We start from the raw sequence: 116,116 nt of genomic DNA, 5'->3' as shown, positions 1-116,116 counted from the left end.
TAGACGGAGGTGATCAGGAAGCACTGTGCGGATACCGACTATGCAACTAATATTTCCTTCAAATAATTTTTATTACGTGTTAATTAAACAGCTGCTTTAAAACGGTCAACATTCATCCGGTATTTTCTATTAGTCCACAGATTATATCTGTAGTTGTCTCAAGTAGGGTTTATAGGTATGTAAACTTTTTTTAAGTTTAGAAGGTTTTAAGAAAATTTAGATATCTTCAGGACGTAATTATATATGTATTACTGAATGCTACGATACTTCAAATATATAATGTAATATATAATAAAGATAATAAATACTTCAAGTACGAGCATCATATAAACAATGCATTAAAAATCACATAGACTTCACTAAAGACAGGTTAAGGGATATAAAACGCAAACCTGAATAAAATCCGGGTAATGCATATTTTTTTTGGCGAAACTGAATCTGTTGTCTGGTGTGAAGAGGTTATTAGATCTCAGTGATACAATAAACTAGATTACAGTCTGTGAATTCGAATCAAGAACTGTTAACGATCATGTAAATTCCACATTTCATTAATACTCGGTATGAGTGTTGTGACAACAGCGTCCTCAGAATCGGATGTAGTGTTTTACACAATCAGTTGTTTTGGCTTCGTGTCTCTGATGTCTCCACAGTCCACACGCGCAGTCCACGTAGAATCCGCACGCTGGGTACACGCGCTCTCGCGGCCAACTCGTTGACGATTTTCTTGTAAAGGAACTGTGCTCAGAGTGTGCATTGGACACTGCTGTCATGATGTGCCCAGTGAGTATATTAAACGTTATGACAAAAACTTTATTTAGATATGTAAAATTACTCATTAGTATGCAGGTACTGTGTTTAATTTGTTTTACCGTTAATAACTTTTTCGTGATTTTTGTATCTCCCAAAATTTATGCATACGTTAAAATCTTTAAAATAAAATAAAAAATTTATCGTCTTTAATAATTAATTAGTACCTTCTGGAAATTTGCGTATTGTAGAGGTATATATGTATAACAACAATAATATTTTAAATATTGTTTTCTGAAATATATACAAAACGTATTTAATACTCGAACGAGAATATAACCTTTCATTTTTAATTATTATTACAATATAGTATTATTCCATAATATTATAGTGTTCTTAATAAACTCGCAAATGTTATCGAACGCTTCCTAGGACTTAACAAGTCATTTTAATTTTATTGAATTTTGTAAAAAAATGTTAATTACTATTATTGATTAGAATCAAAAATAGAGTTCGTAAAAATTAGTCAAGCAAACTACACAATTAATTCCCGTCAATACTATATTGGAGATGGGATACTATAATTGATAATAATCTATTATCTTAAATGTTTTAAAATTTAAATTCACTTTCCCCGAATGATGTAATGAATGCGTGATGGAGCGATTCTCGTTTATTATGAAGCCTCGGAAGAGAATGACGACTATTAAGGATTCTTCATATGTTGCCGAACACGTGTGCCGACTGCGCTCTCCGGTATCGGAGAAATTGAATCACTTCACGTAACATCCAGTTTCATAGTCTAAGACTTTGTGCATTTATACAATGACTCGTCATATTATTTTGTTTGTTTTTATGTTGTTTAGTCAGACGTTCGTATCGTAGTTATCTTCGTATTGAGCCCTCATTTAAGCAGTTGTAGATTCAAGACTAGGCCCACTTTTTACTTGCTAAAATGAGTTCACCTTATACTTAACCGACGAGTTTCAACTCATCATCACATTGAAATTTCAAATACTGTTGTACAACCGCCGTTCAGACCAAACAGCTTTATTGTTTCGTGAAAAATATACCTTATTCACCCAGATTAACTACCGAAATGCCCTACCACTGATACTTAAGATATACAAATCAATCTACCGCATCTTTTGATGAATTTATTTAGGCTAGACTTTTCAGATCTTTCAACCGAAACAACAAACCAAATTAAGATTTAATGATGGAGTCTGCTAGCTATGCTGGCATAATTAAAACAGCCTACTAGTCTAAAATCACTTAAAATAAATCTTTTAATACAATTGAAACAAAAAAAAGAAACCTGTTCTTGCGTAGCCCGAAATTAGATTGTATTTAAGTGTACACAACGGTGTAGTGCATTGTTCCTTTAACCCGGCGTCATGGGGGTGAAAAATGATTACACGGACGCGGGGGTGGGTCATATCTACCCGATATTTTGACTTTAGATATTCCAATAATATTAAAATAATTAATTAATTATTTTATGGTAATGATTTTATTTAATGATGAGGAAGTCTCTGTTGACTTAATTACTACAATCTACTAGTCTAAAATCACTTAAAATAATACTTTTAATACAACTGAGCTAAAAAAAAGAAACCTATTCTTGCGTAGCCAGAAATTATGTTTGTGAATTATATTGTGTTTAACTGTACACAAAGGTGTAGTGCATTAAACCTTTTGCTAAGAGATAAGAATATCTTCTGTAGAAGAACTTACGCAATAACGAAACTTTAAAATATTTTTACCGAAATCGAGGACGTATCTTGATGACAAAAAAACTCAGACGAAATTTTCGACTAAAAACTTATAACAAAAATAAATAAATCCTTTGCTCAACAAGGCCTGCTGACTTAAATGGTGTCAGTCATTAAGCTAGAGAGTTAAACTATTAGTTTTGATTATGCAACCAATTTCCACGGTATCGTCCAATAAACAGTAGATCAAATACACTTTGATTGAAAAAGTTATACAACGGTGTCATAAACAACATTCTGGTTTGTATCGTAAAAGAAATGATATAGATGGAAATTTATAAAAAAGAATTAGAAATTAGGAACGTAAATATTGAAATAGCCTTATTAAAATCATTGGGGATGCCAAATTGATGAAAATATTTTACCGAAAATATTTTAAGAAATAGATTAAAATCTCAATTGTAATGGAATAACTTCTATGGCGTCCTATAAACTCGAACGTATTATATAATCGTTACATCGTTATACCAAAATTTCATTTATTACAAAAAAATCTTATATTTGGAGTAATGGATCTTTTGACGGATCAATGTTTAATTGAAACAAAGCTTTGAAAACATATTTATTTATTTATTGCTTAGATGGGTGGACGAGCTCACAGCCCACCTGGTGTTAAGTGGTTACTGGAGCCCATAGACATCTAGAACGTAAATGCGCCACCCACCTTGAGATAAGTTCTAAGGTCTCAGTATAGTTACATTGTGTTGTAAGCTGTTTTAGCGAATCGATGATGTAAAAAGAGTGCACATAGGTTAATTAATCAATGCGAATAAGATCATGTATCCTTTTTAATATTAACTGAAAAGAAAACGTGACAACGTACACAATATAATCACCTAGTTGCTGTAAGTGATTGACGAGCTCAGGGGAGACCAGTAACGATATTGCAACAATTGGGCTACAATGCAATGAGGCCATTAATTACGCACTGTAGATTATAATCTTATAAGACGATTCATTATAATAGCGACTCATAGAAAACTTATCGTTTGAAATAATTTATTTACTTCACTTTATTTGTAGCTTACTTTAGTGTTTCATTACAGTGTATTATTATACTATAGAGCAACAAATCTAGATCAGGATAAAATCTATTAATTATTTTCAATTTGAGATCATAGTTTTAAATAATGTGTCGCTTGCTACTTGTTACTAAGTAAAATGAGGTTTTTAATAGTAAAATTTATCGTAGTTGTATAGATTAAATCTTACAGTCAGTTGAGTCAGTGCCAAAGTTTTCTGACCGTGGGACAGTGAAAGCTTCCATAGATTACAATTTATAAACATATTTTTCTCACGATCTTTCACTCATGATAACGCTGTAATTCAAACATAATTTCTAAAATGTAATTTTACAAAACTTTGTAATTAAATCTACTCTATTCACAAAAAAAATATAGTTTTCTCTCACAATACATTTATTCAAAGAAAACCCGTTATCCATCGCTACGTAATATCAATTAATATAATAATACTTAATATCCGTTCGACCCGTGTTTGAATTATTTCCAAAGAGTACTGAGGTCAGTTAGAGATCTGATGCGGTGGTCAAATAAACATTATTATGTACTTAATAATATATTCCAAATACTAGAAAACATCTTAACATAATTATTTCAAAACGAGACCGATTGACCTGCATAATATGCATACTAAATTGTGAAAAAAATTTACATAATTAGATCATATTAAAACTCACTAAAAATGAAATGTATTTCCCACATTTCTGCCGATCTGTGTCTTTAATTACATGTGTTGGGTTTTGAGTGATGAATGACAACAATCTAAAATATTTAATACGACTACAAAAGCAATCAAATAGTATTGTTTGATAAATGATATTTTGTATACCCTGGAGGCACAAGATTCTTAGTATTGGATCATCTCATTTTGGGATCAAGTTACGTGACCTTTATGTGGAAACAGAAAGCATCTTGTCATCAATTATTTGATCACGATATTTTATTTTAATTATTATATAATTAAAAACTTTTAAAACTTTAAAAATAAATTCAGAGGGAGCTCTATTATAAGTATCATTTTAAAACGTTTAAAACATTCAAAGAACATTAAAATTGGAAAATCAAAAATCTGTTACCTTCTCAGCAGCGCAGCTCAGAAAGCAACGCATGACCGATCGTTGTGGCTAAGCTTGGGAGAGACCTATATCCAGTAGTGGACGTCTGTGGGCTGAAAAATAAATAGATCTATCTATCAACCCTGATCCCCGTGAATCATTATATATATATATACACTTTATATATGGTATATATATGATGATAGTATCGGGAAAAGATCAATAATACACATCACACCTTTCCACCTTCAAAGTATGCTTCTTTAGAAATTATACATTAATGAATAACCCGATAATCTAAACATTTTCTTAACGCTTTTTCGGAAATTGAGTTCAGTTCTCGCCATGAATTCTCCTTTATGTCCTCTACTGAATGAAAACTGGTGCCACGCAGTGGTAATTTGAGCTTTAGAAAAAGAAAGAATTCGACTGTAGAGTCGTTAGAACTAGTAACCTACCTCGGGACGCTGAATGAATGAGGTTAGAATAAATATTTGAATTATATCAGGATCTGCTTGTTTAATAAAAGCTAGAAAAATGAAAAATGAAAACTTATCGAAACACTATGTTTTGTGTGGTACATTATCACAATAGAAATCGGGAAGAGCGGTGTAAACATTATTTTTATCACTGTATCTTACAAACGTTCATACTATGGACGTAAGTACATACAATGATGTTTCGACGCCTACCGAACATGTGTACAATACATGTAATTTATGAACAACGACTTTGTTTGATAATCTTTAGGAAGTAAAAGATTTTCCGATAATCTGGCTTGCGTTCCGCCTTTTATGGTGTACTCAGCTATCAGATTGTGGTACATTTTTGTTCCTCAAAGAAAATATGGCTTGTAATGATATTTAGAAATGGGTAGGTAATTTATTTATTTATTAATTAAGTTGCACCAACAAAGTGATCATCAATACAAAACAGTGACAAACTGACAAAAGTTCATGGAAGATGTCACCTCAATTATAGGTGCAATCGACAGTGCATTAACAACAAAAATAATTTGATTACATTTGACTGATTGCTTAAGATTGATTAATTTATATTTATCATAATAATATTTAATATAATAATAACAATTTTAACTAGTCGTTTGGAATGAAATACATACGTGGGAACAAATAAGGTTAACAGTTTCAAGAAATTGTTATAACTATTATAATATACTTTTTGAGCAGCCAATAATTCTTTATCCATGACATCCACGGTAATTTGTGAAACTATTAAAAAATTTGCAAATTCAATTTTAAATAAATATATTGATTTATTTTCAACAAAATGTAACTTGAATACACAACAACCACAATTTTCGAAAAGTACTTCATAATGACTGTGTAGCATTTCCTATTTCATCTTGTGGGTAATTTAATGATTTAATGAAGTAGCAACGTTCTTGTACTATACTCCAGTAAGAGCGCACTGCGTAAACCCCTCAGACACAGCCCACTGAGTTTCTCGCCGGATCTTCTCAGTGGGACGCGTTTCCGAAAGAAAAAAAGGAAAAAAGAACTGTGTGTCCCTGTCCCTGGTGAGTATCATCGTCCTGCCCATTATTGATACAAAGTAATCATCTATTAATTATACTTTTAAAAAAGGGATGCTGCAAAATAAATTAGACTTTATGACTTATAAAAACGGCTTAAATTCCCCTTTATGAACTCTGCTCACTGCCTAAAGCCAGTGGGCAAAGTATGGGGCGGCCGTTTGTTAAAAATCAGAAGCAGTAGATTTACAATATTTAAAATAATCTTGCACGATGGTTTTGGAATAGAAAAAACTCAATAGATAGTTATTCTCTCTATTATAGTTATTCTACTCAATGTGTTATTTCCGCCACAATAGCAACCAATGAAATAAATAAAAATAAGAATAAAAAAGATAAACTAGGTTATTCAGCTAGATTTAATTAACTTACAGAAATTTGTTGGTACTGTTGAAATAATTGCATGTTTTAAATGAACTAAACCCTGTAGTTCGTCAGTTGCAAAATTGTTTCAAAATAGATCATTATATTATTGTTTGGTTTTGTAGGTTTTTGCCTAACACGACATTCTGTTTAATTCATCTTAAGAGACTGAATATTTCATAAAGTTGCCGATGTCTCTCACAATTTGACGCATATAATTACCATATTTCGTAAACTAATTATGTAAATTACTTATTAGTGATAACACAGTCTAATTATGTGTTGTTTGTTCTAATTTGAACGTAATAAAACATACACCATCTATAAAGCAGCTAAACAAGGAAATGCGTGAACAACGGTAACGGGCACATGAAGCACATTGTTTACAAAATTCAATGTACCGTTGAATATTATCTCTTAATCGAGATTAATTAGACTGAAACGTAATACAATGGATGCTTAAGGTTTTCTCAAAATATTACATATCGTGTACACTACGGATTTAATAACGTTGTAAATTTTATTAGTATACAAACAATGCTCATTCATATCTATGTCTCTTCTTAATGAAATGTTGCAAGTAAGACTTCTTTATTATTATAATAAGCTTTATTATTATTATAATAATTAATATAAAATAATAATAAGGTTACTGGTGGTAGGACCTCTTGTGATTCCGCACGTGTAGGTACCACCACCCAACCTATTTCTGCCATGAAGCAGTAAAGCTTAACGGTAGGCAGCGGCTTGGCTCTGCCCCTGGCATTGCTGAAGTCCATGGGCGACGGTAACCACTCACCATCAGGTGGGCCATATGCTCGTCTGCCTACAAGGGCAATAACAAAAAAAAAGCGTTTCGGTTTGAAGGGTGGGGCAGCCGTTGTAACTATACTGACACCTTAGAACTTATCTCAAGGTGGGTGGCGCATTTACGTTATAGATGTCTATGGGCTCCAGTAACCACTTAACACCAGGTGGGCTGTGAGCTTGTCCACTCATCTAAGCAATAAAACAAAAAAAAAGGATGTATTTGAATCACAATCTAATTGAAATTAAATTTCCACTAAACATAAGACGAACAATTGCTCTTTGCAAAATTCAATGGATTGCGTTAGTAGTTTTAATTAGAATTTATATCCATTCTACCAAAACATTTTTTTCTTAACCCTACATTATTAAATAGATATAAATGTATATATATGAAATACATATTAAAATAGGAAGTGAATTTGAGATTAGCTGCAATGTCTTGCGAAAGGCTACATTGTTGAGCTCATTATGATATTACGTGCTCACTCAGTTTCCGAGTTGATCTAATGAGAGACTATCTGTAGCACTTGTGACACTTAGGTATTTATGATTCTTTTGATTCTTTCGGATTGATGTAAATAAAAGTAATCTAAAAATAAAGTATAAAATAATCTAAATAAAATTATCTTTTCGATAAATGTAAAATAAAAGTAAACCAAAACTTAGAGTAGAAAAAAAGGCTTACTTTTTTTTATAAAGCCCTCTGTCGCTGTTATGGGATATCTGAAACTGTTGCATAGTTTCCACGCAAATGTATAAAGCGAACAGTGTTGTATCGCTAAAATTCTGAATACATGAATCGTGCATGAAACTATTGCCTAAGCGAATTCAATTGTCTTTTAAATTCTGACACAAATTTCCTTTAAACGAAGAACACAAGAAGGTAATTTACGTAAATACTTCGCGCCGCAATGACGTAAGCATGCGTTATAGGTAATACTTAGAAATACTTTAATATTAGCGTTAATATTGTCACGAGAGCTTACTAGTGGTAGTTTATTGAGGAACCACAATGCTCTAGTTGGGATCTACTTTTTATTACTCAATATGTATGCCTTATAAATCTCAGCGCTCTCAGCTATATTTAAAAATTATTGTTTCTTGAGCATTTCTCTGTTTATGTTCTCAATAAATAAAAACAACCATGGAAGTAGCGACTAATGTTAGGAAAGACCAATCGGTCTTTCCTAACAATTAGCAATATTCCTTGCGTATAAACTAATTTTTAGACAATCATTTAAGCGGGAAACAATTCGCACTGCAATAAGTTGCTAACCATGATATAGACTCATCGCTAACTGCATGATTTGAATTTAAATGCAAATTTAATGGAATGAGAGAAAAGTAAGAAGAGTGGTGTAAGAAAATCCTATATTACAGCTTAGTGTATGTAATACATTGCTTTTGGTTTAGGAGGATTAAAATATTTCAAAAGAATTACGGTGAAACGGTTTTTTAAGTAAATACGTAAGCATGCTTCAAACGTTGTTAAGAATTTTTGAAATAAGATAGATGAATTGATGTTCCATTTTTTTCTGGATTTCGTTTAAAACCGTGTGCTAGTTCTTAACGAATATCTTGATTCAGTGGGGTATTTTTGAAATGCTATCTTAGTGTTATGTATTGTTATTGTTATTCTCATTGCCATTTCACTTTTTTCAAATAAAATTATGAACTAGCATTAGATGTTAAATTGTATCTATCTGGCAAACCAAAAAAACTAGAAAAGCATCTTCTTACTTTTCATGTATTCCTTATTCCATTTATCCCTATAGTTTCTTTTTCTATTTTTTTTAATGTACAGTTATAGGTGGTATTTCTAGGATTTTAATTCTGCATATTCATGTATAGATTTACAAAATAATGTTATATAATAAACATTCTTCTTCATACGATCAGAAATATTTTTAGAATCCTCAAATCAATCATAAGTCTGAATTAACTCTTAATGCTAATCGATGGCTATAAAATAAATTCGAAATATTTACGTAATTTAAGATGAAACTTTTCTAGAAGTCATTTCGTTTAGTTATTTAACAGGTCGAAAGAAAGTAGGTGTTTTAATGAATTATTCATTTTTTTTAAGTTACATTTACGTAGATCCAAATGTTCGTGGACAAAAATGTTCAATTATGCCTAAATATTTCTTGTAAAGTAATTTATAATGAAATTAACTATGGATGGGCACTTAAACCGGTGTATTATTGTGTGCTTAGTATTAGTATTGGTGTGTAATATGAACTCTCAATTGTATTGTAAAATTATTTTTCCAAACTTCAAACTACGAGTTACTGATTTCTGACAGAAATATGCAGGATTGAATGTATTAGTGAGCGTGCCAATACCGGACTGAGGGTTACCTAAATACCCTATCAGCTGTAAGATTTGCTGCTTTTGGATTTTTATTACACGACATTATTTCATTTGTCGTGAAAATATGTTCCATGGAGAGTGCTCTGCGGAATTGTTCGAGATGATACCGGCATCTCGTTTTTACCATCGCACCGCCCGCCACCGGAGTAGAGTTCATCCATACTACCTGGAGCCACTGCGGTCATCCACAGTGCGTTTCCAGAGGCCTTTTTTGCCACGTACCATCCGGCTATGGAATAAGCTCCCCTCCACGGTGTTTCCCGAGCGCTATGACATGTCCTTCTTCAAACGAGGCTTGTGGAGAGTATTAAGCGGTAGGCAGCGGCTTGGCTCTGCCCCTGGCATTGCTGAAGTCCATGGGCAACGGTAACTACTCACCATCAGGTGGGCCGTATGCTCGTCTGCCTACATGGGTAATAAAAAAAAATGTTAAGTGCTTTTTTACATGTATAAAAAAAAAGATAATTGCAGTAGTATCAGTCGCAAAACTCGATACGAATAAGCCGGATATCTTGCCCATTAGGCCTCGAACATTTAAGTAAATTAACAGTTTTCACAGGTACTTAGGATACAGTTAACGAGCGCGGGAAGAACCATAAAAAGCCTATAAAAAGTAGCATTGAATTTGAGATTGACTTCAATAGTTAATATCTAAATTGAACCTTTAATTAAAATTCGATCTTGATTTTCCTGGGCAAGGCACTCAGTGTTTTGCTCATAATGTTATACATTCGCCAAAATATATTTACAATATGAACATACCTAGTCATGGCTATTTGTTAGAATAACTTCACTCGCATTATCAATTGAACCTATCAATTATATCAAAATTGCTATGAGATATTAATTCGCCTATAATCATTGAATTATTTCTTCCCCTAACATTACTCTGCAGCTCCGGTAAGTTTCGATTAGTAATTGTTTCTCTATGGGTATGAAGAGTCATCAATTAATTTATCGTACCTGCTTCAAGTATACAAGTCACTTATACTTACTGTTTGGGTTTGAGGGAATACACAAAACGAAATCTGCGGCAAACATCAAATGAATGTATGTAACAAGGATTCCACGAACAAAAGGAAAGTTCAGTGTTCAAGTGCACCGCTGACATGCATCGTCGAGGTACAAGTCACGCAGTGATCACGTCAAGCGAGTCTCGAACTTTCTTGCACATCAACTGCAAGTTCAGCTACAAAAAATCTTGAAAATTTATATTAAATTAATTTTCAAACATAAAAATAAATCATTCGAACCGTGCGTTGTTTTTATCTATATATTAATACGTGAAGCAAAAACTTTGTATCCCTTTTTACGAAAATTGCGCGGACGGAGGAGTATGAAATTTTCCACACTTATAGAGAATATAGAGAAGAAGTGCACAATGCTAATATTTTTTTAAAATAAACCATAAAAGATACATTAAATCAATAAAGAAAACATTACACACACTACATACCATGTATTTGATGCACACACGCATGCATACTATTTATTGTCAAACTTTTGTTCTTAACGTCTGTTGTCAAATTGAGAATAAATTAAATATTGTTTGTCTTTGTTAATATTTTTTATAGTGTAGTCTTGGCGAAATTTGTGATTATAGAAGTATAAAATACAATCATAATAGTGTACAAACTTACAATTCCAATTAATTATAGTCGAATTTCGACTACTGCGGGACCTCTAGTTCCTTTAAACAATTGTAACTTTGAGTCAGTGGGTAATGTAGCGAATTTTATTTAAGTAGTAAATTTAATTTAACAATTACCTACTGACAAGACAGAGGCTATTCGTACAACTTACATTTCGTTAAGAAAACACACGTACAAGTATATAAACGGGTATTTGATTTAAACAAGACATTAAAGTTCCCTCTATAAGCCAATAATAAAATCCCGTTACTGCATAAACCAAACTCACCGCTAAATAAGGTTCAATCTTCAATACCATATTAACATGAGCATTTCTCTACACTTATTTGACCATGTTACGGATATTGTGCAACGAACATGTCTATTTCTATTTACATACCTACTAGTGAAGGAGACTAGTATGGAAAAAATGTTGGATAATGTTTAAAATGTAAAGCGCTGTTTAAGGAATGTTGATAGTTGTGAGGAAAAGTAGCTTAGGAATCTAAACTAGGAACAAAAGTGTAATATAGATCATGTGGCCTTAAAACAGACTTCAACTCAAATTTTTCAAATGTAGAGAGAGGATTAAAGATTTAAAATATGTTTAATCATTTTGTTACTAAATCATTTATAAGGAAGTATAGATATAGAATATGTTAAATTAAACAGAAGGGTCTCGTTAATCTGTATCTGTACGTAATCACAGTTATTAGACCGGACATAGAGACGCTTTTGACGATTAATGTATTATAAAAATATTATTTAGTAATGAATTATTTTCTGAGAAGGAGATCCGCCAAGCTATATATAATTTATGATTAAACATAGACAACAGCAATTACGTGTTCATATCGCGACCAACTCATCACTTTGCCGAACCACCAAAGGAAGATCTTCATCGGAGAGGGTATTCTGAGGGTGCGAATGCTGTTGTTCGGAACTTTTAAATGTGAAAACTTATCTGAAGAATGTCTTCAACGCGATTCAGGAGTTCATCAAATATCTTTGTAAATTAAAATTTACTTTTCACTTAGCGAATTGATCTTACCTTCATTTCAAATAGGAGCTTCGAAATTACAACTCACATATCCTTTTTAACGAATTTATATATGGCAATTTAATAAATGTAATTATTTAATTAGATTTTCATGAGTCGTCAATAACCGTACGATTATTTTTACGGTTTAAAATTGAGTTTATTACTTTCATCTTCTAATTTCAGACTCTTAAAATAATTTACAGTTTGTATGGCCACGAAGTTGTATTTTACTACCGAATGAGATTGGACATTTAACAATTTTAATAATGTATGTACTTCTAATCTGTAGAATTCAACAAACTCAACAACTACCTGTTCATAGATTTAAGAAAACTGTCAAGGAACGTTTGTGCAACAAGGCATATTATAAAGTTAAGGATTTTTTACTAGATGGCACTACGTGGGAATGAGGCGTTCGCTCCTGGCCTTTTCATTTTTCATTATTATTATTATTTATTTGAATTGTATTGTTTTGACTTGTTTTTTTGTATACTGTAAATATGTTTTCTTGTTTAAAAAAAAAAAGAAAATAGTTGAGAAAATACAAAAAAAAAAAGGCCGCTGAGTTTGTTTCGCCGGTTCTTCTCAGGACTGTGGCTTTTTTGGAACCGGTGGTAGAGTTAACATTTTCTTTTACATTTTGACATTCAACAAGTGTGTTTTTGATGACATCCAAGTTGAAATAAATGATTTTGAATTTAAATTTGCATTTGAAAACAATTCGAGCTGCAATTATTAACAGGGATAAAAAAAAATGTTAAAGATTTCTAAGCCGTGAGTAAGCTGGATTCGTTGGTGATCCTCAAAGCGCCTGATTTTTACAAATACGGATTAGCGAGTTTTTCCAAAGGAAGTTATTGTGTGTTGCTTTCCAGTAGTTTCAATTAGCATAAAAACATAATGTAAATTGAAATCAATTTGACAGAAATCACGATGTTACACACTAAACGTAGATGATACATGTACCTTGCTCGCTTAATAGTTGTCGTAAATGTAATTGCGAATTTACTTTGTAAAAGGTAATGAGGGTGATTATCCACTTTTGCAAAATGTCATGCACGTGCCTTATAAGTGGAAAGTGTTCGTCTTAAACATCAACCATTACTAAACGTTTTGTGACCCATCACGAAAATATTTAAGTGAGTTATATAGTAAAACGACAACGTCTTAAGTTTTCATAAGTCTTTTTTTTCGGGCGGAGGTATGTTTTCATTAGCCTGCTTTGCACTGTTTCCTTTAATATCTACAAATAATATGTAATCCAGCTTTTTCTACTTTATTTGTTAAAATCGGCAATACGACTTACACAACGGGAGAATAACATCGTATAAATAAAGAGATTTGCAAAAATCATCAGTCTAATCATCAGTCTATCTGTTTATTTATATAGCGGAGTAGTGTTGCATCGACTTGAAACGTATACACCCGCAGTGAAATACAATACAAATGAGATATCGACAATATTATTCTAATGGTTGAGTAGCGCGATCTATGATATCTAAAGCTCCGGTAAAAAATTAAATGCAATGCGAGCTAGTCCTCCACCTCTGTAACATAAAAATGGAAACAACAAGATGTTGATTAAATTACTCTCAAATTTACAACTAAATTATAATTGTCAGGAACTATTAAAAGAACGAGAAGACAAATATTGATGTTCACTGACGGTTTTCTTGCGCAATATGCATATGGAATGCGGACCGTTACGGTAATAAAGAGTAATTATTCTTATTTCGAAGATCAGAGCCAGCGAAGACGCGGCCTGAGGCGGCCATTGATCTCACGACAATTATCGCAGGCACTTTGAGCTTTGACCACGTTATTATATTATTATTGCACAATGTTGACACCTACAATCTACATATCATGTAAGCATGATGGATGTAAATAATTGTAATAGAATCATAATTGTATCGCATCATATTTGCGCAATGACAAAGTTCACGAGACTTATAAATTACGAAAAACTATATTTAGTATTTGTTTTCTTAACTAAAATTGTTCATTGTGCTGTAGATTTGAACAATTGACTATTCATAAATTTATTAAAATATTTCAGTGACATAACTAATAAACGCCAAGTAATTAAGCCTTAAAATTTTAAATATACACGTAACGATTTACGAAATAATTTTCTTTACACAGCAAAATCGACCTTACGTCCATTGAGCTATTAAATAAATCATGCTTTCAATGCGAATGAATACCTTTGTCAATAATCGATCGATAGCTAACACAAAATCCTTTTGATGTAACAAAAGTAATCTTCTCTAACCATAGAAAGCGAAATTCCGGCTTTGTTGACAATGACGGTTATATAATTATACTACCATTGTGCGTAAATTATCGTCGACGTCGTTGTCGTGTATGCAAGAATTTCTTGATGGTTTCAACTAACATACTGAAGATTATGAGTTAGCTCTGCTAATATGACAGTCGCTTGATAACGAGATTTTGATTAATCATCAGAATCAGTCACCCGTGACCACGTAAACCGTAAAATATTCGTTACGTCAAAAATAATAGAATGATCATAAAAAACGTGTGATTAATCCGTAAAAGTATATTTAGTTATATCTGTGACTCGTGAAAAACGAAGAAAATACTGGAAGCAGTAAGTTTTGGAAAAAATCGTATTGGGTAGTTTTTCGGGGTATTTCTTCTCTTAGCCCCTATTATTAAACAATTCCTAAAAAAAACACGACTGTTTCAATTCACACAGAAACAATGCATAAGACCATACCGGTTGTGTATTTCGTAAGATTGTTATGTTTCCGTTTTGGATGTCGATGACCTGCGTTTTGTGGAAGCTATAACCAATGTTATTATCACCTTACACTTAGCAGGCAAGTTTATGACACGCTGTATTGTCATTCAACAATTAAAAAGTAGAAAGTTCAGAAGAATCATAAAAATTGAATTATAGAAAAGACATTATCGCCCGGGGCAACAGAACTCTACTGTTCTTCTCAACTTAATAACAATGCAACCTTTCATGTACAGGCGAAGATTCATTAGACATCTATAATCATAATTATTTTATTTTATTTTACTGGTGGTAGGACCTCTTGTGAGTCCGCACGGGTAGGTACCACCGCCCCGTCTATTTCTGCCGTGAAGCAGTAATGCGTTTCGGTCTGAAGGGCGGGGCAGCCGTTGTAACTATACTGAGACCTTAGAACTTATGTCTCAAGGTGTGTGACGCATTTACGTTGTAGATGTCTATGGGTTCCAGTAACCACTCAACACCAGGTGGGCTGTGAGCTCGTTCACACATCTAAGCAATAAAAAAAAATTAAAAAATTAAAACAGTTGTACTTGAAATGTTATCATTATCACATTATACAGCACGCAAGTGCATCTTATTGAAATTAACTCCTCGGCGTGTTTTTATGCTAATGAGCAATACACTTTCACAAGTCCGTGATTATTATCCGAACTGTGAAATGCACAAAATTCAATTATTTCTACACTGGAAACGAAGCGGCTAGCTTATATTCGAATCATCTTTTTTAAGGCTGTTCACTCGGATCAGATTTTCGGCCTTCATATCTATCAGAATTTGAAGCTGTACAATAATTTATGGGCATGTAGTACGTATGTGATTATGTAAGCTATTCTCATAAATATCGTATGATTCAGAGAGCTTCTTGGTTTCTACGTGTACTAACAAAAATATGCATAATGCTGAGCCAGACCGCTGATAAGACGGAATATATTTGTTTAATTATATACAATATGCTCTAATAGTTTTAATTTTTTATTTAAAATAATAAGCTTATTATTTTAAAACTGTCAAATTTTAATCCAGTAATAGGCTATAGTACTGATTGGAGACAATTCTTGAACAGTAGGCAGAGACTTGGCTTTGTCCCTGACATTGCTAATGTTCATGAACGGTAGCAACCACTTACGATCAGATGAGCCTTAAGCTCCATCAGCTTACGATGAGGAAAAACAAATAAAATGTCACACAAACTCCAGTCTGCCTTTTGCCTATCTTCAGCTCAGATCTTCAGATTAATTAATATCACATATTAATTAATAACAAAAACCTATTATAAAATGAACATTTCGGCAGTATTATGTACTATCATTTGGAACCATTAGTATTCAAATGTGTATTTTTATGATTCTTGCGTAATTTTTCAAGATTGGTAACTTGTTGAAAGTAAACTGTTAATAGATACACGTGAACTATTAGAGCAGTAATTTAATTTGCTTAGAAAATTATTAATATGAGATATTTGTGCGTAAAAATAACGCCTGTTTATCTATTTACAGTAAGTGAGAAACTACGTTAGATATATTGTGAAACTCAAGTTTTTTTAAAATTCTCAATGGATCATTTCGAAACGCTTCGATAACGTTTTTGCTTTTAAAAGGATTTATAAATTAGCTATTCGTGAGAACTACATGCATAAAATTATATAATACCTATACGAGCCGTGTAGGTGCGTTATTGACTCTAAGAATTCTGTAAGAAGCCGACCCCGTAAATTATGGTGAAAGCGTTTGGATAATCAAACATATTTTTGTTACGAGGGGCCACAGACTAAAACATTACATTGATTCTAATTAAAACGAATTTTGATGTTTTTAATCGCGTTTTTATTTTCATTAAATTGTTTCCAATGTTACAAATACTTTACAATTTTCGTGGTCACGAACGATGACGACGATGAAATTAAACCGTAACAGTAGTTTTAATTATGTCTGCGACTCGCGAATGCCGAAGAAAATATTATATTGCAGTAGTTATTCATAGGCAAAATATAGAATTTTGTCAATATGGTCAAAAATATATTTAAATAACGTTCTTATAAAAACAAAAATGGTAAGGTAATGATTACTGTCTCAGATACAATATTGTTCAAGTTCTTAACCATAAGCTAGAAGGTCATACTTTCACTACGCTTCGATTCACGGACATTGCGAAGATTTATAACGATAAAGTTGAGTGCCTTTGCTGTAAGATTTTCACTTGATTCGGCGAAAGTAAAATCATTTTATTTGAAAATTTACTGATAATATGATAATATGACAACAAATTGAGAAAATCGACATTGACAATTGCAATTTTCATATTAAAATGTACTTTTCTCTTTAAATTGTCGATTTTATAATTTTTCCCGTCTATATTTGCTGTTGCACCAATATTTGAAAAAAACTAAAGACTTGACCAATTTCATGAAACACAAAAATCCGTATGTAAAAAGCTATCATTACTCTTAAAAAAGGAATTTTATTTTTCGTAAAATGTCTGGAAGTAGAGCAATTTACAAAAAAAAAATGTAATGGGTGAATTCACTTTTAGTAGATTACATCACAAGCTAGGAATATATTTTGTGTGCTGAAACACACTCACAAAACAAGAACAAGCAAGTATGCATAAAAATTTATCACAGATTGCTTATAAAGGAACTTAGATTCAAATTAGAACACAGTGATGCAGAAGTCACAGTTGTTTACCACTATACAAATGAGCCGGACAAATTTTTTGTTTTAATTCGTTTCCAATTTAATAATGTTTAAAATTATTGATCATTTATGAAGCTTTTGTAAGCAAGACCAGTAGTGTGTCTCCGTGTATATTCGTAGGTCATACTACGTCTAGGATTTTAAGGTTCCGTTTTTTTATTAATGTGCTTATGTCGTGAACAACTTTCACAAAGGCATCATCGTGAAATACAAAATTCATAATTAGAAATACAACCACCCGGAACCTCCTTTTCAAATTGCTTTCAGTGGCTTAAAAGCATGCCTTCCATCCGGCCTACTTACACAGACACTTAATAACAGAAATTTAAAGTATCAGATCTCCCTTACTATAGTGGGACAAGTATAAGAATAAATATTGTCGTCATGAAGTCGTTGTGGCCTAAAGGATAAGACGCTCGGTGCATTCGTATCAAGCGATGCATCGGTGTTCGAATTCCGCAAGCAGGTACCATTTTTTCTAATGTAATACGTACCTAACACTTGTTCACGATTAACTTCCATGGTGAAGGAATAATGTCGTCTAATTAAAATCAAACCCGCAAAATCATAATCTGCGTAATTACTGGTGGTAAGATGTCTTGTGAGTCCGCACGGACATGTACCACCACTCTGCCTATTTCTGCCAGTGAAGCAGTAATGCGTTTAAGGTTTGAAGAATGGGGTACTCGATGTGCTTTTAAAAACTAAGATCTTAGAACTCATGTCTCAAGATGGGTGTTGAAATTTACGTTGTAGATGTCTATGCGTTTCGGTAACCACTTAACACCAGGTGGACCGTGAGCTCATCCACCCATCTAAGCAATAAAAAATATAAAAAAACTTATGATTTTCAGGGAATAATCTCTTCTTTGTTTATTTTCAGACGACGGCGTTATATTTCGTAGTCATGTTGCTGTCATTGACTACTGCGCAAGATACATCAACAGATGATATTAACAAATTGGATAACATAGAGGTGAAACCTTCGGCTAGATTAGATCCTTACATTAGGAAAGCTTTATTAAGAGCGCTTAGTGAACTTGAAGAAAGTGGGGATATTACAACAGCCTCGGACGCTAGCGATGGACCTTTAAGCACGAACACTGGAATTCAACTAAACGAAGACTTCACCGAAACTCAGACAGCTAAAGAAGGTATCCAAATACATTCGTTTGTCGTAAATGGGCAGGCAGCTTTTGAAAACAGCACAAGCTTTAATCCAACTGTCTTGGAAAATAACATTTCTATATTAAGTACAACAGCTGGGAATGTTGAAAATCAAGCAACACTTACTCGTTCTACATTATCTCCGATAAATGATTATTATCGAACAAAAATCTCTGGAATTAATCAACAACAAGTAAGGAGTATACCGACTTCAACATTACAAAATATCAAAAATGACGAAAAGGCATCATTCAAGCAAAAACTTTCAACAACGACCACAACGACCACGACCACGACTACGACTACAACTCCAAAACCAACGCACAATGAAGATGGTGAAAATATAGAAGACGTGGACAAAAGGGACGTTCAGGTCTATCAAGCGCCATTAGTTGCGGCTTTCACTGTTCATCAAGACGCTAATGGACTTCCCAAAAAGGTTATACCACTTTATCAACAGACTCATGGCCAACAACTATTAAGGCCTTCACCGACTAATATCGTGCCTAACGTATTCACACCTCAGCCACTGAGACAAACTATCCCATTGCCAACCAATTTACCTAACAGAAACATAAATACTCAAAATGAATTTATTGCACATCAGTTCGTTTTACAAAAGGAGTTGGAAGAAAAACAAAGGATTCTTGAGGAGCAATTGCGTCTCCTGCAGCTACAGCAAAGTCAACAAGAAGAACTATTGAGAAAACAACAATTTCTTCTACAAAACAAGCAAGTGCAGAATAATGTATTTGACCAATCTAGAAACCGAAACATTCTGTCGAATAATCCTGTGAATAATTTTTCAGTACAGAAAAATTCTCAACAAACTCAATCGTTTAATCAAAACGCTTTACGTCCACAAAATTCATTCCTAACTGTCCAGCCTAGTGTACCTGTGGAGCAAACTACAACCGTGTCTAATCAGCAACAGCTTCCAAATCGAGAAGCAGTTGATTTTCTCTTACAATTACGTAATCACCAGTTTCCACTTCAAGAGAATCATCTACCCCAAGGCATTGGTACGTTTTTACAACCAAGCCCTACGCAAAGTTTTCACCAAGGTTTAAACTTGAACCAAATTTCCACAAATCAACAAGTTCCTAAACAAAACACTCGTGTTTTCCGCCAAGAGGTAGGTGTTGGCAACTTAGGAATCAACAATCAAAACTACAATCGCTTCAACACTTTTAATCCTGTTCACACGAACAGATTTTTCCCGCAGCAATCGAGAACCAATCAATTTACACCAGATTTTGAGCTCAAGCAATTATTATTCCAAACTGGACTGAATGGACGACATAACGAAGATTTGAATATTGTATCTAAAGTTCTGTCTCTAAACCATGGCATACCATTGAATAATGTTTCAAACCGTTTACCTTTTGACAGTAGAAGACAAGTAAACACATTTATCTAAACTAAAAGATTTATTGCTTTGGAGAGAAAATTAGATATTTTATAATCTTCTTGAAAAATACCGTTCCCAATATCCTGCAAAATATGTTTAAGCCCACAGTTAATAAATAATGCAACCAAAGAAAAGCAGAGATCCGATTACATAATTACAAAAATATAAAAACCTAGAGAAAAAATAATAAGTTCGATCGTATTTACCGATCGGATTCTCTATTATTTTGATCGCAATAATCGTATTAAAAACATATTTAGGTTGATAATATTTATTTAATTTTAAATTACGAACTGCCATAAGTAGGTAGATTAATTAAGTTTATCACATTTAAATTTATCATATAAGACGAATCTAATGTTAGTGTGAAAATGATTAAATGATAAGTGCTTTATTTATGGAGGGAAGTTTGCTCAAATTCCGTCGAAAGTACTACGTATGTAAAAAAATAGCAAGCATTTCGATATAGGTATTAAATTTGTAACAAAATAAGATTTGATTTACTTTCCTGTCTTTTAAAAATGTGCTTGTTTTCAAGTTTTTATTTATTAAGATGTTCCTTTTTTATGATCTTGCGTCCAGAAACATTTATAGAATTTGCATAAACTCAATAAATATAACTTGGAAGGTAGCCCCGTTTATAAAAATGGCACTGGGAACCCTTTCAAGAGATTTAATACTTAAGTGTTAATCTAATTAATTTAGTTTAACCACAAAACAAAAACCGGAATTTTCTAAACTCACAGTCTTTGAATTTGAATTTTCTTGCGGTCTTACATCGGGCCAGAATAATCGAAAACTTGGATTATTGTGTTAGATTTAAAAGTTAATGCACTCGTAAATAATTTACAATTATGTTATACGGCTAAAAATGCTGTAAAATTGTTTCGTGAGGTTCATTTATTACGATCAGTGTAATATGTACGGAAACAAATTTTACAATACAATTCAAATAGCACATTTATTTGACACTGTTGACTGTATTGATTGTATTGATTTCATAATTTATTTTTAAGATGTTGGAGTTGGAAAAGCTTATACTAATGTCATTAGAAAAAAATCGTAACTGGGAACCCAACCAATTAACTTTCGATGTAGATCTGAATACTTAATTTTTGATTTTATGCTACATATTTCATACATTTACAAGCCATTTTTTTAATTCATTCATACCTTTGTTTAGATTCATAGAAATGTAAGAAATTATGTAAATATACCTATTGTACTGTACTTACTATTAAAAATTGTCACATCGTGTTATTGAAAATATGTATGTATTAAGAATAAATTAAAATGAATATGTAAACGAATATTTGTATTATTTTAACGATTTTATAGTGGATTCTAATAGGTAGTTGCTCATATCTTTAACACAAATTCTCTTATGTTATAACGTAATTTACTACGTCGTTATTAATGGCCGTTTTCTAATTAGAGCACAAGGGCGCATTATGCGGCATAATGCTCAACTTAGCTTCAGCATAATTCGGCATTGTGCGTCACTGAGTCGCATTATGCTCTTGTGCTGTAATTGGAAAAGGCTTAGGTGTTTCTTCAGGTTTAAATGTGTAATAACGGCGGTTTATTAACTGCTTAGTATCTGCGATAGTGCAAAAATGTGGGAAAATGAAACAAAGCCGCTGAACGTTTTGAAGTTGTCGATAAGACGTCCGGTGCATTCGTATGTAGCGATGCACCGGTGTTCAAATCCCGCAGGCGGGTACCAATTTTTCTAATGAAATACGTACTCAACAAATGTTCACGATTGACTTCCACAGTGAAGGAATAACACCGTGTAATAAAAATCAAACCCGCAAAATTATAATTTGCGTAATCACTGGTGGTAGGACCTCTTGTGAGTCCGCACGGGTAGGTACCACCACCCCGCCTATTTCCGCCGTGAAGCAGTAATGCGTTTCGGTCCGAAGGGTGGGCTAGCCGTTGTAGCTGTACTGAGACCTTAAAACTTATATCTCGAGGTGGATGGTGCATTTACGTTATAGATGTCTATGGGCTCCAGTAACCAGTTAACACCAGGTGGGCTGTGAGCTCGTTCATCCATCTAAGCAATAAAAATAAATAAATAAAAAGGTAACTTCTCGAGATCCTTCAAAAAATCTTAGTAAATGACCACCATTTTAATGAGATTCTATTTCATCCCATATGATTCCCTCTCATTTAATTTGATTTAATTTCATGTCATGTTTCATATTAACTTCATTTCATTTCATAATATCATTTTTCATTTAGAAAAGATTTCATTAAAATTAAAATAAGACTTGACCTAAAAGTCTTAGTTACCAGGTCATAAAATCCTTTTGAAAAAGTGCATCACTTTGATTGCTTTGACTGACAGTGACAACACAATTGACATTTGAAAAATTAAGCATTTTCACTATTTTCAGATTGCTGCATACATATTTGAATTATAATTTTGCTGTGTAAATCATAAATAATCTAAAGTCTTATTTTCGGGTGTATAAATTAAGTAGGTACTAACACCGCGGAGTATGGTAATAATGGACAGTGCAGAATCTGTCGGTAGCTTAGAAGAGCAAGCTCTCAAAAGAAAAGAAAGACTGAAGAATCTAAAAAGAAAACGAACAAACAGTGATAATACATCACATAATACTACAAATGAAACAATGACACTGCCCAAGTAAGTTATAAACAATTTAATCTGTAAATTCAAAAACAAAACTTTACTAGTGAAGGATTATTAAATTTAAAAAAAAATGAACGCTCATAGCTTGTTATGGCATTAATGTATTTGATGATTTAATAACTAGCCAAGACGTTCGTAAAATACTGGGAAATTTCTTGAATCACTGAACCAGAATGATTCCGATCCGGTAGTAGATTCATTTGCGAAGCAATTGCTCTTGAGTTGTTAGGTTTCCTTCGAAGGCGCTCAGACAGTTGTTAGCAAATCCTACCCCTCCTGGCTGAGCCTTTGTTCGCCACCTGTCCTGGTGAAACTGGAAGGGCCTTCGGGCCACCAGTAATCTTTCAATCATAAAAAGTGGGCATAAGAATAATACCACTAAATAATTTGCATGATTTAATGGCTGCTGGTAAATAAAACAATAATCAGACTATAATTTTTGTAGCTATTTATTTTCCTTATTATTCTTTTTTTGTGTAATGTTTGTTTGTGATATTTATTTTTAAAACCAACTATCATTATTGTAGACCAAAATTTAGAAGTTACAAGCCTCAAGATGGAGCGTTACAAGAATCCAAACTTAGTGATGCAGAACCAACAGTGATAGAAGAAGAAGTAAAAGATTTGTTGGAGGCTGGTAAAGAAAAGGTACTACAATTAGCTATATTTACATAATGTAAACAACCACTGCTCCCAAAATTGTAACAATATTTCAAAAATAAAATGATGTTCATGGAAGTTCCAAGAATATTTGTATAATAACGTTTTCCTTGGATGTGGGAGTAATAAAATAATTAAAACAATTGTTACAGTTTTACTGACAACTCAATGATTCTTGAAAATTTCTACACAATACAGTTAGGAAGTTAGTTTAATGATACAGCTGCCACTGCTTTTCCATCTTGACTTCATCTTGTAGTCACCGTAACTAAGTCATCTAAATTAAATTCAAAATAATCAAAAAAATAATTAAATAAGTACTTGGAAATGGACACTCTTAATGAAAAATACTTTCATACAAATTTTATGCGTAGATTAACCATGGATGAATGTTCAAAATGTTAATTTCAATTTGTTGTGATCTATTTAAATTATTAAATTTATAATTATCTGAAACATATAACAGCTATACCTGAGTCCTTAGAACTTATGTCTCAAGGTGGGTGGCGCATTTACGTTGATGTCTATGGACTCCAGTAACCGCTTAGCACCAGGTAGGCGGTGAGCTCGTCCACACATCTAAGCAATACAAAAAAAAAAACAAGTTGTATTTGTTATTTAATAATATGAAAAAACTTTAGGTGGTGCTCCAGGATCTCGACATAACAAGTTTAGCACCAAGAAAACCAGACTGGGATCTCAAACGAGATGTGGCCAAGAAGCTAGAGAAATTAGAACGGAAGACACAGAGAGCCATAGCTGAATTGATTTGGGATAGACTGAAACATGGAAATGAAGATAATTTAAGTGCTATGATTACAATGACTGCTAACCGACCTACCATTACAGATGATGACTAAATTTTATGTGTCCCGCAATAATTTTATATAAGAAACTTAAAGCATGCAAAAGTGGATTTAAATATTAAATGTAGTTGTGACCTAAAAGATAAGATGCCCAGTGAATTAATACCGAGGGTATGACTGTGCTATTGTGCGAAACCTGTAGGTGGAAAGTCAGTTGTGTAATAAAAAAAACTCAAAACCTATTAAATTTGTATAAGTATTGTTCATGAAGCATAATTAAGATCCATATGTTTAGGGTCCCATAATCTTAACAATAGGTTTGAAGGGTGGAACAGCCTTACAATTCTGATTTTGACCTCCAATCTCAAGGTGGATGGCAAAATTCATGTTACAGTGAGCTCTGAGCTCCTAATGCAATTAGATAAATTTTAAATCTTTTTTTTTTGTATTTTAGTTATTGTACTTTGATTATGAAAGAGTTATCTTTATTTCTCAAGGAGAGCACTGGCTTTCACATTGTGTTGTTAAGGGTCTAGGTAAACGCTCACTTATACATGTGCCATTAGTCTCTTTGTCTTAGCTAAAAACGAGAACAAAAATGAACATGGATATGGATCCAATATTAATTCAATTTAATTTGTTAATTGTAAATACAGATTCATGATCAGTACTTCAACAGGATCCATGAGCCACTCATGATGGATTATTCCACCATTCTTGTCTTCACAAAACACCAAGTGATATGTATGTATGTATATCTAAATCTATTTTAATAAAACAGTTAATTTAATCTCAAAGTATTTTAATATCACAGTATACTAGTAATTATGTAAACGATATCTCTCGTTAGTCTATTAATTTATATAATAAATTATTCCTACCACTTTTTAAATAGGTATGTACATGTAATAGTCAGATTTATACTTTACGGAACAATTTTCTAACAGTTTTTACTATATGTTAATAATAATAAATTAGTTGCCATAAAACTAATTCTAATTAAATCATTAGTAGTTCTAGACATTTAAATAGGCCTACGGTGATTTGAGTTGTTCCCATAAACCCTGTATACGTAAACGTAATGGCATTAAATAAAAATAAACTTCATAATTTAAATAAAACAATATTTTAAGTATACAGAACTATCTCCAAATTTATAATTATGCATTTTTTATTATTATTCACATCTTCAACAAAACCTTATCTTTCAACTACACAAACACGTGAACATTGTGAACAACAGCCAAATCACACAAACTCCACTAACATTGCGTTACAAGGTGATTTAAAATGTCGATTTAAATTTTAGGCGAATGTACTATCACATAAAATACACAAACAGTCTTTATAATTTTCCCTAATACTACATAGTTCTATTGGGTCTCTGCTAACAAATCCGAGTGTCAAAACGAAATATTATGCAAAATCACCTTTGCATTTTAATTTTAGAAATCAGTCGTGAAAGAGACCTCTGAAATTAATGGACTTAAGTGAATACCATATACTAAAAGCAAGACATTGCATAAAATTAAAGTATAATTGCTTAATATATTTTGTGCATTATTGCGATGCTTCTTTCGTTTTGGATGCGTGTCTTTATGTTCCTCTTCATCTTCATCTATAGTGTTGTAACTAAAGTAGCTGTTGTCAATGTTATAAAATACAATTCTGTCACCGATTGGCTGTATTGGTCGGAAATTATGAGTGATCTTTCCGTGTGCAGACTTGAGTTCACGAAACGTTTCTATCTGAAAATATTAATTTATATGTATTTTGGTATCTCAGTAGTTTCTGATCAGAATTCTTTATATGCATCTTAGTATCAGAATCCAAAAAGTGTTTATTGCCGATGAAAAATATACATATAGCATCACACCAAAATATTTGAGACTTCGTCAAATATGGTCAGAAGAATGATTGAGTGAATAATGCCGATGCACATCATTTGAATGGCACTATTTAGCTAGAGACGTGAGGTCGAAATGTCAATAAGAGGTATCATAGACATCTACAGCTTAAATGCGCCACCCACCTTGAGATATAAGTTCTAAGGTCTCAGTATAGTTACAAGAGGTCCTACCACCAGTAATGACGCAAATTATAATTTTGCGGGTTTGATTTTTATTACAGGATGTTATTCCTTCACCGTGGAAGTCAATCGTGAACATTTGTTAAGTACATATTTCATTAGAAAAATTGATACCTACCCGCCTGCGGGATTCGAACACTGTTGCATCGCTAGATACGTATGCACCGGACATCTTATCCTTTAGATCGCGACGACTTCAAACCTTCACTCAAGCAAACCTTGTTTCAAATAAGACATTTAATAGAACTAGCAAAATACCAAAAAGACAAGTTCAATCCAGAGCCTAAATGTACCACGTACAGATTTTATATACACAGGGTACCTATATTTTTAAGCTTTTTAAAGGTCAATCTTTACAAAAAAAATGCTTGGATCAAGGGTGTAATTTTTACACCAAAGAATACCGCGTTCAGGTTTGTAGGCCAGGAAAGTAGTTTCTATAAACATGAGTTTTACTTCAAGAGGCTTATTCTATATGCGCACGATATTAATTATTCATTTGTATTAACTTCAACTAGGGTACCACTGCGCAGACATACGGTAACGCAATTATTATTTTTTAACCAACGTACCTGATCGTGTGTTAATCTAATAGGCTGCTCGAAATCCAACCAAATGACAACTTCAGAACAAGGCGGAGTTGTCAATGAGCCCTTGTAGGTAAAGTACCTCTTCAAATCGTAAGGCAAAATGTTGAGGAATGAAAAGGGATGGCTCATCGCCACGGAAGTATAGGGTTCGGTTACATTCGCTAATGCGGATGTTATATCATCGTAAGCTGGATGCTGATGACGGTCCAACTGAAATTAGATTTGAATTCTTTTAGGGAAAATACAGTTCGTGGAATTAAAGATATATTTGTGATTACAAATATAACAAGCTGTGGCGTTTTATTATGCGTAAGCCGGAACGCACGAGATGTGGGAAAAAGGATATAGTCTGTGAGACATTACCTTTTTACCGCCAAATATGAAAAACATAAAAATAATTTATAATGTGATAATAACTAATTTAATGTAATTACTTTATGCCGCTACAACAATAAAATTTTTATTGATTCAACTGTGGTGTTAATTACATAAAACACGCGAAATAAAGAAGGGACTATATGCACTCCCTCATTGGTGACCCCGACGTGATCGATCGTTACAAATAGAGATCGAGTAGAAACCATATACACCTGGCGCAGCATCCAGACAAGGTCGAGTACAAACTATATACACCTGGCACAGCATTCAGGCAAGATCGTCTACAAACCATATACACTTGGCGCAGCATCGCCGCGCACAGCAGAGTGATCAAGTACAAGCGGTTAAACACCTGGTGCGGCATTCCACAACATGGAACTTATTTTTTTTTTTTTTTTTTTTTTTGTGTTTTTTGATTAACTCAGTGAAGTGTTTTATATTTTTTATTTTATTTTAATCTTAAAACTTCTTCATATTCTCCGCCTATACTGTAACTTATATTTTGTTACATAATTGCATATATAACAGCTTGGTCTTTGTCGACATAAAAAAACAAGAAAAACAAAATTTTTATTTAATTTAAAGGTTCCTTTTGTAACCATAGTTAATCATATTTTGTTAACGGGCCTTCATTGCTCCACCAATTCATGGTATAACATTGTAATTAATAATAATATTAAGGTATTATTGTACGATTAGTAGTAAGGAAATATTTGTTTTTACGAGGCAAAATAATTACAGTTTTAGGTCTTATACATCACATCTGAATTTGACTAATTTCTATTTTCTTGTATACTATAATTTTATTTCATTGTTTTACTGTGTCTCTTATTGTCAGTATTTTGCCATCTTTTACCATAATCATTAATTTTCAATTTCCTGTTTACTTATTATTATTATTTTTAAGTTGTTACATTGTGTAAGTGCTTAGTTTTTTTATTTATTTATTGCAATTGTAAACGTAAAGTTTTGTAATGGAGGCAAACGAACAATTAGTAAGAGAAGAAAATACACTGTTACTACAACAAAATGCCATCCTAAAGGCTGAATTACAAAAACTTAAAATGCAAGGCATCGATAAAACGGACCCACCCCCCACAGACCCATTATTTCCTCAACCTACGTCAGTATGCAGAGTAGCCATAAAACTTCCTCCCTTCTGGCCTGATCGGCCTGCAATTTGGTTTGCTCAGGTAGAGGCACAGTTCTCGATTTCAGGCATCTCCGCTGACCTGACTAAATTTAACTACGTGATTGCTCAGTTAGATACCCGAGTTATTGGGGAGGTAGAAGACATTATTCTCCAACCACCACCAGAGGACAAATATGGTCGCCTCAAATCCGAGTTGATCCGTAGGTTGTCCACGTCTGAGGAGCAACGTGTCAGGCAACTTGTCAGTGATGTTGAGTTGGGTGACCGCCGTCCTTCGCAGTTTTTACGTCATCTTAGATCATTGGCAGGAAACACCCTCACTGATGAAAATTTGCTTCGCCAGCTATGGATGCGTCGCCTCCCACAACATCTCCAAGCAATTTTGGCCGCCCAATCAGAACTCTCGCTGGACAAAGTCGCTGAGCTAGCGGACAAAATTTTGGAAGTTTCGCCTGGTATGGTCGCACCTCATTCATCTGCTGTTTTCTCAGCAAGCACGTCTGCCGTCTCACCCCCTTCGTTAGAAGATATCACACGGCGTCTGGATGAGGTCACGCGTCAGCTTGCTGTGCTCACTGCAGAGCGCGGTAGAAATAGGACCCGGGATTTCTCAAACCAGCGACGACGTTCACAAACGCCTGGTAAGCTTCAAATGTGCTTTTACCATAGGAAATTTAATACTAAAGCTGTTAAGTGTATTCAACCATGTACCTGGACGCCGCCGCCACCTTCGGAAAACGACAAAAGCAGTCAATGATAGCGACGTCTGACTGCTTAAAGGAGAGTCGCCGATTATTTGTCACCGAAAGCGCAACCAAGCGCCGTTTTTTAATAGACACAGGCTCCGACCTCTCCTGTTACCCATACCAGTGGTTAGCAAATAAGCCGGTACGTTCAAACTATACGTTAGCGGCTGCCAATGGTAGTGAGATACGCACTTTTGGTCACATAGAAATGGCGCTTAATTTGGGGCTACGCCGCACATTTCAATGGCGATTTATTATCGCTGACGTCAACACCGCCATCGTCGGCTCCGATTTTCTGGCGCACTATCGGTTGTTGCCAGATTGTGCCAGTAAGAGACTCGTCGATAGCATTACCGGGTTGTCATGCGTTGCTGCCGTCGCTGTCTTAGACCAGACCAGCGTCAAAGTTGTCTGCGCTCCGTCATCCCAATTTAGTGCACTTCTTGCGGAATTTCCTTCCATTACGAAGCCACCAGGACTTATTCGTGAGCCGAAGCATAACACAGTTCATTATATTCTAACCACTGAGGGCGCCCCAGTCTCTTGTCGTCCTAGACGTCTGGCACCTCAAAAACTTCAAGAGGCCAAAAAGGTTTTTGATGATATGGTACAGTGCGGGACAGCCAGACCTTCGAAAAGTTCGTGGTCTTCTCCACTTCATATGGTCCCTAAGCGCGACGGCACCTGGCGACCCTGCGGTGATTATCGTGCGTTGAATTCACGTACCATACCTGACAGGTACCCAGTTCGCCATATCGGTGACGTTGGCCATAACATATCTGGGTGTAGTATATTTATTTTAGTACCATCGACCTCGTTAAGGCATATCAGCAAATTCCTGTTGCGCCTGAGGATATCTGTAAAACCGCCATCATAACACCCTTCGGACTCTACGAATTTAATTACATGACTTTTGGTCTACGCAACGCAGGCCAAACGTTTCAAAGATTTATAGACGAAGTCTCGATTTTTGCTTTGCGTACGTTGACGACATATTAGTGTATTCCCGTGATGCTCTTCAACATGCTGCACACCTTCGTACTCTTTTCAAGCGATTTGAAGATTACGGAATCGTTATTAATCCAGCAAAATGCGTGTTTGGTGCTCCTGAGGTTACTTTTCTCGGAAACAGAATATCCGCCGACGGAACACAACCACCATCAGAGCGCATTCAAGCTCTAAAAGATTTTCCTCTACCACAGACTGTACAAGGACTCCGTCGTTTCATTGGGATGGTTAATTATTATCGCCGATTTCTGCGCAATGCGGCCAAGTTACAAGCACCGCTAGTCAACGCGATCGTGGCCACTGGAGGTAAAGGTCTCACACCGATCACTTGGACACCTGAGCTCGAAGAATGCTTTAATACCTGTAAAGATAGCTTGTCATCTGCAGCTCTGTTGGCACACCCTTTGCCTAACGCTGAACTAGGGCTTTTCACCGACGCTTCCAGTTCTCACGTTGGTGCCTGCCTTCAACAGAAAGTCGGTGATGCTTGGCAACCCCTGGGTTTCTTTAGTAAAAAGCTGAATCCCCGACAGTGCCAGTGGCCAGCATACTACCGAGAACTTCTTGCGGTATATGAGAGTGTGCAACATTATCGACACTTCCTAGCCGCACAGCACGTAACGATTTATACGGACCATAAGCCATTAGTTTATGCGTTCTCGCAACGTCGCGAAAGGCTTCCTCCGGTACAGTTAAATCAACTGTCTTTTATTTCGCAGTTTACCACGGACATTGTCCATATAAAAGGGGACGACAATACGGTGGCGGACGCCATGTCCCGCATCGAAGCTGTTAGTTTTGAAACTGACCATTCTGCTCTCTCCGCTTGCCAAAAACTTGACGACGAATTGAAAAAGTATCGTAACGATGCGAATTCTTCTCTAAAACTAGAGAACGTCGTAGTTCCTGGCACAAACACTGTTTTGGTCTGCGACATGTCAACAGGGCGACCACGCCCATTTGTATCGGAACCTATGCGAAAGAAGATTTTTGCTCAGCTACATAATCTTAGCCATCCTGGTACTAGATCAACCATTCGATTGATCTCCGACCGTTTCGTGTGGCCTGGCATTGCCAAAGATTGCCGTTATTGGTGCCAAACCTGCGTTGCTTGCCAGCGAAGTAAGGTGACGCGGCATATAAAATCTCCACTTGGACACTTCTCCAGTCCTACGTCTCGACTGAAGCATGTCCATATTGACATCATAGGCCCTCTTCCATCTTGTTCTGACTTCCAATACTGCCTGACTGCTGTGGATCGCTACACTCGATGGCCCGAAGTTTGGCCTATGCACGGAATAACAGCAGAAGAAGTGGCAAGCACCTTTGTAGCCGGTTGGATTGCTCGATTCGGAGTACCTGCTGTCATCACTACCGACCAGGGACGACAGTTCGAGTCGGACCTTTTCAGACGCCTTACTAATTTATGTGGTACTAAACGTATACGCACTACTAGTTACCACCCTTGTGCCAATGGGCTCGTGGAGCGCATGCATAGACAATTAAAGGCCTCTCTGATGTGTTATGATGATTCGTGGTTGAATGCATTACCTTTGGTCTTATTAGGAATGCGTTCGGCTTTTAAAGAAGATCTACAAGCAACAGTAGCGGAATTGCTTTACGGAGAAACATTAACGCTTCCAGGGGAACTGTTAGTACCTCCCAGTCCCTCTGGTTTCGAGGACCCGACGGATTTTGTCGTAAAGTTAAGACAGCGTATGTCTAAATTGCGTCCCACTCCATGTTCCTCCCACACTAAACCATCACCTTTCATATTTAAAAATCTTTCCACTGCCTCTCATGTCATGCTCAGGGAGGATTCGGTTAGACGTTCAATGCAACCACCTTACTCTGGTCCTCATAGAGTTATATCTAGAGCCGAGGACGGAAAAACGTGGTCGATTGATGTAAAAGGGAAACAGGTGACGGTCAGTGTCGACAGAATTAAGCCAGCTTTCGTCGAGCATTCTTTAGTAGATCTCGTTCCAGCACCAGCACCGCGGGATTCTGTGCCTCAACCAGCGCAACCGGATGCTACTAATGTCCCTTCATGTCCACTCGTGCCTTCGGCACCTCTAACTGCTACTCCTACACATACACCTCAATATACCACCCGGTCAGGTCGCAGAGTCCACTTCTCCAAACCTTTCGACCTATGATAATTTTTCTCTTTTTCTGCGGATTCTCCTTCTCCGTAGGGGGGTGGTGTGGCGTTTTATTATGCGTAAGCCGGAACGCACGAGATGTGGGAAAAAGGATATAGTCTGTGAGACATTACCTTTTTACCGCCAAATATGAAAAACATAAAAATAATTTATAATGTGATAATAACTAATTTAATGTAATTACTTTATGCCGCTACAACAATAAAATTTTTATTGATTCAACTGTGGTGTTAATTACATAAAACACGCGAAATAAAGAAGGGACTATATGCACTCCCTCAAAGCAATCGGGTTTGTAAGACATAGGCAAGTTAACGCTTGAATAACACTAACTATACTAGTTTCGTACCTATTGTTATGAAACTAACTTGTTATAATCAAGTAACGTATTTCTTAATTAGCTTATGAATTTCGATCCGTTAACATAGAATTGCGGATTATTTTAACATATTTTAATTATTGTGGAGCACTTTATGCACACAGCCACTTCAAATTCGTAACTTTTGAGACTGCGCTATTTATAATGAGCAGATTCTACATTATATTTAACATGTATGTATATACCTAGTCAGGGCATAAATTCTGTCACATGTTTAATGTAAAATAATTGAAACAAGTTTATTCATTATGTAACCATTCATATACCAAAATGAACTTAACAAAACATAGATTCTTATGACACTAAAGTTTATTCAAAATGACCTCCGTGATTTTGAATACAGGCCTTCAATCTGCGCGGCCAGTCGTCTATCGCAGCACGAACGAGGTCCATGTCAATATCGGCGGCTGCCTTAATCAAGGATGTCTTGAGTGACTCCAAATTGGGATGAGGCTTTGAGCACGCCTTTTCCTCCAAGTGTTGCTATATCTTGTAATCTAACGGATTCAAATCTGGACTGGAGGAGGGCCAGTCTTCTTACCGGATGAAGTCGATTTCACGCATCGCCAGCCAGTCTTGTGTGCTCTTCGCTTTATGAGCTGGCGCCGAATCTTGTTGGAATACCCAGTGCCTGTTATTGAACATGGTATGAGAAACAGGTTCCACAAGGTTCGTCAGGACTGTATTTTGATACACAACTGCATTCGTTTTTACACCTTTCCCACAAAAATGTACCTCTGTTAAGAAACTCCCAACCATACCATGAGCGAGGATGGAAAATGACCTCGTTGGACACGCGGAATACGGTTGCTCGCTTCTTCACTACTGTGTGCGTACACCTTATCATTTTGTTTGTTGTAGCTCTCTTCTACGGTAAAAAATTTTTCATCCGAAAAAAGAATTTCCCGATATTTTTTTCCCGCGTACCGCTTCAACAAAGCGCGGCATCTCTTCAGTCTCAGGTCCATTAGACGAGCATTCAAACGATGTCCTGTTTTTCTTCGATATGCCCGAAGTCTTCATTTAACAGCCTTTTCACCGTGGTTCTGCTTAACCCCATCTGAAGGGCCAACAGTTTCTGCTTACGTTTGGGATTTCTTTGAATTCGCGCCTTCACAGCTTTTATCGCTGCTGGAGTCCTACCTAACAGACCGAGGGCGACCACTTCTTGACCTGTCATCTACACTAGAGTCTTCATTGTATCGTTTGATGGTACGATAATCAAATCTTTTGGTTTTATTTAAATTTTTCAGTATGTTAAAAATTTGAATTGGCGCGTAACCGCAACGATGCAACGCAATAACTGCAACACGGTCTTCTTTAAGCGTCCACTCCATATTTAAAAATGAGTAAAATTCTAAAAGTATACATTTTTATTTTCATGAACAATTCGAAATTCGAATTCAGTAAACTTTTTTGTGGCCAGCATTCTAAAAGAAAAGTTTTTACTGTGTGAAAATACTTATGACCTGACTAGTTATATGTACAGCTATTTATACGCCACTAATACTAATAAGCAGCGAACCACAATCTTAAAATTAAAAGGTTTCCATTCTTCAATCATGCAACCACTATTTTTAACATTAATTTTTTTATCAACGGTCTAACAAATTCTATTTCCAGTTTTTGGAGATATCGAATTTTATGAATACAATATTATTTATTGAAAATAAATACTATCAAACTAGTTTTATTTCATTCTAATGAATAGGGCCTACCTCGTAAAAAAATGCTAGCACTGTTAATCCATCGTGATGCTTCACTGCGTTGGTTGGGGTTCCATACTCTTCTTTGAAGAACACCATGTGCAATTCCATAGGAAAACTGAAAGATAATTTTAAAATTGTAACCATAAATACGAAAGTGTGCTTGTTGGTTTATTCCATTTTTATGTAGCATCAGAGCAATGGATCGGTATTATTTGTGCCTGAAACTATGAGGCTACTTTACTATTTTATATAATTATAAGGAGATGAGATTACTAATAAAACCGTTAACGATCCTAGCTGCTGGGCCGCGAAATGTGGATCCGATTCCCATTCGCGTATCGAAAAGGTTTGTTTGCTCTTTGTCTGGGTGTTAAATATTTAAATTTGTAAAAGTACAATAGTTTGTAGGTATGTACGTATACACGTATATTAGTCTTTAGCTCCCGTAGTATAGGGAACCTTTCGGGTAGCTGTTAGCAAATCCCACCCCTCCTGGCTGAGCCTTTGCTCGCCCACCTGTCCTGGTGAAACTGGAAAGGCCTTCGGGCCACCAGTAATCCTTCAATCATAAAAAATAAAAAAGTATAGGGAACCATATTTGGAACCCGTGACCGGTTGTCATATACCCCCAATTATGTATCATTAATGAAATAAAGAAACAATACACAAATTGATATTGCTAAGACTAAAATTTTAAGTTTATGTGACCTGAGTGATAATGCTAAGCCACGTCCACTAAAAGTAATCTGATAACAAACGCAATTCTAGCAGTAGGTATCTTGAAGAATAAAAGTAAGATGGCCAAATCGATCATAATTTAGTTGAACATGAGCCCGTGTCAACTGGAACAACTTAAACTACTTGAAGTACCAGCTCTGAGAACTGGACAGGGTGAAAAAGACCTTAGAATAAAATACATAAATAATATACTTCGAAATATTAATACTATAAAAAAACTGATCGCAATAAATCTAAACGAACTCTATGTAATGTATACGAACTTCTCTTCCATTACTGCATAATTTGAAATTATGAATAGAGTTTAAAGTACAAGCCCGTGGTCGACGTTTTGAACTCGTCGTGGCCTAACGGATAAGGCTAATCGGTGTATTCGTGTTGAGTGATGCACCGGTGTTCGAATCTCAGGCGGGTACCAATTTCTCTAATGAAATACGTACTCAACAAATGTTCACGATTGACTTCCACGGTGAAGAAATAACATCGTGTAATAAAAATCAACTCGCAAGATTATAATTTGCCTAATTATTGGTGGTAGGACCACTTGTGGGTCCGCGCGGGTAGTCCGCACTGTGCCTATTTCTGCCGTGAAGGAGTAATGCGTTTCAGTTTGAAAGGTGGGGCAGCCGTTGTAACTATACTTGAGACCTTAGAACTTATATCTCAGGGTGGGTGGCAGGGTGGGTTTGCGTTGTGGATGTCTATGGGCTCCAGTAACCACTTAGCACCGGGTGGGCTGTGAGCTCATCCACCCATATAAGCAATAAACAAGAAAAAAAACCCAGCCGCATTCATTATGATAACCAAAACACATCGTCGTCGCGACAAAATAATTTTTAGTTCGAATATTATATCTGTGTACATATTCTATAGACGGGACAAAATAAATAGGGAGTTAATGTACTAATATATGCAGCACGTGTAATTTACAACTGTACATTAATCATGAAAGTAAATAATACTACGATACCCGAGTAGAATACTTTTCGCTATACAACACTAAGGAATGAATATTTTGCTAGGGTGTATATACCGCCCCAACCCTCAAATGTTTCACAAAAACCGGAAAAAACTCGACACTATCAAAAGGAATCCCTAGAAAATACTGTTATAATCACTGATGATTTCAAATTGTCCAGTATACGTTGGCCCCTTGACCAAACAAACATGACAAAGTAATTGAATTTTTTATAAACATTTATACTAACGTCAACCTAAACCAATTGGTTGTTCAGTATGCTAGAAGAAAAAAATCTTTAAAATAGACTTTATAATATTATATTATATAATTTATATAAGGAAGGAAAGTTGATTAGTTTCATGAAATATTACCACGCATATTAGCAACAGCGATTATCTAGTCATAATAAGTTACTAAAGAAGAAACGTTCCTTAGTATTTAATATTCTAAGAATATTGCCAAATTACCAACATATCAAAAAAGCAATAGTAGCTGTCATTGACTAAATTAAAGCGTACTGTATTAAACAAAATATCGGCAAAACCCTCACAAAAAATATTATCTTACACAACAACAAAAACGATCAAGCAGAACATCTCATATAGAAACCCATTGCAACATTTTTAAGAAACGTATCAGAGAATCGAACAGAATCCCAGATGATATATCAGCACCAACATGGAAATGCTTCAAAGACATGCTTGACGAATTCTCCACATCGGCTTAGATGTGTTTATAATAAATATAATAATGATAGTGCTTATAATAACGTGCTCGAATTCTCGATAGCACTGTTCTATTCTTTAAACGCATTCCAATTTGACGTATATTTGATGTAATTGATATTCACGGTAGGATTAAGTACTTACTATGATACCTGGTATGGTACCTGTGCATACGGTTAACAAAGTAAATTCAAGCTTAGCACATTAAATTGGAAAGAAAAATTCACAATCACACTTATGTACGTGTCATTAGCGGTACAATCATAATAATATGCTAACGATATTTGAAAATTGAGATCTGGCGATTTTATAACGAAATGTAGATTACATTATCAAAGGTAAAACATTTTTGGAGGTATCTTTACAATAGGTAAAAAGGTAGGTAGGTACAAAGTGTAAAACCGAGGTTCTAGAATACAAAGAAATAAGATTTCTTGTGAATAAAATTTTATTGTACGTCTTTGATATTATCTAAATTGCAATCGTTTCATATACCTACTTCACGTTTGAAATTACAATAATTCTAGTGTTCGAATAATTAATGCAACGCTAATTTACGCTCATGGCTTGCAAGTGTGGTCGTAGCCGGCTGTTTGAAAATCATTCAATTTATTACTGGCTTAGACGACGGCTTCTTTTTTTAATATAAATCGTCCAGATTTAAATTAAACTAGATGAGCTTTGCTCGGTTTTTTTTTGATAACGCCATCTTGTTGTGTCTTTAAAGCTGTTAGTTGCCCTCAATTAAGAAAAACAGTATTATTATTCGCCAATAGATGTCGGGAAGTGTTGATTATTGAAAACACGAATAAAACAACATTTTCTGAAAATAAATCGTAGCTAGATCGATTTATCGCCCCCGAAATCCCCTGTATACTAAATTTTATGAAAATCATTGGAGCCGTTTCCGAGATTCAGATTATATAAGTATATATTAATATACAAGAATTGCTCGTTTAAAGGTATAAGATAACCAGTGCAATTGTAAACATACCCTCATGACAGAAAAAGAACTTCATCATAGGTACGTACTATCTACAATATGCAAAGAACGAGTATGTTCAGGAACTATGATTGACATTGCTAACGATTTGGGCGAATGGGTTGGTTTAGTTGGTATTGTCTGCTAATAAGAGTAAACTTTGGGAACGCCCGACATAATGATGTAGGTAAATTACTAGAATATTTTTTTATGTTCATTTCCATACTGCTTTCATTGTATGTTACTTAATTTCGCACTACGTACGTTACGAATATTTTCAATTTGTCGCGTACAATTACATTGATTATTGTGGCATTACAATGAAATTTCAATGATTTTACTAACTACTAAAATTATTAGTTACCTTGAAAATTATGTTTTTGCATCCGTTCATTTTTGTCCGATACATTACTTACCTACTGGTTACTACTTAATGGCAGGCGCATTGTAATTCTAAAAAGATACTAGCATCCTGCCTATTTATGCCGCCAAGCAGTCATGCGTACTAATTTGAATGGTGGGACGGCCGTTATACTAAACAAGTAAGACTTGCAGCTCAAGTTTCAAGGTCAGTACAGTATACACGTTGTGATGACTATAGGCTTCGGTACGCAAAATTCAGGATAACCGGATAATGATATTTATTTTATGGGTAATAGTTACCCGTTCGCATCGCAGGTCGTTGATTAAGCTTTAGCAGTAGAAGTATGAATGTATTTATCTACATAATATGGAGTCGTTTCAATAAAGTATTGCCACTCCTTAATTATACAGTTTTTTTTTCATACAAAACCTTAAATATTTCAGATACAAGAGCATTTTTATATATTTAAACAAACAGAAAAAAAAAACAATGTTATTGCTAAAGTTATAAAACAACCATAATTTTATTCTGTACCTACTTAAGAATATCGAATAACAGACAACCTTCAATTTTCTTAATGCTGACGTTCTCTAGTTTTTATTAAGTAAATAAATTATTTACCTCCTATGATTGATAGTATCTTCAGAGCCAAACGTGTCGTTATCTCCCCAGTGGAAATGCATCTGGCTGAAGATGTAATCACCATCTAAAGGCCCACCGCGAACCCTCGGATGAGGTTCATTCTTCACTTCAATTAATACTGAAATCAAAACATAACTTAATTAAATTCATAAATTAAACAAAATAGATTTAGAAATATACTCAGAAATAGTGGCTAGATACCTACTTCCAAAATTTCTACTTTTTATAATTTTGTATAGGTGAGCGTTTACCTATTTAGTAGCATGACTATTCAGTAATAGACAACTGTATTATCAGCAGTTACCGATTATCTCGGATTAGCAACGTGAATGCTGCCAACAAATCAAATTCTGAATTGCGGCGATGCTACCCTTCAAACGGATTCGATTCTGTGACACGATGTTATTTCTACGTCGCGGAAGTCATTAGTGACAACAAAATTGTTACATATTACCAGGAAATAAAGCATCGGCCTCAGGATAGAACCACGGCACAGTCTCATGACTAAACCAAGCCTCTGACCTATTAGGTCTCGGACGTTTAAGTATGCAAATTGTTGGACTTGACGGCAATTTGGTTCGATCATTTGTATGAAGTAGATTGACAAGAAGGCATATTTATTACTCTTTTATTAGTTAATCAAAGGAGCTAATGCTATAAAAGTAAGCGGGATTACATATTTACCATCTAGAGTACCATTCTATATAAATGCCTATTCTATTGGGAGGAGCCATTACCAATTTAGAATCGCATGTCCTATAAATTTTATCTTCGTTAGTGTGTTCATAGTCGTACTGTTTTCGTTTTAAACAAAAATACTATAATCAATCGATCAACTGACTCTGAATTTGTGAATTTATTTATATCACCTATCAAAAGTTATGTTAAAACCTTACTAGCACTAATACATACCTATATTTTCTTATCAGTCCATGACGTCCAATGCTGGACACAGATCTCCCCATGTATAATGGCCGACCCTGCGCTGCCCGCATAAAGCAGATTACCGTTGTACAAATACAATTTTATATATGTAAATAGTGAATCATCCGTTTCTTGTACCATTTACCTTAATAATTTATTACGTAGGTATACAAAATCCACGGAAGTATTAACCATACCTAATGAATCCTCAATGAATTCTTTGTATCCTATTTAGGTCGGAAGTATTGATTTCCTGTCTTTCTGAATTGTGAAAACATAAGGATGTTTTTACAATTCAAAACAACAAAACAATTCACAAAAAGATAAGGATGCACGTTGCATATTCTGTGCATTCCTTAAGTATGCGTTTGTTTTAAAAAAAAAACTTACTAAATGAGTTGTAAACAAGCTTACGGTTCATCTTGTGTTAACTGGTAGCCTGAGCTCATAGGCATCACATAATAACACAGTCCAAGACATATTTAAATTTCTGATAAATTTATTTATTATAAAAAAAATTACACTATATTCCTATATTTAAATTGTACATACGACTGTCAGACTATTTGAACCGGACGAACTACTTCGTGGTGCAAATAGCCAGCAAGGTGGTTCCAACATGTGCAAGCTTACGATACTTACTATACCATACCAAGTGGTTGTCTAAAAGAGATGGCTTTTAGCGATAAGATTACCTATTTTACAATTATACGGGGATTTTCACCGAAATATTGGCATCGAATAATCCACGTAGGTACACTAGACGTCCCATCAGTCAGGTCTCGACGACTTCTTACTTGAAGTATACGACAAGTTAGAGTATTCCAAATTAGTAGTCGCCTTCCAGCATTTTCGCGACATTTTTTGTCTACTATTAGAAATAAGCATCGCGCTTCACATTAATATCTAAAACTATAGATCGATACATTGCTTTACGACGCCTTTTAAACCAGTTACGACCTCATTACCGTTTTTAGAATAACAGACGTCTTTAACAACTTTTAAGACTATATAAAAATACTTAGTAGCGAACATAAACCGATAATATATCGATCAATACGTGTATTATAAAAAACAATTATAATCTAACCTGTGTGTCCATTGTTGGTGACGTGTACATCGTCGATCGAGTCATCAAAGCCGATGAACTCTATATCTGGTAGAATTATATGTTTAACATGCAGAATGTTGATATTGATAGGACTCTGGTGCTTGCCTGCGCATTCTCGATATCTCTCGCCCCAGTAATTTGGTCCTATAGACAAAGAAAATTCGCATTTTATAGATGTTGTTCTTACGTAGTAGGTATACACAATTCTAGAGCTCTTTATTGCTTATGGTTTATGCCTAGTACTTTGTTGCGAAATTTATTAAATTACGACAAAAACAAAACAACCAAATTTTACAAGGTAATTTTAGAAATGAACGTATTTCTACAAGAAAAAACGATAATGACATTTAATTTTGATGATGGAATAATAACACGTTGATTCCATTGTGTAAATCAACAATAACCATATTAAAATTTTAGTTTAAGATAATGTGTTTTCTTAAGCATATAAGATCAACATCCGCTAAAGGTGCATCCTTCGAGTTTTAAATTAGAATTCTAGCAAGAAAAACCAAATTCCCAAAAGTCACAATTGACGCAGTGTATTTCATCTGCTTTCGTTGAAAACTAGCATATATGGACACTACGCATTCAAACGTGGTTTAACGTAAAATATTTTGAAATCAACACATTCTCACGTCTTCTACAACGACCCCATTTTATTTCCGGCTATTCTGAATAGCGAACGATAAATCGCAATAAGAAATAGTTCTCTAATGAAGTGAGATTTGTCAGAGATAAATTAAGACTTGCTGCGTAGGAATGTTTCTTGAAATTACTTAAAGTTACACAAGATTACAAATAAATAATACAATTGTAAAATCTTACCTGTGATTCCATCATATCCAAAGTCGTCTCCCAGCGTAAGGAGTACTGTTAAAAACAAGAAACGAAAAATAATGAGTAGAATAAAAATGCTAAACTTTTACAACGAATATTAAAAAACCTTTAATTTTTATTCATATATAATACATATCTTATAATAAGTGCACAGCGTTATTTTATGAGCATAAAAAAGCTAACGAGTAGTTTGTGTGAATTTGTGCGCTGTAGATGAAATTGTTAAGATATATTTTATTATATGAGTAAGTAGACGTGAGAATATCGATGTCATTGGTAATTGTTGTTTATACAAAATTAGAAAGTAAACAAATTGTAGTTGCGGTTAAAATACATACATAGAAAAATACAGACCTAAACATACAGACCGCATACCTTTTTAATAATGCTTACCAACAAGTACAGAGTGAAACTTACGATAACTGAAACTCAAATGTCTACTAGAAAAAGAACAGCTAATTTATAGTATCTTTATAGTACAAATTATACAGCAAAATTGAAAGTTCGACCTCATATCTTAAACGGCATGCATATTGTGATGTATATGGACCAGTAACCACTTTGGGCCGTGAGATCGTTAACCCATCTAACTGTTTGACTTAACTGGACGAAGTTAGCTAATGTGGAAGAAGAACTGATTCCTTCAAGATCCTATTTTATCCGTTGAAGAAACTTTTTGTAGCTTGCCTACTTCATTATATTTCGATTACGATGGTTACTTTTGAAATCGGGAGACCACCACCAATACCGGCTTAGTTATTGAATACACAGTTAGATCACAATTGTTACTGTACGAACTATTGTATTGCACACCGGAATACTGTCATTACAATATTATTAACTTATTTATAGGCTAATAATATACCGAGATTCAAAATTTTCAATTACTGTATCATGTAAATTAATTCATTATTTGAATAAATTTATAACTAGCTAATAAGTTAATACTAATATTATACTTTTGAATTGCAAATACTACGTATACTTACAAATATAAATCGTGTATTGTACTGCTACAGCAAAATGAATCGATTTAGATTTATTTTATGTAATTTTTTTCTATTAAACAAATCAACATAATAGTTTTTCATTCATTTAGGAGGCTAATAGCATAAAAACGGGTGCCACACATGATATTGCTTTTGAAAAATATATTATTAAAAATTCAATTTTTCAATGGCGTTATCTCATTTACCTTCGCATGACTTGAATCACGCGCATTGCCTATAGTTTAACGAGTGCATTCATTCTACATAGTTAGAACAGAATATTTTATTTCGTGTTAATGGCTAGTGTAAAACGAATGAAAGTTTCGAGGTGCAACGTAATTCAATAATGCTGTTCATTGTCTCATTTCACGGTCGTATTTTTAAGGTGATTTGTAGAACGCTCACGGTTATTGTGTAAAAAAATTATTTGAGTTAGTTTAATGCCTACGAATCGAAACGTGGCAGACAAAGTGTACCGTAACGTGAACTGGCGCGTGAAAAGTTCATTGATAAAAATAAATTACGGTACATAAACCTACTAATAATAGATTTAATGACCTTTCATTGTTGCCAATGGTCACGCTAGATTTCGTATGCAAAATAGGTAAGTATCCTAAATGGTCCACTTTCAGACACGATAATAATCAATGCTATCCTAGAATGCCGATACTTACTTATTCAGTGCGGCTCCTTTCACTTGCAGGTGGGGCTGGAACTTATTCGAAAGCCCAAACGATATGCACACAATGCCTATTTTATGTTTATTATTTACGGCATGTCCGAATTAACGGATAAATGCTATCGAGAACGGCAATACAAAGCATTGTCTCGTATAATTCGGTGTGAAATGTTTTGGACGGTTTTAGCATTGTGTTCAATTTGTTAATTACCTACAAAATTTCTGAAGGTCTTGGGGTGATGTCCACGTCAACGGCCTTGCGATAAAAGACATGAGTTTGCATTGTCCATTAATCGTCATGAATGTCCGTATTGTGTGATATCAACGGAAACTGCATTGGCATATATATATGGAAAACGATTCAAGATAATCACGACCATAACTAATTTCTGTGACGAGTAAAATATATTTTTAAAGATGTTGCCGCTGACGACAATTTCTATATTTTTCCATCTACAACTGGCACTGGCGTTGTGATTAATGTCGTCACGATCAAATGTTTGTGCCAGAAACACGGTTCATAAACAATATCACGATGCGCATTGCAGCAAAACAGTTGCATATAGCCAACAGGAACACAATTGAATCGGTTCACAATCACCGATTTCATGTTTTAAGTCACGCAATGTGAAATGCATCCATATGCATATTTTTAATTCTTTCTTTAATTGCTCTACATGGTTAGGTCGTCTACGGCTCATATGGTTTAGTTTATAGATGACCGGAGTCCGTTGACATTGTCAAATCCATGTACTTAAGTAGATTATGACTTTATTTTACTTCTAATATTGTGATGGTAGTGAATTGACCTTCTGTTCGATTTTCGCGGTTAAACAGTGAAATCGATTATTATAATTGAGTATACTATGATATGAAACAATAAAAAGGTTTAAAAATGTCGATTGCTTGAAAAAATACCTTACAATTGTTAAATACTAAGCTCAAACTATACAATGCGAGAACTATGCTAGCTTTCATAGTTAAATGACGTAATAGATTCCCATCGAAACGATTATAGGTATATTTAAAACGCTCAGAACTTAATATTTATTGAAATCTAGTTTACAATGAACATGTGTAATACTGTTGCGAGTAAAGCGATTCACTGTATAGGCTTGAACTTTACAACGATTTTCATTTGATTAAGAAAAAAATGAAGGGAATTTACATTTGAATATGTTAGATTGATTTATAGAAAAAAGCGTTAATGTTATTTTTATTATTTTAGTTAGATAGACGAGCTTTTGGTCTCCCTGGCATAAAGTGGTTCCTAGAGGCTACAAACATTAGAATGAAATGCCCTATGATGTGTAATTCTTCGAATGAGTTTTGAAATTAAATCGGTAGGCGGTGATTCAGCCTTGCCCCTGGCATCTCTGATGCACATGAGCATCGCTGACCACTCACTCGACGTACACTCGATTAATAGGAACTTGCTTGTTTATTGCTTTAAATTCCTCAAATTCATTTGTTACAAAAAAAAAACATAAGTTTCCGCTACTTACTTGGTAAAAACAAGTTTAGGTACTTCTACAAAAATGCTTTTAAAATTAGACTTTAAGAATACTACAAAATAATATAAGTACAGAAATAGAAAACGTAAATCACAATTCGTGATTCACGAAATAAAAGCTTTTAATTAGTTCTGCTCGTGAAAACGACCGCGATAGGTACCGATAATACAGATTCTTAGCAAGTTGCTCTATGAGATAATCAGGCGAAAGTATTTACCCAAGTCCCATTCAACAATTTGAGTATAATATTATATTTTGAGCGCAACGATTTAAATGCCAAAAAAATACGCAATTGATAATTTATTCAGAAATATGAATAAATTATCGAGACGTATGTAAATTTATAGAATTCCAAATTGGTGAATATGTAAATAGCGACGAGTCATCCGTAACCACGAAAACTGTAAAGTATTGAAAACAAAGAGAATAATATAAAAAAGCGAGATTAAACACTAAATGTTTTATTAATTATGTCTACCACTGGCGAACTTTTTTCCTCCCTAATCGTTGGTAGCCTAAGGGGCTATTCCACCTTCGCACAGACAGTAGATGAACTCATAGAATCAACCTGAGAGAATTGCTAACACTAGTCATAGCAAGAGGAGCGCTAAATCTACTACCGGATTGGAATTGCGACCCACTGAGAAGATCCGGCGAGAAACGCAGTAGTTTGCTGATTTGCTGGCGAATAATGAAGTAAATACTATATTGGTGAATATCATTTGAGTCGTCTATTATCAAAGCCGGCAATCTGACTTTTGAACAATATTGGTAAATCAGAAAAACGAATTATTGACTTTGTATTCCATTGGCAGTCACAAAACTCTTCGGAACGACATCTTAGATAAATAACAGGTTAACTATTAACCTTTATTTAATGCAGGTTTTGAACCGGCACAGATTGCCACCTTTGATAATAGACGACTCATTTAAAACAATCAAAGTAACCGATAAAATGGTTTATACTCAATAACATATTACTTGTAAATATTACATAAAATCACATTGGTGTGGCCAAATTATATACAGTGTCTCTCAAATTGCTGCTGCTATTGGGTTCGTTTTATATAGGCCACAAAGAACAAAAGCTACGTAACAAGGCTAGCAACCTCAGGAAGCTTTTTAAATTCAAGGGGAACGGGTAAATTGTTCAATTTATAAATATTATTTTAAAGGAGGAATCATTTGCATTATTTTAAGTTAATGGACAGATAAAAATGCGTAACACGTACGGGGAAAGTACTTTGTATACAAAATGACAAAATTTAGTCGAGTTTTAAGTTGAATTCCTTCATGAGTCTTATGAATATTTTTATCTTTTAACCATTGGACTGCTTGAAGACTTCCCTTTCCTTCCTTGCATGATATAATGACGTTATTATTACATATAACATTGAAACTTTATTTATTCATACATGTGTATCTGTTCAAACGTGAATTATTTGTGACACAGGTAACTAATTTATAAGTATATATGTATATAAATGAATTGCTGTTCGTTAAACTCGAGAAGGGCTGAACCGATTTGACTAATTTTGGTCTTGAATTATTTGTGGAAATCCAGATAAGGTTTAAAAGGTAGATAAATATGAAAATGCTCGGAATTAAATAAAAATAACAATTTTGTTTTCCCTTTGATGTGTCCCCCGTCGGACGGATTCCTTTTGTTTGTTTTAAGTTTATTTTGGTATATGAGTGGCATCAAATGAATCCCTAAGTATGAAAAATGTAAGTTACAAAAATTCGTATATGTAATGTGTCCATTATTAGATTAGCCACTTGAACTAATATAGATCTACAAAGATCTGTTAATAAAGACAACGTTTGTAATGCGTCGCAACAAGCATAGATATTTATTTGTTGGAATGATACCAAGGGCCGTTAGATATTATCTGTACATGCATTGTTATTAGTCAACATGGAGACAACAGTAAAGGTTGAAAGAGCAATTTCGATAGCAATCAACACGTACGGGTCGACTATTTTCTGATATAGAGGTATAATATAATTTTTTTTGTAGGCGCATAATTATAACTTTGATTTACATGATATTGGCACTGATCGTAGTAAAACGTTATTAAAAAGTAATGTCCAAGCGACAACATTCACTTTGTTTGTACCACCTAATGTCAATAATTAGTAATCGGTAATACTAAAATAATTTGTAATTATTGTATGATACAACGTAAAATGTTAATTAAAAAAGGTGCAAACCTGGCGTACGGTTAAGCTTAGAAGATATTTGACAAATCCTGAATCGCGTTAACAATTTTGTAAAAATATGTTTGCATATTGACAAGTTCCGAACAACTAATTATATTTCGGATCCGCCCATTCGGTAAACGTTCCCTTTGCCGTTTTTTTTTTCCAAAAAAGTTTTGTCTCATACGACCTTTCATTTATACTGATTATTGGAATTGTAATAAGCCAACGAAGAAATTGACGAGGCTCTATTCGTATTATTATTCATTGTCTTCGAATGCTGACGAGCATACAGGCCTTCTGATGGTGATCGCTGTCCCTCGTAGACATCAGTATCACCCGTATCATCAGTATCAGGAGTACACCCAAAACGCTGTCTACCGTACAATACTAATATTCATTTTTGAAAAGATCGACTAAAATGAGTGCCATTTACATCTGCATTGATCAGTCGGGTTTTACCAATAACATACAATGCAATTTCAATTTTTAAAGTTATCCTAAAAAGATAAATATCAATGTCACCGAATATAAATGCAACACTGAAATGTTGCGCCCAAATACGGGCCTAGGATTTTGAAATTCGAGTTGTGACAGAAAAATTATATCGTTGTTGTTTTTTTTTGTTCGTATTCTAAAATAACTCAGGATGTTCGTAAACGCTTTAAGGTACATTACTAACAAACTAACAAAAAAATGTACCTCAACCTTGCCATAAAAATATAAAGATGTAGTAAACATAGAGTTAAAACCTACCGTTAAAAATTATGATCCCATCGAAGTAAGCTCGTTAAACACGTGATAGTGAATATCTACTGTAGAAGACTTGGACATGTCAATGACGTTGTACTTCAATGCCTATGAAAATTTCAAAACTGCGGTTACATGTTTATGAAGATAACAAAATTGAATAAAAAAGCAAAAAGTCTATATGCATACATATTTATAAGTTTATGGAGACAAAAACAGTCGTTCAAAATTAATTAATCTGTACTTAGCACTTCTGTTTATAACGAAAATAAATGTTTCTTATTTAATTTTATCAGAATTTAAGAACTTACCTACTTGATGTTAAACTATTAACATAAACAGTACCTTAGCTGTTTCAGCAGCCCCTTAGCGAAAAGAATATTGGACAATAATCGATTATAATATTTTTTATATATGTAATAGATACCAAATATAAAAACATACTTCAATATTTTGTATTTTTTTATAAACCCGAGACCAAAGACGGCCTAGTTTTGAGAGATGATTTTGTAAAAAATTACTGCACAGGTTTAGCGAAAGTCTGAATATAAAACAGTCATAGATCTCTTTGATTGTGTAACTCGGCGAATCATAGTTTGTTATATTAGATTATCGCAATCATTTAATAACTTTTGTAGTAATTCTTAGGAACTACACAGAACTCTCTATTTTCTAAGTGAGTCTGGAGCATACATATCCATCAGTACAATGATCGGCTCCGATAGAGGCACCCGTCACGTGCGGACGTGCTCATCGTCCACTCGATCGCCCGGTCTTTGTTCGCCCGGCTTTTGTTAGCCCGGCCATTGTTCGCGCGGCCTGTGTTTGTGGTACATCTGCCGACTAAGTGCTCTTTCTGGAAGTTTTTATTTGTTTTGTTTCCTTTTGTTGTTTCTGTGTTCGTGGTACATCTGCCGACAAAGTGGTTTCCTGCAAGTATTTATTTGTTTTGTTTCTTTTCGTAATTTCTGTTTTGTTGTGCTTTTTCTTTGTCCTGTAGTAATCGCGCCGCTTTGCCACCTGTGTTCAATAGAACCGCTCAGGTCCGAGTAGTTGGGGCCTCGCCGCAAGGCGAGTGTTTTCAAGACCCGGGGCCGCCCCACCTGGGTACTCAGCGATCATGGACGCTGTATTCGCGGAATTCCTCCGACTTCGCCACCCACAGCTCGCCTCGGAGTTTTTGGCCTTCAAGGCCAATCACACTGCGAGCCCTCTCGAGGACTCCGCCGCGCTCGCTGCTCCTGCGTCGCCTGTACCTGCGTGCAGAGCTTCTGCATTGAGCACCGCAGCCTCTGTCGTGCCTGCCGCTCCCGTGTCGCCTATACTGGCGAGAAAAGCTGCTGCGTCGTCCGCCGTGACCATCGTTTCAGCTGAGCGATCATCCGCGGCCTCCGTCGCGCCCTCTAAAACACCTACACTTGCTCGTAGGTCGCCTGCACCCGCCTCCTCGTGCTCCGACTCTGACTCGGACATGGAGGTCGACCTCGCCCCCGCCTCATCGACGGATGGATTCACCCTGGTACAGAAGGGTAAGAAGCGTGCCGCGGAGTCTCGAGCTCCCGCGGCCGCTAAAATTAGCAAAGCCGTGAACGCGTCGCGCCCCCGCCCTCAGACTCCCGTTGCGCCCCCAGCCCGTGCCACTCCGTCGCCGCGTCCGGTGGCACAAAATAAAACCCAGACCCCTCCCCCGGTTATCCTTCAGGAGAAGGCAGCTTGGGATCGAGTTTGCCTGGCCCTTAAGGCCAAAAATATAAATTTCACGAATGCCCGTAACCTCGCGAACGGCATTCAAATTAAGGTTCAAACACCCGACGACCATAGGGCCCTCTCTTCTTACCTCCGTAAGGAGCGTATAAGTTTCCATACGTATACGCTCCAGGAGGAGCGCGAACTCCGCGTTGTAATACGCGGAATCCCTAAAGAGTTAGATGTAGAGCTCGTAAAAGCCGACCTGTTAGAACAAGGCCTACCAGTGAATTCTGTGCACCGTATGCACACCGGTCGCGGTAGGGAGCCATATAATATGGTTCTAGTCGCTCTCCAGCCTACCCCCGAGGGTAAGAAAATCTTTAACACACAGACCGTCTGTAGGCTCTCTGGTATCGCTGTCGAAGCCCCCCATAAAAAAGGCACTCCTAGCCAGTGCCATAACTGTCAATTGTACGGGCACTCTTCCCGTAACTGTCACGCGCGCCCCCGATGTGTTAAGTGTTTGGGCGATCACGCCACGGCCCTCTGCGCTCGCGACCAAAAAACCGCGACGGAACCGCCTAGCTGCGTCCTGTGTCGAACACAGGGTCACCCCGCGAATTACCGTGGTTGCCCCCGAGCCCCTAAAATAAATCGCCGCGTCGCCCGCCAAAACCGCCTCCGAGCTTCCGGCCCAGACATCAAAGCCTCGGCACCCTCTGCGTCGCAGGCTAAGCCAGCGTTCGTTCCGGCGGCGGTGCCCAGTGTCTCGGCCTGGGCAAAACCGCTGCCGTACACGAACACGGCTACAACTCCCTCCTCCGCGATTCGTCCCGCCCCCGCGACTCGTCCCTCTCCCGCGACCTGCCCTCCGACCGCGTCCGACAATCTCGCTTTAGCGATCGACTTCTTTCAGTCGATCAACTTTGAGCGCGTTAACGCTTTGGGCGACGCCATTCGCGCTGCCTCCACTGCACAACACTTTATCGCCGTTGTGCAGGAATACGCCGACGTATACGCGTCATTAAATACGTACGTCCTCCCCTCACTCCGCCGGTAATCAATGGCGTATATAAGTAGAATAAAGCCCCTATCCGTAACGATAGGATTTTTTAACGCTTACGGTCTCGCAAATCAACGTGATCAGGTTTCTGACTTTTTGCGTGACCACCAAATTGATATCTTTTTAGTGCAGGAGACCCTACTTAAGCCCGCGCGCCGTGACCCTAAAATCGCGAACTATAACATGGTCAGGAACGACAGGCTCTCTGCCCGTGGTGGTGGTACCGTCATTTACTATAGAAGAGCCCTGCATTGCGTCCCGCTCGATCCTCCCGCGCTCGCTAATATCGAAGCATCAGTGTGCCGAATCTCACTGACGGGACACGCGCCGATCGTTATCGCGTCCGTTTATCTTCCACCGGATAAGATCGTTCTAAGCAGTGATATCGAGGCGCTGCTCGGTATGGGGAGCTCTGTCATTCTGGCGGGCGACCTAAATTGTAAACACATCAGGTGGAACTCACACACCACAACCCCGAATGGCAGGCGGCTTGACGCGTTAGTCGATGATCTCGCCTTCGATATCGTCGCTCCGCTAACCCCGACTCACTACCCGCTAAATATCGCGCATCGCCCGGATATACTCGACATAGCGTTATTAAAAAACGTAACTCTGCGCTTACACTCGATCGAAGTAGTTTCAGAGTTAGATTCAGACCACCGTCCCGTCGTTATGAAGCTCGGTCGCGCTCCCGATTCCGTTCCCGTCACGAGGACTGTGGTGGATTGGCACACGCTGGGCATCAGCCTGGCTGAATCTGATCCACCATCGCTCCCGCTTAACCCGGACTCTATCCCGTCTCCTCAGGATACCGCTGAAGCCATAGACATCTTAACGTCACACATTACCTCGACATTAGATAGGTCATCGAAACAAGTTGTAGCGGAGGACTTCCTTAACCGCTTCAAATTGTCCGACGATATTAGGGAACTCCTTAGAGCTAAGAACGCCTCGATACGCGCCTACGACAGGTATCCTACCGCGGAAAATCGTATTCGAATGCGTGCCCTACAACGCGACGTAAAGTCTCGCATCGCCGAAGTCCGAGATGCCAGATGGTCTGATTTCTTAGAAGGACTCGCGCCCTCCCAAAGGTCTTACTACCGCTTAGCTCGTACTCTCAAATCGGATACGGTAGTAAGTATGCCCCCCCTCGTAGGCCCCTCAGGCCGACTCGCGGCGTTCGATGATGACGAAAAAGCAGAGCTGCTGGCCGATACATTGCAAACCCAGTGCACGCCCAGCACTCAATCCGTGGACCCTGTTCATGTAGAATTAGTAGACAGTGAGGTAGAACGCAGAGCCTCCTTGCCACCCTCTGATGCGTTACCACCCGTCACCCCGATGGAAGTTAAAGACTTGATCAAAGACCTACGTCCTCGCAAGGCTCCCGGTTCCGACGGTATATCCAACCGCGTTATTAAACTTCTACCCGTCCAACTCATCGTGATGTTGGCATCTATTTTCAATGCCGCTATGGCGAACTGTATCTTTCCCGCGGTGTGGAAAGAAGCGGACGTTATCGGCATACATAAACCCGGTAAACCAAAAAATCATCCGACGAGCTACCGCCCGATTAGCCTCCTCATGTCTCTAGGCAAACTGTATGAGCGTCTGCTCTACAAACGCCTCAGAGACTTCGTCTCATCCAAGGGCATTCTTATCGATGAACAATTCGGATTCCGTACAAATCACTCATGCGTTCAACAGGTGCACCGCCTCACGGAGCACATTCTTGTGGGGCTTAATCGACCAAAACCGTTATACACGGGAGCTCTCTTCTTCGACGTCGCAAAAGCGTTCGACAAAGTCTGGCACAATGGTTTGATTTTCAAACTATTCAACATGGGCGTGCCGGATAGTCTCGTGCTCATCATACGGGACTTCTTGTCGAACCGCTCTTTTCGATATCGAGTCGAGGGAACCCGCTCCTCCCCACGACCTCTCACAGCTGGAGTCCCGCAAGGCTCTGTCCTCTCACCCCTCCTATTTAGCTTATTCGTCAACGATGTTCCCCGGTCGCCGCCGACCCATTTAGCTTTATTCGCCGACGACACGACTGTTTACTATTCTAGTAGAAATAAGTCCCTAATCGCGAAGAAGCTTCAGAGCGCAGCCCTAGCCCTAGGACAGTGGTTCCGAAAATGGCGCATAGACATCAACCCAGCGAAAAGTACTGCGGTGCTATTTCAGAGGGGAAGCTCCACACGGATTTCCTCCCGGATTAGGAGGAGGAATCTCACACCCCCGATTACTCTCTTTAGACAACCCATACCCTGGGCCAGGAAGGTCAAGTACCTGGGCGTTACCCTGGATGCATCGATGACATTCCGCCCGCATATAAAATCAGTCCGTGACCGTGCCGCGTTTATTCTCGGTAGACTCTACCCCATGATCTGTAAGCGGAGTAAAATGTCCCTTCGGAACAAGGTGACACTTTACAAAACTTGCATAAGGCCCGTCATGACTTACGCGAGTGTGGTGTTCGCTCACGCGGCCCGCACACACATAGACACCCTCCAATCCCTACAATCCCGCTTTTGCAGGTTAGCTGTCGGGGCTCCGTGGTTCGTGAGGAACGTTGACCTACACGACGACCTGGGCCTCGAATCAATTCGGAAATACATGAAGTCAGCATCGGAACGATACTTCGATAAGGCTATGCGTCATGATAATCGCCTTATCGTTGCCGCCGCTGACTACTCCCCGAATCCTGATCATGCAGGAGCCAGTCACCGTCGACGCCCTAGACACGTCCTTACGGATCCATCAGATCCAATAACCTTTGCATTAGATGCCTTCAGCTCTAATACTAGGGGCAGGCTTAGGGACCCCGGTAACCGTACTCGTCGAACTCGACAAAGAGGTCGACGTGCAACCTAACCCATGCATCAGCCCGCTGAGTTTCTCGCCGGATCTTCTCAGCGGGTCGCGATTCCGATCCGGTAGTAGATTCATTCGCGAAACAATTGCTCTTGAGTTGTTAGGTCTCCTTCGGAGGCGCTCGGGCAGTTGTTAGCAAATCCCACCCCTCTTGGCTGAGCCTTTGCTCGCCCACCTGTCCTGGTGAAACTGGAAAGGCCTTCGGGCCACCAGTAAACTTTCAATCATAAAAAAAAAAAAAAAAAAAAAAAAAAACATATCCATCAGAAGATAAAAAACACGGGTACATAGTACTGTAGTATTGAATAATACATTACATAAACTTCTCTGTCTATAGTTGAAATAGCCAACCAGCGATTAGGTATGAAACAAAAAGGATAAAAAAATATATGATTTACCCACGGAATACTTAACATATTATTATTATGCTTGATGATTTTCTGCACGTATGAAAAACCTTCATTTAAAAAAATAATGATGTTTATTTGACAACTAGGTAACTTCAATTCTGTCAAATAATTTGTGTAATAAAAAAAACCTACGTAATGTTCTCATTCAAACTACAGACAGCTTGCAGAAATGCATACAAATAAACATTGCTTTAATACATGCCATAAACCTAAATAAGTTATTCATGATTAACATCAACCTTTTAATGTCTATGGGTATCGATAATATGCTAAGCAATAATTAAAAACATAAAGCACAAAACAATTATATTGGAGCTATACTTGCTGGTTTTTTCAATAGCGACATTTTTCCAGGCAGAATTTGAAATGATTCAGAGAGTGAAATTCTTTCAAAAAGCTTAAATAAAAGACAAAGCAACTTTAAATTAAATTCGTTGATGGTACTAAAACAATTCAGATAATTATAGTAATGACGACAGAGTTCCTATTGTTCTGAATGGGTAAATATGAAGCTGTGAAAATGATTTCGAGACCAGATAAAAGTCGAAAAACTTCATAATATCTGAATAAAATTGCATTGTATTTGGCATAATAGGTTTTGTGAAGGGCAAAAAAGTTCTTTAAAAATTGGGCTCAGTTGGTTCATTGGGGTATTCTGATTAAATTTTTTTCTTTTTTCCCCCCTACCTATGCTGATGTACCTTGAGAGGCTATTTCAGCTTCACCCTAGCATGTAGGTGAGCTCACGGGGCTCAAACCGGACGGGACGCAAACATTCTAAGCTGACAGTGAGATCATGATTGTTAGCAATCTTTACAATGTTAAAGGGAAGTAGTTGATACTAGGCAGCCTCGGAGCAGTACTTCACAGAAGACTCAGTCTGAGTGTTTGTTATAAAGCAAGTAATTTTTTAGGTACTGAACTACCACTTCGTTTTATTCAGGGCTAGCAACGTATTTGAAAGCAAACTTGTCTTTCCAAATGAATCCTACACTAAACACCGCTGAAGATAGTATTGTAAGAATCTCAGTGTTCTTGGATGTTTGTAAGGATATTAAATGTCGTCTGTCGACCGTTTGAAATCTCCGAGTACACGGAGGTAACAAGGCTGTCACCGTGTTCTATGTCATAAAATTACCTACTTACTTCCCAGTCATTCGTAGTGGCAGTACCTAGCCTTAATTATTCACGTTATTCCCTGCTTAACAATACAGTAATTCCAGCCTTTAATACAACAGTAGAGAATATAATGAACTTTTTTTTATTGCCCTTGTAAGCACACGAGCATACGGCCCACCTGATGGTGAATGGCTACCGTCTCCCATAGACTTCAACAATGACAGGGGCAAAGCCAAGCCGCTGCCTACCCTTAAGTACTTCTCCACAAGCCGCGTTTGAAGAAGACACAGGCACGATCGGACTTCATGCATACTTGGAAAGTAGTATCGGTATTGGTTTAATCCAGCCTTTCTCAAAGTGGGCGATAACGCCCCCTTGTGGGCGCTGCAGATCTAAAGGGGGGCGGTAAGTGACTCAGAAAAAAAGGGAGGACATTGTGTAGAGGCTTGGGAGGTGATTTGCAATTTCATCTAGGAGGGCTATTGGACACCGGCTGAGCTCTCGCTATAGTGATATTAAGTAGGTGAAAAAATGGGGGCGATAAAAAATAATTTATTCTCAAAATGGGCAGTAGACAAAATAAGTTGGGGAGCCTCTGGTTTAATCTAATAGCGACTAGAAGTGTTGTTTAAACTACGCCATAAGCAGCGGTAATTACGGGCTCCGTGACCTCTTAGAGAAACTCTTCGCGACAGAAAGAAGCTGGACGATAGAACCAAGTATACGGGCTTACAATACAGCTTACACTGCAATACGAACTAATCATTAAATACAGGCATGATACAAACACACTTAATTTGCTTTTAAGAATAAACTAATACCGCATTAGGTATACCATGTACAAATAGGACGGTCATTGATAAGTTACGTAATGGATGTCAACAAACCGTTAGTCGTCGCTTGTATTTGTCGTAATAAGATTTAATACAGCTACCAGGAAACAGAATAAACCCAATAGAAAGCAGTGGTATTAGGAAAATATTAAAATTATTTACATTTTACTTTTTATTTGACCGAAGCTTTGTAATTGAAAGACCAATACAATAATATTGTTTGTATTAAAATTTAGTGAACATGAAATTACGTGACATTAAAAAGAAATACATACAGATGAACAGTAAAAAGGAGTGTCATGTAAAGAAATAAACAGTGCTTTAGCAATACGAAAACTTAATTTATTTATGATCGAACTTTAGATTTTTCGTGACAATGACTAACATGAATTGACTTGACTTGTTAACCGAGAGAAACATTCATAATTTCAACCACGTTTTACGTATTTTTCATACACGACATTTTATTGTGTAAATTGACTCAGGTAAATAAACAATAATTTAGAGAATTAAAATATAAAATTAAGAGCATGATCAAATAAATAAAAACCTGTACCATTATTACAAGGTAGCGAAATTACATACCTACTTGAAAAGAAAAGTGTGAAGTCATAAATTTAAATGAACTACAAATTTAAATTTTAATTGGATTTTATTATACTAACGAAAAAAATAAAATTTAAATTCATATTAAATTTATATTCCTACATTACGTACTATATCTAGCTTTCATCCAGATAGGTTCTAAATAAAAATAGATGATATTATACAAGTAAATACATTCACAACTTTTAATGTCTACTGAGGTTCAATAAAATTGGCAATACAATTTCTTTAAGATCACAATCATCTAGAAAGATTTGTAAATAAATTCAGTTAAACGAATTTGAACTCTCAAATGCAATTCTTTGTCTATGAAAGATGATGGGTCTATTTATCATTCGCATATTAATTTAATTAGCCAAATAAGTATTTTGAAACTGTCTTACCGGATACTATTGCTAATAATAACACAACAAATACATATATGTACCTTGTAAAGTCGCAAACAAAATAAATGTTGCTATAACGCCCTGCATCTTGTTCAGTTGTTTTCTTCAATTAGCACACCAGTCGATTAAGACACAAAAAAAAATTCATGTTTTTTATACGAAGCGTTAAATTTACACGCACGTATTTTAAAATACGTTCATTATTATTATGAGGAATGACCGCACCGACACGCGGTTTTTGTGGCAGACAACTGTGCGCTGCCAACGATTTCCCTCACTTATAACCTCCCCTGCCGGCTATGAAAGGACGTCAGCTGTTTTAGGTGATAAGTTTTCCGAACTACAAAATGCATGAGTCCGTCTTTGTGGTGGACTTTTAAGTAACGTCAATTTGATGTGATCAAGGTGAAGGTTCAGCTGTATGGTTTCTTTGAAAGTGTCGTGGTAATAGATTTTTTATGAGCCACAGACTCACATACTTACTATACACCTTTAGTACGTTAATGTAATCGAGTACTTTTAAATCATTAAAATTAGTATTCGTTTTTTTTTAAATGTCGTTTTAAAATTTCAAATGAGGAATGTTATGAAATTGTTTTACAGAAGTAAATATATGTTCAACTTTAGATATAAGGAAAGAAGGAATATATAATAATTATAATAATCTTATTTATTATAAGCCGGGATCCTTTGAGCAAAACGATCCTCGAGTAGAAACCACTCAAGAGTAATCGCATTGGGACGCCCTACTGGCTACTTGGGTTATTAACCTTTAATAAGTATGTAGTTTTATAAATTTGATTCCTCTATTGACCTACAGATAACCTTATGATCAGCTTGATTTTTAACTATTAAAGGGCCATCAAGGACAACACAATGCCGCCACCCGCCTTGAGACTTGAGGTCTATGTCACAATTGTACAGTAATGTCACAAACTCCAATACAATTTTTGTGAAATTTCAATTTTATTTCACTATATAATTCCTTTATCGTGGAAGCAATTCGTTATATTGAGTTAAGGACATATTTCATTTGAAAATTCGTGCGTTCGGAAGTCGTCGTGGCCTAAAGGATAAGACGTCCGGTGCATTCGTGTTGAAGCGATGCACCGGTGCTCGAATCTCAGGCGGGTGCCAATTTTTCTAATGAAATACATACTCAACAAATGTGCACGATTGACTTCCACGGTGAAGGAATAACATCGTGTAATAACAATTAAACCCGCAAAATTATAATAGTTATAATTTGTGTAATTACTGGTGGTAGGACCTCTTGTGAGTCCGCTCGGGTAGGTACCACCTATTTCCGCCATGAAGCAGTAATGCGTTTCGGTTTGAAGGGTAGGGTAGCCGTTGTAATAATACTTGAGACCTTAGAACTTATATCTCAAGATGGGTGGCGCATTTACGTTGTAGATGTCTATGGGCTCCAGTAACCACTTAACACCAGGTGGGCTGTGAGCTCGTCCACCCAACTAAGCAATAAATAAATAAATAAACTTGCCAACGGGTTTTGAAGAACAACATAGTTCCAGTGTTCAAATAGTCATATTATTATCCTTTAAAACACGACTCCGAATGTACAGGAACACTACCAGAAAATGTAGGTAAACGATGATGTTAATTCCTGTTAGGGATGCCCAACAAGGATAACCAATATGCAACAAGGATGAGGACATATTTAAATATCAAAACCATACGATCTTTTTCATTAAAATTATACTCATAATGATTTGAATAATGAATTTTGGTCATACTTTTTGATATAATATTTTAGACTTATAAATCTGCGGTAACTCATTATTTACAAAACCGAATTGAATAAGCTTAACTTGTCAAGTGAATATTACTTTCCATTTCTGTAAAAATTTACTGTTTGAATTTTCAGATTTTTTAACTGATTTTCTAGGGAGGCGGGCATACGACCCACGTGATGTTGAGTGGTTATTGTCGCCCATGGTCGTCAGCAATGTCAGGGGCAGAGCTAAGCCGCTGCCTACCGTTAAGTACTCTCCTCGTCTCATTAGGTCCCACATAATTATTTATAATACATGCTGTCTAGATGAAAGCGCTTCTATTTATTGAACCGGCCCTTTTGTGATATTTCTTTCGATATAAGTAATGTATTATTTTTGTGTTGAATAAAGTATATTGTGTCGCAACCCACTTACATACATTTTTCAAACAATCACAAAAATAGGTATCCTGGAAGCACTGTTTATTGTTCCATTCTATCTGCAATAAAGTATAGCTTAAATATTAATATTTGTCATCAAAACAGTTGTAAAATTCGAGTATTAAATTACTGGAAATTCTCTTAATTTAAAACAATTGAAAGTAGAATTGTTTTCATCAATAAATGAATGTAATAATGTAAATTGTTTTCGTTAATGATTCACAAGCACGAGATCAATTTCCTAGAATATGAAGAAAAAACATATGTATTTAAATAATTGCTTTTGCTGTGTAAATTGAATTTGTATGAGAATTTTATTCTTGAAGTAAGGTCTAACGAGATAAATTAATAATAGACAATACAGTACAGTAGCAATAAATAATAATAAAAACAGTTCATTATCAACTCAGCCTCGATCTTGGTGATTATAGTATAATTATTATTTTTGTTTATTGCAATATTTATAACATTGTGTACAAATTCAGCGTATTTGTCTTGTTTAGTCGTGCGCGTGGCTTATGTTGCAAGCCAGTTTTTTTTAGTTGTTACTTTTTGTGTATCTTTTTAGTTTGTAATGTGTATTGGGTACCTAATAAATAAATAAATAAATATAATAAAAAAATATATGAAAAAATGATCTATTTAGTTTACAGATTCCAGTCCGATAAACAAAAATGTTCATGATTGATAGCCAATTCATTGTTACGTCAAAATTAATATCCTGAAGATATAATGCAGCGATCATAAATTCGTATGAGTAAATGAAATGGAATACGTTAATTTAATTAATTTTATCTCATTTTATTTCATTGAATTTCAACCCAATAGCTTTCAATTATAATTACCTTACACCTTCGCTTCATTCCACTCAATTTTTCATGTAACAATAAATATTTAAGTATAAGGTATAGTCATTTAATAAACTCGGAACACGAAGAGCGAAGTGGTGTGAATAATTTTATTTCGTTAATTTAGTGTTTCTTCGAGTTTAAATGTGTGTTTCGTACTGAAACAGATTTTTCGTGTTTCTGTATTTTTATTAATATCGAGTATTAGGCAATACATCTTCAAGACAACACAAATCTTAACCTAGGTACAGTAAGGTTCGATCTCGCCTGTAGACGACCGGCTAGCCAACCAGAAGCTTGCTGAGCAACCCCTCCAAGCCTACGGGCTGAGATCGCCGTCATATAGTAACTTAACACACGCGTTCCGCGGCAGACATTCTTTATTACAAACAACAAAAATTATCCAACGCAAGTCACGCGTAACCATTAGAACCAGCGACAATTGTTCATCGTGTACCAGTCAAGGGACAGACGGTCCCACCTCCGGAAACGACGCTGAGCCCAGGGAGCGCGAGGCAGTGGAAGGAAGGTGAACCGGTAAGTCTTCAGACATATTTCGTTCCTTACTGTACATATTTTTTGGTCCATTCGAACCGAATTACATAGCGTGACCTTGTGTTGTCTTGAGTTAGTATTCATTTTTAATTTGTAATAAAATAAAATTCGCGATAACCGCCATTAACTCGCGCTGCTCCGTAGCCATCATGGCGGATATCGAACAAGATATGTTTGAACGTGAAATAATTCTTGACGATATCAAACGTACACTACAAGTTGCTCAAATTAATGAACAACAATTTAGATCTCGTGTTATAGACCTAACTTCTCAACACAGAAAGTTTGCAAAATTACAATCGAAAATTGAAAAGTTTCTAATAAAATCAAAATGTTTCGATAAAGATGAACAGCTTAAAATTCGTGGTGATTTTAATGATTGTTACTACGCCATAATTGCTCATATGAATAATTTGAAAAAATCAGATGAAGAGAGTAGACGAATGAGTCGACCTTCAATTGTAAATTCTTCGTTCAATGCTCATAGCGGTGGTTGCGCAACCAAACTACCCACCTTACCTATGCCGTGTTTCAACGGGGAACCTACCGAGTGGCCCCCGTTTTATGATTTATTTCGTTCGTTAGTGCACGACAGTGATGCCTTCACCAACACGGAGAAATTCCGTTACTTACTATTAACTTTAAATAATGAGCCGTATAATTTAATAAAGTCACTACCGATAACTGAGGACAATTACTTTGTGGCTTTGAACATTTTAATTTCACGGTATGATAATAAGCGGGTGATCGCAGTGAAACATATCGACAAAATACTCGATATCGAACCTTGTTCCGAAAGAAACATTCTTACTTTGCGTAATTTACTGAACGTATATCAAGAAAATATAAAAGCGTTGGAAGTTATGCCATTGCCTACGAAACAATGGAGTTTTTTATTATTGAACATTCTACTGCGTAAAATACCACCCTCAATACGTAAGAGGTTCGAGTTATCTCTAATAAAACCATGCGATATTCCAGACATTGACACGTTAATAAACTTCTTAGAACGTGAGTTATCTGCATGCCAGTTTTCAAACTCAAATTCGGTTAGTTTAAATACAAATGATAAAATGGTCGCACATGGGGGTAGTTCTCGAACATTACCGCAAAATGCATCGCGTGTTGTTTCTAAGCCAAGCGAAGCTACCTTAGGTACGCGACGTTCATTTGCCGCTAGCGTCATTCATGACGTTCCCTTAAGAAATAAAAACACGAAGAACAATATATGTTTATGTTGTGAGGCTCAGCATACGTTAAATAAATGCAGCAAATTTCTAAATTTATCTCCGCGTGATAGATATTCTTTCATTCAAAATAAAAACGTTTGTTTTAATTGTTTAAATGTCGGTCATGATGTGAAACAATGCAAGTCCAATTTTGTGTGTCGCTCGTGTCAAAAAAAGACATCACACTTTGCTTCATTTTGATTCTCATCGTTTGTCGGTTACAGTAAATAGTGGTATGACAGAAAGTAGTTCTGCATCTCTCTCGCGCAACGATTCATCTCAATCTGACGTAGCCGCTCAACACGTTATGACCGCGGTGAATCACACACAGTCTACTGCATCGTGTGTTCGGGGTACAGTTTTGTTAGCCACAGCGCTCATTCATGTATGTGTGACTCCGCATATTAAACACATCGTTCGATGTATTGTAGATAGTGGTAGTCAGGCGACATTTATCACAGAGGCTTGCGCGCAGCGTTTAAATTTAGCGCGTAAATATACTAACGTTCCGGTGTTCGGTGTGGGTGATAGTAAGCCTGTATACCCGAATGGTGTCGTAACGTTCTGCGTTACCCCTCGTAATGGGGATCAGCCTTCGATTCCGGTTGAAGCATTTATTTTACCAAAGATTGTTTTACAAAATATGCCAAGTGTTTCTTTACCTTTCACGGAATGGCCTCATATACAGAATATTACATTAGCTGATCCCAATTTTCATACTCCACAACCAGTGGAAATGCTTTTAGGTGCGGACATACTGTCCCAAATATTATTAGGCAATGTGATTACGGGACCACCTGGTTCGCCGATAGCTATAAATAGCATCTTCGGTTATCTATTGTTAGGTAGTCTTTCTTTCAATCACAAGTCTTCCCCTGTTACTACAGGAATACAAGTTTATCATTCAAGTTTTAGCTCATCCTACGATGACATGGAACTAACAAAATTTTGGGAATTGGAGTCGTTGCCTGAAAGGAAAGAGTTCACTCCAGATGAAACTTTGTGTGAATCGTTATTTGTTAGCTCACATACTCGTGACAAAAGCGGACGATACATAGTCCCCCTTCCGCTTAGACCGGATTCCCCGACCTTAGGTGAATCCCGGAGTATAGCTTTAGCTAGATTAAATAAATTAGAATATCGTTTAGAACGTAATCATTTGTTAAAAATGGACTATCACACGTGTTTAAAAGAATACGATGATCTCGAGCACATGGAGTTAGTTCACACTCCGTCCCTGGTCCCGGACAATTCGTATTACATACCGCACCACTGCGTAGTCAAAGAATTGAGTACTACTACGCGAACGCGCGTTGTTTTTGATGCAGGTTGCAAAACTTCCAATGGAAAGTCTTTGAATGACATCTTGTTAGTCGGTCCTAAATTGCATCAAGATATAGTCGATGTTTTACTAAAATTTAGATTAAATTCTATTGCTTTCACGGCAGATATAAAACAAATGTACCGAAACATTTTAATACGCGAGTCGGATCGCGATTTTCAACGAATCTTATGGCGGTCATCATTAAATGAACCCGTACGCGACTATCGACTCCGAACAGTTACTTTCGGCATTAGTTCTTCACCATATTTAGCATTACGCACGATACGACAACTAGCTGTCGATGAGCAGACGCGGTTCCCGTTAGCCTCCGAGGTCCTGAGGGACCAAGTGTTTGTTGATGACGTAGTCACGGGAGAAAGTGACGAGTCACGTGCTTTAGTTTTACAACAACAATTAATTGGTATTTGTCAATCAGCGGGATTCGAACTGCGAAAGTGGTGCAGCAACTCGCCCGCGATACTCGCGGCAGTTCAGACGCCAAGTCTTCACGGTGAGCGGCAGGACAACATATCCTTCGCTTCCATGGAAAATGATATGCAAATAAAAGTCCTCGGTCTGCAGTGGAACCCAAAGCCTGACGTCTTTTCATTTTCTGTTCAAGTAGGAACCGATAAAATAACAAAACGTGCGATTCTCTCTCAAATAGCGAAAATTTATGATCCCATGGGTTGGCTCGCTCCTGTCACTTTATATGCCAAACATCTAATACAATTATTATGGTTATCAAAAGTGGGCTGGGACGACCCACTGCCCGTGAATATAGCAAACGCGTGGTCGACCTTTATCAATGAGTTACCACTCTTATCGCAATTAGAAATTCCACGTTATGTTTTGCCAAATACATATGCTGTCCAAATTCATGGGTTTTCGGACGCATCCGAGAAAGCATATGCTGCTAGCATTTACCTACGTCTTACGGACTTACAACATAATGTTAGATGCTTTCTTTTAATTGCAAAAACTCGCGTGGCGCCTATCAAACCGGTTTTGACGATATCACGCTTAGAGTTATGTGCGGCGGTATTATTGTCTCAGCTGTGTGAGAGGGTGCTATGTATTTATAAAGATCGTGTGAACTGCGAAGATATATACGCATGGTCAGATTATTCTATTGTGTTAGCGTGGCTTCGATCACCACCTCATGAATGGAAAACTTTCGTGTCTAATCGAACGAGCGAGATACTCTCACGACTTCCTGCAAGGTGCTGGCGTCACGTTCCATCTGAGGATAACCCAGCAGATGCTCCATCTCGTGGGATGCTTCCTCAAACATTTCTAAATAATGAAATGTGGTTTAATGGCCCGCCGTGGCTTGCCCGAGAGCCGTCTTACTGGCCCACGAACAAAAACATTCCTAATACTACGGAGGAAGGACGTAATTTAACAGTAATGCTGAATTCAGTAATAACACAACCGGAGGACGTGGAATACATATCACGCTTTTCCACGTTAGGTAAACTCGTTAGAATTACAGCTCGAATATTTCGTTTTTACAATAATTGTAAGCGAATAAAGAAATCCTATCCTGATTTTATTACGGTGTCCGAGTATGAGTTTTCTTTAATGAAATTAATTCACAGAGTTCAATTATTTTGTTTTTATGAGGACATAAAAAATATTTCACAGGGAAAATATCCTTCAAATAAACTCAGACGTTTAAATCCCTTTCTTGACAAAGACAATAATTTACGAATAGGAGGACGACTTCACAAGTCGATTTTGAATTTTGATTCTAAGCACCAGTTGATTCTACCTAAAAAACATCATTTGACGTTTTTAATAATCGATAACGCTCATATCACAAATTTACATGCCGGATCTCAATCCGTTCAACACATTTTATTTCAAAGATTCTGGATCTTATCCAGTCGTGACATTATTCGTATGCGTATTCATAGTTGTGTTCGTTGTTTTCGAGCACGTCCTGCTCCGTTACAGCCAGCCATGGCTCCGCTACCCGCCTCAAGAGTGCGTCCCGAACGTCCATTCTTAAAGACTGCAGTTGATTTCGCTGGACCGTTTTACGTTCGTGCAAACAAAGTTCGAAACGCGAAGGTAATCAAATGTTATGTGGCTGTTTTCGTTTGTATGTCGGTTAAGGCGGTGCATCTCGAGTTGGTTTCGGAATTATCTACTGATGCGTTTTTGGCGACTCTAAGACGATTTATATCACGTAGAGGTATGAGTACCGATATTTATTCCGATTGCGGGAGAAACTTTGTTGGCTGTAATAACTATTTACAAGAGTTATATAAATTTTTACGTGATAATAATGTACAATCGACGTTAAACAGTAAAACTTTAGAACAAGGTATAACTTGGCATTTTCAGCCACCTTACGCTTCTCATTTCGGCGGCTTATTCGAAGCCGGTGTAAAAAGTTTTAAGCATCACTTTTACCGTGTGTTAGGCACACAAACACAGACGTATGATGAGATGCATACACTTCTTTGTCAAATTGAGGCCGTACTCAATTCACGGCCGCTCTGTGTGTTGAGTAGCGATCCTACGGACCCTTTACCCTTAACACCTTCTCATTTTTTAATTGGAGGTCCTTTAACGGCTCTGCCAGATGTCGCATTGACGGAGTCTACTTCGAGTAAACTGACCAGATGGCGTTGGGTACAACAGTGTCTTCAACACTTCTGGAAACGTTGGAGTCGCGAGTATTTACATGAAATCCAACAACGCAATAAATGGTTTCACAATCGCGGACCACTCATACGTGAAGGCACCATTGTCGTGGTACGCGACGATAATCTTCCTCCATTACACTGGAGACTAGCTCGCGTACACGCTCTTCATCCCGGGTCCGACAATGTTACTCGCGTAGTAACTGTTCAAATCGGTAATACCTTCGTTAAACGTGCAGTAGTCAAACTTTGTCCACTTCCAATAAATTAACTTTTTTTTTATTATTATGTCACTCATTGTTTTTTCTTTTATTTTTATTAGTACTTTTAATTTTCACCCACACGTGGTTGAGTTACTGAGTTTTTAAATTCCTTCATAAGTGGTGTTAAAACAATTGCATTATTTTAAGGTGAGCGGCATGTTTCGTACTGAAACAGATTTTTCGTGTTTCTGTATTTTTATTAATATCGAGTATTAGGCAATACATCTTCAAGACAACACAAATCTTAACCTAGGTACAGTAAGGTTCGATCTCGCCTGTAGACGACCGGCTAGCCAACCAGAAGCTTGCTGAGCAACCCCTCCAAGCCTACGGGCTGAGATCGCCGTCATATAGTAACTTAACACACGCGTTCCGCGGCAGACATTCTTTATTACAAACAACAAAAATTATCCAACGCAAGTCACGCGTAACCATTAGAACCAGCGACAATTGTTCATCGTGTACCAGTCAAGGGACAGACGGTCCCACCTCCGGAAACGACGCTGAGCCCAGGGAGCGCGAGGCAGTGGAAGGAAGGTGAACCGGTAAGTCTTCAGACATATTTCGTTCCTTACTGTACAATGTGTAATAACGATAGATTTATTAGCTGTTTAGCATTTAATGCATAAATGCAATGCATAAATCTGAGAAAATAAAAAAAAGCTGTTGAACATAATCTTGCAAAAATTCCCCTGAAATTTTACTGAGACATTACTTCATACCATCTCATCTCGTTTCATTTAATATATTTTTTTATATAATAGAAGTAGCTTTTTCCCACGACTTCGTCCGCGTGGAATATTACTTTGGGATAGCGCTAAATTTTACCCGCGACTTCATTTACGTACCTACAAGGTGAAAATATTTTATTTTATAGAATGTTATGGAGCCATTTAAGGGTTTCTTTATTTATTGCTTAGATGGGTGGACAAGCTCACAGCCCACCAGGTGTTAAGTGGTTACTGGAGCCCATAGGCATCCACAACGTAAATGCGCCACCCACCTCGAGAATAAGTTCTAAGGTCTCAAGTATAGTTACAAGTATGGAATAGGTACCAAATCACAGATTTCTCGAGAATGCTAAGCCCATTCTGATAAAAAAAAAACTTTCTTTTTGTTCGGAAGGGTAGACTTCCCGAATGGTTATGTAATCATCAGAATCAGGGTTTGATGATGGGATCCTGGAGAAGTCGAAAAAAATCTACAATTTTAAAAGCCTATTTTGCAGTGATGTGGGTTTTTCTTGTTATTATTCTTATACTGTGCCGCCGCCTTGCATATAGTATCATTATTACGCGCTTGATCATTATTTTGCTGCGATGTAATTTTAAAACTGCGATAACTCTAAGATACTCATTGAAATAAAAAGTATTTAATTTAAAAGAAATTTGGCCTTCACATTAGTAAAGGCCAAATTTCTTTTAAATAAATACTTATAATGAATAACATTCATTCGGATAAGCATTAATATCATCTTTATTAAAACAACTTCACAAATAATGCTTTATTTTAGAACAAATTTGGTTAGTATAAAAAAAGTTATACATAGGCGGCACTGAAAATTTCGGGAATTAACGAAGTGACACAACATTACTATTTAAAAATTATTTAAAAATGTATTTATTGCTTTTCGAAGTATTCTCCGCGAAATTTGACACATTTTTCCATACAATGGAACCAATCATTGAAGCAACCATTCCATTCGGAAGTTGGGGTCTCCAAAATGGCCGTTTTGTGGGCGTCCACAGCTTCTTCAGGTGATGAAAATCTCTGTCCACGCAATTTATTCTTTATTTTAGGGAAAGTATAGAAATCATTAGGGCTTAGGTCGGGGCTGTACGGCGGATGGTCTAATAATTCTATGTTTTCTTGCTCTAAAAACTCTTTTGTTCTGTGCGCGGTGTGAGAACTCGCATTGTCGTGATGGAGGATGATGCGGCGGTTGCAGTTCTCTTTACGGAGTTCAGAAACGACCTGTGGCAAACAAACGCTAGCATACCATTCTGCATTAACCGTTCTTTGTCCCTCAAGAGGAATAGTCGTAACATGGGCGGTTTTGGAGACAAACGTGGCCACCATTTTTTTTTGCAACACTCCGTGAACGAACAATTTTTGTTGGCTTTGACTCATTTTTGAACACCCAAACTCGTGACTGGTTTTTTGTTTCGGGTTCGTACGCGTATATCCAGGTTTCGTCACCTGATACAATGTTGTATACAGCATTTGAGGATCCTGCGTGAAATCTTTCGACAGTTCTGACGCACCAAATAACGCGAGCCGCTTTTTGCTCTTCACAGAGCGAATGCGGTATCCATCGGGAAAACAACTTTTTTACACCTAATTGTTCATGCAAGATTATTTGTATTTGACTCATGCCAATGGCTAAAGTTGCCTGAATTTCGCGGTATGTCACATGTCGATCTTCCTCAATCAGCTTACGCACAGCATCAACGTTTTCTTGGGTGACTGCAGTTTTTGGACGACCTTGACGGGGATCACTTAGCTTGACACGTCCACGTTGAAACTGAGCAAACCAGCGATAAATTGTGGTTTTGGATGGGGCTTTATCACCAAATGCAGAAATCATCCGGTTGTGTTAAACCACTTCGAAAGTCATAATAAATCATCGCTGTTGAATTTTCTCGAGTCAATTCCATTTTCTCAACGACTAAACAAGTTTGACAAAACCTCGTGACAAGACCGAGAATCTTTTTTAAAATAAATAAATGGTATTCGATTTTTAAAACCAAGGAGTTTTCAATTAAAAAGATTTTAATATGACAGGAACAGTGGAAATATTCCATTCCCGATACCTTTAGTGCAGCCCTCGTAGTAAGCCAACATTAACATATAGACATAGTATGCTGTCGCGGACTTTTTTTTAGAACTTTTAATGGGGAACAATTGTCATACATTATTTTATCGAAACTTTAACGGTTTCCACAGCACACGCAGCGGAAGTTCCTTACCATCTAAGGCTAAATATGACCGCGAGACCGATAGCGAACAAGTACCGTGAGGGAAAGTTGAAAATAACTTTGAAGAGAGAGTTCAAAAGTACGTGAAACCGTTCAGGAAAGAAAAAAAGAACTATTTTGAGACATTATTTATTAGTCATCACCATCAGCCTGCGGCAGTCCACTGCTGGACATTGGCGTCTCCCAAAGCTCGCCACTGAACTCGATCTTCGGTTTTACGCATCCAGTCATCGCCAGCTGCCCTGCGCAGGTCGTCGCTCCATCTATCAGGAGGACGTCCTACACTACGTTTGGCGGTTCGCGGTCTGCGCTCCAGAACACGTCTGCCTCAACGGTTATCGGTTCTGCGACATACGGGACCAGCTGACCCATTTATTTGTGCTCCGTTCGTATTCAGTGGTGGATTTACACTAGTCAGGCAGTCGGGGCAAGTGCCCAGAGCGGCAAAATTTTGAAAGCGATTGATTGATTTTCTGTTTAATTGATAATTCAACAAATTCAAATCATCCATTATTTTTTAATTATAATTTTGGTACTTTTGGTAAAAATTTATAATCAAAATGATTTAATCAATTTATTTCCTTGGACATTTAAAATAACTAGTGGTCCCCTGGTAGTCAAAATTCGACTATTATAACTAATGGAAATTATAAGTTTGTACACTATTATGATTCTATTGTCAAGGACTTCTTGGGATACTTCTTTAATCACAGATTTCGTCAAGACTACACTTTAGACAAATAATAATAAAGAGAAAATAATATATAATCTATTCTCAATATGACAGACTATAATTGGCAGACTGCAAAGAAAAGTTTGACAATAAACCAGGTCTATGCAATAAACAAATAGTATGCGTGTGTGTGTCAAATAGTGTGTGTAATGTTTTCTTTATTGATTTAATGTATCTTAAATGCAATATTTAAAAAAAAATATTAGCATTGTGCACTTCTTCTCTATATTCTCTATAAGTGTGGAAAATTTCATACTTCTCCGTCCGCGCAATTTTCGTAAAAAGGGATACAAAGTTTTTGCTTCACGTATTAATATTTAAAATAATAATCGATTGTTCTATTTTCTGAAATTAAAGAAATTTAGTTATTTTTTATGTAATGTAATTATGAGTCGCCCTTCGTGTAAAATTTATAATTGTTAGAAAAAAAAACAAATATTTAATATATAACATATTGATAACGTTTCGGCAATCAATTAGTTTTTAATTTTTAAAAATAAAATATATTAACTATAAGTTTATGTAAAATTCCAGTATTGGGGCGGATTTTTTTCCGGTGCCCAGGAGCGGCATTAAGTTTAAATCCGGCCCTGTTCGTATTGGTCTTAGCGTGATGTTATAGCCTATAGCTTTAATCAGTAACTGTGCTATTTATCACAAATAATTTTTCAAATCGGACCAGTACTTCCTGAGATTAGCGCGTTTAACCAAACAAACAAACTCTTCAGCTTTACAATTTATCAATCATATAAAAGAATATGTATCCTTATACTGAAACAAAGAAGTCTCGACCTGCATGGTCTACAGTTGATATCGAAGACCCGTGTTCGGCAAAGGGATAAAAGATAGATATGGATAGAGAGTGAAGATTTTACTCCCCATTTTTAAACTATTACCATGCTGAATTTCTTAAAATCGTTTCAGTGGTATGGGTGTGAAAACGTAATAGATGGAAAGTTACTTTCGTGTTCTATATTCATGTTATTTGCTATGTTAATTCTACAATCTGACACGATAGGAAATTCTATTTTTTTTAAATAAGGTAACTGTTATATCGCAAAATCCGGTTTTTATATAGCACGAAGCAAAATTTTGATATAGTGATATTCTGCTTCATATTTATGTCGACCTGCGAAAGGTGCAGGTGTTTAATACTCCTGAAAATTGCGCGAATAGAAATACCAACAGAAAAAAAACCTACAATCACTGATATTCTATTAATCACGGTACCTAAGCGTGCGGGCTCTCATAAAGCTACGGACGACTATCCTATTCCATTATTACGACTGTGTTATCGTAACAATGTAAAACAATAGTATTGGCCTTACCCGTTAGTGATATTCATGTAGTTAATGTTGTATTTTTCGAGTGCACGGTACCATTCCAACATGGTACAACACAGTAATGATCATGTGTGCGAGTCAACTGTTGAACATATAAAAAATAAAACGCAATTGGACTTCACACATTTATTGTATTTCTGTCTATTAAAAATACTATATCATACTATTTATAATATAAAGGGGATATCTACAGCAATTGACAGTCTTGCTGGTTGTACACATCCGCCAGAGCACAACATAAAAGTCCCACAAATCTTCTTACTGCAACACGTATGGGTAATTCCACTTAAAGAAAATCGTTTTATATTAATTCACAAACCCATATATTAAAAAAAAAAAAAAAAATTATGTCGCCAAATTCTACCGTGGACCAATTTTAAGTATTGCACTATTGACAGATATAATATTGATATTGGAGTTATTCGTTTTTCGGGTTTTAACAAATTTAATGCAACTTTAAAATTATTTTCCATGTCACACAAGCAGCCATGCAGCTTAAACAAAAATTTTAAAGTTAACAAGTTGGAAGTAAGACTTAGAATTCGTGTTTTGTGTATATCGAAGACATACTTATTACATAGAATTTTGTCCTTGAATTCACTCTACACACATTTAGGTTTGTTTTATTTATTATTTTAAATGCCTACAGTCAGCCGCTCCTGAAGCAGCGACGTCGTGCGAGGGGTGACGAATGACAACCTGTGTTGCTGCACGATATATTATGAAACTGCCGTCACACATCAACAGTTTCTCTAAAGTTAACGAAAAGAAAAACATTTTTTTTTTTCAAAAATGCCAAAGGTTATTGGGAACACTCTTTGAAACGACAACAGCCGTCGGTTTTGATTTCCAAAACGTTAAACTTAAGGTTTTTGCGTCGAACCGTTTCCTACTAGTTTAAAAGTTAAATACCGTTTGAGCTTATCTTTAAGCTATCGGCTACATAAGCGTTACATTTTCAAGATGTAGAATTTAATAAAACAAAAGTTGTTGATGTTTCGTTTAGTAAATGAATGTCTTCCATTTACCTTACAGTAGAATTTTATTCCCACTTTAGCCACCAGACAACCTTGAAAGATTGATTGTGGTGGGCAAGGTAGGAGGGAAGAGACCCGCCGGCCGGCCACCAAACCGTTGGTCGGATCAGATAACTGCGCTCACTGGACTCTCTGTTACGAACGCACTGAGAGAAGCCGAAAACCGAAGCAAATTGAAGCTGAAGGTACAAAGAGCCCCGAAGGGCTTTCAAGGACACGACCTTCAGCAATGAAGTATTCGACTAAGAAGAAGAAGAAGAGAGCTTAAAAAGTGGTCTGTTTACTTCTCGGTTTTATTTATTCTCATATCCGTGTCTTTTCGCAAGTTTCCTACGTGTTTCCGGAGACACTCTTGGCATATATTTCGTTCTAGACTTTTATATACGGATTCGAGAAACGGGAGAAAAATTCTAGACAGATTCGGACATTATAATATGCGCCCAGAAACAATTCTAATCGCAACAAACATGCTAAAATTTTGGGATTCTGATCAACACTACCCTTTCGCACGGCGTAATACCGCAGGTAATGTACCAGTCTGTTTACAGAACAGGATGTACAGTCTGGACTTGTAGTTATTATCGAATTTTACACCAATTTCGATTGAGCTAACACGAGTTCTAAGTCCATAACCCTTCGACTCTCAGTAAATGTTCAAAGCATTACCAAATCAACAATCTCAGTGACACCTGGCATCATTAACTACGACAGTAATTTAGGCACATTTTTTTTATCGAATCAAATAAGCTCTAATCTTATATCGTTGATTTTATTTACCTTAAACGATAATTATGTTATTCTATTATTCAGATGTATTATCTTATGCATTTACATTGTTGTACACCACTAGTTTTTCATTACCGGATATCGTTTAAAGGGCAATGTCATTTAGATTAATATTCAATAGTATTGCGTAAAATTAGAAATATTTACGAACGTGCGATTTATTATCCAAGTAGTTTACGGATGAACGTAGTCATTGAAAATTAATCAATGTTAATGTTAGACAAATGACAAACCATTTGTGTAGGTTAATTTTGCTATATCGATTTTTTAAACGTTGACGCGTTGTTTCTGCATCTGACTACTACATGATTTTTTTTACGGTCGGTAATAATAAAATAATGGTGTACATTTAATTTAATTAAACAAATTTTGCACAACCTAAGAACTACACAATACCAAGTGAACCTTTCAAACCTAACCTGACATTTTATGATAAAGTAAATTTCATAATAATTTCATACACATATGTAGTCTGAAATAAGATAATAATATGAGCAGTCACTACATTATGTTGCACAGAACAAACACAATGGCCATCCCTATCGGAAAATGATTTCGAGTGAACTACTTAACCTAAATGTATTATTATGTACATAATAATAATATGTACCGAAAATAAATTAGCTAAATTTTATAATTCATAGTAAATTGTAACAAAATACTACCATGCATATTCTTAACGCAAGGCTCTCAAATATTTATTGTTGATTGCACATTCATGTGATAAATGAGGAAACTTTGCGATTTTTAGTTTCAGAAATAAAACATTCAATTTTATGAAAAGAAAACAGCTTTTGCGTCGATACAACATTCAAATTAACCGTTTGCAATAAAATCATAGACTTCCTACTGTTGCTTAAACATATGTAATCAATTGGACCGCATTTTTTTAATATAGAGAAATGGGAGTAATGCCCACGACAGCTAGCATCAATAAACAAAAGGTACTTTGAAATGCTACCTGTTTTGTTCGGTACTGCAAGAATCTGACACAAAACAACATAATAAAAATAATGTGTGTACTTTCTGTATTCTATAATTCGTCTTATGATCCTAAGAATCCGAAACAATCTACAATTCTACACATAGCATACATAGTATGTACATTATAAATTATATACAAGAATAATAGATGGCATAGAAGTTGAACATCTTCATATTGCCACTATGCCAACATGTACCAGTCTCGCTTTGCAATGTCTTCGATTCGTAATAAAACAAAACAACAGCATTTCCGATGCACGCTCGCTTTTATGGCAGGTACTGAAGAAAAAACATGGTAACTTACAAAAGTTTATTGTCCAAATAGGTGAAGCATTTGTGTTGTCTTGCACCTAAAACAACCGCCATGCGCGTGAATTATCGCACATGAGATATATTATTGTTTATTTTCAAAAGGTAAACTTCAATGAACAGATTTTTCGGAAAATTAGACGAACTATTAATTAAATCGAAAATACATCAAAAGTACCAATGGACTAATTTGTGATTTTATATAATTAAAATTGCAACGTAATCACTGTTAAAGGTATATTGATGACCCATAATATGGTTATCGGGAGCACAAAATGACCTTTTATATATTATATTACACAAATGTATATTATAATTTGTGCGTATTCGAGATGCTGTATGGTATGGTAAAGCACATTTTACGATAAACAATTATCATTAAGAATATTTGAATTTGGTTGATATGTTTTTTAGTTTGTCTGGTGACATGATGCAAGAACTGTGTGAAGCCCATTGAGCACATTCATTAAAACCAAAATGTACGGAAAATAGCTTTACGAGGCAACTACTGTATTCTAATCGTACACCATGTCACAAAGCATTCCTTGTACATGGTTTAAAATTTTACAACAATAAATATATTTATTTGTACATTACACATGTGATTTATTATTATTTACAAATAAACACAATGTATCAACCTTCACCTCTATTCACAAAATGTAACCTAAAATGTGTTAAAGTTATATAAGTAGAGCTGTAAAACTTAACTAACTAAAACTATAGGTACTAGATGTAATTATACCACAGCATTACTAATTGCAGGTTGAATTATTTGTGGTATAAGAATATTAAAATTAATAATATTAACATAATTGAAATGTGTCTTTGAAGTCTGTAAAAAGTATTTTTTACTTCTGTAACTTGAAAGGTTAATGTATTTTCACTGTTCTAGATGTTTATAAAATATTTTAAAAAGGTTATGAGATCGTAAAAAGTATTGAATATTTTAAGTGTTATGAGAAAAAAAAATTGGACTATTAAAATTTAATGTTATTATGACCTATTTAAATAGTTAACTATAATAGCTTAACCTATATTTAAATTGCACTGATATTTTCTATTAGTATAAAACACTACATTTTTACAGCCATTAATTAAATTAGAAAACAACATTGAAAATAAATGAACTTTCTTTTTCACTTCAAAGAATAACAGTGTGATTTATTTTCAGAGCTAAATGTGTACATTTGAAACGATCGGCCACAAGAATCTAGCCATTTGGTATATGAATACTGCCCGGGGCAATACTTGCTAAAATCTGCCCTTATGATCAACTACTTTAGTATTACAACATGTAATTAAATAAACATTGAAACCGTTGTTTATTTCATAACTACAATTCTAAATACATTTAATTAGAGTTTAGTGTTGTTAGTTCAAATCAGGTTAAGGTGATTTGTAATTCTAAAGTTCAGTTTCATTTTTATGAACCTAATTCATTCTCGTTTGAAAAACTTTAAAATATGTTGTGCAATACAAAGTTTCAATTAAGCATTACTTGTCAAATTTAAAATTGAATATAAATAAAATATGCAGCGTAATTGTACAATTGAACACACATCTGTAAATAGTTCACTACCAGTACCTTTTTCAAATAATATTTCCTTAAGACAAATTTATACATTTTTAAAATAAACTTTACATTTAGAATGACTTATTTTAGGTTGCAATTCTAAAATTAAATGTAAAATGATGATAATAATGATATTGTTTGACATTGTGTTAAATTTGTACATGAAAGTGGTGTTTTGCGGTTGATCTATTATGTTATTTATAAACAATATTTTTAATTAAACTATGAAAATAACATTAAGCTAACAAAAATGGAACCTGAAACAAATTCTACAAATAAAGAGATACTAAATTTCTCTCAAAATAATTATTTTTAATAATGCAGTAAACTGCATATCATAGCTTCATTTGAAGTATTTGTTATCAGATGAGCAAAGTATTTCACATATTTTGGAAGAAACCAATCTTTAACTTAAACTACCAATTATTATAGAACCATTTCACTTTTTTATTGCCCATTTGTAACACCCATACGAACTCTACTAAGATATAGTGGATGCGGATTGTCGTACGTACATTAATTTCAATAAATCACAAAAACCATTACTTATTGGCCCGCGTCAAAAGCGAGTTTGATGGAAGTCCCCGCTCCCAATAACATAGAATCAACTAGTCAGTCCCGTTATTCTAGGCGTGCAAACATCAGAATCGAAATGTTAGACATTTGTGGTTAAAGGTACTAGCGCAAAATAACTATATGCATCTTTTTAACAGCCACATAGAAATCTAGAGATTCGCTTGTAAACATATGGTTTTCGTAATTAAATAAAATTTTGGACGTCTTCGTGTCTCCAAGATGGGAGATAAAGAAGCATAAAAATGTCTTGAAGTGTCAAGTAAACTAAAAGGCCGGCAATCGTATCAGTTGCGATGTCTTACTCACCTTGGCGTTGCGTCTCAGAGCTTGCGCGGACGGGTGAGCCTGCGCTTCTTGCGGTCGGGCGGAGAGGCGTCGGCGGAGGCGCGGCGACGGCTGGGCGGGGTGGACGCGCAACCTTCGCCTCCAGATTCCGCTTTTGTTTCTACTTTATTTTTGGTTTCCTGTTTGTTTTCAGACTTCGTCTTGGTCTCCAATTTCGTATCCGCTTTCGCCTTGGTCTCGGATTTTGGTTCTGGCTTTTTCTCGACTTTCGGCTCTGATTTCGACTTCGACTCCGCCTTGAGTTCCACTACGACTTCGGGACCGGTCGCCACGGCCACCGCCTCTACGGCTACTTCGGCCGCATCTTCACCACTGCTTCCGGCCGCCCACTGCGTCACACAACACATACCATGATAATCTTACAATCAATTACAAAAATACATCTATTGTAATAATGGGAAAGACTGACCTGCGCAAATGATGATGGTGAAAGACGCAATGAGGCCCCGCACTCCGCACACAATGGAGGCACAGCCGGTGATCGAGATCGCCAAAACTGTAGTTCTGTTTTACATTTATTCAATTCCTGTATGAAATATAATGTGATTATGATGTGATAATTCGAATAGTAAATTTTTTAAATCGTTATTAGGAAATTAAACAGGGTGTAAATTAGTAATTAGTTTATGTTCAGGAAGCTTTTGAAAATTATAGGCTTACTTTTACAGTTTAATCTCGCATTTTTAATTATCGTTTATCATTTTCGTGGTCAAGGACAATGTGGTCACTAACGGAAGCGTATTCCCGATTGTGAATTATTATTAACTATTAATATTAGGAAGACAATAAAAATAGTAAAAGCATGTCAATTTTAGATTATTTTTTTGTTAGATTTCACATTTTTATTGGCAATGATATAAATTTTTTAAATTCTACTTTTCATACCTGTAATAGAGTTTGAAATTTACGACTGGTTTCCTCATTTTTCTTATCATAGTCATCAAGACGGTTGGCATACTCTAATGTTTGTTTTTGCTGTTCAGCTATCTGTTTTTGCTGTTCAGCGATTTGCTTTTGTTGAAGTGCTGTTTTGCGCTTACAGCTGCGTAAATCACTCCGTAAAGCCGAGAGTTGATCATTATATCTAAAAAATACCATACCAGTCAAGAGTAACATGACATCTTATTGTCATGTGTTTAGTTAAAATTCCATATTGAAGAATGAAAGTTCCTAGATTATATTATGTTTATAAATATGGTTTTTTTATTTTTTTTTTATTTTTTATTGCTGTGATGGGTGGACGAGCTCACAGCCCACCTGGTGTTAAGTGGTTACTGGAGCCCATAGACATCTACAACTTAAATGCGCCACCCACCTTGAGATATAAGTTCTAAGGTCTCAGTATAGTTACAACGGCTACCCCACCCTTCAAACCGAAACGCATTACTGCTTCACGGCAGAAATAGGCAGGGCGGTGGTACCTACCCGTGCGGACTCACAATAGGTCCTCCCACCAGTGATTACGCAAATTATAATTTTGTGGGTTTGATTTTTATTACACGATGTTATTCCTTCACCGTGGAAGTCAATCGTGAACATTTGTTAAGTACGTATTTCATTCAAAAAATTGGTACCCGCCTGCGGGATTCGAACACCGGTGCATCGCAACAACGAATGCACCGGACGTCTTATCCTTTAGGCCACGACGACTTGTCAATGACTTGTGTTTCAAATTTGCAGAAACTTCTGCAGGATTGTACATGTCTTCAACTATTTTCATAGTAGTGTGCTATGGCTTGGTGTTGTCTCATACCCTCAACTCGGAAAGGTAAAAAGCAGCAATCTTTCCTTGAGTTATGGAAAGCTGCTTCAGTAGAATACGTATTGAAGAGAAGTTTGTAATTTATTATTTTTTACTTTAACTTTGTGATGACCATTACTGATATTATCCAACTCTAAATCTAAAAATAAAACCATCTAGGATTTCGAACTATCAAAAAAAAGTTGATATTCCCGTAATTCTTAGTTGCAATTACTTGTTTAATTAAAAAAAATAAAATAACTCACTTCTTCATTCCTTGTTTAATGCGATGTATTCGTTTCCTAAGTACCATATTACTTTGGGGTGGGGGTGGTGATGGAGGCAAACTCTCTTCCATGTACATGGTCAGTGATGAAGCTCGACAATCATTTGAATTATTTGGTTGTTGTGATGTAGAAGAATCAAAACCAGCAGGTGGTGAGTCTAGACAAATGTATGACTTGCTACTTTCACCAGCTAAAATTTAAAAAATTGTCCTGTTTGAGTCTAGTAATCACAAATATAATACAAATGAGTTGTGCGAAAATCCATAGCTTGCATTCATGCAGACTTGACAGAAGATGAAGATCTAATTTAGTTGTATAATGGTGGTTGCACCATCCAGATTAGAAGTCATGACAGCACTGCATCAGAATTGCACAAGATGGTAGCTATCCTATCAGTACATTCACATAATCATTGATATATTTTTTGAATTATGGCCTTTTTATACCACCGTTCCTTCATTGATGAGTAGTTCATCCATAGATGGAATCATGTTCAAAATACAAATAACAGTATTCCAATTTCGATAACAAACACATCTAAACCACATATTCAGGTTCTGATTTATACCATAGCACAGTCCCATTCTTGGGTACTAATTATAATATGAAAGGTGTATGTACCCTGGACTCAGCTTACATTATTATTGGACCTTAATAAAGGTCCAATATCAACCTAGTAGATCATTGGAAGTTATTGTAAATATCAAGGCATGGCAAAAATAATATATTTTTGGTCAAACACATGCAACAAGGTATCCTTAAGTATCAAGCTTTTGATGAAAAAATCTGTGTTAATAAAATTTGCAAGATCAATCCATTTACTTATACAATTGTACCACTATGTAATTAACATGTCTATTTCTGTACTCAATGACCAGGAAAACCATTTAAACATTATAACACTAATTACAAAAAACAATAGCTTTAGTCACTATTATGATTATTTATACTAAAGTAATTAATTTGGGATGCCTATGAAAGGTCAATTAGTTTTTCAAGTCCTAATCAAACATCAATGATCTTCTGTTTAGAACAGAATATGAAGATAAGTACAAGATTTAAAAATAGTTAAATACTTACGTGAAAATGCTGTGGTGATGTCAAAAAAGTCTGTTCCAAAATATGTAATCTCTGGTAAATTTGGTTCTATATGTTCTTTAAAGTACTCCATAGCCATTGTTGTCAAATCAAAGAGCTCATCGGTTACTTTGTATGGCCTTGCCAGTTTAGTTGTTATTTTAAGATAAGACAAAATACTGTATACTTCATCTAATATCTAAAGACAAAATATACAAATCAGATCATGAATGTTGTAAAGTTCTTTTTAAAGCCCTCTATAACTTGAAAATTCAACTTAAATATAATTCATTCAATAGTAAGTACAAACACTAATAAGAATTATTCTTATCGTGTCAAATTCGCTAAGAAGCTTTGTAATTGAATACAATTATCATTTGAAAATTTTAAATGATGGCTATTAATCATAACCTTGCTACTTTAAGATTTAAGAAGTAACTTTTCTTACCTCTCCTGGAAAAAAGCAACAATGTTTCCTCTCTATATGTTTACCAAAAGTCATTTGTAACAAACTTAATCTCATATGCAAAGTTTCAATAATGTCAGACTCGCAAGCCAATGGATGGCTTCTACGGGCTGATTCTCTTCGAGGCATTTTAGCTTTGATTGAATGGAATCTATGCAACATTTGATTTTGTAAGCGTTGAAATGTTGAATTTAATATCCCACTACATATTGTGTTGAATTGTCGGTTGACCTGCAAGAAATTAATGCACTTGTAATCTCAATAAGTCTACAAAGTGTTTCTTAAATTTATGAAACTACTTATATGATTCAACTAAAATCCTTTGTTTTTTGTTAAAGCTTTTTCATACATTTAAACAAATTTCATACTCTAACCAATAAGTTGGAAATACTAACCATTCTAAGATGAGAAACAGATTTAAATCCCAGATAACAAAATATTTTCTCGATAACTTCAATGGGCAAATCCATTAAATTGGTATTATAAGTCTTTGCAGGCACTACAACGGTGCACTTAGCAGTGCTAGAGTGCGGCGATGAGCCTCCCGGCATCAAGGCGCTAGAATGTCGTGTCACCCGGGACACGGACACAGATTCCGCGTGTGATGGGCCTGCACCATCACTGCTTCCGTTACCACCCCCAACGCTACTCATTTGCCTCGTCGATACCATTTTCCCCAGTTTTGACTTTAAGAGTGTCTGAAAACTAAGCTTTCCATTAGTTAAACCTCCGCTGTAATATTTCGATAATAGACAAATTATTTAATTTAGCATTATTCCTGTTTATTTTTTAATTTAAAATTCAACAATATAAAGACAAATTCAGTCAAAAAATATATACATCAATGAATGTGTTTCACACAACAAAAATAAATTACTTTGAACACCACCGAGTAAATTCTAAAATGGTGGCCATGGATGACTAGATCAGTACCTAATCACTTGAAAATATTGTTTTTATTTAAACACATGGTGTGAATAACTATGTAAAGAATAGCAAAATTCACCCACTCAACAATTCCTATACATTTTTTGAGGAATAATTAAATAGTTTTTCTCTAAACTAATTTTACAATGGGATGCAGTACTTTCAACGGAGCTACGCTTTCACGAAATTGTTTTTTTTGCCCTTGTTTTTTGTTCTTATTTACCTACGGCCATCGGCTACCTAACCTTTTAGTCAATCTTCGCTCCTTGTAAAAGGTGAAAATTTACTAACATTTCTATGAATTTTAGGGAAGAATCCGAAAATGCAACGTATAAAAAAAAGTTCTACATTACTGTGTGTGTAAATGAGAAATTACTGTGAGAGTAATAGAAGATACGCCATATTATTTTGCATGAAGTAAAAAGGAAGCCAGGCGGGTGCAACGCACAGGTTGATATTATTGCCTATGTACACAGAATTGTAATAGTGGGCTAACACAAAAGATTACAGTTTTTTTGGACACATTTGAAAATATCCAAAACAGATTTGCTGCCCGTGTTTATAAAAATTCGTCGTGTTTATAAAAATCTTCCATTGTTACTATTATCCACTGGAATCAGAAGAGATGAAAGTCCTAGTAATATAATGAAAATTTGCTGAGAGATTCTTGGACTTTTACTCCAGTGACTTTGATTCATTTTCTCACATTTATGCACTTTCGCGGATGCTAAGCCATTAAAAGGCTACTATTATATCACGTTTAAAACCAAAGAAACACTAAATAAGCAAAGAAAAAACTTACATCACATTAAAAATCTACATTTATAAACATAACATAAATAATAATAATAATAATTAATAAATAATATTAGGAGAACATTAGTCAGTCGATGGTTGAATGCAAATATAAATAAATTATTTTCTATTTAAGTATTACGTTTTTCTTGGGTTTTTTTTTCAAATCGTTGTTACTTTTGTTTTTGTTTTACGTTTTACTTTAATTATTTAATTCTAGGCGTTGCGACGCCACAATCGTTTGTAGTTATTTAAATACGGAGACGTTTAAATGGTGTTTAGTTGTAAGGTTAGATTTTATATGGTTTAAGTTCACTGTTTGTCTTCCAAATAAAATAAAATAATATATAAATAAATATACAATTATATAATATATATAAATAAATAAATTTCCACCCTTTATATTTATATTATTATTATTATACTTCATTTTAGCTCAACTTGCTTAATTCCAATTCATTACATATTCGCATTAATCAATTTTAGAAGATTAGCAAATTTTCTAATATTTAACAGCCGAAAAGTGAATTCATATATAAATAAATGTAGATTCCTTTAAAATGCAACAATTTGCAACATTTTAAAAATACAACACCACGGCTTTCATACATAATATGGTGAATATTACTAATTTTTTTCTTTATACTATACTTATTTTACTCTTGTACGTTATTTGATAAACATTCGGCTCATCTGATGCTATGTTGTTATCGCAGCGGAACTCATTCTTTGATATTATTATGTGAATAAACAGCTTTGACATATGAAGGACAAATCCTGGGCCTCCTATCCTGTTTGAAACAAGAATTAGTGCCCATCATTCAACACGCACGCTAAGCACGCCAGTAACTTCGATTGGAGTTAGATTCTACTAATTCAATAAAAAAGATGTAAGACGAAATTTAACTCGTAAGAACTCTGTATGTTGTGACTGTCGTCAGTATGTGTTTATTTAATAAACTGATATCACATGTTAATTTTTGAGAAACACTGCCTAGAACTTTTGGCTTTTTAAGCCCTTTCTAGGACACCCTTTATAATATATAATAATAAATAAATAAATATAACTAGCACTACTACAACATTAATTTATGCATAATTTTGAAGATTTTATAAGCTTGATTAAATTAAAATTACTCATATGTGTATTTTCTGTTGCTTGCAGAACTGGCATCATGAGCAGTCGATTGCCATATTGAAAAAAGAAAATGTTGACGTTGACAGTCATCTGTGCTGTGACATAAATATTTTAAACGTTGACTTTTTGGCGGGAATGCGAGGAGTGAAGTTGTGTGATTTGATTCATTTTGTCTATTTAGTGTTTCTTAAGATTTAAATGTGTAATAACGGTGGTTTATTAACTGTTCAATATCTATGAAAGTGCACAAATGTGGGAAAACGAAACAAAGCCGCCGGACGCAACTTCTCGAGATCCTCCAAAATGTCCACTGAAAAAATCTCAGTAAATGACCACCATTTTACTGAGATTATATTTCAACCCATATCATCTTATTTTATTTCATTTCATCCCAGTTGATTAACGTCTCAAATTAATCATCTTAATTTCATTTCACTCCATATTATCATTTTTCATAAAAATAAGAATATAAAGTAAAGTAAGACATGACCTAAAGGTCTTAGTTACCAGGTCATAAAATCCCTTAAAAAAATAATTTTAAACGTAATTCTCGTACCTACCTATGTAGGTACTTATGTACGTAATTGTACCAAAAGTCGGAAATAATACTGTATTTTAGTTATCAGTAATTTGAAATTTGATTTTAGTATTACGTTACGTAAATGTTACGTAACCACATGGTTCAAAAGTGATTTAATTCGGGTCATGAAGTACTTGTCCAAGACTATCTTATATTTATAATGTTATCAATGTATTCTTCATACCCTACATAGAAATAATGGAACAAGGCACCATGAACTCCGAAAAGTGAAAGATCGCATTAATGTAATGTTTTATTTTATTAAAGTTTCATTATAACAATTAATATCCCAATATGTATCCTCGTTGTGGCAGTAGCGGATCTATTCAAAACATACATCAAACGCCGTCCTCCTCAAATCAAAACACAGGTAATGACTTTTTCTAAAACTTGTTTTACATATTTTTGTTTAAGCGACATATTTGTATTTTCGTTTCGCACTCATTGATAACAAATGGATGAAATATATTTGTACCTACTGTGAATGTTATTATTTTGTATAGAGGATGAAGATGACAGTGGTGACAACAAGGCATCTGCACTCAGTTTCAAAGAGAGAAGAAGGGAAGCTCACACACAGGTTAGTAATATCACCTAATCACTGCTATTAAGAGATGATTTAACAAAAATTAAATGGACTACTGAATTTATAATACAGATTATTAATCTTTTACTAAATGGAAATGATAGTTTTTGTAGCAATGCACACTTGTTGAATGTGAAAGTAAACACTATCACTAAACAAAAAAAAAGAATTGGCTTAATATACTCAGTAGACTTTCCTATATATTTTCTTTGGGCTATTTTCATATTCTCTCTATGTTAATACATAATTGTTATTAACTATTAGGTATCAGGAGTACTTCTTCCTGTGGGTGCATTTTGGGCACTCAAAGAACAAGAACTGATAGTTTTATTTTAATTTAAAATACTGGTTTTATAATAGTCTTTATCTAACTTTTACATTTTTCAGGCAGAGCAGAAAAGAAGAGATGCAATTAAGAAAGGCTATGATTCACTCCAAGACCTTGTGCCTACTTGTCAGCAGAGTGATGCGTCTGGCTACAAACCAAGCAAAGCTGCAGTATGTTAAGTTTCTTATCAAATTAATTGTTAAATGTGTAAATAAGAGGTTATCAATTTTATGAAATTTGAACAACCTTGTAGACTTTATCATTCAGATATGTTAGGGCTGTGTTATCACAAATAATGATATTTATTATAGTTGAGGACTGCTGCGCAAATATTTATTATTATATAATGTGATCATAGCTATCCCAGATTATCTTAAAAAATAATTAGAAACTTCTATCTCACAATGGGTGGCAGCATTCTAACTTCATTAATAATTGTGTCTTAACCTTAAACGTAGCTTAAAGGTTATAATTGAAGTAAATTTTTAGAAAGGATAATATTGGTATACAAGCTTTTTAACCTGTTATTCAAACTCTGGCTGTGTGGTATTTGCCTATTTGTTGTATATTTTCTCCGAGTATCTATTAAACCAGCGTAGTACGAACACCTACTCTCATTAACTGCCGTTCCTGCCGTTTTTCCATAACAGAGCAGTCTAGTTTGAAAGGTAGAAAAGCTGTTATACTAAGCAATTGAGACTTAAACCTTATGACTCAAGCTCCAGATTCTTCATAACACCATATGGTCCATAATATCAATTAATCAATAAACCTTAAAAGTGCTTGTTCACTTTAATTTGTTCTGTTTTTAGTTATTTTATTTATTTTGGGCTGGATTATCAATTGAGACTGATTTTTACCTAAATGCTTGTACAAAAACTGCTGTAATCACTTAAATTAATAAACAGACAAAGTAAATAAAATAGATAGCTTGTTAAATGTAAACATATTACAGTTAAACAGTTTTTGAACTATTAACTAACTATAAAAAAAAAAAAAAGCCTGCATGCACCATTGATGTATTACTCAGTGAAATTGGGCAACACCATTGTAACTGTGTGTGTAAAAAATCATCCTTCCTCAATCAGATAAACCAAATTATAAAATATCAGCATTGTTCAAGTAACATACAAACCATATTTTTTTAATATTTGCTTCTTTTGATTATTACATGTAACTATTACTATCCTGTCTATAATTTTAAACTCTGGAAAAAAAAAAGCTTACACTTCTTAATAAGTTAACCTAACTTGCAGGTCCTTCAGAAATCAATTGACTACATCCAGTATTTGTTACAACAGCGTCGTAGACAGGAAGAAGAGCGCAATGCATTGCGTAAAGATGTTGTCGCTCTTCGTATAATGCAAGCAAATTATGAACAAATTGTTAAAGCTCAACATTCCGTACCTGGTCTGAATGAGCAAAGGCTGACGGACCAAGACAAATTTCAAGTGGTATGTATGTATATAACTTTTTTAAGAAAACCCGTGAGACTATAAGTCATTTAATTTTATTGAGATGATGAGATCTCTGAATCTACCTGTCCAATAGACTTTATATTTGTTATAGATATTCTTTGTGTGAAGCAGATTACTACTAAAAACGTATCTTACGCTAATTCTCTTCAAAATGGATTTTTCCATTATATATAATTATAATATAAGTTACAAAACAAAAATAGTTATGGATGCATTTATTTACACACAAAGACCCTATTTAAAGTTTAGGTACCTATTACAATATTTTTAAGTTTATTATTATGGCTTTGAAGAAGAAAGGATAATTCCCATATTTCATTTGAGATTGCTTTGATAAAACTTGCTTATTGCTATAAATTTATCTTAAGAGTCACCACTGTGATTACAATATAATTTTCTGTATTAGATAACCTACTTATTTAGAATGTTAAGGCCCATAATTAAATATGTGTGTAACTGCGGAATATGTCTAGTGTATCATTTAAACAAGCATTTGGGTGAATTTTGCTCTATTTACCTACCTTGTTACTTAGGTACCTGTGAAAAAAGCTTCCTGTAATAGTATATTGTACACTTAAGTGCACACTAAATTCATTTCAAGTGAACACAAATCATAGGTTTTAACTATCATATAATTTCCGGAGTTTCATGCCCTCTTGCCCCTTGGCATAGTTTCAACATCCAAATGACATCATTTGTGAATTAATTTGATTCAATCAAACATTAAAGCGTTGTTAGTTAACGAAAATAATATAATCAATATTAATCTCATCAGAACTTGCTATTCTGAGCATTATACTTTTCACAAAATACAGTTAGGTATTTCAGATAAAACAATATGATTGTATTGTAATATGTATTTAGGAATCTATATATATTTAAATAATCAGAATACAATTGATCTAATATCAAATACTGGTGGTAGGACCTCTTGTGAGTCCGCATGGGTAGGCGCCTATGCCTATTTCTGCCGTGAAGCAGTAATGCGTTTCGGTTTCAAGGGTGGGGAGCCGTTGTAACTACATTGAGACCTTAGAACTTATATATTTAGCTAGGTGGCGGCATTTACGTTGTAGATGTTTATGGGCTCCGGTAACCACCTAACACCGGGTGGGCCGTGAGCTCGTCCACGCACCTAAGCGATAATAAAAAATTTTTTTTTTGCTATACATGATTCACCAAGGATACAAGAGATTAAACCAGTAAAAGTGCCTTTAATGCTATAGGTAGTCCTTGTATATTGATCCTCTTCGATAAAAAATTAAAAGACACTAATATTTGAACAACACAAACTTTATTAAAATTTAGTTTCAGGGTATAATGGACAAGCTGTTTGAATCATTTGAATCTGTACCGACAAACGACTTCGCTGAGTTCTCAGCGGGTGTCTTCAATTGGCTGGAAGAATATTGCAAACCACAATCCTTGAGGACTATGGTACACGGTGTGCTGAGAGATCAGAACTACACACTTTAAATAACAAATATATTTTCAAAATATATCACAGCAGTTTGAGTAACCTCAAAAAAAAAATGTACTAGAATAATAATTTTGCCAATTAACGTTTTATTCTACTTATTATTTTGTTTCTGCATTACCGCGATTATTCTTGAGTTATCAAATTTATTTTAGTAGCACAATACTAGGAGTGTTCATTAAAAAGTGATTAGAGTATGACGCAATTATCTCTTATTTAACTTCATAATATTATATTTCGACGTAGTCACCTTTTAGATACACAGGTATAGTTTTTAGATACACTTTTTATACCTTTTTTCTAAAACTAAAATTTCCATTTCAAAAACAAACTTCTTGAACCCTTAGGAAACCGTCTACCGCGGCGACTATTGCGTCATCATCTTCAAATTTATGACCCCTGAGATGTTCCTTTAACCGCGAAAATACGTAGAAATCACTAGAACCTAGGTCCGGTGAACATGGAGGATGTTCCATCAATTCAAAGGCAGCTTCTTGTATGGCAGCCATCGCAACTCTGGACTTATGCGCGGGGTGTTATATTAGTGAAACAAAGCAATTTTAGCGTTTGCCACGCGGTTGCTTGCGTATTTCCTCACGCAACTTTGTCATTTGTCCTGCGTACAAAGTCTCCGTAATAGTGGCTCCATGATTAAGGTATTCGATCATTACCACCACTTGGCTGTCCCAGAAAAAACCCACGATCTTACCGGCTGATGGAATCGCTTTGGTCTCTTCCAAGTCGTGGATTGTTTTTTTTTTTTTTTTTTTCGGATAATAATGGTGAAGCCATATTTCGTCTATAGTATGAATGGAGCCAAAAATCAGTAAAGTTCTTGTAGCAACAAAGTCAAACAGCTTTGTGAAATACTCACTCTTGCTTGGTTCTGCGCGTCAGACAGCTTTCCGGTCATTCAGCGCGCTGAGACTTTTTTCATACTTTTATATTCTGCTATAAAACAACAGCAATACGACGATACGCCAAGACATTTTTTTCATTTTTTTAAATCATTTCTTCAGTCACTACCGATGTAGGGCGTCCCGTGCGGGGGACGTCGTTAATGGAAGTTCTTCCTCACTTGAACTTTGCTGAGTTGACACCAAAGCGCAACCGTAGAATACGGAGGAGCATGAACTCCTAATGTTGCTCTCAAATCTTGATATGCCAGCTCCGTAGTAAAATTTTTCAAACAGCGATATTTTTTTACCGCGCGAACTTCAATTTATCCAATTTTAAGAATACTTTCCGACACCACTAAAATCGATGACTTCTATTAAAAAAAAAACAAAAGAAAATCTATTGTTTTTTTTTGTTATAGGAGAATGTATCGCATTTTCACAATTTATTGAACACCCCTCGCACATCGCGCATCATATAGGCTCATAAATAAAATTGAAACACTCGTGATGTTTTCAAAGATGTCTATATTGTATCGTAAAACGAATGAGAGCATGCCATAAATCACAATAAAAGTATCTATCAAAAACACATTGAAAAAAAGAATGACAATTTCATAAAGCTTGAGAATTAGGTTTTGATATAATTAAAACTACTTGTGCAGTTTAATGTCGCTTTTTTATAATCATTATATTATTTCCAATGTTTCGAATATTTAACAGTTTGCGTGTTCACAGAAATAATATTATTATAATTTCAACAAAAATTCGCGAGATTAAACCTTAAAGTAGTTTTGATAGTTATTATGTCTACGGCTTGCAAAAATCGAAATGTTTCGATATACTTACTCTACAATGTAAACAAAGTTTACACAATTTTGTCATACTGTAAAATGGATCGAAGAAACAATCCAAAATCTTATGTAATTTGAGTGCCTTGTAACATAAGTACCTATATTTAAATTAACAATGTTATTGAATATATTAAACTTGTTTCATATATAATTGTTTTAATTTATTTATTATACAATTATGTGCCTTTGGGTTATTAAATATTTCAGTTGATATATACATTTTTAATTATTTAAAATATACAAATGCTTATTACAAAATTTAAACATACTGTTAATATAATATAAACGTAAACAGTATTCATCATACAGTTGTGACTAGATTTGCCAAATACAAAAAAAAAAGTCAAACGTTTTCGATTACAAAATTTAAATACACTATTAAAATAATGTTAACGCATACAGTGTCCTTCATATAGTCTTGATTAGATTTGCCAAACGCATAAATCAACGTTTAATAGCGCAGTTCTTTAAGGTTCGTAGCATTACGATAATCTAACTTGGAATATCCCTAATGATGCAGTTCCAGTTGTGACTTTAACGCGGTGGCAGCCAGTTGCGATAAAAAATACTCTCACAACCTTAAGACTAAATCTAAACACAATGAAGGGGGATACAGAGGGCAGAGTCAAAGGTCTAAATACATAGGGAATTGCAAACTTTAATCTGATGTTTAGTTTAAGGTTTCATAACCTGTGTGCTTAGTTCGACAGCGTAAAAGTTAAGTCAATATTGTATGCAATTGGAACAGCGCCCCTAACGGCAAACGTACGCAAACGTTTCCATTCCATACAAATATGAGCTAACTTTTACGCTATCGAGAACGTTAAGAAACTCGCACTAAGCACACTTATCCGGACTTATGTTTCTTTTTCGATCTAGACTCTTTCACTTTCTGTTGGTTGGGAGAGTAGAGTGACGTCACCCATAGGATAGCTTTCGGTTCTTCTGCCACAAGCAACATTCTTAGCACGTTCCCTGGGCGTGCCACAGCACAGTCGCTTCAATACGCACGCGTAACACATGAGCAATGAAAACATGAGGAGTAACCCCACCACGACCGTCACTACCAGCAGAATCCGGAGTTCGCCATTCGCGTCGACTCCGCCAGAGTTGCGACCCATTTTCGTAGATTAAATTTTCATCTGAAAACAAGAAGATTTCATAAGACTAATTAAAGTTTCGCCGCTTGATAAATCAATAAAATAAATGTCCAAGTAACGTCATCAACAGAATCCTATTAATTAGTAACCATTGAATAAAAAAAAAATGTTCGTGTCGTAATTAAACTAAGATTATACATAACTGTCAAACTGGTTTTGTTCGAAAATGATCCCTGAATAAGTGACTGGTATCACAATTACAAAAAAAATACAATAGAAATCACTTTTACTATGTTGAAATAAATATTTTATATGTGTATGTATACGCAACAGGCAAGCTATTTTCCAAAACGAATATTTAAAACTACTATTGCTCGTCCGATATTCGAAATACGACTGTAAACACTGACACCTTCAGACTTAGATTCATGCCATGTATTAATTACATTTTCTATTTTGCTTTGTTATTGGTATTAAGAATACCTACTAAAAGAAAAAAAATTGGTAATATCATAGCAATAGCTACAAATCTACAGACGCAAATATATCACCAGCCCGATCACCCGCTCTGCCCAATATCCTGGGCCAGAAAGTCAAGTATCTGCGATTCACTATGGATAGATCCATTACCTTCCGACATCACATTGAATGAATCTCCTACCGAGCAGAGTTCATCCACGGCAAACTTTACTTAAAGAATTACAAGCAGAAGAAACCTTCTCCTCGTAGTAATATGATACTACAAAACTTGCATTATCACATGAATGAAAATATCACATAAAGTCGCCGTGCCCTAACCGATAGGACTCCCGGTTTATTCGTATTGAACGATGCGATTGTACCGGTGTTCGAATTCCGCAGGCAGGTACAAATTTTTCTGATTTACCAATAAACTTCGTACCTACTTAACACATGTTCACAAATGATTTCCATAATTAAGGAATAACATCGCGTGGTAAAAATATAACCCGTAAAAATTCTCCGTCTTGTGAGCTGGTACGGATAGGTTGTTGATGTCTATGGAATCTGGTGACGCTTTGCATTATCTAGACTGTGAGCTCGTCCTCCCATCGAAGGAAACATTTTTTTTACAATTAGCACACTAGAGTGGTTGGGCAGGTAGCTTCGGATCAAAATTCAAAGACGCAATTACTTTGGATTATTTGGGTTATTCTTCTGTTGAACGTAAGTTATTGGTGCCAATTAATCACATACACACTAATAGGTTGCCTACAAATGCTACCAGCAAAACGTCCGGAATGGGTTTAAATTTTTAATTTGATTTTAAAATCGATCACCTCGTTACTGCCATCGATTGCAGACGGTATATCTAATGGGAAGTAGTTACAAGTGGACACAGACAAGCCGCAGCACTAAAGTTCAGACGTATAGTAAAACCATAGTAATTCATAGCCTCGCTTCGGTACATAAAGCGTTCTAGAGGATTCGTCACTTTCACGACGTTTTATGATCACAATAGTAAAAGAAACGAGGTCAATTCCGTTTGATCGTCATAATCCCAGACGGCGTGAACGTTCGAAACGACAACAGACGTCTTTAGTCTACCATTTTCTAAGATAAATGTCGATCTTTTCAATTTAATTTTGTTGAAAACTATATTAATATGAGCCGTATTATTTCGATTTATTCAAAATTATATGTGAATAAGTAAACAAGAACGGAGACCGTTGGTAGTGCTGGTGTCTTCTAATACGATGACATTACAAAAAAAACGAATTGCAAATCTATTAATGTATAAACAGCGAGAGCAGCTATGTACCATTTTCTTTTCTTTTATTATGCGTACGTAGTAGTTAATAACGAGAGAGAGAGAGAGTTAACATTTAAAAAATATATAGAAACAGTTTTTACCCACCTTTACAAACCAAAATCTCAATAATGAACAAAAGAGTAAATGTAATACATTAGTCTAAAGTCTAATTAGCACTAGATTCACCAATTTGAATGAAATAATAAAACAAATTTAACAGTAGGTACATAGCGTTTCTTGTATATTGACGTATTGTAACGCATTTAAAAATCAACTCTCCATTCTTTCTTCGACCAGAAATATCAAACCCACCATTGCTTAATCTATTTAATTAATGTTGACAAAGCATGTCGTTACCATTTCGGCTTCCGGAATGCTCCTCTGACACACTGTAATATATTTACACTATAATTAAAACTACGTTTACGTCACGTTTTTTTGGAATCATTATAATTAATATTATTTCGACGATTGGTAGTCGTGCCCAAGAAACGAATGTATTCGAAATGTTGGAATTAATATAATGACAATAAAAAAAGCGAGATAAAATCGTGAAAGTGGTTTTAATTATATACGAGAACCGAAGACACAAATTTTTATTTTTATATTTAATTTAATTTAATAATTACATTAAACAACTCAAATTAGGTAATAAAGTAGAAAAAAAGTATTGTGCACTATATTTGAGCTATGATAATGAAAACTCCAAGTTGAACATTAGAAAATAGTGAATTTCTTGTTTTCATCATAGTATCTACCGCTCGTGTGTTTACATAGTGCTATAAATATATACGGTACTATTTACTGTCTAACTTGACTGAATGTGATGTCTAAATATTGGAAATTCCCCGAAAGTTTGAAACATGATATGTTGACCTGATTTTATGACGAATAACTCTAACTAAGCACAATTGAGCACATATCAGGTAACTTTTTGACTTCACATCACATTTTGATCGTTAGTTAATGGATATAACATGGGCTATTAATACGCTTTTTTTAATGCTCTAGACGTAAACTGACTGACAAATAAACTTAACTTCAAAAACCTAATAGGCGTGTGGTATGTAGTAATAGAATCAATGCTTTTTCTTACATATCCCTCTGTTTGAGTTAACCCGGAGTTGGCTATCGGTCGATCTATCTTCGTCCGGCATAGCGAGGCTCTGCGTCATCATAGTAAAGGCCGATCGAGTGTGTTTACTTTACTATCAATATTTCAGTGTAAAGGCATTCATAAATCATCCATACAATGTACCCACTAACATAATGTTTGGAAAGTAAGAGAAAATAGTTATTTTTTCAAGACGCCTAATATTTTCCTTTAGGTCTCGCTTTGCTCCTCGGTAATGTCTTTTATGTCTGTCTCTCAAATAATGAATAAGTGAAAATACTGGAATTAAAATAAAATAGATTTTACTATCAAATTTTCTCAACGGGTTGTAAGATTTTACTACTGTTCGTTTTTAGATTTAGACTACCACTATTGTGCAAACGTGTCGCAAATCAGTTCTTGAACTATGTTTCAAGAACGCTGATACTAATAGGTGTTTTACTGAAAAGCACAACATAAGACTTCCTTCATCAGTTCGTCTAAATTCTTCACGCACGAAAATAACTTTGCGCGTCAGAATGTTCAACTTGTTATAAAAGATCTAGTGGAATACACGAGACGACTTCGTATTCATCCCGATAAAGATATGATTATACTAGAGAAAGATGCTACAGTACCGCGGCAAAAACAACAAGTATAAAAATAAAATGAATTGTATTGTTTTAAAGGAAGTGCTTAAGAGGAACCTTTGTTAATAATCACAACAACATTTATTTGTCAATATAATCTAGTACAGAGTTTTCTATTAAGTACCGTGTCAATAACCTACGAACTATTGAATCACGATTCAATGTGATCTTCAGAAACCAAAAAAAGTATACATTCTCTCTCTATTTTTATGCTCCATAACTTGTATTCCTATACGAAGGCCTAAATAATTTTATGGGATGAATATAATTACGAGTATTATTGTTCAAATTATTGATATTTCAATAGATTTATAATTTATTTTCTTTTTTCAATCAGTAAGTACATAGCGCTTAATTGATTTTTTTAGGTGATTTTCGTTCATCAGATGGTTGTCTCGAAGAGATTTCCATTGGCGATAAGATCGCCCATTGTACTTTTGTCTTTAATGTTTTCCACTTGTTTTGATTTATATTGGTGCTATAAAGCATACTCTGCTTTACTCTGTACTGTCCCGCATTTAATTATTTTATTAAACTTCTATATCGTTTAGTTAATATAAAGGACCGATGAAGATCAACCAACCGATAATGATGTCGATAACTATCAAAAATATCCCAAAGAAATTGAAAGAAACAAAGTAAATACCTGCCTGAAATTTGAGTGCTATCTATTAACCGAAATTGGCACTCTCATAAATAGGACGTGGGTAAATGGAAGGGTCAGTGCCATCCATGATTTGGGTCACCAAATAATGTTGCTAGCGGGAAGGCTGATTGAATATGATACGTGGATCAGTACGCAGGTTAATTAAGCACTGCCCTAAAAATCAATAGACTTATTTATAACACTATAAGCATTTAGGTGCATTTTATCGTTAAAACGGTCAATACGCTTAAGACGATTATGAGATAGATTTCTGTTATAATTAGTTAATAGCTTCGATTTCACCGCGGCTGCTTGGAATTAAAAATGTGAAAATTGTGAGCAACGTGAAGTAATAAACAAACACAGGTCCAGATGAAGTGAAAACGGAACGAAGCTCATTGCAAAAATATATATATGTACATATTATGTATATCATTTTCTCACAAGAGTTACAACTTCAGTGCGTCCAACAATGTAACAGCATTGCGTGTTTATTTTCAAAAACCCAACATTATTATTAAATTTATCGAAATATAAAATTGTAGATAGTCAACAATAAACGTTGGTTTTCCCTTTTCTCAATGCTAGGCATTTAACTACCTTGAAAATTTGAAACCTACCATATCTTTAATTTCATTAAACAAAATACTAATATATAAAACAACGCGCTCTATAATAAATAAATAAAATAAATACTTGAAAGGATCCATATTTTTCAGCCTTTCATCTTTTTTTTATAATAACGTTGTCAAAAGCCGATTTCGACATTTTCCAAAAAAAAAACAATTTGTAAGACGCGCCGTGAACTCATATTGTACCTAACACTTTTCGGATTTTTTTTGTTACAAACCAATTAAACGCTTCAGTTTCAAGAGTAGGATAACGACTATGCTAATGTAACTCGATTTTAGGAAATTTTACTAGTTGATTCACGTAAATCAGATATTTGATTAAACCGCAAACAAGGAAATGGTACGGTGTTCAATCACATTATCTTGGTGGTTAGTTGACATCAGAATTTCGTTACTGCAATAAATCGATTGGTTCCTACGCGGTTTGGCAGGTAGCGTGGTTCTGCTGAAACCCCATGTCGTCCAGTGGAAGCCACAAGAATTCCGTTTTCATAACGAATTCCGTGAAGTTTGCGAGCGATCTCTGCATAACTTTTCCCGTTTTTGTAATTAGTTTTTATAATGACAACGCTTTTTTTCTATTGTGTAGCACATCCTTTTTAATAAGTGGAAAAAATATAGGTGATAATATACGATAATTTAAATTTATACTTCGGTTATGAAACGTGTTTTTTTAGTATTCAAATTAGCTTTGTTCAAGAATTGCCAACAGAATTTACAGTAGAACAATATTTACAATTACATAAACACTACGAAATATTTAGTAGTAAGTACAGAATATTTAGACACTCTGTAACTGTAACTTATTAGTTACAGTTACCGAGTTATTATGAGCGATCTAGGGTATTTAATTCAAACGATTAAAAATACGTACGTATACTAAACACGAAGTAGTTTTAATTATGTCTACGATTCACGTCAATCGAAGTAAATAAATACAATCTATATAATCTATATCCATAGGCTATACATACACTAAATAAAGACGAACAAATAAAAATTAAAAATCAAAACTCAAATACGATTGACTTCCACGGTGAAGGAATAACATCGTGTAATAAAAATCAAATCCGCAAAATTATAATTTGCGTAATTACTGGTGGTAGGATCTTTTGGGAGTCCGCACGGGTGGGTACCACCACCCTGCCTATTTCTAACGTGAAGCAGTAATGCGTTTCGGTTTGAAGGGTGAGGTAGCCGTTGTAACTATACTGAGAACTATTATCTCAAGGTGGGTGGCGCATTTAACTTGTAGATGTCTATGGGCCAGTAACCACTTAACACCAGGTGGGCTGTGAGCTCGTCCAAACATATAGCATAAAGCAATAAAAAATAAATAAATAAAAAGTTAGAATTATAAACATATTTCCGTATTATCAAACATTTGACCTTGAACTCTAAGAACAATTTCATAAAGTAACTCACTATTTTACGCAGCTCACGTTCATAACAAGTACTGTACGGGTATTGAAAAAACGACTTAATTTAAAAAAAATCGAATGTATAATAAATAGTACAAATTGAAGGAATTTGTGTTTTTTTTAATTAGTTATTCAAAACTAATACAAACAAACATACATACAAACTAGAACGACGACGTTAAAATAACAATGAAACATAGAAAAAGCATTCAGCACATTACACACTATTATTTATTGGACCATTGGCGTTTGGTTGCGTAATAACTCTAGCTAAATCATTATTGTTCAAGATTATTCATAAAACTTGTAGCAGAATGAAGCAATATTCCTTTTCATAAATACAAACATTTTATTGCGTGTATTTCTGAGTTTCGATCACTACGTCCGAGATTATTTTAAGAAATCGAATAAAAAAAGAATTTAGCCGACCGTCGAGGTTTCATAGAAGTTACATCTTTCCTAACAATAATATCTTCTGGAATCAATTTGTACTTAGTGATTTTGATTTCATATAAACTTATCGAAGCAATTTGAATGAGTTGCTGGTATACATAGCCCGAGCAATAAAAAATAAAAATAATGAAATACAAATAATTAAAATAGAAATAATTTATTAATAAAAATCGTAATATTCATGAGCTATTTCTCTTGGATGGTAGGCAGTCTGAGCACACACATGTACCCCCACCTAGGATTTTTCTATCGCGAAGCAGTACTACGTTTTGGTTTGAAGGGTGGAGCAGCCATTGTACTATAGAAATAAGGTTTACGATGTTAATGCATATGGGTTCCAGTAACTATTAAACATCAGGTTGGCTGTGAGGTCGTTCACCCCTCTCAGGAATAAATAAAAGAAAAACCATCTATACAAATTCACTTTTAACAAAGTAACGGTCAGTTATCGAATTAAAACAAACAATCAGATACTATTTTCTTTTTTAATGAACATTTTGTTTTCACCAAATACAGAAATAACAGTGTAGAGCAGTGATTATGAAACTTATTTCTTTTACCGCCCCCTTTGAAAATCAATTATTTTTCAGCACCCTGTATTTTTTATACACCCCTAAAACTTAATAACAACAATTTCTTTACTTTAATTAATTTAGTTATATTAGTCGATTCTGATGTTTAAACTCACATTCTAAACTAGAATTTTTTACCAGTGAGAGCAAATAAAACCTAACTTTATAATATTAATAAAATATTTTAATGAAATTAAAAGAAAAAATATAAATATTATGTAGTCTGTTTTCGTTTTTATACTAATATAATGAGATGAATGAATTTGATGATATTTAATAAGTTTGTTGATATCAGGTTCGATTTTACTCAAAAACAATGGTAAGTCGCCGCGTTTGGTAACTTGCAAATGATTTCTCTTTTTAGTAAGCAACGTTGTCACAGCGCTAAATCCACGTTCACACAAATATGACGATGGGAATGCTAACAAAAATCGTTCAACGATAGACCACAATCCAGGGAACAACTGTGGAATTGACTGTTGTAGTCAAAATTTTTGGTAGCCATTTTTTTTTTTTCTCGTTCGTTGTCTTTTCTATAAGTTCTTCTTCCAACTGGGCTGATACTGCTATGTTAACATTTGAAAAAGGATCTAACACCCAGTCTGGTATTTCCAATTTCAAAATGTTTTAATTTTAATGAAATTTAAAATACTATATAAGGTAATGAAATTACAAATTATACATCGGCCCCCTAACCCACATCAACGCCCCCCATTTTATCTGGGCCTTTTAACGCCCCCCTGTATGTTTCAAACGCCCCCAAGGGGGCGTTATCGCCCATTTTGAGAAAGACTGGTGTAGAGTAACGTCCGCAATTTTACCACGGACTTCACCGTGGTAAAATTGCGGACGTTACTTGTTCAAACACATGTTAAAACGGAGCGGGCCCGTTTGTTTGTACTACCGAATCGAGGCTTTACTGGACCACGGCTGTATAAACTATCCAAACAAAATTGTTTTACCTACACAAGTTTTCAGTTTTCACCGAAAACCATGGTTCAATCAATTAAATCTTTGTTGAATAATCCCACGAAATCCGCATTTGTAATTAGCTTCGTTCCGTCTGTGTTATCTCAACTCCTACCTTAATAACGATAACTTTACCGCTGAATTAATCAATACATAAAATAAGATGACATAATATGTATGTACATATATTGACGAACATCAACTCGTGTTGTGTAATCATAAAAAGACGTACCAATTTTATTAAGTGTTTAATCAAAAATGTATCTAACATTTATTTCCCGAAAAACAAAGACCTTTCAGAATTCTATTTCATATTCCCAGTTGTCCATTAGCACATTTTGAATTCGAAGTTACTCAAAGAAATTGAATGTCAACAAACGAGTGAACTTTGCTCCGAATGGACTGTAAAAAGGAAAATACTTTTTCATGAAAAGATTTTTCGTTACAATTGTCGTATTTGCTATCGGTTCTCTGATTCTATATTTTATGTTCAAATACTTATGGTAAAATTATGTTGATTTCACTCTTCAATCATGAAACCTTTTTATTAAAATGTTTTACCTGTTTGTTAACATTTTGTATTATGCGTTTCAGATGATTTTCAGAACTTCTAGCATAATAATAATTGGAATTAGTCAATACGTTTTATATGTAATAAAAAATATTTTTTTGTCACTTAAAACGTTTTATGTATAATAAAACAGATACATCTGTTTATCTCTATCTAATAGTATCGATTTACATTAGTGGTCATACTAGCTTGGTACGTTTTACGCAAAAAATTCATACATTTCCGTTGCAAAAATAAAAAGAATTGAAATAAAAACCTGCTGCATTATTATTTATGAAATGTTGAAAATATGGAAATTTTAGGTGTGCATGTTACAATGTTTTTTTTTGCCTAGCTGTGCTGGTAACCTCAAATGGCTATATCAGCTTCACCGAATGTGTAGGCGAACTCACGGGGCTCAGCCTGGCGAATTTGCTAACACTAGCCCGAGCATGAGCAGCGCTTCGCAGCATGTACCACCGGATCGGAAACGTGACCCACCGAGAAAATCCGGCGAGAAATTCTTTGGATTTGTTATAATAAATTTACATTCCTGTAAATAAGCTGTTTCAACAAAGGCATAAATTAACATATCGTTATGAAACCATGTTTTAGCCCGGATTAATGACCTTTTATTGCCTTCGTAGGTAGCCCAGTACATGGCACACCTTATTGGTGGATGGTCGCCGTGGCTCATACTCATCTTCAACGCCAGAGGTATAGCCATGCCGCTGCTCACCGCAAAAGCCTCTGTACTGACTAATTTTGCCGCGAAGCAATCTTCCTTTTCATTAGTGGGTTCGCTGTTCCTAATTTCAATCAAGTCATCGACATTCATCTTATTGTACTTATGGAGCCCGGTAACAACTTAGCAATAAACGGCCGTAAAACATAATTTCCTCTGACCGCCTACGATAAAAACATTTATCTAGTAGAGTAGAAAATATACAAATGTGTCCAGATGATTTAACAGTTTCTGTTACTCTGTGCCGCGCCGTTTGCTGAGTGCTTGTGTAATTGCATTTTCCCGTTGCCTGGAGCGACGCCGCAGGCTGCGGCTGGAGCTAAGTCAACTAAGCCAAAACTCCACAATTCGAGATTGCGAACGGGTAATATCGACACGTGTAGACATAGCAGAATAGTTCGTAAATAAGACGGTCATTTAAGCTTCGGACAACAAAAAGGAGACGTTGTCGAGTGTTTTTTTTACATTAACATTTTTATTTTAAACTAACTGACCCGGCAGACTTCGTAGTGCCTTAATCGATAAATAAAAGACCTAAAGTTTTGTATAAAATAAACTTAAAACAAACAAAAGGAATCCATCCGACGGGGGTGACGTCAAAGGAAAAACAAAATTGTTATTTTTATTTAATTCCGAGTATTTTCATAGAATCTACCTTTTAAACCTTCTCTGGTCTTCCACAAATAATTCAAGACCAAAATTAGCCAAATCGGTCCAGCCGCTCTCGAGTGTTAGCGAGACTAACGAAACGCAATTCATTTTTATATATATAAGTATACATAGATAGATATATTAGAACAACGTCCCTAATGGCACGTAGTCTATAAAAAAAAAGAGTTGAAAATAGATGCAAAGCAGCACAAGTTGTTTTATTTACCTATTGAACTTACGCATGACCTGGCTACATTAAAATGACATCACTCGTTGCCAAAAATCCACGTAGATAAGAATTTAATCAAAAGATTACGTTCGATCCGTCGACGCTGAAATTTCAACACATTTAAGGCCCGATTGAGTTTTTCGGTCGGTTTAAGTTCCTTTATAATGCGGAATACGAATATTTTGATCGTTATTCTGGTAGACATTGAGCCTAACTATTGTACCATGGTCCGAGTTCAATTCCCGCTCAATTACTTATTTATTACCTATTAAAAATGTTTTTGAAATTTCGGGTTTGCATGTATTTGTGAGTTCTTTTCTGTGTTTGTTTTCTCCACTCAAAGGAAATCCTTACTAGGGCTATTCCACATGATAATGATGAATTAATATGTTATCAGACTCGAATAGCGCCATCCCATTTTCCCGTGAGTGTCATAAAAGGCTAATGAGGAATTCACATGAGATTGGGCAGCAACGCTATATCAGTAACGAGACTAACTGAGAGGCCTCTCTCGAGCTTTTATGGTAAACTACAGAAACTGCAGAATACTGCGTCTACTACAGAATACTAATCATTAAATGTTTTTTTTTCTTCTGTGGCCTTATTTTGCGTAGCACTTGATTAGTGTTTTCAATTTTATGTTTATCCACTTTTATTTTACTGTTACTAGTATATTATACTACACTATTATTAGTAATAATTAAATTTGTTCATAAATAAATAAAAATTCATCAACTGCAATCTACTGTTTGTAGTAATTATGCTTTTTTCTCTTTCTTTTGATTAATTTATTTCATACACTTTGATAGTTTGGCTATAACTAATCAGAACAGAATTAAGATTTTATCTTAATATTTATCGCACATTAATTTCCTGCTTTTGTCTTAGTTTGTTTCCTTTGTAATTTATCTCTTGTCCCTCGTATACAAGTTTTCATTAATCTGATTCAAATAAATCATGTCAGAATTCGAGGACAAAACAATTATGAGTCACGGTGATATATCTACTAGGATGAAATCCATGCGTCAATATCGATGTATCTGTATTGTCTTAAAACACATTCTTACGAGATTTTTCCTTTTTTTATATGTTAACGACCTTGTTATTTTCATATTGTAACTAAAGTGTATGACGAATGTACATAATAGGTTCGGGAAAAAGACTTTTCGCATTATAGTATGTATGAACTTGTAATAAAATCTCTTTGGCTATACTATTTGTATCTGGCTGGTTTTGGTATTATCAAAAGTTTAAATTTTAAAGAAGATAATTCCAAATTCATGTTAGGAAAGGTGTGTTTTTATTTTATTTTTCGTACTGTCGTCAAGATGAGTGAATCTAATGAAAAAATTCGATACATTTTAAAATGCAACGCAAGCCGCGAAAAAAATTTGCGATGTTTATGGACCTAGTGCAGTGTTTGTGAGAGTAGCACAAATTTGGTTTAAGCGTTTTTGAATTTTCTTAAAAAATGCGAAGACTCTTTTTTCCCCAACTTATTATGTATACAACAAAACGAACATATAGAGGTGCTACGCGTGTTTTAACATTTATAAATCATACATCTCATTTTCTTCATTATCTACAGGTGTACTTGGAGGCCGTGTGTCTCCAAATCTCCAAATCTCAAATTTCCAAAACCATGAATTGGAACCGATCTAACATAATTAAGTCTATTAATGATTAGAAGATTTACTGGTGGTATGGTGCCTTGTGAGCCCGGACCAACATGTTCTATTTATTCTGTGAAGCAGTTATGCGATTCGGTATGAAGGATGGGTCAGCCATTATAAAATTATTATATATAAAACTGAGATTTGGAAGTCACCCACAAGGTGGGTAGCATTTACATTGTTGATGCCTATATACTCCCGTCACCATTTAACACCAGTAAGGCTGTGAACTCGTCCACCTGTTTAAGCAATAAAAAAAGATTACGAATCAGAAAGATATTAGACGATTAACAATATTATTATATTATGTTCTGTTGTATATCTTTGAACATTTTGTATCTTACTTCCTATTTGGAATCCGGGTTTGTTGGAGGAAAACTCTCAGTTAAATTAAGCCCGCAGTTAAAGAAAACGTCCATACATACATAATAATATTATATGAGGAAATGAAAATTAAACTTGCAAAATATATAAAATTTTGTAATTATAGCAAGTTGCTAAGTGGGACAGCGGTTATATGGTTAAATAGAGTTTGAGAGAGTTAAGTTGTGATGTCTACAGGCTTCGTTAACCACTTAACACCAGCTGGGTCTTGAGCTTGTTTACACATATAAATAATAAAGATAAACATATACACAATGAGAAGATCTAATATGACAACAGACGACTTTAAAAATTCTCAGAAGACATGTATGCGAGACCCAAGCCAACATCAATCATTACTCTCATTCTTATTTATGTTCTCATCACAAGTCTGTGGCAGTAATATAACTTATTTACTAACGCAATAATGAGTCTGATACCTATCTATGTTTCCCAATCTCACTCCTAGCATTAGAGAGGAGGGTTAATGTGAGGCAAGTCATGAAACTACAAGCCAAATCAAATTACAAATTGTATGAAAGAAGAAGAAGAGTTACGTATATTGTTGATATTATACTGAATGTATTTTCACTAGCTTTCCAAATAGCGTTCGGGCGTACAAGATAAATTGACTTTCCTTTTACTATTCAAAGACAATAACAAACTTATTCTCTTCAGGGTGGTATGGGAATAAGAAAATCGTCTAATTTATCACACGGATTGTTACGACTGCTCTTGCCTTAAGTTCGTTGAGAAATATGCTGTATGATATCTCGTGAATAATGATGTACGGCAGTATACTTAGGAAACTAGAATACAATAGCCTACCATAACCATAACGCTGATTTGATTATTCATGACAAGCATAGTTACCTACGAAGTACTTATAATTTTTCAGTTTTTTTTATTATAAAAATTAAAAAGGCATATTTTTTTTTAATTTATTACATAAATCAGCTTCTGATATGAAATTGAAGTAAAGAATAGCTTCACGTCATTGTGCTACAGTCACTATTTATTATTAGTAGGATTGAGATACTTAACGTGTAATATGATGCTTCGATTACGCCGAATTTTCTCGTAATAATTAAAAGAAAGGTAATTGAAATTGAACCAAAGTTGGCGTCTTTGAAATGAAAAGAAAACGTTTTTTTTAATTTAAAACTTGGAAAAACCGGTCACTATTTATTGTTTCGATCGCCAATTGTATGAAAAATTTCGATTCCTTGAAATAACTCACACGTCAGCTATCATTCGTTGATGAGATCGTACTTTGACAGAAATCTCCTCTGAAATGCTAACAGAAACTACATCAAGATTCATAATAATAATTTATATTTATAAATATTTCCATAGAAGAAACCAGGTGGACTGACGACTTAGGACGCACGGCGGGAAGTCGTTGGATGCGGAAGGCGGAGGACAGCATTATGTGGAAGGCATTGGGGAAGACCTATGTCCAGCAGTGGGCAGATAAAGGCTGATGATGATGATGATAAAGGTTTCATTAAACATTTACGAAATGAACGTCCAAATAATTTCCAAAATAATAATATCCAACTATTCTTATGACCAGACTAAGCTCATGAAAGCCATTAAACTATGAGAGAAACGTTGTTGAATGGCGTTAATACCATACCATGATTTTTATAAACAAGAAGTACTGTATTAAGTTTAGATAAAAGGCATAATTCAGTTTCTTTAGACGTAGTGTTTTCGAGGGTCATAGACATAATTAAAGCTACTTTATTGTTTAATCTTGTCTTTATTATTTTCATTTTGTTGTACGGAAACGTCGAGATTCACAACGTCTGTAATTTTACGCTTTACAAGCAGTTGTAATGACCTATTTAGACGAAATTAATATTATTACACACAATGAGTAAAATATTTACAACCTTATTGTCTGTGCGCTTTGTACAGTAATCTACAAACTAGCTGGATCAAATTGGAAAAGATTTTCATCGATATTAAAGCTTACGTTGTTGTAATGTTAAATATCTTCTGCATTTAAATAAATTAGAAGAAAATATTACAGTACATACAAAATCGCGAGCACTCATTTTTTATAAATAAATTTTCAATAATTTTACACATCGATCCACAAAGTAGCTATCTGATTGAATTAAAAAAAAAAGAACATAAATATCATTTTTCGAACAAGCAAGTTTTTCTTTCCCAACTCCCCAATAGATTTTTTTGTACAAAATTATTTTTTCGATTGCAAACAGAAAGGGAAATAAAACAATTATATTCGTAGTTCAGTGAAAATATGACGTACCCATTTATTTATGCCAACACCATCGCGCCATCAATGTGCCGCAACACATGACATGTAACGGAGCGGGTCGTTACATGTCTTGTTTATTCGCTTCACGCCTATTTCAAACAACAAAGGACTAATAATGTTTAGGCATGTATATCGTAATCGTTTTGTTTCTCCCGAAGTAAAGGTCGTCATAGTTTATTCTGTTCTATAAAATATTTTTGAAGTTATATTTCTTTAGGCGCGTTATGAAAAAAAATGATGAGAGTGAAATTTTACGATGCGCGCGCACCGTGACACAAATTTAACAGAATGAAGTTGCCCACTAAATCGCTCATTACAATACGACCGACGTAACTTGGCGAGTCTGAATATAGCCGCAGGTGAACTTTCCGAACCGTACCGAGAATTACCGAATTTATACGATGTCAAGAAAAGGGATGTCCAATATGCGTGTTTGAGGATGTTGTTTAATCGATTTTTTTTCAAATTGATTAATATTTAAATAAAAAAAAAGAAATAAATTTAATAAAAGTATAACTTCTTACGCGTGTACATAAGTACACGCACCTTTTTTTTATTAGATCGTATGTAGATCTCATAGCTTTATATACATAGTAACGAAAAAAGTGAGGATTAATTTTCATTTTGTTTAATGTATGTTTTAGTAACTATTATATCGCCTATCATGTAAAATAAACAATTAATAATAAAATTAAGAAGGCAACCTTAGTATACAATAAAGTCAAATTCAATACTCAGAATTTCCACGTCTTCAGTATACTACCACAAGCTATCTACATATTTATGTTTGTGTTTAACTCGTTTATTTTTGCTTAATATTTCTTAATATAATGAATAACTCTTAAATTACGAAAATAGATCGGAACGCTTTTCGTAGTTTTATTGCCACGACAGATACAACTCAACGTAAGATGAAATGGTTTCATATAAAGCTGTTGTATTGACTGTAAAAATATTTTAAGCCGAAGACGACTATTTTTATTGAAAGATAGTATACTGTTTTAAATATTATATTTGACGATCGTGGTTCAAAAATTCTGCCTAATCGTACTGTAAAGACCACTTTCAAGTTGAGGATATCCATCGTAGAAATGAAGTAGAAACTTCATTAGTAAGTAGACTTGTAGTGCCTATGGGCTCCTGTCGTCGGAAAGAGTAATTAGAGAGAAATATTTTTTTTAGAGCGGTAGAAAATTACCTGATTTCCAAATACATATTGTCGGCCTATGTCTGATTTGAACTGACTAATATCCCTGTCGTTCAGTAATCCGCATCCGAGCCCAATAATGACCTCACCTGAGGAAGGCTGGTGGTAAAGTGAGTATTGCGCGAGGAGCTTATGCCTCCACCTCTCCAACAACGGTAGCGTCTCCACCACCGGCTCTTTCGTTGGGTGTACTATCCGAAGTCAACCTAGAAGACACTGCCTACTAACTGCCCACTAAGTTGATACCAATGTGGTCTGGGAGTGCAGTCATCCGTCACACAATTGCTCCTTCCCAAGACATTTACGAAATGGCGGGGATGACATTAATTATGATTTGAGTTTAATGATTAGATAAGACTTAAGCTTGTCTACTTATAATAGAAAAAAAATGCGCAACTCACACGCAGTAGAAGTGAAACCTTTAGATATATTTAACCTCACTAGAGGTCCCGCAGTAGTCGAAATTCGACTATAATTAATTGGAATTGTAAGTTTGTACACTATTAAGATTGTATTTTATACTTCTATAATCACAAATTTTGCCAAGACTACACTATAAAAAATATTAACAAAGACAAACAATATTTAATCTATTCTCAATTTGATTGACAATAAATAGTATGCATGCGTGTGTGCGTCAAATACATGGTATGTAGTGTGTATAATCTTTTCTTTATTGATTTAATGTATCTTTTATGCATTATTTTAATTAAAAATATTAGCATTGTGCACTTCTTCTCTATATTCTCTATAAGTGTGGAAAATTACATACTCCTCCGTTCGCGCAATTTTTGTAAAAAGGGATACAAAGTTTTTGCTTCACGTATTAATATATAAATTCTCTCGCAGGTTAAAATACTATAGGTGGCTGTATGTATAGGTATATGTTGGATGCGTGTATGCTTCTATTTAATGTCGCTTTTTCGTTTCATGCTGTTTCAAACCACAACAGTATTGTAAAAGCGTTCACCGCAAAAAATTCACAAATTTTGAAACATCAAAATATTTGTCACCCCCAATACGGATTGGTTGTCCATTATATCCTAGCTATAATCCGTTACCTCATAACTACTCGTAAATGGATGTATACATGCGTAAGCACCTCTTAGCTGTCTGTGATGTATACATTATGTTAATAAAGACATAATGATGTGTCTGAATACAAAACACTAAGCTTAATATATTCAGCCTAAGAGCAGACGTTGCCCATTGTCTTTAGTTATTGTTATTTTACTCCCATGAAAGCATTTAATTTGTCTGTACTAAAAGGGGATATTTAGAAATGGTTATGTGTTTAGTGGATGCCATAGATATTACAACGTAAGTCTAAGAATTTATATTAACTCACACTTGCTGGTAATTGGTACAAATGGCCGAAATTATATGAGGTAAATTTAAGGAGTTAGTGGAGTTAGTAAAAAGCAATAGGGAATAGGATTTAATGTCCCAAGAAATGTGAATGTTTGTCTATACATACCCAAAAAACTCGATAAACATGTTTGAGAGGCGCCTTTGAAAGATACTTGAATGGAAAGGAAAACCATCGAAAATAATATCGTCTCGCGCGTACTTGCCTGAATACGATAATAGAGACGTTTATAGGTACATAGAGATGTACCGGGTATGAGCTTTACTGTTTTATCGACTGTTATTCGATTTACTTGCGCTAAGCCATGTACTCTGCAGATGTTTGCGGTAATTGCGCCACTTTTGATATTTTAATTTAACGATTTCTATGCTGCGATGCGTGATGAACCTAAAAGATCTTAAAAAATATTTGTAAAATAGCACAATCATTAAAATTAAATGACATTTGACAAACAATGAGGCCTGTAATGTGTGAAGTACGCTGAGCAGGCGGAACTCTGTAGAGAGATTAAGGAATTTCATGTAGACAACCTTTGAGTGCAAATAGGAATTATTACAAACACCTTAACAGATATATATATGCCTACTACGAAAATGTGAAGATTTTAAAAGCACATAATTCAATTCCCTAAAGTTTCACTCGATTGGACCTTCATATGCGCTCTATTTAAAAATGGGGATGTAGACCAAAGTAATACAGGAGTTTGTGAGGAATTCAACTCTGAAGCATTTATCGTTTTAACATATTCCAATTTAATGTCTTGCACCGGATACGAAAACAGCTAACGGAATCTACCCGCGTCGTATAATAAATACCATTGGTCTTGGGTTAGCTAAACATAATCTAGAATAGCAAAATCTCTTCGCTTTCCGTAGGTGTCGTTAAATGCGATTTCGGGATTCACGGGAAAGCCAGAGCAGTAGCCGTCTTTGAGTAGTATATCGGCATACTACGATCGCCACCCGACTTTTACTGGTAGTAGGCTTACTGAAAGGGTAGGTACCGTCGTCTTTCAAATTCCTGCCACAAAGACGTCGTAGATTCCTATTTAAAAGATGGAAGCGGGATATACCGCGACATAATCAATATACACAATTGAAATTTTGACTAAAGTCTCAAGGTGGATGGTGTCATTCACGTTGCTATGTCTATGGTCTCCCATAAACACTTAATACTATATTGGCCAAGAGCAATTTCTCGCACCTACTCAATAAAGAGAAAGAAAGAGCGGATACGTTCAATTGAAGTAGTTTCAGACTTAGACTCAGACCAACGTCGTTATGAAGCTCGGTCGCGCTCCTGATTCCATTCCCGTCACGAGAACTGTGATGAATTATCACAAGCTGGGCGTCAGCCTAGCTGAATTCACCATCTACCATTGCTCCCGTTCATCTCGAACTCTATACTGTTTCCTCAGGATACCACTGAAGCCATAGACATCGTGACGTCATACATCACCTTGACATTAGATAAATCATTGAAGCAAGTCATAGAGCAGGACTTCCTTCACCGCTTCAAATTACCCGATGATGTTAGGGAGCTCCTTAGAGCCAAGAACGCCTCGATCTGTGACTACGATAGGTATCCTACGGAAAAAAATCTAATTCGAACGCGTGCCTTACAACGTGACGTAAAGTCTCGCATCACCGAAGTCCGAGATGCCAGATGGTCTAATTTCTTAGAAGGACTCGCGTCCTCCCAACTACTGCCGTTTAGTTCGTACTCTCAAATTGGATACGGTAATAACTATGCCCCCCCCTCGCAGACCCCGCAGACCGACTCGCGGCGTTCGATGAAGACGAAAAAGCAGAGTTGCTGGTCTATACATTACAATCCCAGTGCACGCCCATCAATCCGCAGATCCTGTTAATGTAGAATTAATAGACAGTGAGGTCGAAAGCAGTGCCTCCATGCCACCCTCGGACAGGTTACCACATCATGTCTCTAGGCAAACTGTATGAGGGTCTGCATACAAACGCCTCAGAGACTTCGTCTCATCTAGGAGCATTCTCATCGATAAAACAATTCGGATTCCGCGCAAATCACTCATGCGTACACAGCTTTATTGCCTCACGGAGCACATTCCAAGAGTAGGGCTTAACCGACCAATACTGTTATACATGGGAGCTCTTTTCTTCGACGTCGTAAAAGCGTTCGACAAAGTCTGGCTCAACGGTTTGATTTTCAAACTATTCAACATGGGCGTGCCGGACAGTATCGTGCTCATCATACGAGACGTCTTGTCGAACCACTCTTTTCGATATCAAGTCGAGGGAACCCACTACTTAGCTTCCACTCCCACTACTTAATTTCAAAGGGGAAACTCCACAGGGATTTCCTCCCGGATTAGGGGGAGTGATCTCACGTCCCCGATTACCCTCTTCGATCAACCCATACCATGGGCCAAGAAGGTCAAGTACCTGGGAGTCTCCCTGGATCCATCGATGACATTCCGCCCGCATATAAAATCAGTCCGTGACCAGGCTGCGCTTATTCTCGGCAGACTCTACCCCATGATCTGTAAGCGGAGTAAAATGTCCCTTAAGAACAAGGTGACACTTTACAAAACTTGCACAAGGCCCGTCATGACTTACGCGAGTGTGATGTTTGCTCACGCGGCCTGCACCCACATAGACACCCTCCAAGCCCGTTTTTGCATGATATCCGTCGGAGCTCCGTGGAGAGGAACATCGAACTACACGACGACCTCGGCCTCGATACGATCCGCAAACACATGAAGTCAGCGTCGGCACGGTACTTCGATAAGGCAATGCGTCATGATAATCGCCTTATCGTTGCTGCCGTTGACTGCTTCCCGAATGCTGATCACGCAGGAGCCAGTCACCGTTGACGCCCTAGACACGTTCTTACGGAACCATCAGATCCAATAGCTCTTGCAATAGACGCCTTCAGCTCTAACGCTAGGAGCAGGCTTAGGGACCCCACTAACCGTACTCGTCGAGCTTGGCAAAGAGTTGGACGTGCAACCTAACCCATGTATTATGTATCAGCCCGCTGAGTTTCTCGTCGGATCTTTTCATTGGGTCGCGATTCCGATCCGGTAGTAGATTCATTCGCGAAACAGCCGCTCTCGAGTTGAGAGGCGCTCGGACAGCTGTTAGCAGATCTCACCCTTCCTGGCTGAGCCTCTGCTCGCCCACCTGTTCTGGTGAAACTGGAAAGGCCTCTGGGCCACCAGTAATACCTCATTCATAAAGAAAGAAAGATAAAAAAAATAGAAAAACCTGTACTTCAACAAAACTACTACCGATTTACTTATGACACGATTCTGGAATGGTTTGCAAAACTGGAAGCCTGTTTTAAATCAAGAGAGAGCTAGATGACATAAACTGGACTTGGAATTAAAATACAAGCTATTCTCTATATAATAAATAACTAATAACCTAATAAAGAACTTAACAAATCAATCAAAAAATAAATGGTATATTGAAAATCTCATAGCTAATGGTACTTACGCACGCATAAATATTGAATTTCATCCGATAAGCAAATTAGTTTCTATCGACATGCAATATCTTATCTATGGAACACACAATATAGGACGTTCAATCAAACGAAATTCACAGTCATATTATACGTTAAAGTATACAATTTATGTTTAATTTTTTTCGACGGAATCTACAATGAAATATTTACGATTATTACGATTAATATTTACTTCTATAGAAATTAGATATGAATTATGAAATCATTTAATCTACAACTAATTCGAAAATTCTAGAACAAGACCGATTTAAAATAATAGCAAACTAATTTGTATCTCACTAAACATTATTTTTTCACAATACCCAGCTTTTGAAGTATTATTTTTTACCTTTAACCTTTCTAGTAATTAATTTTAGTAATAAACCAATTATACTTTTATTTCAAAAGGGTAAGGAAATGCTGAAGGATGTTTGAAAATTACAACAAAATTGTCCTGATCAAATTTCTTTCTGCCAGCTAAATAACAACAACGGCTAGATAAGTCTGATTCGCCTGTTTTCGTTTATTTTGTAATAAGTTCATATTAAAAATTGATAGATTAAAACATAATACATCGACATATGGGAATTCAAAATAGAACGAAAGGTCATTTATGATCATTGATCTTTTAATTCATTTTTAATACTTAAACTTTTTAAACTTAATGAAGTTTAAAATTTTCAGAGAGATAGTGCAGTTATTGAACTAGCTATTAATAATGAAGTTATACTATCTAATATTAGTTATACTACTAATCTGGAAATCAAATTGTAAATAAAAAATGAAATGATACTTATTTACATAAGTCGTCGTGGCCTAAAGGATAAGACGTCCGGTGCATTCATATGTAGCGATGTACCAGTGTTCGAATCCCGCAGGCGGGTACCAATTTTTCTATTGAAATACGTACTCAACAAATGTTCACGATTGACTTCCACGGTGAAGGAATAACATCGTGTAATAAAAATCAAACCCGCAAAATTATAATTTGCGTAATCACTGGTAGTAGGACCTCTTGGGAGTCCGCACGGGTAGGTACCACCACCCCGCCTATTTCCGCCGTGAAGCAGTAATGCGTTTCGGTTTGAAGGGTCGGGCAGCCGTTGTAACTATACTTGATACCTTAGAACTTATATCTCGAGGTGGGTGGCGCATTTACGTTGTAGATGTCTATGGGCTCCAGTAACCACTTAACACCAGGAGGGCTGTGAGCTCGTCCATCCATCGAAGCAAAAAAAAAAAAAAACTTAATTGTAAATATCTACTTATTTCGAAACTTCATCTGACATGAGATTTTAAAACTAAACAAAATGAAAACATTATTCAAATCATAATCCACGTCATTAATATAAGCTACAATGCGTCTAGGAAAATAAAGTTTCACACTCGAGATCTTAAGTCGAATAAATAAACGCACGCACCAGGAAAACGATAAATGTTTCAATTGAGCCATTTACATAAATTATCCAATGATAAAATAAACAGACATCAATCAAATGCTTTGTCAAAACATTACGTTAATATCGTATTTAGTCGTGAAAATTGTTTTTTTTTGTCAATGAATTTTTAATGAATAAATACATAATAATATAGCCTATCTATACACAATTTTTAACAAACAATTACCTACCTCATTATTGTAAGTGAAGAAAAATTTTGTTTGTGGCGAAAACGTTAAAATTCTTCTCCAATCCAATTTTGATTCCACTCGGCTCTCTTCAGGCAAAAATTTTATAGGCGCGATGGACGGGATTGTCAAATATTAATCTAAAAGTTTGCAAATAGTTTTCCTGACTTTGAAGACGGATGAAATTTAATTAAGCCGCTCGAGAAAAGTTGGCTCACACTTCGTTGATATTCAGACTATTTATGAAAATGTAAACTTTGTGTTTTGTAATGTTAGAACTAAAGACATAAAAACCAAACGTCCTCTCTTAGTCGAGTCCGGAATAATACTGATCAGTGTCCGTACAGACTCGGACTACGTACTGAGTATATTTCGATTTTCATTCCAGTGCGATAAGTTTATGAATTTCGTTTTCCATTTCCTCTTTGCTACCATACTGTAATGCAGCGATGAACTGAGACTAGCTTTGGATATAACTGAATCAGTTTTTGCGTCATCTGAAATAAAATTGAGAATACGAAAAGAGATGTAAAGTGGAATATAAAGTAATAGATGTTCGTCGAGTAAAAAGGACGAAAACCAGCTCCAAATTGTTTCGAACGTAGTTTTTCATGAAAGCTGCCATTCGTCACCCATTGTGCTTTTATATAAGAAATATCTTGAAGATTTCAAACACAGTTTAACCTCACCGCATTATAAGAAAACGGCCTTTTTAAGACATAATTTATCTTACGGAATTATTCGTCCTGGCCATTAGTGCGGTAAGTAATCGTGAGTTCTGATTTAAATTAAAAGTCTTTCACTTAAATTTTTCTGTTTTCGTAAGAATACGAGCGCACGGTTGATCTAATATTCATCATCTTCGCTCATAAATGTCAGCAATACCAGTGATATAATCAACCTATGAGATGTCTACGTATTGTTACGGTTTTAGTCACGACTTATGCAATTATTGTATTCGCTCATGCGGCCTGCACTCGCATACTCCACGTCATCAAATTTCGTGTCTGCAGGATGGCAATTGGACCACTGTGGTATGTGAGGAGTGTAGATCTTCACGACGATCTCTAATTAGAATATGTCAATATCTGAAGACAGCATTAGAACGCTTCTTCAAAAAAGCGGCACGACATGATGGACCCTCTTATCGTGGACGCCCCTAACTGCATATCGGACCCAGACAACGGGACATCAAAAATCCGCAGTCATCCTAAGCTTGTCCTATTGGATTGTTCTGATCCACCCTCGGTACTTTTAGGCTCTTTTAAGCACCGGCACTGTTCACTTGTCGAGCAGTTCTACGTGCAGCCTAGCTCATAGACACAACTCAGTGAGTTGTTCGGATCTTCTCTAGTGCTTAGTGTTAGCAAGTTCCCTCCGGTTAAGCCCGGTGCACTCACATACCCGTTCGTATGTAGTTGACATAGCCGCTTATGCTAGCAACGATTACGTAAGGAAAAAGGGGTTTCGATTTTGTATTATCTGGTCCATTTATTAATAAATTAAATTATCCATTTTAGTTGCACATTAATTGAATTATCCATTTTTGTTGAATTTCATGTAATAAGATTAAGTCTGAAAATAATTCCCAAAAAATTCTGGCACGACCATTTGGAACTAATAAATCAATTTCAAGTGTTCTATCATCATTTGTCAACCTTGTGAGGGTGTTACATTAGGTCTTCACTCCAGAACCATTTTTTCCGCAAGACTTTTAGATATGTCCGCTTATCGTCAATTCAACTTCCTAGTCGATACCTACATTTCTGTGTGGATATCTCGAGAAACATCAATAAATTTCATTTGTATGAAAACAATAGGCGCGTCTAATCAAATATACTGTTAGGCTTTAAGAAATATTCTTTTACAAAGATACGTCAATAGTTGGTAATGAAAATGCATTTATGTTCATTCAATTCGTGTTAAAATGATTTTAATTTCCCCTAATTTTTTACTAACATTAAACTAAAATATATATCATGTATAATATAAAAACTAACATTCAGGTTTATGTTTCCATAAAGTGTTCCTTATTATAAAGCCTTCCCCATAGCTTTTCACGTTTCAAGGTCATAACTTCACACACACATACGTATGTACGTAACTCAAACATTGGACTGTTCATGAGGCATTTACGTGTTCATGATAATTTTGATTAAAACATGCTTTTATTTTTTTTAAATCACATTTGATGACGATCATAAATTAGAATAAATATGATTCTCGTAATAAAATGTTTGTTTAATAACAAAATTGTTATCACTATTTCTAGATATTATTTTAATAAATATTCAAAATAGAGAGTATTTGGTGTCTAAAGTGTACATATTTAAAAACGCAATCTATACATTAATCATCAGTGATTCTAACTAGGAGTCAACGGAGTCATAAGACAGAGCCTAAACAGTTTCAAACTTGAAATTTTCGCAACTAATATATGAGTCGTCTATTATCAAAGGTGGCAATCTGTGCATTTGGAAAAAAAATATGTTATTGATATGTCAATACAGATTGATTTGAATATAATCGTCTCCTTCAAAGAATACGGTTCAAAACCTGCATTAAATAAAGCTTAATAATTAACCTGTTAATTATCTAAGATGTGGTTCAGAAGAGTTATGTGACTGCCAATGGAATACAAAGTCAATAATTCGTTTTTCTGATTTACCAATAATTGTCCAAAAGTCACATTGCCGGCTTTGATAATAGTCGACTCATATATTATATTGTAAGTGTGCAATACAAAGGAGGATTTTTAGCAAATCTCACTTCAAAAAGGGTTAAAGAAAGTTTGTGAGTCTCTGGTTAGAAATAAATGTACACGCGCACGATTTTTTCAAATTTTTCAAAAATTTTGAAAGAAGTAACATTAATTTAATATCAAAGGTCCTCATATAAAGTTCAGGAAAATATATTATAATCAGTGTTTCTATGTATAATAACAGTTATATACTTTGTAAATATTACCCCGATCCACCCATCCGCGGAAAGCCGGAAGCAGGTCGTTAATAACAGCTATTTTTCATTAACGTACTAAATAATTTTGGTTTCCGTACTGGAATCCAGCCTTAAAATTGCGTTTA

At 35.4% G+C, this 116,116-nt stretch overlaps 5 protein-coding genes and 1 long non-coding RNA gene across 9 annotated transcripts; 3 read left to right on the top strand and 3 right to left on the bottom strand.

Annotated features, from left to right (window-relative positions):
* Positions 1 to 618: 618 nt before the first annotated feature.
* LOC101745897 (transcription factor SPT20 homolog) lies at positions 619 to 21,742 on the top strand. The gene is made up of 2 exons (XM_012689603.4): positions 619 to 780; positions 18,738 to 21,742. Exons 1-2 carry the CDS (start codon positions 769 to 771, stop codon positions 20,439 to 20,441), a joined length of 1,716 nt encoding a protein of 571 aa, XP_012545057.4. The 5' UTR covers positions 619 to 768; the 3' UTR covers positions 20,442 to 21,742.
* Positions 21,743 to 22,786: 1,044 nt separating this feature from the next.
* On the top strand, positions 22,787 to 25,353 carry LOC693094 (coiled-coil domain containing 12-like protein). The gene is made up of 3 exons (XM_062670078.1): positions 22,787 to 23,091; positions 23,625 to 23,745; positions 24,399 to 25,353. The coding sequence occupies exons 1-3, from the start codon at positions 22,943 to 22,945 to the stop codon at positions 24,615 to 24,617; spliced, it is 489 nt and encodes a 162-aa protein (XP_062526062.1). The 5' UTR covers positions 22,787 to 22,942; the 3' UTR covers positions 24,618 to 25,353.
* LOC101744734 (putative carbonic anhydrase 3) lies at positions 25,349 to 57,543 on the bottom strand. The gene is made up of 7 exons (XM_038012824.2): positions 57,232 to 57,543; positions 42,056 to 42,100; positions 41,207 to 41,371; positions 39,172 to 39,310; positions 34,790 to 34,895; positions 27,225 to 27,452; positions 25,349 to 26,311 (listed from the first exon to the last, which is right to left on the bottom strand). Exons 1-7 carry the CDS (start codon positions 57,275 to 57,277, stop codon positions 26,009 to 26,011), a joined length of 1,032 nt encoding a protein of 343 aa, XP_037868752.1. The 5' UTR covers positions 57,278 to 57,543; the 3' UTR covers positions 25,349 to 26,008.
* Positions 57,544 to 71,404: 13,861 nt separating this feature from the next.
* Positions 71,405 to 81,606, bottom strand: LOC101740676 (F-box only protein 28). Of its 3 annotated transcripts, none has more exons than XM_004925152.5 (8): positions 81,488 to 81,606; positions 80,873 to 81,182; positions 80,460 to 80,708; positions 80,015 to 80,210; positions 78,914 to 79,124; positions 77,792 to 77,990; positions 77,316 to 77,432; positions 71,405 to 77,235 (listed from the first exon to the last, which is right to left on the bottom strand). In XM_004925152.5, the coding sequence occupies exons 2-8, from the start codon at positions 81,146 to 81,148 to the stop codon at positions 76,882 to 76,884; spliced, it is 1,602 nt and encodes a 533-aa protein (XP_004925209.3). In that variant the 5' UTR covers positions 81,149 to 81,182; positions 81,488 to 81,606; the 3' UTR covers positions 71,405 to 76,881. The 3 variants fall into 3 exon arrangements, with proteins under 3 accessions (XP_004925209.3, XP_004925207.3, XP_004925208.3); XM_004925150.5 differs by having other exon boundaries at positions 81,355 to 81,597; XM_004925151.5 differs by having other exon boundaries at positions 81,411 to 81,597.
* Positions 81,607 to 83,462: 1,856 nt separating this feature from the next.
* LOC101741000 (max-like protein X) lies at positions 83,463 to 89,687 on the top strand. Of its 2 annotated transcripts, none has more exons than XM_004925154.5 (5): positions 83,463 to 84,287; positions 84,421 to 84,497; positions 84,891 to 85,001; positions 86,088 to 86,285; positions 87,624 to 89,687. In XM_004925154.5, the coding sequence occupies exons 1-5, from the start codon at positions 84,212 to 84,214 to the stop codon at positions 87,783 to 87,785; spliced, it is 624 nt and encodes a 207-aa protein (XP_004925211.1). In that variant the 5' UTR covers positions 83,463 to 84,211; the 3' UTR covers positions 87,786 to 89,687. The 2 variants fall into 2 exon arrangements, with proteins under 2 accessions (XP_004925211.1, XP_004925210.1); XM_004925153.5 differs by having other exon boundaries at positions 87,618 to 89,687.
* Positions 87,585 to 113,364, bottom strand: LOC119628910 (uncharacterized). Its single transcript, XR_009973810.1, has 2 exons — positions 113,037 to 113,364; positions 87,585 to 90,678 (listed from the first exon to the last, which is right to left on the bottom strand). It is a non-coding gene; the product is annotated as an uncharacterized LOC119628910 (long non-coding RNA).
* Between the last annotated feature and the right edge of the window lie 2,752 nt (positions 113,365 to 116,116).

The sequence above is a fragment of the Bombyx mori genome, chromosome 9 (assembly GCF_030269925.1).
Source record: "Bombyx mori chromosome 9, ASM3026992v2".
Classification (NCBI taxonomy): Eukaryota; Metazoa; Arthropoda; class Insecta; order Lepidoptera; family Bombycidae; genus Bombyx; species Bombyx mori.
Note: the sequence above shows the minus strand (reverse complement) of the source record. Positions and strands in the feature narration are given on the sequence as shown.

Coding starts and splice junctions, on each gene's coding strand:
- LOC101744734 (XM_038012824.2), bottom strand. CDS start 57,277: ATGCAGGGCGTTATAGCAACATTTATTTTGTTTGCGACTTTACAAG. Junction 42,101..57,231: donor TTTGTTTGCGACTTTACAAG/GTACATATATGT, acceptor TGTTTTTAACAG/TACTCCTTACGCTGGGAGAC. Junction 26,312..27,224: donor TTAGATTAACACACGATCAG/GTACGTTGGTTA, acceptor TAATATTTTCAG/ATAGAAACGTTTCGTGAACT.
- LOC101740676 (XM_004925150.5), bottom strand. CDS start 81,392: ATGGCCACCATTTTAGAATTTACTCGGTGGTGTTCAAA. Junction 81,183..81,354: donor TTTACTCGGTGGTGTTCAAA/GTAATTTATTTT, acceptor TGGAAAGCTTAG/TTTTCAGACACTCTTAAAGT. Junction 80,211..80,459: donor GTTGCTTTTTTCCAGGAGAG/GTAAGAAAAGTT, acceptor TTTTGTCTTTAG/ATATTAGATGAAGTATACAG.
- LOC101741000 (XM_004925153.5), top strand. CDS start 84,212: ATGTATCCTCGTTGTGGCAGTAGCGGATCTATTCAAAACATACATCAA. Junction 84,288..84,420: donor CTCCTCAAATCAAAACACAG/GTAATGACTTTT, acceptor TATTTTGTATAG/AGGATGAAGATGACAGTGGT. Junction 85,002..86,087: donor ACAAACCAAGCAAAGCTGCA/GTATGTTAAGTT, acceptor CCTAACTTGCAG/GTCCTTCAGAAATCAATTGA.
- LOC693094 (XM_062670078.1), top strand. CDS start 22,943: ATGGTAATAATGGACAGTGCAGAATCTGTCGGTAGCTTAGAAGAGCAA. Junction 23,092..23,624: donor GAAACAATGACACTGCCCAA/GTAAGTTATAAA, acceptor TCATTATTGTAG/ACCAAAATTTAGAAGTTACA. Junction 23,746..24,398: donor TGGAGGCTGGTAAAGAAAAG/GTACTACAATTA, acceptor AAAAAACTTTAG/GTGGTGCTCCAGGATCTCGA.